The following is a 109,868-nucleotide window of genomic DNA, read 5'->3' as shown; positions in this document are numbered from 1 at the left end:
TGCAGGTATGATTTAACAACACAGGAAGGCTTTTAGACGTTAATCATGACAGGAAATGCTCTGAATGGCCAAACTAATTTCTGGAATCCACAACATCAGGTTGGATTTCTTTTCCCACCCATTTCCTTATCAATGGTAGAATCCAAGCAGTGGCGCCAAAATCAAGGGACATGGGCCCAAATTGAAACAGTGCATGTCTCAAATTATTGGCACGAGGAGTTAAGAAGTCCTTACAAGCCCAACATACTGAGGGGCATCGGTTAAACATCAATTCTCGTGAGCTACGAGAAATTCACCCTCAAGGTAGCATTCACACTTCATACAAGCCTGCCTCGTCAGCCTCAAGAATTTGTAGTGAAACAATCAATTATGCCTGAGAATCCTACAACCACTCGTGCAGAGAACAACATTGTAGTGCGATTCATGTACACCAGGGGGCACCAGATGGCTAATTTAACCCCCCCACACACACTCCCTCTCCAGCACATACACCCCCCTCCCCCCCCCCCATCACTGCATGTCAAATTAAACGTGACTGGTTTTTTGGAAGGATGAAATCAGGTGCACTGTAAGAACACTAGACAGAGGAGCTTGATGTAATTTCCAACAGAGAATGCTAGCTAAAGTAAAAAAACAACATCATCAAGACTGATGAGCTGGCGGTTAATGATGTGAACACACTGCATATGCGTGTATGCGTGTGTACTCACAGCCTGGCCTGGTCCTTGGCTCCATATCGAACGTTGACTACTGCAGTCTCTGTGTCAGTGTTGACTGTGGGAGAACACAGCAGAGTCAATCGACACATTCAATGGCACTGACACAATCTACCAACATGGGCTACTTTTTACATGGTTACACAGTAACACAATAAATCCTTCAGAAATTGTAATGATGCATTATACAAGTATTTGCAGATTTACTAAAGCATGTCACACAAATTCTGAATGCAGTATAAAAAAGGCGAGTTGAAGCAAGGTGGTGGAATTACATTTTAAGCAAAATAAAGAAGTATTTTTCTACCTTGTTCACAGCTCTCTACTGCACCATACTGAGCAAGCATACCATCCAAAACCTGGGAGAAAGAGAAAGAAAAGCTACGGTTAACTCTGAGCCCTTGAAGGCCTTTGACCAGAACCTGTTTGTGAGCAGAAGCTCTTTTGTAGGAACCAGCCCAGCTCACGACCAGGACACAGGCCATTAACTCTGAACCCCAGAGTTTAATGTCGAGTTACGTGGATACATTTGCTACCTTCTTGTAAAAGCCTGTCTACCTCGAATTATGACTCTCCCCTCCGGTAACTTGCATGGTGCTCCAGGTGCAGAATGAGTTTTATGACATATTTTTTTTAAGTACCCATTATTCATAGTAAAACAACTCTTTTTAATAAATTAAACACATTCAAAGTTAAGATTTATAAGCAGCCCGCTATTCATCACACAATATACATAGATTTGTTTAACCATGTTTTTTTTTTGCTTTATTAAAAAAACGCATTCAAAAGAAAGCCACACCAAGATGGCCCCCTGCCCAAATCTGGAGACCACGGGATTTCAATTCATAGATGTGATCAAAATGTGGGCGAGAGGGGGAGCGAGGGTCCTAAACTAAGCTAAGCTAAGACATCTGACCATGGTAAGTCAAATCCAAGGCCACACCCCCAAGAGCTCAACCCCACTTTCTAGCCAACCAGAAGGCGTCACTGCCCCCCCACCCCCCACCCACTCCACCAACCCAGCAACATCCCGCCTCCCTGCCATCTCTGCTCCCCCGTCGTTGGCTGCTTCTGCGGTCGATACGAGTTCCCTGAAGCCAAAGAGTTGCTGGCTGCTGGCTGGACGCCTCGCCTGACCGTCTACCGAGCACAGCCAATGGGAATCCAGGCCATTCAGGAAAGGGTGGGGTGCATTCCAGCAGGAAGCAGTGGCTGGGGGAGGGGTGCGAGTTCATGCTACACATTCTGTGAATCGGTGCACATGGAAGGGAAGGGGAAGCAGTCCAGGCCCACCCACCCACTACAGCTTGCGAAACACTCCACTATGCTCAACACTATTCTCTCGCTGCAGGGCTACGCACACCATGAGCCATTGTCTTGTCTACCTGATAAGATACATACAAGGCCTTCGCAGCAAAAGAGCCCATTCTACTAGGTTACTCCATTCTTCTAACCCCTCCCCCCCCTCTGGGGGAGAGAAACCCCCATGTCACATTTTGAGAAAGCCAACAGCTCGCTCGCTACATACTAGGAACATGGGTGGATCTGGAGCTGCAGTTGAGGGACATGCGTAGGCAAAGCGAGCCCACCATTACAAAACACTGAGCCGGTACGCAGCCATTTGATCACACTGAGTGAATCAGGCGGAAATCTAAAGCCATGCGTTAACTTTACCACTTTTACAATATTGAAACATTTTAACAAAATTCTCATTAGCCTTCCATAGTCTTTATGGAGCGGAAAATTAAAACTGAAAGCTACAGCCACACGCTATCCGAGCTAAACCTCTGCAGAGGGAAGAGGAAGAAAAAAAAAAAAACAGTCACGTAAAGCTGTGTTACTGCCACATGAGATTCCACATGGAGGTCAACAATGAGATCTCGAGTTTGACACATGATTTAAAACAATAAATAATAAGCTACAGTCAAATGTGTCATACAACTTTCAAAATGTTGAAACTAAAGTCCAGATAAATGTACGCGTGGCCAGTCGACAGTGTGTAATCAGAGTACATGTGTAACAGACACTGAATACCAAACATTTTCAAATGAAACGCTGATCACATGCAGAGAAAGAGAGACATGCAATGCACAGACACACACCACTGTTGCTCAACACTCTTTCAATCAGGCAGTGGACTTGAAATCCGACCATATTACAGCTCATAATTTATTTTTACATTATTCATTTTTACGCGACATATTTTTGCCTGTTAACCCTTAATGTAATACAAAAGTAGATTGCATTTAAGATTTTAAGAGGCAATCTCAAAAGGTTTTCATTCAAATAAATGTGAAGTCACCATCTCAGAAGGAGGCAACGACAGTGACGGAGCATAAGGCCACTGATGAAAGTATTGCTCTTTGTATACATTTGTAGCATTACGAACTGTGCGTCAGTTCATGGCAAAGACAAAAATGCTGCATTACAGCTTTCTCCATTGTATGCACACAATTCTAAAAACTTGAAGCTCATACATCAACAAAAATACTCAAAACTGCTGAACTCTAATAGGAAATGAAAACGAACCAGGACCTTTACTGCTTCAACTCATATCCTCTGATGAGTTCACTGGATGTTCTGTCGGGGTTCTACAGAGTTCTGCTAATAGAACCGATGACAGTTTAGCCTCATCAATTCAGACACGTTTTTCTAATGAATTTGTCAGACAATATGTGGGTGTATTTTAGCCTAAAATACCAAAGGGTCAGTTCCAAGCGTAATCCAAGACCAAGGCAAATCAGTTGTGCAGTTGCCTGTGTTGGAATAGTTGTGTGTGTGTAAAACCATCAGTTTGGAAAGGATTCACTGCAAGTTGTAAATTGTTATTTTGTTTTTTTTCTCTTTGTGTGTGACCTCTGTCAAAGTTGTTTGCATACGAGTTTTGCTAGCAGACAACAAAATGGGCATATTTAAAACACTTGGGACAATTTGAATGAGATACAGTACAATAAATCAGAAACAAGTACTTCTGTAGAGTTCATGCTTTTAGTTAACAGTGTCAGGAGTATAGAGTAATTTGAGGTAATGGATTCTGTAATTGTTGGTTTTACCATGAAAGATTCCTTGTGATATATTCTTGGACACCATGAACTAGGTCCTTAAATTGGCATACAGTTAAATCTTTACAGAATCTAAACTTTTTTTTTTTTTTTTTTTTTAAAGCTTCAAACATTTAGTGTCGGGCTGCCTTCTTGATTAGTTGACTAATCGGTCGCTTTGGTCTTAATCAACTAAGATTTCTTAAGTCAATTAATAATGCTATGGTTTTTCCACGCTGAATGAATTATTTCCCATAAACTTATGAGCAGATCTGTGGTAAGCACAAGATTTAAAGTGGTACTCTTGTGTGATTCTCTGTGGAGAAACTCAATTGTAATTGACTAAGAATTTCTTTGATTGCCGACAGCCCTAATTTGGTGTTTTATTGCATGGTCAGTGATTGCATGCATTGCACTCAATTGTACAGGCGCTTTTATTTTCTCCACCCTCTACATGTCAAGGAAACACTGAAATATGTACTTCTTTTTTTTTTTTTTTTTAAATGTCTTCATTTCCAGACTAATTTAGTTAATTAGGCACACAAACAAAACTACCTCAAATTGAGGTAGGTCATAAAAAAAACGAGTATAAATATCCCATAAACCATATAAGGATTATCAGACTTGGGCTGGCCAGGGGTCAATCCGCTTTCACATGAATGTTCTCAACCCCTCAAACAAATAAAAAAGCTCATCTTTTTTTTCTTTCAAGAAAAACACATTGTGTGGAAAGGCATTCTCTTTCAAACCAGCAAATGTGATCAGTGTTGAAAACACCGTGACCCAGCAATTAATTCATGTTTAACATTTTAATAAGCACATCAGCTTTTTTCACAATGCTTTATAAACATTAGTAGGTAGCCAATACATGTGGCAATATGATGCTGCTAAGATCATATAACTGCTTAAAGTTTCCTTACATGCCTAATTCAGCCAAACCACATGGAGACCTTACTCTTTAAATTCTTCCATTGTCCTTGTTCAGCAAACTGTGACCACCTATTCTGGCTTCCACAAGTTTCTGTGCAGCTAAATTATAAAAATTCAACCTTTAAATCCTCACCACCGATTACTAATGACATTTGTAATACTTTCTGGTCTACCAATCACAGATCCAGCCACTGGTCCTAGCGCGTTACACTGGCTTGGGCTTGTAGTCGTGTTCAAACGGATCATGAAGCGCAAGCTCAATTGAAACCCAAAAGGGAGACGAGGAGACTCCAGAGGCCACTAAATGAGAGCCCACTTGGGCTGCCCGATTGGTACCCCGCCCTGGAAGCAGTTAGCAGCCTGTTAGCACTCACCTCCCACTGCATGTGAGGCGGGATGTTCCTGATCTGCAGCTTACAGCTCCTGGAGAGAGAACAAGGAAGGAAAAGGGTGGGGGGTGGATAGAGGAAGAGGGAGAGAAAAGAAATTGATGGAGGAAGATGGGAATAACGATGGGAGGGGAGAGAGAGACAGTTAGTTGCTGACAATACCAAGAGTACAATGACAAAACGTTAATTTAAAAAAAAAAAAACACAGTAGGTCTTCATTCTCTCCACCATCTAGCGAGAGACCAGGGTGGAGAAGCTGCAGATATAACTTCTGCTTTCATTTTATTCACAACCCAGCAGGTGCACTGAGACACCCAGCGGAAAAACGTGGGAGGAAGTGATGGAGAAAAAGCGGGCAAAGTGGGGATTTGGAATCACCACTGGGTGGCCTAAATTGAGTTGTGGGCGCTCAAAATTAAAATTACCCCTAAAACTCACCATGCCCTTTATCCCAAATCACCAATTGTGTCACAGAGGGTGCGAAGAACGAGAAGCAGGATTATGAAGCGGCAGAAAGAAATAGCATCAAGAGGAACGCAGAGGGAGGGGGGGGGGGGGGGGGGGGGGGATGATTGGAAAGGTGACGACGCATCTGAATGTGTTGTATACACAGTTCGAGGCAAGCGTGTGTCCTGTATTATTGCATAATGAGGATTCAACCACTGCAAGGTCCCATCCCCCCCAAACTAAAATAGACACTTCACCAGGAGCATCCAGCTGTTGTATCAAAAACGGGGGAAGGGAGGGAGTGGTGCTGCAGGTGCCCAACGGAACCCAAAAGGGAAACTCCGCTAGCGGCGTCACACTAAATGGGGGAGAATCTAAATTGCGTGCTTGTTCATAGACTGTGTGCATACAGCAGAAGCAAGCGGAGACTAGCCGTCACAATGGTGCTGCTGTGCTCCGGCACCAGAAACAACAGGGACAGAAAACCCCAATTCATCCTTTTTTTGTTTAAGCTGGAAAGGTCCCCAAATTGAGTTGCACGTTGTTTACAGCAGCACGGGTGTACTGGCTGTGAGTGGAGGTCACGCAGACAATGAAACTTGTGGATCAATGAGTCACAGAGTTTCGCAAGTGTCCGCATGCGTGCGGACATTGTATAAAATGTGAGAAAAGTGCAGGCCACTCCAAAGTTCACCGCCTGTTGATACGCACAGATCTAAAGGAACAAAATGTACACATGGCCGGGAGCTGAAGCATGAGCACGCTCACAATGTGGAATCACAAACCCCGACCCCCACCCAACCCATTTCCACACCAGCCTTACGCTCACATACCCGATACACGTGCAGCTAATTTAAGCTATATCGTGTTCACACATTATTTCCTGTCTGTGTAAAAACGTTACGGTATCCTACACACATAGCTTGTTCTCTTCTTCAAGCTCCACCGAGCTGTTAAAAGACTTGGAAATGCAGCTCATCCACTTGTACAAGCGGCCCCACCGCTGTTGGTTTGGTTTTTTAAACTCACATTTTGCGCCTCAAATTTAAGAAACTATTTATTTTTTGTATTTTTTTTAAAGTACACACAAGCTCATCTACGCAGTAAAACGTACTGCACATGTGCAACAAGGGCCGCGGTAGTTGCAATTCCTCAGCTTATAGCCACCACGACCATAATCAAGCTAAAGCAGCTCAACTATATATTTCATTTTGTAGACATTAGGAAACTCTTAATTCTAAATGGGCAAATTGTAAAGAAAATTCCCAAATAACTTTCAAGAGGAATTCCAGCCCTTTCCGGCCCACGGTGCCATTCCTGGCTGATCCGGCCCCCTCTCCCCACACATTCTGTATGCTCTGCATTGCGGTGGGAACGCCATGCGAAATGTGCAAATTCACCAAGCACTTCCAGTCGGATTAACCTATAGCTTCACACACAGAAGAAGTCAGCCAGGGTATTGGGTGGGGGTTGGGGTGGTATACATTCCCTAGTCCAAGCCTTTGATTTGGGGAGGGGGAGGTGTGTGTGTGTGTGTGTGTGGGGTGTGGTGTTTGGGGGGGGGGGGGGTGGCTAGCCCTGTTTCAGGCAAAGGGTAACAAGGGCCCTCTCTGCCCTGTGGGGGTGGGGCCCTGTTGCCATGGACACGGACAAGTCCACTGACAGGAACATGTAGAGCGGGGTTAAAAGTGGGAGGGGGAGGGAAGGAGGGGAGTGCCAGGAGTGACTGGGGTTGGCTCGTCATGTTATGGCCTGGAGGAGGCCGGGCTCCTTATTTACTTTTTAAAAAAATTAAAATTAAAAGACTATCTTCTACATGTTCGTCCGCTTCATTCGCCACCCAGCTGAGACCTACGGGCCTGCACTGTGGACATCACGCACACATTAAAAAAAAAAAAAAAAAAAAAAAAAAGAGGAGGATTTACAAGTCAAGCACCTTGAGACTTCACTACATCTGTATTCCCCTCCATTTCTTAATCACACTGACACAGTCAACACCATCAGGGACGGTGTGGGACACATGAGACCCGAACTCAACGCCCATCCATTGACTGTTCAGTATGCAGAGGTTCTGAATGACTAAACTCTACACACGCTGGTTTTCGCCGCCCTCCGACAGGCCTTATATGCACACATACGCTAACTTCAACATTTACGTTTGGATAGCTTGGAATTCCCTCAGAGAATTCTAATGAGTTGAATATCAGTAAGAAATTCACTCAACTCCTGCAAACCCCGATACACATTTGTGTCTACCTCCCAGCTTCACAAAAATACAATGTATATACATTTAAGAGATTCAAAATTGCAGTGTCATTCTGACTTGAGCCTTGCAAGAGGGAGAGTTAAGGATCCTTTGCTCGTAGTCTGGTAAAACAAGGGGCCACATTCATAATTCTCTGGCACCCCAAGTCTCCGTCCCAAAACCCAGTTTTTGCAGGTGGGGCCCCACAGTGACCCAATGACCCAGAATTCTTGTAATAAGAGACGAGACATTTCTACCAACAGCACTGATATACGATCTGCACTTTTGTTTAAAATATATATATATATATATATATATATATATATATATATATATATATATATTTTTTTTTTTTTTTTAAATAAAAAGAAAGTCAAAAAGGACCGAAACGTTACACCACTGAAACGTTACACCACTGAAATAAAAATGTTACGCTATGTATGTTAACCAAGTTAGCAGTAAGCACCTATGAACAAAGTATGTTTAACGTCCGGTTCCCTCTCACAGACACACACACGCACACACACACACTTTGGGTCACCCCTCCTACAGCCATGACATTTTCTTTCCCTCTGCACGTGTTCATGTGGGGATGGGCAAGCTACATTTATTTTTGGATTAATTTATCCAATAAGGCGCATCATCTGACCCAGGATGTCAGAGTGTACACAATTATGACACCACTGAAACTCAGTTTGGCTTACAATTAAGGAGTGAAATATTACAAAATAAAATAAAATAAAAAATACTCAGTATCTTTTGGCAAAAGTAAAAGTGGCCCAGTAGCACTAACAAGCAATTCTATACAATTTTTGTAAAAAGCTGGGTCAAAGGTGAAAATAGAATTGCCATTTCAAGGAGATCTGGTCAATTGAGTAAAATATAGCCGTTTTAACTGAAATGTAAATACACCTGTAAGATTCTAATTAATGCTTGGTTTCATATTGCACAATCAACATGCAATCTTAGGAGAAAAAAAAAAAAAGCTCAAAATGTTGTCAAGAACGAGTGGGTGTCATATTTACATGCCAGATTTAAAAAAAAAATTTTTTTAAAAAGGCACAAACGTTTCAGAAGCTGGGCAGTGAAATGTAAATGTCCATAATATGGCTGAAAGGTTTAATAACTAAATACTGCTAATACAATGGATCTGTGGACAACGCGTGTATTTATCCATTTTATTTTATTGCCGTTACTGAACAGAGAATATGTTTTATAGTAACATCTTCTGTAACTATAGGTTTTTATAGTCCACATCCAAAACTAATTCAGAGGACGGTACATCTGGACCGTTACATTACTACTCACATTTCCATCTTCATGACCACCAAACTGTAGCCATCCTGCCTTGATCTGTGTCTGCTGTAGCACTTCCCCTTGCTGATGGGTTCAGAGGTTAAGCCATGGTGATTGGCCGAGCCCCCAGTTGATATTTGTAGGTTGGAATGCACAAGAGGGGCCTCGGTGTACAAGTGTGTGTGTGTGTGTGTGTGTGTGTGTGCGCAGCCTATACTCAGAATACTGTTCCCATTGACTACTGCCATGTCCCACGTTGTAAAGGGAGGGCACGTTTTACTTTTTTGAAGTGTGGCTGAAACTCGACTCTGTTGCTGCCATAGCCGCCACAGCAGGCTGCACTAAAAAGACAGCAACCTCGCCATTTTTTTTTTTCCTAATGAGGAACATTTGGACGGACGTTTTACGATTTTACGCACAATTCCCCCCCCCCCCCCCATGTAGCTCACCTGGTTTATTTATCCAAGATGCATTTTAGACAAACAGCCGGTCAAGCTGCCAGGGTAAGCTTGGCGTGACGTCCAGGTGGAAAATACATTTCACGTAAAGGCGTCAGAAATTCCCTGCTTGATCCTTTTTCCAACTCTACGCACTTTTCTATCATTTATGTCACGTAGAATCGCCTAAAAGCCTTCACGTTTCATCTGGTATTTCTGCTTTTCAGATGTATTTGGCGTAAAACAGCAGATGATTCAGTCAAACTTAAAAAAAAAAGGTTAAACCGTGCATATTACGTGTTGTGCTTATTATAAACTATTACACCAATTACGAAGCCAGAGCCATTTTAATTCAATTCAAGAGACGGATTAATTATGACCGAATTGCGTCACCACCAAAAAATACGCACACAATGCCAACAAAAGCTCCGGTATTTTACGTCCTCTGCACAGAATTACGTTACAAAATGTTTACAGTGTGGGGTGTCATTCAAAGACAAGCGACGGGGTGACGGGGGACCAACTCTGAAACTAATGTTTTTTTCGTGATTTGGGCACCAAACCGCCCATTCCACTCGCGTGTGGGAGTCCATCTCATGCAACAGCAGCACAATGCGCAGAGGAGGGCGGAAGCGCAGGGCAGGCAGGGAGAATGACGGGCAGATCCTTCTCAAATGGAGGACTCCAGAAGGCCTGTGCGCCTCGAATCCAGCCTGCACTCATTTCAAACCAGCACACTCGGGCTTTTACTAATCGCCCCTGAAGCTGGAGCTCAAGATATTTTACTGTACGTATACAACAACACTAGTGGGTGGGCGAGCGAGAAAATACAGACATTCGCTCGCTAAACCCAAACGTAATACAGTTTAAGGAGCAGCAGCCTAGTCATGGCGAGAGGAGGGAGTAGGCTCCACCACCATACGCCCCTTTCATTTGACCCCCAGAGCATTCAGAAGAAGAAGAAAAAGACACCTCATTTAACCAAAATACTGAATTACAACATCAAAATGCATTTACGGCAAATATCACTTGGTAAAAATTAAAAGCCTCTTGAAGAAAATAGTTAGAGGAATAAAAAACAAAAACAAAAAAAAAACAGTAGCTCCCACTAGTTGAACCAAGAAGCACTGACCTATATATATATATATACACACACACACACACACACACACACACACACACACACACACACATATATATATATATATATATATATATATATATATATATATATATATATATATATATATATATATATTAAATACAAATAAACCTCAACCTACCTTTGACGTTTAGGGACCGAGTGCTCCACTTCGAGAACTTTCCCATGAAGTTCAACTTTACCTAAAAAACAAAAACAGAACTATTAGTGTCATTGAATCATTTGACCTCCTTCACAGGCCAGGCCTCCTCTGCGGCCATTTAGGGTCAGTGTTTACGACTTATTTCGTGCAGGGGCCTAAAAACCTTAACAGGCGCATACGTACACATAGCAACGTCCTGGATATTTACAGCTTATTGTGATACCAGCATTGCTGAAAGTGTGCGAGCCACGCACGAGCACACAGGCACTAGCACAATACGTAAAATTATACCAGCTACATTTTTTTTTTTTTTTTTTTTTTACGTGTCCGGTCACGAGCAGACTTAGCTTTGATTTAATAACAAACCATGAGACGAGGTGGATATATACAAAACACAAATGATCGCGTGGCTCAGATAGTTGGCCTACATTTGACTAACACAATTAAACCACCTGGTGTGTCAGCATGGGCGAAAAATGGCTTCACTACGTAAGGGAGTTGTGGCCACCGGAGGAGGCCTGTAGTTTGGAACCTGCTTAAGAGTGTAAGTTCAAATTTAAGCTGATAAAAGCAGCAACGCACACACGGTCTCTGCTCCCATGTGTTGCCCAAAGTGGGCCGTGTGATGAAGCCCACAATGAGGTTCACATTAACTGCGTTCGCAGCCTGTGCGCCTCACTGCCCTGAACGGGCACGTAACGGGAAAAGCCCTTGGTACCATCTCTCATCCTCGTGCTTGTGTTTACTCGACCATTTTAGCAAGCCACACTCAGGGAAATTACAATAGCAGAATTTCACTAAAACCCAGTGGCAGCTTTTTTTGTGTGTGAGCCCACGGTGTCAAAAGGCCAAGTAAAGGTTGTGTGAGAGAAAGAGACGCTTGGTTACACCCCCCACCCCACACACACACACACACACACACACCCTACAGGACTAAAGTGAAGGCAATCTTCACACAATTGCAGCAGTTCGTGCGTCTTTCCAAATGCCACTTTTGGCCAACAACAAAAACATGTTCTCACCTGAAAGAACATCGATGGCCTTCATTGCAGCTTTCTCGTCTGGGCAATCCACAAACGCATAGCCATTTTTGACGAGAAACGGACCACTGTGCGGAATCTTCCACTGCTCAAAGATAGTTTCGAAGTCCTCCTCGCTCGCCTCAGCGCTCACGTTGCCAAAGTATAGCTTATTCATGTTCTGCGCCGAAAAAGGGGGACAATCTTCACGCTGAGGGAGAGATAGTTAGTTGCTCTCGCGGATGTGCAGTGTTTTTGGAGTAGCCCAAATCGCCGTTACTTCTACGGAGCGGCTGTGGCGTGCTTCCCGGTCGTTCAAGCCACAGATAGATTTAAACTGGCAGCCTCACGGTGCGTTCGCTCTCCCCTCGCCCGTCTGTCTCTATCGCGCAATAAATAAATGCTCAATTATTAATCTCGTGTCTCCAAACGATGGCGGGCTGGGTGAAAAGGAGGAGAAACTACTTTGTGTCTTCCTCCAAACCCCTTTGGCAAAGAGACAGAGTATGTCACACACGGTAAGGCTGGCGCCCGCCTCTAAGTCTAGAGCCTAGAATAAGAAGAAGAAGGAGATGGGTTGAAAAAAAAAAATCCTCCGCTATTCCGGCGTTTTTTTTTTTTTGTTTTTTTTGAATGAGCCACGTGTTCAAACTACAAATCAGCCCACACGTGAGGAATCCCAATTGCTCAATTAAGTGTTTGGGATTGGGGAAAATTGCACGGGAATCTGGGGTGGGGACAGCAGGAGGGGAGTGGATAAAAAAAAAGGAGGGGAAGAGTAGATTGGTGTTGGGAAAAACCTGGCAAGCTATGTGCGTAAAGGGATTCCGTGAGAACCCAGTGTATAGTTTCTAGAATCACATTCGTATGCCTTTCTCTGCAAAGCCTGGACTCTCATTGGTCGGTTGAGGAATAGTAAAACGACAGTGCGCTAAGTGCACGCCCATATCAGGAACGACGCTGATATTGCGGGTCCTTGTGTGCTCACGGCCGTGTTAAAGTGCGCTGTGCTGATGACACAGGAGGAAGGGCCATTCATAAATTATGTTGCACTGTATTGTTAAATTGCACGCCGGACACATTTCATTTTAAGAAAACTTGAGTGGGGAGTGCCCTGCGCCGCTCCTTGGGTCTTTTGCGTAAGCGAAGGGAGTGACACGTACTACTATCCACATGACGGCATCCATCTTCTCCAGCTAGAGTGGAGCCATGCCCTCCCTGATCCACGCCTCAAAGTCCAACAGCAGGCCCGATTTGTCCGTGGCCACACACACTTGTATTGAGGGGGGAGTCTTTGGGCGAGATGAGTGGTGCCCCGCCATTTGTTTTTTTCCAACTTTCAGACCGTTTGGCCCTACGAGAAGGCGTTGGCCATGTGGACCGAATACACATGGCGAGTTCCCTCTCTGCTATACCTCCGGCATGGATCTGCATTCACTAAGAGAGGGAGGGGTCTCCTACACTGAAGTGCCCCTAGCGTCCTATGTAACGCACAACTCCAAATCAGTCACGTGTGGAATCCACGTCTTAAATATAACACAACTGCCATTAAGTTATTTTGTCAGTCAGCCAAAGGCCGATAGTTTACGCACGTAGGTCACTCTGCGGGACACTGGCCGTCTTTACAGAACTAGTGTGTACCTGTTGATGGCACTAAGGTCTGTGTGCTTTCAGAGCCGAACTTGTTCTAGTTTTGCATCACCAAGTTAAAGTTGAATCCCAAAATCTCCAGACCGAAGGCCTACACAACACAATTGTTTAGGTGTGCTCAATACACGGCAGGTGTGACAGTCGCCTTTATTATTTTAGATAGGAGTACCATGTGTGAGCATGCATACATATTGGCATCATTTAATTCCAATAATTATGAGTTGTCCTATATGAGTAATGAATGTTAAATCAAAAACTGAGCGTGAATTGTTGCCAGAAAGTAACAATGCAAACTATTTTTTTTAAAAAGTGAATTAATAGCATTAACTTGTTCATTTTCCTCTAAATGTTGTTTTCCATTGCAACCTACATATCATATCCTTTGCTAAGTACGTTAGCCTCTAAACAGCTGGATTTTGAGAAGAAAAAAAATGAGGAGGAAAAATAAGATAAGGAGTGTGTAACCTCCACTGCAGCATTGCCAGTGCAAAGAGCTGTGCTTTGAGCTGAAACGATAGCAGCCTACTGTGTCCCTGCAGTTTGCTAACGAGTGGGCCTAGGTGTGCATGCTCGTGTGAAGCAGGTTACAAAGGGACTGTTGGTTTAGTGGGCCCTTCAGCCACTAGCTCAGGCTGGGGCCATGGTTGTCTCAGTGGGTTTACTCCTCTGCTTGCTGAACAAACACAAAGCCCTCTGATTGGTCGGGGAGGCTGTCCAATCAGAGGGCTGCAGCCCCGCTCCGTTATACTGCTGCTGGCACGGCCTCAACGCGTCCATTCATTGGCTCCTCGGCTCGACTATTCTATATGAATCAGCGCGGCAATTATGCATTTTCTCCCCGTGTTTCCTCTGCTGGTTTTTTTTGTCACAAGCCATGAAGATGTAACGAAACGCAAGCAAGTGGCCATATCTGCGGCACTTTTTTTTAGAACTCCTCTCAACTTTTCACGAAGTTTAGGTTGTGTTTACATCCGTGGACCACTCATTTAAATAAGCTAAAATAAAAGGGAATAAAAGAGAGCGTTTAAACTTCCGCTTTAGTGCACCTTATGCAGACTTGTAATCATTGTATAATTTGTTTTAACTCCCGAAAAGTTTTTAAATAACTTTTAACTCAGTGGTTGGATCCATATAGGCCCATTCTTTCTGTATGGACGAATATAAAGAATGTATTAAACATGGAGGCTTTCCGTCGGCCTAGTTAGGCGCGTACAATTTTTTATAATCTAGAATATTCGGTTTTTATGATTTCCACTGGAAATGAAATAACGAAACGGAAAGCAGTTGGTACTCCCTGCCTGCTGCACAGCACCGTGTGGATGGTATACATATATAGAGACAGCAGTCATGTGAGTGCTCGCCTGACTGTGTCGGTTCAAATGAGCTGATGCATGGCTGCAGCCTGTCCGTGAGTGAGTGTGTTAGTGTGTGTGTGTGTGTGTGTGTGTGTGTGTGTGGCTGCAGGCTCTGCAGGAGGAGTAATGAATGTATCGCTGAGGAATGTACAGAAAGTCTCCCCGCCCCCAGTCTCAGGACTCCTCGCTATGGTCAAATTCCATAGGGGCGAACGGACATAAAGTTTCAGACTAGACTGCATCCTATGTGGGAAGATTTCTGCGGTGAATGTCAGCACAGGGGGAGCAACCAAAAAAAAAAAAGAACTGACAAAATCGATCTGGTTAAACATAGTCTGGGATATTTCTAGAGAGGAGAGAAGATTGTTTAAGTAAAACGCAGTTTATAGCCCAACTTTGAGCCGCTGGCCTCAGTCCAAGAGGTAGTCGCCAAGCGCACGACCCCCTTTAGGCTACACTCAATCAAGGGATTCGGTTTTCCGGTGAGATTGCTTTATTTCGTATTTATTGCGAGGCGATTGTATTCTCTCACAATGTATTCTTTCCACTTGAGTTGTAAGCATTAAACTACAGACTGGCCGCTCCGGACAGAGTCAGGGAACAACAGTGGTGTGAACGCCATGTTGAGGAGAATCCAGAGCCTTACAGTAACATTAAGTGATGGAAACGATGTCCCTATGGATGTTAACGCCATTCTTTCTTCTTCTTTTTTTTTTTTAAACAGTCCAGACATATGTTTTCTATTTACATCAAGGAGTTTCATGCAGCCTCCAACACTTAAAAATGGTTTTCTCCACAGATTCTCCTGTGTGATGACACCCTCCATCTCATTAGAAAATGGCGGTGTGTTCCCCCTCAATGCCAAAGAAGATGTCTTTCTTTTTAACAGCAGGACAAAATAACGAGTTAAAACTACCAGGTGAAATATCAAAAGGACAAATATATTTCAAGTTGATATCTTTGTTATTTGTTATTTGAAACAAAAGAAACTGCAGTCTTTTTCTCGTTTTCTCGTCACGTACTTTATTCATTTTTCAAAACAAAAGCCAAATCCTGGGAATTAGTTTGAGAAAGTTTACTTGACCTAGATCTACAGTTACAGAAAAGATTATTTAAATGTGAGGATATTTTTAAAGGAAATATTTGCTGTTGTTTTGTTCAAAACAACTCTTAAAAGCTATTAATAGCAGCCACACATATCGTCATACTATTGTTTTGTTTCACAACTGTCTGTAATGAAATGTGTATTTAATTGCAAGTTGTTTGATTCAATTCTGCACATGCTGCATTTCACACTCTGCATAGTGTGTTTAAGAAATAGCTTGTAATTTGTATTTGTCAGTATTTTAACAAAACAATTATTTTTCTAATAAACATCTGTTGGTTTTTGCCATTTTTGTGATCTTGAGAGGACATGTTTTTAATTGCTGTAGAGCACGTGATCATATTAATACCACATGTTAGTCAAGTAACTGTTTCCACGCAGAGTCACATGAATATTTGCTGACTTGGTCACACATTGTCTCTCTCTTAAATTAATTATTTCTTTCTGGCTGCTGTTGTTTGCTCGTTTCATCACCTTGATTGATTAGTTGCCATATGATTTGTGGTGAGAAAACTGCACTTGAAACAACTCAAAAGCAATACATTTCTTCAATATCTTGTTTTGTAAAAGCAGAGGAAACATGGATTGTTGTGCTCCCAGTTTTCACGCTTGTAAGTTTACATTAGATCGTGTTTATTGCAAAATGAGGGGCATGATTTGTTGAATCTGCAATGAACTACACAGTATATTCTCTCAAGAGTAAAGCTTTCTGCAAATTGTTTAAAATATAGCTTTTATTTACTGCATGTGAATTTAGGTTTAGCTTTAGGTTGGAGGTAATCATCCATCAACTGAACAAATTAATTTCAGTAAAATAGTCCACTCATTATTTGATTTGGATATAAAATGCTGTGGCAAAGTCAATCACTCTTCTGCTGTCTGGATTTGTACTTGTATTAAAAATCAGAGAGGTACATTGTGTGAAAAATATTGATCACAAGTTTGAAACTGTTTTTAAATTGATACATATTTTATTATGTTGATACAAACTAGCCTACAGTTGAAAAAACCCCCAATAAAAACCCATTTCTGGCTCAGTAAAGAACAGTTTGTTAAATTTGGACACTAAGATATGAACTTAAATGCATTTTGAACCTTAAAAAATATAATTTTACAGAAAACATCTTCCTTTAAGACCAAGAACTTTAGATTATCCCAAAGTAAAATGATTAACAAGCTCAGGTGATATATCTTTTGAACATCTATACCATCAGAACTCTGATAAGATAATCATGTGCTGTTAATGTTTCTGTTAAGTGGAGCCTCGTGTTTACTGCTCCGACATGAACATGCATGGGGAATTCAAGCCTACACCCCCCACCAGTCAGCCTGTGTTCAAACCCTACAGAATACATGAGCATATGTTGCCTATTAACCTTCAGACATTGTCCTGTACGTTTGGAGTGTGTGCTCCCAGTGTTATCTTCAGAAGTACATGTACTTAAAGCTACAGGTTGCACCTGGAGTAGATCTTTGGCTCTCTATTATAAAGCATTGACCTCTACAGAATAACTATGTGGTAAAGTTGATGGAGGAAAGATGGAAGTTGTATATTCAATATAGAATTAAAATGCACTGCATGTCCCTCCCCAGAGTGCAACAATGAATTGGCTCATCTTTGGTTTTTCTGTGAGGTAGGGGTGGGCTATTTTCTCTGAACTAGAAACTAATGTATCTGAATTTTTGAGTGCTATAGGTGAGATGTTACATGCAATGCCAAAAATATGAAGCTGTTCCCTTATGAAGAAAAATTCATACATCACATGATAATCATAAGATAAAGTGCATTTTCTTCAATCTGCACCCTCTTCTCTACAGCAAAAAAACACATCCAGACTGTGAATTAGTGGACTTTTTTTTAAGCTTAATTTTTACAACAAATGTTTCTGAAGGAATTCCATTGATAGAAGTCCACGTAACATGAAGGTTAAAATGAGCACAATGTATACGATTAACAGCTTTCAGTGTTGAATCTCGTACTTTGACCCTTCCTTCCAGCGAGTCGTTACCTTGGACCCTTGAGAATTATCTTTGAGTTTGTGTGAATGAACACATAACTCTGAAGGGCCCCATGACATGTCAGCAGTGACTATTAACCTCATTTGAATAAAGTGCCTCTTTATAGGTGTAGAGATAAAGAACCCTCCATTCAGGTTTACCTTTGTGATTATCCAATAAGCATCAAGGTATGTTTTGTATGTCTATTTGGGACAAAAACTGATCATGAGTTTATTAAGGTTTTGTTTAATGCAGGGAAATGTGACAGGGAACATTGTCTTATATTGAACAACCTGCTGCATTCTGTAGCATACATTGGGCTACTTAAAGAAAGGACGTGTTCTAGTACGGCCATTGTTAATGAGAAGTACAGAACAGTGACATTTGAGCAAAGCCTAAGCTCTTTTTGTTACAGTTAACATGTACTGAAAAATGCTTTTATACAAACTATGTACAGTTAAAGAATACTGGGAATAATAGCCGGTTTCTTACAGGTGAACTTTGTATCTCATGTAACGAAAGCCACCCAATAAAAGCTTGGTATCGGCCCTTTGTATGTGTTCAGTGGTGTAGCCTGAATGAGAGAAAACTCAACTTTTGTAGTTTCAAAAAGTGGCTCCAGATCAGCAACTTTAAATTTGTGCGAACATAAACTTATCATGCGCATCGTCTTGGCACTGGTCTTGTTCTGTGAAACTCTCCCAGCTCATTTTCCCACCTCACCCACTCAACTTAAAGCACCACCTCCCACCTATACAACAAAAGCTCAACATCAATTTAATGCACATTAATCACAAAAACACATTCAATTTTGGAGTTTTCATATATATGTATTTCCATACAAAGAAACAACAATAAAAAAAAAAACGGTAGTACATGAGAATAAAAACTAGAGAAACTCAAATGATGACTTCCTTGACTAAAAAAAATAATGAATGTGAGCAAAGAACCACTGATAGCGCTCCATTGTAACGCCTGAATTACCTGCAGCTTACCAGTAAACTCGACCCGTGCTCGGTAACATTGAGATCAATCTGTGATCTGAACATTCAGAGATGATTGTTCCATTTACTTAAAACAAGTTGACTGTCCCCATTATTTACAAAAAAACCCAGTTTACGTCCCCCACCCATGACACGGGCCACGCTAAAAGAGGCGGCATTGCTGCAGAAAGGGAAGTGGGAAGGAAGGATGCAAGTCGAAGAATGAAGAAAGAGTTCGTCGCTCACACTCAACATGGATGCATCAAAACGTCTAAAAATGAAGACACCTATTGCATGTCAACAAGAACCATCTCGAACTTTAGAGTTCTGTTGATAGAGACATGCCAATTCAAAATGTTCCCCTCAGAAACACCTTGACGAGTCACACACACACCATCAATTATTGGAGGGAAGCCGAGCGTTGAAAGGAGGAACTTAGTATCGCCCTGCAAAAAAAAAAAAAAAAAAATGAATTAGTCAGAATAGATTACTAATAAAGTCAATCTGCTTTCACCAGTGATCCAGATGCATACATCCGTTTGAATATGCATACTAACGGCAGCGTGGATGCAGTTAGGCAAGCTTTCTGTTTGCATTCTCTTAATACGTACGTGGGCTGTAGGAGCGAGACCGTGAGCGAGACCTGTAGCGACTGTAGTACGGTGATGGAGAGCGTCTGCGGCTGCAGAAGAGACGAGGAACATTGAAAACATTTACTCGTAAAAACAACGTAACATTGACATTCTACTCACAAATTATGGCTCACCTGTACCTGTAGTCATACTCGTCATATCTGTCGTAGCGCTCGTAGCCACGGTCATAATGAGAGTCTCTCCCCCTCCGGCTGCTGCTTCCACCGCCACCTCCACCACCGCCGCCGCTGCCACCACCACCGCTGCTGCTGCCGCCGCCGCCACCACTGCCTCCACCGCCTCCACCACCACCGCCGCCTCCTCCACCACCACCACTGCCATTGCTGTTGAAAACAAAACCAAAAAAAAAAACCTACATTAGATACAAAAATGACATGAGTGCGATCTGATCATCCCAGTTTATTTGATGGCTCAAATGTGCATTTATGCTTCTTCGGGATTTCAACCACGAGATAAATATTGAATTCCGCACAAGAAGTAAAGGAAACCGATATGTGGACAGTGTTGATCTTACTGAGTTGGTCGGCCCATGTAGATTCCTGGTGTGGGGGTGTGAGCGCGTTTAGTAATGGAATAATCCACTCTGATGCGCCTCCCGTCCAGCTCCATGCCATTGGCTCGCTCCATTGCCTAAGAAATACAAAAGGGAGGAGACGACAAAGATGTTATCAGACTTTTGCTTTTTGATACTTACTTCACAAAGGCCCACCTACAGTACACACTGTAAGCCATTCGATATGAGTCACATGACAGCAAGGTGAGAGAATTTATGGCAAGGCAGACACCTAGTGGCTTACTTATGCAATCACACCGTAAATCAATAAATGAGATCCGAAGTAGAGGACCATTGAAGCTGCATGTACAAATACTATGAAAACAAAGTCCCAAACAATATGCAGTTGACCATATATGGATGCAGAACAGTTTAAAACATGCCATGACACTTTTCATTAAATCTAATTAAGGAATATTTTACACTATAAAACACCAAATGAATGTGATTAAACACATTACTAGACATAAAACAAGGCATTAGGCATTTTACCAATAAGCAAAACCACAAACACTCACCTCTTTGGAATCATCAATTCTCTCGAAGTAAACAAACGCAAAGCCGCGGGAGCGACCGGTGCGCTGGTCGTACACCACATTGACCCCGGCCAGAGGACCGTAGCGAGAGAACACCTCCCTCAGGTCCCGCTCTGTGGTGTACAGGCTCAGGCCAAACACCCCCAAACACATGCTGGGGTCAGGGTTCGCCTGCAAGGGTCAACATAACGGTTAAGAGTTGATTTTATGGTTTATTTACACACTATATTTATGCAATAAAATAAACATAAATACTATTAAAATAAAATAAAAATCAAAGTTATTTTTGACCCCTACCGTTGACCCACACACAAACATTATAATGGTTTTGTCCAAAATATGTCAGACGGTTCAAATACCCTCACATCAGGATCTCCGCCGCCATGATTGCTTGGTTCTTTTGTGAAGTCATGGCTCTGTTGACATAATGAAAGGAATGGAAGGTTAATTAAACGGGTTATTACATGTGTGGTTTCCTGCAGCATTAACCACAAGTCACATTTCCACACAAATGAAAGAATGAGAAATGTAAACCATATAATCCTTCAATAATCAACTCAAAGCCAGATGGATAATGACTTAACAACATTTAAGTAATTTTGTTTGCTATAACCACTGTGATTTGTCTAAAACAAAGAACTAACACAATGACATACTAGAAGGAAAAGAACGTTTTGAGGAGATTAGCCCGGTGATCGTTAAAGCATACAGCAGCAGATTTACCTTCCTTATAAAAGAGTATCTTCCCAAAACCTTTTGAGTGAGACTAATTTTGCATTCATTCTATTTAGGAAAAGGTCATACCGTACCATACTTAATGTTTACAGGCTAAGATGTGCAATCAGCCAATCTCCACCAAAGATCTGGATACACACACACACACACTTGTAAATGTGTGTGAGCGTACACTAAGTGCTCTCTGGTTCTCCCTCCACAGCCTCCTGTCCAGCCCCACCTTCAGACCTCACTCACCCTGCTGCCAGCACTCTGGCTCTTCTTGCGGCGGTACTCGGGGCTGTAGGAGCGTGAGCGGGACTTCCTCCGCTGGGAATAGGACCGAGAGCGCGAGCGGCTATAGCGGCGGTTTGACGGCCGCCTGGAACGAGACCTGGAAATGCGGCACAGGAAGAAAAGGCCAATGTCAGAAATAATTGTTGGGGACAAACGGGCAACATTGCCATATTTCAGCCCCTAATGAACATTACAATATGATGTGATCACAGTACCACATGTGCCATCGTAAAAAGGTCAACAACATACCCGGATCTTGAATGTGAGCGGGATCTGGACGCGGAGCGCTTGGCGACCCGGGCTGGGCTCGGGGAGCCGGACCTGCTCTCCGACTTCACCCGAGCTGGACTCCCCCGATCCGATTTAGACGGGGAACGCGACCCCTATTGCCACAGCAGCACGTTAACAACTCTCTCATGGACACATACACGCATAACTACACACTGAAAATAACAAGAGTAGTGAGATGTGGTTGAGTATGTTGGACACATACAGTACACCTGTCTAAAATGTATAGATTTATGTACTGTGGAAGAAGGGGTTAGTAATCTTATAAGTCCAATAAATCAATTTTGGTTTACAATGAGGCCTACTATTAACCATATATATCAAATATACAGATAAGGTCTATTTCAATATCCACCTGGACCATCAAGGGGGAAATAAAACATGCATTTCCATGTTACAGAAAGGGAGCATAGTAAACAGTATATTTACTTAACCTACGGACACATTCATTCTTCCAGATTCTTTACACGCTACTCCCTTTTCTCAGGATTTCTATCCTTCTTCGTTCTTCTTTTTTCAGTTTTCTCATTTTCTGATTCCAGGTCTGTTTTTCCTTCTCTTCACCCAAAACTGAAACCAGTTTTCATTTTAGCCATTATACTGCAAGCGCTTCTATCTGACACCATTCTTCCGTCACATTTTCCTCCCTTTCCACTTCTATGTTCTGCTCTGTACATGTTCTCATTAGCCTTCTTTTATCTTGAACATTTTCTTCATCATTCTTGGATAAAACTCTTCAAATCCTTCACGATCAATTACCTTAATGAAAAAAGAACATTCAATAAAATTAAGATCATAGGTTTAAGAAAAGGAGAATATGTTTTAAATGATATGAAAAGGAACACTGAATGCAGTACAATTACATTGTTGCCACATTAAGTTTTTAATAGTCCAGAAATTAAGAAAATGAGCAAAGTTACAACAATTTAAGGTTATAAAGTTAAGATCTTAGATGTATATTGTAGCATTTTTTCAATTTGATAAAAAAAAAAGCGTGAAAGGATAGAAGGAAGAGATGCTTTGGACTTAAGTTACCTCTCATTTAACCGATTGTTAGATTCAGGCAAAACAAACGTCACAGATATCTCGTGTATAATTTCATAAGCATTATGATTTAGGAGCGATGCATTCTACTGGCAACGCACAACAGGACAATTAGCAAAAGGTCTAACGTGCACACATGGATCTACACCACGGTGGCTCTTAAGCTAACAGTAACTAGCATGCTAGCTAGAGGCTGGTTCGGTATTGCTAGTAGACAAGAACCGTTCGTGTAAAACGTGCGTTACTTTCGCCAAAGACTTGACGCAACACCAGAACACCTCTGCGCCTATCTTAACACGGGTAATGTTAGCGGACAAAAGCGTGTAACGACAACGGTAAGCTATCGCGTTAGCTATCACGTTAGCTCGCGCTTTATCAGTTGGCCTCAAGTTAATCGACAGCCACACGGAAGGAATTTGAAGAAAGGAGAAGATATATTTGATATCTTTCGATGCAACAACTCACCCGTCCTTTATAGTGTCCCTCCTCAATGTCACTCATTGTTCAGTATAGCAAACACAACAGAGTATGTTTTTTTTGGTAGAAAATAAACCCGCACTTGAGGTTCAACACAATGTCCGCTTATTAGCTAGAAGATGGCGGGCGCGTGAGGTTGGTGGTATGTTTATGTGCTGCAGAATCTGACGTCACTTCCGTGTCGTCTCACACGGCCCTTTACACTGTTCTTCAGTGGAAACGTCTCATTATTCAAAATCTCCGACGCTTAAACTACATATTATATAATAACTAATATGGTTAATGAAAATGTATTCACTAAGCATGTACATGTTGATGCTGGTTGAGTTAGTTTAATACACTGGATCATATTTAATACATTATATTGATTGAATTGATAACTATAGTTAGCCTACTTTACTTGACAACTGTTCAGTAAATGTAGTGGAGTAGGAGTAGAAAATAGCAGTAAGTGCCTTGAATAAATATATAATGTCTCTTAGGGTTTTGCAGTGTGTTCAGTAAAAGCTAATGAACGAAAACACGTCATATATTTACTTATATACACACACACCCCTCGTAGAGAACGCTCTCTTTGGGAACAACCGGCTAAACATTTGGATTGTCTTGTGTTTTACATGATCTCCTGAAAAAAAAGGCCCATTTTTCCAATGTCAATCAAATTAAAGGATTTAAATGAGGATTGATTCTATTTTCCATATGGTCAATTTATTAGTAAAGCTATCTCACAGCAGCTGTCTGGCTCACCAACTTTTCTACTTTAGCATTCAGAAGCAAAGTACATTTATGGCATTACTTAATGCAGACACAGTCAAACCAGTTTGATAATTCAGTCGAGGCCTTCGTGTATATTTAGGTCTGTAATGTGTAAGCAACATTTTGAATCATTTTCCCCTCATGTTTTGCCACCCACATTGACTTCGTCTCATACAATCCCAAAGTAGTGTCGATGAAAGTATTGCTCATCTTTCTTGTCGCACAAAGTCATCACGTTAATGAGCGGCACGATGTGCAAACTAAAGATCTTCCTCCTCTGGGCAGGTGCCAGAGTTTCTCAGTATAATGGAAACCATACTCAGAACCAGCAGAAAGGCTAAAAGAATTAATATTCCAGAGCCTGACATCCACCCTCCTAAAATACCCCTCAAGTCAAAGTTGGAACGGCTCAGTATTTTTAGAAAATCTCTAAAGAGTCACAGTGCAACATGAACCCTGAACATGTTTAAGCAGTATGTCAGTCATCCTAACAGCACTGACGGGCTTAAGACTGACTACAAAGTACATTCAATGTGCTACACACCTAGTTAAATCATTTATCAACACTCGGCAAGGGAACCGTTGGATTTCAACTGACACATAGTACACACACTCATGTTTACAGTGGCAAATGGGCATCATCCAATCATATTCTGCATAAACCTCAAACTGCTTTGCAGCAACTGTAAATAAACAATTACACTGCCTGCAGATGGAGTGCAAATAACATTCTTTGGATTATCTCTCACAGACAAACTATACTATTTAAGTATTCTTAAGACTATGTGTAAGCTCAAAGTAGAATCGTCTTCATACAGTAATTAGCAATTGCACCAAACTAAACATTGACAAAACAAAAACAGTTGCCCTACCTATCATGAGTGTACTGTTTAGTTCAGCATTCTGATATATTGAAGCAGTGTTGTATAATAGTTTCCGATGTAGATGGGTGAACATTTCAAGCCATTTTTATTATCATAAAGCGTAAGAGTATTTACACCTCTCTGCATTTGCTTAAAAAGTCAGAAAATTCAAATATGGCATTAAATCTAAGCCAAACAAAATCAGCAATGAAAATATAAAAAAAGAAATGTGCTAGACAGTCTTGGTAAAAAATAAATAAATATCAGCATAGAGAAGTCCTCCTTCCTTCTGAGCTGGCTGAACATTTTCTGAGAAGTATCCCAAATTTAAAGTTTCTGGATGTCTACATGTCTCCCTATTGCTTTTAATTTGTCTGATGTGCTAACATCAGTGATAAATGCTGGGAAAGTGTAATGTGCTCAAAACAAAATGTATACATCTATTAAGACTATGCTCGTTTATGTGGCCGAGGCCTGTTGGGGATGTGTGGGTGGAGGCGGGATGTTCCCGGGTGACTGCCAGGTGTGTCCTGCTTTGAGGGTTTCTGCAGGGCAGCAGCAGCAGAGGCAAGGACGCCCCCTGCTGTGTGGGAGGTATTCGTGGAGGAGGCATTGACCGCCAACTCGATTTTCCCCTCCAGTTTGACCAGTCGAGTCAGAATGTCATCCAGCAGCACAGCGATAGTCCTCTTCAGATCAGCTGTGTGTGTGTGTGTGTGTGTGTGTGTGTGTGTGTGTGAGAGAGAGAGAGGCGAAGGAAATGAGGGAAAACAAACACAAGGAAGAAAATGAATCAATGAAACCCAAATGTTTCAGGAGTAAGCAAGTGATTGGATGAAAGAGCAGTAATAATAAAAAAAAAATCCATTTATGGCACAGCATTTCTAACATCCTCCTGAATCCTTACCAGAGCCGGCCATGGAGGTTCCCTGCAGCGCACCCGGTGCATTCTGGTTCTCCTCCGTCAGGACCTTGACGTATCGCCGGCTGAGCTCCAGGATCTGCTCCCGTAGCTCGGCGCTGCTCTGATGGCGAGGCTGCTGCATAGTGTACCGCAGCAGCATGAGTCCCCACGCCAGGCCAAATACCACCAGCAGCACACTCAGCTTCTGGGACATGTTCCTTCGCAGGAGTGCGCCCAGCATGGTACTGGGCTGGCGAAAGGGGAGGGGCGCTGCAGAGGCCCGGTCTTAGGCTGAAGGTCTTTTCTTTGGGTGTGGATATGCCAATAAATTGATAAGTAGAGTGATAATTACTTGATTCTGGCAGGGAGATTCTCTTTAATGTGGTCCGTATCTACAGAGAGGTCAGAGTCCAGTGCGAAGCATTCCTAAAGCTGCTGGGGATGTGGTGCCTCACTCAAGGGAGCTCCAGCGGGACACATGCTTGCATTATACCCATTAAGCAGTAAAAGTTTCTCTAACCACTTAAGGTATCCTGCCCCTCCTAAGAGGAGGTGAGAAAAAGTCTTCAGGCCAGGAAGTGGAACCAGAAGGAAGCGGACCGGCAGTCAGGGGTTTTGGAAAAGGTGCTTTGGCTGCAAGATGTCTAACGTCAAATCACCGATGCAGACTGGGCGTTCAGGCAGGGGGTCCGCCGGCATCGTTGACTATGTTGGAGAAGCATACAAAGAGAAATAAAGAGAGATATGACTAACCAAAAGAGAGAGAAACACAGAGACATTTGTTTTGTCATCTTTTCGCCATTTCTTGCATGACGCTTAAATGTTAGCAATGTCATGAATTGATAAAAGAAACTCATTAACAAAAAAACACTTGATGGGTAATTTCTCAAGCCCTTCTGTAACTTCTTCAAAGTTCTGTTGAGCATTGTGGGTTTTTTCTTCCAACAGACAAAGAAACTGCATGTGCTGGATGAAGAGCAAAATCCACCTCATCTTCATTGGCAGCTACATCAAATATATATATTATTTAGCTATTATTAAAGATGGATGTCTTTGCTGCTTTGGGTCAGGGTGCACAATAGCCCACTCATCAACAAATGTTTTTCAGCCCTCTGAGCCCAGAAACCCGATTACCAGTTTAGATTTCATGGGACCCACTTTGCAAGCTTCAGATTGACGACAAAGGAACAACCAGTGGCACAGAGGGCATTCATTCACTAATCCCACCACCACAATGGCTATTTGACCAACAAGCAGCCTGTGAGTGCACTGTGCACATGCAGGGGAAATTGGGCCATTATTTCTCAATTTTCGCAACTTTTTCACCGAGTGTATTCCCCGCGCGCTCTCTCTCTCTCTCTCTCTCTCTTGGGTGTGGTAGTGTAACTTCCTGTTGAAGCCAGAGATGGGACAGTGACTGAAGGAATCAATTATGAAAAGAAACGTAACAGAATCCGTTCAGCAATGCTTCCATGTTTCTATCTACACTTACACACACACACACACACACACACACACACACACACACACACACACACACACACACACACACACACACACACACACACACACACACACACACACACACACACACACACACACACACACGCCCTTCCTATGACCTGGTGTATCAGCAGGCAAGAACTAGAAGGGAAAGACCAAGAATGGTGTAAAGACTCGATGAAAGTAACAGTTGAAATTGGTCAGGACGCAAAACACATTGCGGCTGACAAATATGTAACTTCATCATCAGTCACATTAATTCCATTCGAACCGTGCATTTAAAAGAAAATGATACACGGGGAATTATTGCTTTCTGTGTAGGGTGCTATGTCAACAGATATGGGTGAGCAACGGGGCAAATAAATCTTTCGGATTAGCTGTGTTTTCCATGTGCTAGGCAACAGATCACAGCCATCTTTATTTATTAATAGGGTAGACAATTGACAACAACCAGAAGAGTTTTTGGTATTCAGCCAGTCATATCAGGTTATTCACCAGGCATGATCATTGTTCCATGGGAAGGCACACCGACCTCAGACATTGAATGTTCCACTTGTTTAGGGGACTGTGTGGATGTTAGTGTACTTAATGAGAGGATTGACAATGACAAGGCACACATTGTCATTCAAAATATCTGATCTCGAGGTTAAATATTGTCACAGCTGTCACGTGTGTTTCAACAGCTGGCAGACAGACTTAATCACCTGGCATGTAGTATAAACTAAAAACTGAAATGTCGATAATGTTAAATATATATGAATACTTAAACAATGTGCATGATAGGACATGTATATGTACACAATGTCAAGTTACACATGTGAAAAGTAAACTCGACCAACACGTGAAATATGCACTATTTTTGGATACTTAGTTTCACGACTTTTTTTTTTTTTTTTTTTTTTTTTTTTTTACACCTAAAATTCATTTTAGCATCATTATTAGCAGCCGCTCAAGCTCAGTTGAAGCTATTCTCCCAACTCCACCAACATTGAGGTTAGCACCACGTACACGTTAAGTCGCAACGCTCAAACTTGACTGCAATTTAAGCAAATCCCATCAAAAATAGATACTTTACCCCCGTAGTGTTGTCTGTTGAGCAGCTACCTTGAGGTCGCAGCAGGACTTCACGCGCTCCAGAGGAAGAGCATCAGTTGCTGACACTGAATGCCGTTTGTTGTTTAGCAAACCTGCAATGTCGTTGCACACGCCGGGGGGTATCTCGTGCAGTCCGTTATACCGTTATCTACCGAGCATCATGTTGAGGTGTCCGTCCTCTCTCGCTGTCATTTCAGCTTCTCCCTACACGGTGTCGAAGACGATGAGGTCCTAGCGAAAAGTCAGTAGCTAGAATTCCAAGCGTGCAACTGTTCAGACTGTCATGGTGCCCCTGAACGTCTACTGAATGCGTCATGACTATTGCATTCTGGGAAATGTAGTTACACTGCCCGCTCACTCACTCTCTCTCTCTCTCTCTCTCTCTCGATTCAACACCAAGACGAAAGTAAACATTACAAATTGTACTCACGTTATTAGTTGGCTTCAGTGCAGGTAAACATTTAAACTGCAGTTAATCCGGTTTACTTTAAACAAAGCGCTAACTGTTTCACGTTACTTTAGCTTGCAGAGTTTGTGGACACGTGCTCAGGGTATTAGCTACATGGCTGCTAATGTTAATGTTAGCTGCTGCTAACATTCCTGCGTACTGCAATAACATTGTACAATAAATCACCTCTGGCCAAATCAATCACAAAGCTATAACACTGTTACTCTGTTGTTTGTTTGTTGTTTGGTTAAATCTTTGCACTACTGTTTAGTTAATTTAATATTATTCTATTTTATTATATTGTGCATTTGATATTTAATATTTTTACTCTGTTATTTTATTGATCTATAAAGGCTCTCTCTCTAATGTTAATGTTTGCTTGATCTGAGTTTAACTTCCCTTCTGTCCTCTCCCTGTGACTGTATTTGCGTGCTTGCAGTTCACTTTACGACCGTTAAGGGACGCCTACAAACATTTCCATGGCAACTATAAGGTTCACCGTGGTAAACAGAAGTGTCCTGCTGTGCAAGACAAAAACGAACAAACCCCACATCTATCTGTTACGGATTTTTGACAATGGAGAAAATATGTCTCGATAAATCAGCTCTACAAGCGGTCGATGACTACTGGGAGTACAAAAGGTTTGTCCCAACATTAGACTGTATGTTTTTAGTATATGCCCATAAGAATTACTTTTTGTATTGGTGGTTTTGTCTTTTCAAGGATTGTGGGTGATGATGATGGAGGACAACTGTTCACTCCAGAGGAATATGACGCGTACAAGAGGAAGTTGCTCCCTCAGCGAGTGAAAAACAGGCTGTATGTCAGCTTTGGCGTTCCAGGAGGCATCGACTGCAAACTCATTGGTCCTGAGACACGGTGCTTCTGTACACATAGGTAGTGCGATCCTCGATAACACATGAAATCAAGTGTCATCCCCTTCTCGCCACCACACACACAGACTTACATGCATAAACACATTTGTGATTAATGTAACTTTGTTCAGGTACAAGCAACACAAGACCGACTTTGAGGTGGTCCCCTCTGAGCGGCCCCTAGCCCTACCATGCCAGGTCAGAGGGTGTCATTGTTCTGCCTACCAGTATGTTCCCCAGATTGGGCCAAATCCTGTCCGCTGCAGGTGCAAACACTTTCCTCAGGATCACAGTGAAGCTACTGGCCACTTGTGCAAAAAGTGTGAGTATGAAATTACTACATTTAAAGAGAGCAGTTTCATTCTAACCGCAATTAACTCTAGCATCTTACGCATATGGAGTCACATATACAGTTCATGTTCAAGATGAGAATAACATTTTTCAGGCAGTTCCTGTTCTGGGTTCAAGAGCCCCTACACCTGTGGGTGTGGTCAGCCCAGCTCTGCCCATCAGACGCTGGTGAGTAGAGTCAAACAATAAACACAGATCCTTGGCTAATGCTGGACATAGATTTCCCATATTACTACTGTTTGTTCAGCTCAATTTGAAAATCACTTTTTGTTTTTTGTCAGGTTCAGACTAAACTAGAGAGGGAGGCACGTGGTCAGCCTGTAGGCAGGGACGTTCCTTATGCTGCCATGGGGGGGCTGACGGGGTTCAGCTCCTTATTGGATGGTTATCTCGCTTTGGAAGCCAGCGGCTCAGGTGAGAACCAGAAAAGTAGCCTATACAGTATGTGACGATGTAATTTGGAACGGAGAGACGCAGCAGAGTTGTCAGTTTTAAACTTGTGTATGTGAATGCATGTGTGTGCTATGTGAGAGCTGCTCGTCTCTTGAGGCTCGGTAGGGTGAGTCTGGAACATCCAGCACTTGTAGTCACGAGGGGCAACATCAGCCCCCAGCAAGGACACATACAAGCCATTTTCTAGCTCAGACAATCTTTGATCCATGGACTGTTTTGGTGAGTCGGCCTTCGTTAGACTGTTGGAGAAGGTGTGTGCGTGTGTGCATGCATTGCACCAAAGGAGAAGAAAGTTCCTTTAAGCAGCATGTGAGGGCAGCAAAGAGCAGCACAGCATCAGTGTTGAACAAGCAAGTCTGCAGAGTAGGGACTTGATCCGATCAAAAGGGTCCAGTGTACCCCTTAGATTTTATTACCACATTGAGGTCTGACCCAGACTACATTTGTAGTAGATCTGTGATGATGCAAAAGTCCATGCATTTTGCATTGCTGCAAGGTTATTTAAGATGTACCTCTTTTAAGACATATCTTGAATAAATGGGACGATCGGAGGCGAACATGTAATCAATGGATGTCCAAGTTAAATTTGCAAATGTAATAAGAGTGGACTTCTGCAGCTTTTGAGAAGTAATTTTCATCTCTTCTGAAAACAATGGAAATGTAATTAATGATTGAATGTACAACATTAATTACACTTGTTTTAACCATTTATGTGTGTTTAATTATGTATGATTCAATAGGCTTTTGACTGATAACTCCACAATGTAGCATTTACTTATCACACTCAGTGGTTCTGAGTTAAGAGTTTGGAATCTCGCGTTCAAAAGACTCACATTGTAAGTAGCCACTATCACTTCTATTTTAATGTTATCACTCAATATATGGTGTTATCCTTAATTGGGAATAAGCGATCTTTATTTATGATAAATGCATTTTATATTCATCAGTGACTGCAGATAAATGCATTCTATAAATTACAAGCCTTTACTTTTAACATCTGTGCGTCAGGTCCTGGATTAGTTAATGCTCAAAACATAGATTTAAAATAAGTTTCATACCTGTGAGGTACACAGTATTCGCCGCTGCAACCCGTCACATGATTTTCATAATCTCTGCCTGCCGTATGTTTTTCAGATCAAGACAGAGAAAATGGCTGCCAGCAGAGATGCTCTGCATCAAGGATCAAAGTAACGTCTACTAAAGCATCGAGCTCTGTTCACCGTAAGAGAGAGACCAACAAACTGTGACAAGCAACATCTGTCAAACCGTCCATACTGGGCAATATTTACCATGCAAATAAATCATACACTTCTTCTGATCTGTAACATTTAATCTTAGCTTAAAAACATTGGGATTGTTTCACAGCTTTTAAGTATTTTCTTTTTCAGTGACGTTGTCTGTCTTTGTTAGTGTCGTGACAAAGGGGTACAACCAACTGTCAGCAACAGTAGTTATTAAATCCCACCTAACGACTAAACAATCAACTGGAAGTATATTGATCCAATCAGAGCATGGGGAGCATTACAATGGTGAACCAGATTACCAAGTTTTACTCAGAAATCTGGACTTTTAAGACACATCACACTTTGACAATGCCTGAATACATTTGAAGACTTTCTCATGATGAAATCACATTTGGAGGTAAAGCATATTTAGGAGATGTTCAGTATTTTGGCTGCCGTGTGAGCTGCAGCAATACCATGCATAAACTCATATATATGTCTGTAAGATTAAAAAAAACAATACAATATGAGATTGAGAATATGAAATCCTAATTTTACAATGAGTTATTTCAAACGTATGTATTGAATTACAAGGTCATAACCAGTTCAACATAGAAACACGTAGTCATCTCTATATATAATTCCTCACAGTCATATTTGATACCCTAACTAACCCATACTTTTATTTAGTGCAGTTTTCTAATTAATGCCTCATATTTCTCTCTTGATACACGTTCCGTAAACCGGCCAGTTTACACATCTGAGGTTTGTTTGATTGGTGTTCTCTTATTGAGAGAAAGCCTCCATGGAGGTACGTGTTCTGTGATGAGCGCCGTTTTTAATTAGCAGATAGATGTACTGTCGCCGATTGATTAATCCCATTTCTCATGGTAGATCAGCAGTGATGAGAGCCAATTTAATCCATGCAGTGAATGGAAATTGAAGCAGGTCATGTTGTCTCCATTGGTGGCCCACTTTCTAACGTCTTTAACTGAGAAATAAAATGAACAGGGATCTCAATGAGGACTGCGAGGATGGCAAGACAAACTGGATCAGCATCTACGCTGGTGATGGCCAGTGCATCTCAAGTCACCTGTGTCGTAATGTAAACATTACCCCGAGGGAACTTGGTGTATGTTTGTGCGCGTGTGTTAGTGAGCTGAACAGGTGGTCTCGAGGGAATGGAAGGGCTACGTCTGAAGGATGGCATGGATGCACCTGGGTCTCTGCATGCAGCCGGGTGCTGAAGAGGAAGCAAGTGGAAGGGATCCCATCTGAAAGCTGACACTTCAGATTCAGTGTGTCTCTACGATGACCATGGTATCAGGTTGCCCCAACATAAAGTATGTACACAAACATTCAGAGCGGCATACATACTTTAAACCAAACATGTTTCCTCTTTGCTACCCAGAAGAGCTTTGTTGACAGAAAGAATCAATCATCTTTGAAAGAAACACTTGACCTATTTGCTGCTTTCTCGTGGACATTTTTACTCCCAGAGAAAAACCCATTAATTTAAAAGGTGAAGGCCTGACAGTTAGTCAGGCGCAATTACAATTTAGAGTAATTACCTCTCCATAGCAACCCTGTTTAGGAGGCTACAAGTAAATTACTTTGGCAATGAATTGGAGCGAATGACTACTACACTTCCCATATCCCCATGGAAACCACGCCCCGCTTGACTGACACATTCAACACTACGAATCAAGAAGAGAGCACAAAAGATTAAATTGGCAATTACTGTGCAAGGAAACACTTAAATACCCCAGTGACAGTTGCGGTAGGCACACCTTGAGACAAAGAACACGCTCCCCTAATTTACCCACAGAGAGAGACGGAGGTAACAAAAACTATGTTAACAAAAACTAACAAACACTATGTTACTCTGACTACTGGATTCAAAAGGTCATGTTGCGTTAACAACTAGTTACCCCCATGTGGCAAAAAAGAATCTGTTATTGCAAATAAGTAAATATCTGAATGACCTAAAGGTCACATAATGCTTCAGGGTGTATTTATATAGTCTAATATACAATACTATATTAACAGAATAATTAACACAAGCAGGATTTATCCGACAGTAACACAATACTATTTCCAAATGCAAAAATGCATTTGTTTTTAATGTAATAATTATTGTGCACATATCATAACATTACTGTAAATGGACATCCACTGAATTACTTAATCTCTCCCATCACAGCTTTCTTTGGTTGCCAAACTTCGAATCAGGTTTTCATTCAATATGGACCACGATGCTACTTTCAGTCATCAACTAAAATTCTCAAATCAGACTCAAATACCAATATTCTCTTTCCTCCAACACTCTTCTGATTATCAGAAGAAACAGCCTGTTTCCTATTTAGGACAGATCTTACGCAAACAAAATACAGCTTCTTCCGTTTCTAAGAAGAACAAAAAACCCATCACAAACTCCTAAAAGCGAAGCACAATCCTTCGTATGACTTTGACACATTGGACACATTGTATGTGTGTGTGTTGCCTCTCTTTTGTGGTAGAAACAGTGGGAAATTGACAAAGCAGCGACTTCATAGAGGCTCTGCTTCGATCCCCTCCGGTGTCGACAGACTCCGAGAGGGAGATGGAGAGCGGGTCGTGAGAAATAGATTTCGCTTTTTCACAAAGCACAGTGATACCAAACAGAATGGGATGTTGTATCGCTAGGTTAAATCAATACTAATGTTTGCCTAATAGAAGTGTGTTTAAACACATGCAGCCGCATGCACTCGCTCACACATATACACACACTAATGGAGTTCATGTGACCAGAAACACACACACATGGCATACTGTAGGTTTGGAATTAGTGCTAATAATTCTTGTTTGTATAGAACAGTGATATCAGTGCCACGTAGTTATAAGGTGCTTGTAAATGGTTCATAAATTGTCCTATTTTAAAAAGGACCAAGTCAATAAGAAAGAGTCGTATGGTTTCCATTTTACAATAAGCGTCACATCTGCTGTTATAAATCAAGTTATTACGTTTTTCAGAAGCTTCTGTAAACTAAATTTAAGAGCAGCCCAAAAAAACAGCCAACCGTGACCACATCAATTTGATGGATCCTTAACTCACCCTAAAGACGGGACCTGGTCTGGAGTTCACCAATTGGATATTAGTTTAGAATCCTGCTAAACTAATATCAAGTACAAATTACATCAAAATACTTGAACGACTTATCAATGAAATCTAAATGCAAAGTTTCACATCACAGTCATTACATGTCTGTTAAATGTAAAGCTACGGGCAGCAGCCACATAGCTTAAAATGTATTTCACGCCCCTTCACGCTCTGCCTGAACACAGTAAAAAGCCCCTTATTAAGTAAACAAAGATGCAACATGTTAATTAGCTTTAATGGTGCTGGTAGGCAGATTGTGTTACCTTTGGACAAAGCCAGGCTAGCTGCTTTATGCTACGCTAAGCTAAGCTAACAGACTGCTGGATGTGCCTCTACATTACGTCACACGAGAGTGGTATTGATCTCTTCATTTAATTCTCAGTTAGAAAGCAACCAATAATATGTCTCAAAGTTATTCCTTTAAAGCACTTTAAACGTTGTGCTCTTACGTCAGGCTAAAAAAGTATTATGATTAATATCCGTCTTGTCTCAAGAATTTAAAGGGTCTTAAACAATACAATTGCTGATCAGTAAAGCATTAATACATCACTTACAACTTGAACTTCAGAGCTATCCCTAATTATAATACTGCACGTAATTAAAATAGCTGCAGCTTCAGTGTGAGGGTGTAGTGTTCTCCTTGTGAGTATGTCCTTGAGTGTTTCTGCGCACAGAAATCAAACATTATGCACCTGCATAGTACATTTAAATCTGTAATTGCATTTAATTATCAGAACAAGTATTTGGAAAAACTCAATGGGTGATTGACAGCAATGTGGAAAAAATGTGTTCTTTGCGACACACTGTTGAGAATTGATGCTTTCAATCGCTTTCTACTGCAGTTAATTAGCTGGACTGCTTAAATCATACTTTCCCTCCATTATCAGGTCCCTCGGTGGTGAAGCTTGCATCTGGCATGGTGTCTAACATGCTGGTACTCTTCAGACCTTTGCTAAATAGCAAAAAAAAAGGGCTGTCAAAATCGTATTCAACAGGCATATTAAAATGTTGAACCACTTTGGCCATCGTGACGTCCTTCTTCACTTGTGTTGTGTTTAAATACACACATTTCTCCATAAACATTTAAAGAGGTCCGTAAGGAGTCTTTTTTCTTTTAGGAGTTTTATATGACTATATTTAAAAATCTATTTAAAATGAATACAGAGCAGATGTAATAATACTGATAAACAACACTTATATAAGCTTAATTAGCACCTGAATGTATGTTAATTATTATTATGTCATGGAGGTTCAACAAACACGCCAACACTCTGACATGACCATGACACATCCAGACTATTGTGGTCTCACATCGGTCACAACAGTTATTAAACTAAAGTTTAGAGCCCTTTGACGTGGTTATAACTTTCATCAGGTTTCCTAATATCAAGGCTCTGGACTCTGACCTGCACACCTGAGCCGAACCAACCTGTCACAGCGTGGTGGCTCGACCTTCTGTTCATCTGTCAATCAAAAGACCTTCTATGATGTCACTCTTGACGTGACATTTGTGCTGCGTTCGCCCCCAGGAGCAGATGTGGCAGAGACACATTAAACACACACAGACAGACACACACAGATCACAGAAAACAGCGAGGAACATTGAGAGAAGACGTAAAGACAGGTACACGCCGAGACTGGGACATTATTTCTTGTCATTTCCTCATTGAGCAGTTGTCAGTATCGTATTTACTCTGAACTGAGAGTGGAGAGGAGAGAGCTTGTGTTCTTTGAGATGCTATATGGTTCAGCAATTGCCTGTGAAGGCTGTCAATTAATGTCAAAGCCAAAAGAAAGGAAAAACTGTTCGGGAAATGGCTTCTCTGAAGTGATGATAGCTAATGGTTCAGAGACGTGGGTAGCAGAAATGATACTTACTTGGATGGGATGTAATGTATTATATTGTTGTAGTGTATGGAAACAACATTGAATCAGTAATAACAGCAAAAATATATATATTTGATTTAACAATGCAACACAGCTCAACTCAAGATAAAATATTTGGCAATCTGATTGTTTCAGTTGATTTAATTATTGACAAAGATCCCTGAAATATGAACCTAATATAAGGACCTCTTTTTACTCAAATCACCTTCAGTTTGAAGCTGCAGCCCACGTAGCCAAACAGGGGGTTGCCGATGCTCTATCTAAGTAATAGTAGTGCTTGCTTACCAGAAGTAACATACTGTCACCACAGCACAATAGCGTAGTAAAAAGCAACAATTTAGATGTCAGACGTCTGTGTAAAAGAGGAGTAATAGCCAAGAAAGAAATAACCAAAGCTGTATGCGATTTATCCTTTTTGACGTGTCTTCTCAGTCCGTTTTCATGCAACCGCCTGATAGAGACCATACGGGCCGCCTGCTTGTCAGTATTTTTGCTTTTACAGTTGTGCACACTGTAAATTTGAAAAGTGTGATTCACAGCGGCGGAAAATTACAGCGAGCCTTTTCATCTTATCAAATCTGGGAAGAGAAGTTATTTTCCAAACCAGGCGGCTGATGAGAGGAGGGGAAGACAGATTTACATTTAAACAGCTTGCTCTCTAAAGGAAATGATTTCTGACAACGTCAAACCAAGCTCCAGGGAAATTATCTTAAACGGCATTTACCGAAAAGGTGCTCGATTTAGAGCAGCAATGTATTTTCTGTTACATTGATTGTAGGTATTTCGATTTTTCAAATTAGCGTAAACAACCGGGACTGTATTGGAGATCCTCTTTGTGCTGCACAGCAGATTTCTCCCTAAATCTGACCTGGTTGTCAGAGCCGTTTTAATTATAGAACATGTTTTAAATCTTTAATAAATTACAATACAAGCTGAGACTGATACCACCCCAAGCATGGACTAATCCACTGTATGTGTAGCAGTAGATTAACTCAGGAAAAAGCTGCAAACACTGCAAATTTAGGAAACGCATCTTCCAACTGCATGGTCCTAAATTGATTTTGTTGATTACTTTCTTTTACTGTTTGTTGTTTGCACATTTTTAACTCACTTTCAATACGTACTTCAAAGGATAAGACTCACCTTGAGCCACCAAAGGGCTCACGCTGTAAAATGCATTGAAGAGGGTCAAGGTTGTGTTATGGTCACAATAATTTCACTAACGTACCACAATGAATGTGGTGATTCACTGACGTTGAGCTTTCAACATTTCATTTAATCTGCAAAAGCACCTCTGACATAAGTTATATTTGTGTGGTTAGGATCTGTTTTCTTTTCCTAAAGTTGTTTTATCTACAAAGCTTCTCCTTCTGACAGTCTAAAAACTGTTTGGGTGATGGTGGCAACGATCTGTTCAGAAAGCTTAAATCCATCCGTAAAGATGTGGATTTGTCTGTGTGTGTTTCCTAATCCACTCTGGGACGAGCATATTTCGTTTAGGATTCATCCACTGTGTTGTTAACATTTTGCTCCAACTAAGGTAACCAGCAAGGGCCATGAGAGTAAACTGAAATGAATAGTCAGTGGTGCATTATTTAGCTGTAAGCATCAGTGAAAGGACTGTGACCATGCAACAATACACATGATCTGGAAATTGCTGGGGCTCTTGGGATGATAATGTGCAGTCTTCCACTATGGTTAACATCTTGGATTAGAATACATTCACGTTCCCTGGACATTTACATTTTTCCAATTACCTGCAAAATGCATGCTAAATTAAAATAGTACACATGGTAACATAATAGCCTGTCCAATTAGACGCGTGAGGCAGTTGTTTTGCACATGTTACCAAGGTAGCTTGAGCATTTTGCATATACTTTGCCCGAGGAGAGCCTCACAAAGCCTGAAGACTGAAGACTCCTATCACTTGTTCTCAGCTGATACAAGTATAACCCAACATGGCCGCTTCTATTTTCGCCTTTCTGCTTCAGGGATCGATGAGTTGTGCAGATTTGGTACAACCTTAAGCTGTCACCTGTGTCTTCAACACTGGAGCTCATACATCTATTAGACCACCGAGTTCAAAGTCACTTTACTCAGTCTGGTGTTTAAGCAAGCGTGAACTGACCTGTCAACTTCGTCTACGTGCTTCATGCATCTGCTTCATTCAGACACTTTCGTAGCCGCAAGCTTTAAAAAGGTGTTATACCTATTGAAGTGAGCCACTGAGTGTGTTTGTGTGTGTGTGTATCTCCTGAAGAGGACTAGAAGTTGTAATTCCTGCCTGCGATCATCATGATTCGGTCATGACTTTGTGCTCCATGTTCTCGCACTCGTGTCTCATTCCTCATCTCCTAACATCCTGTGCGATACAAAAAGCCCTTAACGCATCCTCTGCGCTACTTAAAAAGCAGCACTGCTGAAGAATGCTGATTTTGATAGATTATATGGCTGCGAGCCGATATACAAAAGGATTATGAATAGGATGTAAATGAAGCACTGGGTGATACAGATTCATTTGAAGTGCTATTTGGGTTTTCTTATTAAGAGGGTTTCTAGGAGATTGGGCTCTTCACTGACGTGTCTTGATATTCATGTTAGGCCTTTTGTTCACGTTGAGTGTCCCAGTCTCTCTTTCCTGATGAACGAAATTAGTGGACCGATTCAGGCAAACAGCGAGTCAAAAAAAATGGGGGCTCATGTGCATGCGAGTCTGTTTGAGATCTTTTTTTATTCCCGATCACCCGAGGCGTCCTTATTGGAGCGTCTTTTGGTAAGGAGGATTCATTTGAAGTTCGCCCAAAGTGTCACATCACTGCCATTCTTTTTTTGCCCTCAGGTGGGATTATTGATCTCATTATGCAGAAGAATCGCTACTTGATTGTGAAATAATGTTTCACCGTCTTCCTCACAGTGACGCCTCGTAAACACCAAAACAGCACACTCAGCATGTGTGTATCAATCTGTTTAGCATGTGAGCATTTGAATGCCACAGTTATTAGGAGGGTTTGTCTCTGGCAGATGTGTGTGTTGTTCCTGTTTATGTACATACACACACACACACACACACACACACACACACACACACACACACACACACACACACACACACACCTGCATCTGAGACATATAATATAATCTTACATACCTCAACACAATTATTGCATTAACAACACAGTAATTTAGTTCAGTAATATTTCCAAAGTGCTTAACAGTGAATTTGTTGTGAATTTACCAGACTTTCTATGATCACTACAATATATATATGCAACTTATTGGTATAACCAATAACCATTGGTTTGAGTCCTAAAATATTATTATAGCAGCTTGATTGGCCACATTCTTTAAAAAAACGACTTAATCCCTAATCCTTCTTGACTCATTGTGGAAAAAGGGGCTTATTAACTGATTCTAATTTTAGTTTGTGTTATTCTACGTCTTTTAAATTCGTGTAAACACCTTTTTTTTTTTAAAAGCACGCTGATGACAGCATCACTAGTGACGTTCACGTGAAGAAAGGCAGAGACTTGCGCTAAACGGTGCGCAGCTCTGACGCGTATTTCTGCAGCGCGTCTGGCGCTCACAGATATAAAACCCACCGCGCAACAAGCGCCCAGAAGAGCAGAAGAGACACCTCAGGACAGCTGAATTCTCCCTCGAATCCTCTGGGAAATGTAAGTACCTTGATATTTGACTTACAAAAACCTTGACTGTTATTGACAGGAAACTTATTTAAAGTCTCTAGACATGAATCTGCTAGTTGCATCTGCAAAAGTTTCATTTACATGTTTGTTTGTTTTTACTACCAACAAGACATTTATCCCTCAAGCAATGTCCTCCTCAGCAAGAAACCTACTCTCAATAAATAACAATTCATCTAAAAACAGAACAGGACATTTATTAAAGCACAGTGGAACAAGTGTCCAGAGATGTGGCACTGACCTAACAGTTTTTTTTTACTTGTTTCTACTCGACCAGATGCATCCTAACGTGGTAAGCTGGCTGGGGACTCTGGGGTTCCTGCTGTGGGCGCTGCTCTGCCTGGGCGCCCTGACGGAGGGATACCCGGTGAAACCGGAGAACCCTGGGGATGACGCCCCGGCGGATGAACTGGCCAAGTACTACTCAGCCCTGAGACACTACATCAACCTCATCACAAGACAGAGGTAGGCGGACTAATTGCACCTCTCTGCAAAGAACAGAATCGAACAGAGAGTTTATTAACAGAGCTGGAGTCATTTAACTTCCGTTTTTATAACGATTACCAGGAATACTTCGCAATATTTCTTTCTCCTTAAATTACTGGATTCACATTTGTCCACTTGCTGGTAGCTTCCCCACATTATTCTCTATTTAATTGTATTCTCCAATATAAAAAAAAAATGCAACCACCATTGAATATAATGAGATGACTGCTATCAGATAAAACATTCTTTTAATCAAGTGGTGCTTCATATTGTTACACTAGCCATTTTCTTCAATAGCCGTTAATACTGTACCAGCTAAAAGGTTATGCAGAGTAGGAGTGCAGGTGTTGGATTGTTTATTATCATGGCTGCGAGGCATACAAAAAATATGTATATTTAATTTGAGAAAATAATAAATTCTACAGTTTACTAACAATGGTCTTTCCCCAAGATTTGGCACTTTCTATTATGTTCTTGACATGATAATCTGAAAAAATTAACTGCAAACTTTTCACATCAAACAAATCCAAGTTTTGCCTATTCGAGCTGCAGGTTTTTTTTACAGCTTGTGACAGAGCAGGGAACACCCGCTGCCCACCTGTAGAACCACCGGAGGGGAAATGACTGCCATGCCAGCATGGCGTGTCTAATCACCCACAAATTTCAGCTTTCTTCTGAATGTCAGGGGGCTTGCATGCCGGCTGCAGGCGTTAAGGCACCCAGGGGTTCAGGCACGCTGCACAGCTTATCATCTGAGGGGCAGAGAAGGAAATATGACCACCTGCAATGCAACTCCTGTCTGCCCCTGCAGGGTCTCGGTCTGACTGTATTCAGTCTTCACTGAGGTTTTAATTGGATTTATGACAAAGTAATATGTCACGTTATGTATTTCTCTGTGCTCAATTCATCTCTCTCTCTCTCTTTTTTTCTCTGATGTTTTTTGACAGCCAAAAGGTTCCATGTTGATGCTATACCCTTTCAAGTTCTGTCCGTCTAAATGCCTGTCACTCCGTCTCTTTCTTTGTCTCAGGTATGGAAAGAGGTCCAGTCCTGAGATTCTGGACACGCTGGTCTCAGAGCTGCTGTTGAAGGAAAGCACAGACACGGTCCCACAGTCAAGGTGTGTGTGTGTGCAAAACTGTCAGTGTGACATTGTCGTAACTCGCAGGAAGCTGACCTTGTCCTCTGCTTCTCTCTCTCCAGATATGACCCTTCATTTTGGTGATGTTGTCAACGGGGTTGTCTCCACCTTCACTGCCGCTGATATTCTGACCTCTATGACCACCCTGCCTCTGCCCCTTTTACCTTTATGAGCCGTATATCCAACCCCTCCTCCCTTACCCATCAGCTACAGTCACAACTGCTTATACTATTGTAAATAGTTTATTCAGAGTTATCATGTGAAACATAAAAGTCAAGTGGGAGAGGGAATGCTGATTGTGTTGTATAATTGTGCTATTAAAGATTCATTGTTTGAAGGAATGTATTTCTTTGATTCTGTTTTGATAGATGAAATGGTTTTAAACTGCAGACGCTGTACTCAAACTGTTACGAAATGTCAAAAGTACCTGAGCACACTTATGGGGGCAAATTGAGCAACGATTGATGGCTGACATTGTATTATATCGTCTATGTGATTAATTATTTGATATATAAGGTCACTAAGATGTCAGTTTAGAGAGAACATTGGTCCTGAATGCTCCGCTGACACATCCCAGGCACTGCTGGCTTGACGTCTTCCCTCATGATGAGATCAAGTTGACTTGCTGTGGCGCACCTCGCCTTCCAGCTCAAATCCATGTAGCAGCTAATGTAACTCTATGACACTGGATAATGAGGCAAAAGCCCATTTAAACTGGGCCTAGCGTGCATGAATGGTCCGGTAAAAGCGAATATGGTCAGAAGACATCAGTCAATTTTGAAGCTGCCAATTGTGTAGCTAATGGCGCTCTCTTGTGGCCATGAGGATAAGTAGCTACTCTGAAACTAAATGGAGGGAGAAATGGCATTTCCAGTAGCATTATTGCAATTACACGAGCGGTTAGCCTCCCGCAACATGACATCTAATCGGCCCCATAGAGCACAAAGCAAGCAGTTAAGAGGCACTGCAGACACACAGTCTGCATTGGAAATGAGATAACCCAGAGGACGAAAAAACACATTCACACAGTTATTGATATTCATGTGGTGGTTCGATATTTTATCCCAAGTGTGGAGCGAGCATTCAGTCATTAATAAAATAGTGAACTAGTAGGCCTAACGTTGACGACACTAAACTATGAATTGAAGACTTCGTGGCTCCCTCTCACAGATAACGGCTCGCTTTTATCTGCGGGGAGGAGATAGAAGTAGATGAACAATAAATACATGGCGTCCGGTAAAACTTTCTGTGTTGTTTAAGGGAACTATTTATGCTAAGCATAACCGTTTTTGCGCGTGAATTAGTCTCGTGCCAATAGCCTAGACTTATGTGATATTAACATGATATGTTCCGTAACGTTTATGTTACTCTAGGAACATGTTGTACTTCAAAGCTCTCTTAGTGTTAGCATAAATGTAGCCGTGTAGCTCTGCATATAGCCCGAGGACTTGTGGTTATCAAAACAAGTAACGTTAATCTCAAACTATACTTGTTTAAATAGGCGTATATAATAGTAAGCTGCCCTATAATGCTATCTTTATAGACTATGGGAGTGCAGCGCCCCATTTAGATAAATACATCCCTCCTACTTTAACATCCATAGCCTGGGCCTACGTGGTGCATCTGAAATAACGCTAACAAGTATTTCTGTGAATGGACGAGTGTATGACATTGTGACAGAAAGAAATTACTACATGCTACAATGCATTCACTTAGCGAGGGTTGTACCTCCGCTGCCATTGGTCAATGCTCTATGACGCCAAGGGGAGGGGGCGGGGCGTGTCTGTTTGATTGACGTCGTGTTCTCTGGTAGTCTGCCGCGGGACCAGGACAGACAGCTGAGGGGGGGGGGGGGCCTGAATGTCCAACCGGGACGGTCGGTGGACTACCGCGACCTCACACGCACGACTCACAGGTAAGTCACGGCTCGTGATCATATTTGTGTTTTGAAGGTGTTTGAATTCATTCATCCTCTGGCTTTCAAACGGGAGACAAAGGCACTTTTGCCGTGTTTAATGTGCAGTAGAGTTTGACAGAAGGGCATGTTTGCCCCCAATAGAGTCCGCTCCGCCGTGAGAACAGGCTTTATTCAGACACAGCTCAGTTTTGCGTTGGGGGCCCATAGTGGAGTCCTTTTTCCTTTTCCTGCATATCACGAGGAAGGATACAAGCGGGTGAGTTGTAGCCCCAGTCGTAAGTGTGCGCATGCCACGGCCACAATGGCTCGGATGGGCAAACAAAAAAATGGCCGCACGTGTGGCGAGATCGGTGTGAATTTTACAATTGTCTGGTCAGCCCCGGAACGGCGCAAGCCTTTGACACGGATCCGACGCACGGTCCAAGCGCACGGGTTCCTGGCGCACGGATGTGGCCACGCGTCAGAACCGTGGCGTCGATCCATGACTGGGAAGATATTGGGAAAGAGCTGCAGGTTCTAGTGCTGGCAGGATGGAAGGGGCTGGTAAGCGCCACCGTCCCGAAATGATAGTGTGCAACATTTAAAGGGTGGTGGGCTTTTGCCATCACAGTAACGTGTGCCCCAGTTAGAACATTTTCTACTAAGACTATTGTCTTTTTTTAGGTCTAGAAAAACTTTCACAACAAATATCAGCAAAGCTTTGTTTGTTTTGAGCTGATGCTGAATGGAAGCAGAGATGGGGGGGGGGGGGGGGGGGGGGGGGGGGGGGGGGGCGGTGTTTGGCACAGACTGGCCGACCGGAGACGCAGCCAGACGGTCCTATTGATTTTTTTTGTTTTTGTCTAACTGAGATGTATGAGTGCATCATCTAATAATAATGTACTAATACGATGTCAAAGCCACTTTATGTGAGCACTAAATCGAAAAATGAAACCACTTCTCAACAGACAACTCTCAATGAATCGTGGGACTTGAGTAGCACAGGGTCACTTGGCAAGGTTTACAAGACGTTTAGTCTCGTGCACGTGCGGGGAAAGCCCATGCACATACTGTACATACATCCTTGGGGATCCTTCCTGGGAGGTGCTATATAGGCCACCAGACCACTGAGAGGGGCAGCATGGATCTTGCTCATGGTTCCTTCTCTCTTCCTTCCAATCATGCAATAAGCCATAATTGGATTTGTTGAATCTAATAGGAGGAACAAAAGGAGTAAGGGAAGGAGACAGAGACAGTTTTATTAGAGTAAATCTGCAGTCACTGGGCAGGATAGTAAGGATGAGCTTTATTGTTTGACTGAAGTTCGTGGAATAAGGCACAAATAGACTTCTCAGCCCTCATATGTATTTCCCCTTCCTGTCAGCAGAGGAAAACATAAAGTAAAAACACACGCTCCCGATGTCAGAACTGTTTGAGAGTTGTCAGTGAGTCATTCAGAGACTAAATCCAATGCTTAAAAGCTTATACTTTTCCATTATGAATACGCAGCTATATGGGAGAGATGGTATACAGGAAAAAGTAGGGAGGGGTTGAGCAAGAGAGAGAAGAAGGAAGGGGCACACACACACACACACGCACACATGGACTGGAGTGACTCACACTTCCCAGCTATGTACAAGAGGATCGCTATCTACACACCTTAAAATCAACCCTCCCTGCATCAGGCTGCAACACCCTACATTTAACCCATTTCTGACCCCATCACAGTTATCAAGAGATGATTGCCTCTCTGTCAGGAAAGAACACACCTAAATGACTAACCGGTACAGCGAGGAACATCTCAGGGGAAACTTCGTGTCGGAATTGCTGCAAGGTTAATGTTTTTGGCAGTTTTTTGCTGCAGCCTATAGTGATGATTCACCGGGTTTTTGTCCATCACTGAAGCCTTAAAGAGGCACACCACTGCAGACTAACAATAACACTATCCATAATAGTTTTGTTTCACACAGATACACCTCCTTTTGTCTTTCATCTCCTAAATGAAGACATGCAACTGTGATGCAACGCTCTGATAAAACCTTAACAGACAGATAAAGCTGGTAAAATAACGACGCATGTGATATAATCATCATCATTCCTGCAGAAAAGTCCTCTGCTGATGAGATTATTTAAGAGCAAGATGTAAGCAGCTCAAAGTCACGGTCATTTAAACTTGTAGCAGCACCAGATAGTATAATAATCATTTGAGACTCATTTATTTTCCTTATCTCTTCCCCTCTCTCTCTCTTTTCACACATTTTCACCACCATCTTTAAAGTTAAGTACTGTTGCATCACTTCGCCCTCCCCCATCCCCTCCCCATCTTTCTCTTGATACTAATGATACTGAGAGGAAGCAGGCGCAGTCATGTGCCGGGTTAGATTATGTCAGGAGGAGGTGCTCATTATTAAGATCACCGAACGTTCGGTTTCGGACAACCCACGGACGGCCGTGTAATTATATCGTCCCAAGCTGCTGCGGCAAAGCACAAACACCCAACAAGCTGCAATATCGCAGGCGACGAGGTCATTGTCGGTGATGCGGATGATGCAACAACTGATGCCTTTGTGTCAAATTGTGGAAATTCAAATTGCAGCGTCAGGTGAAGAGGAGAGGTAGCATGAATCGGCAGAAAAAGGGTGGACACCGCTTACATTCTAATTCAATCGTGGGAGATTTTGGAGAGACTGAGGTGATTTAATGACCTTTCTGTAGACAGCACCATCAACAGCCGCAACAACAGGGTGGCGACTGGTTAGAGGACATGGTTATGGTAAATATTCTGCAGATATTAATCTGCTACAACGGCCATCTTGGGGGAAGCAGTGTAATCCTCATATTGGGCGGCCGTGTTAACACACACAGAGTGACCTAGATAGGGTTTGTCTGGAGGCAGAGGGTGATGGGTGTGACGCAAGACAAGATGGAGTTGGTTAATTGCTGGCGGTGATATGAATACACACATCTACATCCGAACACATGCTCCCTTGAATCTCTTGTGCCCCGCTAGCACTCACTACCACACTGGTGTCGTACGGTATGCTCCAGTTCAGCGCTCAGGGAAGTTTAATAATCGCCCTTTGCTAACCCCTGGAGTCGGCCAATGGAGTGACATCTGGGCTTCCGGGCTGGACAGAGCTCACTGGCCTCTTTTGTGATTCTCAAGTCATCGAGAGGAACTGAGAGCGACGGCTGCCCTGTGCCCCCGGCTCAGTGGTGCACGGGAGGGAAAAGTTTTTGTCAGGCCGAGAATAGAGGTGGAGAGAATATATAGACACGGATTGAATGGTTTCTCCAGGTCGGACGCCCTGTGGGCTCGACTCTGTGCGTGTGCGTGTGAATTTCTCTTTCATGACCATCTGGGATGTGGCGTCCTCCATCTGAGTACTTCACATTCACAGAGTCTGAGGTAGAGTGAGATTTCCCCGCCGCTAGCGTGACTAGAACTGGAGGAATTAAAACCAGCCTGTGGATGCTCGGCCATGCTTTTAATAGCATGCACACACACGCACACACACACACAGGTTTACATGTGTGAGACAGCAATGATGTTTTGTACAAAAACAAACCCTCTGATCCTTCCGTAATCCGTAGAGTCGTCCATCATCTGAGTGCTTGGCAACCAGCGGGCACTCAGAGGACGTTTGTTGGCTTGTCCTTTCCCACACCAGCCAATGGCAGCCGAGATCGCACAATGACCACTTCCTGTGATTTTTCCCTCTGGTCTCAAGAGGAGGAAAGAGCGGCCTACAGTGATGGTGATTTAAGGACATCAGGGGGGTCCTGAATCCAGGATGCATGCTCCGAGTTTATATCGGTGTGAAAAAAGGTTGACTTGGCTGGTGAAATGTTCTATTGCGCGTTGTAACCCAGTTCCTAGTCCAAGTGCACATATACACAATCCCTCCAAAAGCTAATTCTCAGAACGCTATCATGGACATTCAGATGCAAAAATATATAAATACGGTGCAACCATCGTAAGAGGAACTAGTTACCTGGCAGTTACAGAGGTGTTTGCATTCGACGAGCTCTCACACCAACCCTTTCTCTCTCTTTCTCATCTGTTCCCTCTCATCCCCCCCAAAGACGAGAACCTTTTCCCCATAACTCCGTCTAATCATGACTCCCAGTGTGTCTTTGATCTCCTCTTCCCTCTCTTGATCTGACTCCCTGCTCTGACTCCCCTGAAAGTCTCCCAACTCCCCCGACTCATTTTTTATTTATTCCCCTAAAATCAAGTTGTGACCTTTCCCTACTTATACTGCAAGGATTTCCACCTCCTCCATTCTCTCCTCCCTCCCCTTTTTTTGACCCTTCATTGGACCGGCCCGGCTCCTGCTGATTTGGTGAAGAATTGCACCGGTGGCTTTGCCTCCATTAACATTCTTCGAAGGGATATCTTTCATTTCCAATGAGCGTGCCGAGCCTGATTGTAATCTGCGTTGCATAATGAATCGATCTCTCTCTCTCTCTCTCTCTCTCTCTCTCTCTCTCTCTCTCTCTCTCTCTCGCTCTCTCTCTCTCCCTTTCTCTCATACGATAATTCGTTCCAGTGTGATGGGTGAAAAGACCCCAAAACAGCATCATGGGCTATTAGCAAAGCGGTGTTGAGATGTCCCCCATGTGCTGTAATCACCTTGTAAACTGATCGCTTCCAGGAGACACTGGGTTGATGTGACAGAGATCAGAGAGGAGCTTAGAGGTGTCTCTAAGGTGGACGGTGAAATATCCTCCTGAGTGTGTCTCAGAGTTTATACTAATATATTCATATTCTGAACTGTAGCAAATTCAGTGGATGCTTTTGTGCACTTTTTATCGGCAGGTAGAGCCTGCGATTTTTTATTTATTTATAGGATCATCTTTCCAGCCACCTTGCTGTTCCTCCTTTCCTTAGGGCAAGAGCAAGAGGCTGAGAGAAACGAAGCGTTGAAGAGTGCTAACCTATTGTTTTGTGTGTGATTGCAGGCATCAGTCATTTGTAATGACACTATGTCATTGTTTTTTTTGCTGGCTTGCATTTTCTAATGGTCCATTTATTTCGCAATGGCTGTTCAGAGCAGCATAGATGGGTTTGGCAATGCCAGACTCTGCAGTTCTATGAGACAGATGATGTTTTAAACATCAGGAGTAGGGTCCTTCTAATCCACAGTCAGAGTCCCTTATGAATAGAAATAAAAAGAAAAAAAAATTTCCGATGAAAACCATGTTATACTGTTAAAAGCTCCAGAACAAGTAAGTGGACCTTGATTTGAGATTTTTTTTGTCAACTAATTCAGATTATGATTTTTGATTTAAACACATATCTTTTGCAAGGATCCTTACATTTTCACGATAGAGGTTTTATTTTCTTTTTCAAAGAATTGTGACCGAGATACAAATATTTTACTTGTTTTTGCTCTCTGGTGGATGAACTATGAGGTTCAGTTTGGCATTTCTCTACGGCATTTTATTATTAACATTCCTTATCGGCCAACATATACAACAGCGATACATCTTCAATAAGCTAATACCGGTTGATATGTTGGCCTGTCTTGTTCTACATGATACACATATAGAAGGTGTGTATGCCTGTGTTCACAATTGAAAGTGAGGACCGAGTCTTCCTGGGAATGAATGGATAGTGCTTTGTCATCACTTCCAGAGAATATTGGCCATTTACTACATTGACGGCGCAGTGCCAGCTTATGATGCAGACATCCTTGAATGGCTGAGGACAATGAATCGTCCTGGATGACTCTTTTCATTGCTCTGAACCAACAACGGCCTCAGTGTGCAGACGAGGCTTGCAGAAGACGGGGGTGACATAGATAGATGCAACCGATAATCCACTGGGAAAAAGACAGAGTCATTAGATGTGTGTGTGAGGGATGAGCACGATTACGAATGTGAACGCTCAAGCAAGTCTGCGTTTGAGGAATGATGAAAAGCGGTGGGCAGGAATGCAAGCCGGACTGAATATTTGTGTCTCATACGGATGAACAAACGTTCATGCATATCTCCGTCTCTCCAGGTCTTCACAGTTGACTGATGAGCAGCCAGTAGGACCAAGGTTGGGCTACATCGACTGGCACAGGTAAACACAACTTCCTCCCCGCCTCTTTCTCAGTACTGAATCACTAGAGACGTTTAGGCGCACGCTCGCTGCATGCTAACATGATTTTGTCAGGTCAGTGGGAGGACTGCCTGTCTTAGAGGCAAGGATGCGCTGATCACTGCTCTTAAAAAAAAACATTTTAAGGAAGTAAGGACGCAACTGTCCATGTGGATTACACAGAATACTTTCCCTGTATTTAAAGGGCCATGCTAATGTTAGTCTAAAACTGTGAAATTGAAGTTGCAGTTTTATATAAAACAGATCTGTATATCAACATTTACTGCCTGTGAATCTTACCCAACTATAGCTGGCAGAAAGCACTTCTTTTTCATTATTGGTCGTTTTTGGGTACCGTTACATTTCTGTCCCTGCTGTTTGTAATATTTGTCGAATTTTGACTCCACATGCTGATAAATATTCTGATCACGGGTACGTCTTTCTTACTCATACGGGCCTCCTGCCTTAAAAATACGAGCGTGCTTTCAATTACAGACAGAATTTGGCTAATTGCTGAGTATTCAATTCATTTGAATCAAACAGTGCAATCTTATTTAGCTCATTGTGGTCTTGGAGCTATTTTCTTAAAGTCTGTGTTAACTTCCCATGATGCTTTGTTTTGGAGAAAACAACACACAGCTGTGTGAACTCAGCTGCCGGCTCTCGTCTAACTATTTTCTAAAGAGGAACAAGGCAGTCATTTTAGAAGAAACTCATGTGTGTGTGATCAACGAACTGTGAACTCCATTTTGTTCTGTGGGTCTTAATTTCAACTAACAGAAATATACTAGAACACTGTATTGATGGCCAAAGAGAAATTCTTCTTTCACTCTGGAGTCAGAGGCAGTGGTTCGCAAACCATCATCAAAACAGACGTAGTGTATCATACTGTTTGGACACTGGATATGGTGGGAGGAGGAAAGAGAGAGAGAGAGAGATCCTGTAATCCCGTGCTTTCGTGGCCAGATTAAAATCCCATGTCGCGGATTGGGGGAGGGGTTGACTGGTCATGTTGAGGATGGGGTGGAGGGAGAGGCGGGGCGGATTAAAGCCTACAGATCTGCTACTTGCACAGCTGTGTCGCTGTGGGAGGGGCCTGTTTTGGGTGACTCTAAACACTGGGATGTATTAGCTAACTCTTTTGTGTTTCCACTGCATCTTGACAGCCTGGCTATTTCTTTGCTATTTTGCAAGGACAACCCAAAACATGTCTGCTGAGCTTTTTGGTGTTATGTTATTATAATGTATCATAAACACTCATGTTTGCATTGGCTTCTTCTTAGCCATAGCGACACAGCTCTAAAAATGGCACTCCGATTCTCTCAATGTACAGAAATATAAATTACAGCAAGCTACATGGACAACCAAGCTAGACAAATAGAGGTAAAGAGGTGTAAAATAGGTGTATACTGTATGTAAATAACAAGGTTCCTACAAAGAAACCAGTAGCTTTCCCAAAAGTATTTCGGCTCAGTCATGCAGCCCCAAAATGTTCATAATCCAGCCAGCACATCCAGGCACTGATGTAGCGAGAAGTAACGTGAAGAATAGAGGCCAAAGAAAAAATGAGAGGGAGGGAAAAAAAAAAGGTTCCCATTAGGCTGAGACATGCTGCGTTAAGGAGGTTTACGACTGCTGAGGGAATACGTACCAGCACAATCTGCACACGCTGAGAGTTTCTGCACATTGCTGCAGCGGGGTGTCCGAACCATGAGCGGAGTGAATGAGAGAAAGAAGGAGGAAAATAATGGGAATGTGAGGTCAGGCCCCCTTCAGTAACACTTATGTAAGATTACTTACATAATGACACCTTCAACTGGTGTGTGTGTGTGTGTGTGTGTGTGTGTGTGTGTGTGTGTGTGTCTTGACAAGTGGGGCAAATCAATTTTGGGTGGGGTCGGAGCAACAAGAGGAGGGGTACTCAAGCAAGCCCTCAACAGCAGGAGAGGATTGTGGGATTATGTGTGTGTGTGTGTTATCAACGGAGGGGGGTTGATGGTTGTGAAGGGAAGGTATTAAAGACAGAGCGGAGGGAGGGGACTGACAAGCATTGAACGCATGTTCACATCTGTGTGTGCTGTCCAGCTTTCGACCTCTCTCTGTCTCTTTTCACAGCTGTCTTTCTGAACTTATCGTAACATTAGCCTCTTCACTCCCCCTCATCCTTTCCACTCCTCTTTCCCTCCTTGTCTCCTAACATCCCCTTATCTTTATCCCACTCTATTGTCGGTCTATTGTCGCTCTCTTTGCTTCTATCGTTCTCTGTCCTCAATCCTCTCTCTCTGTACTCTCTTTCTCTCTGTGTGTTTTTGGGAGTTTAGTGGGTCAGCAGTGCCAGACAAGACGATTGGAGGACAGAAGACATAGTTGCAGAACTACTGGTGGTTTACTAGTGGTTAGCTTTAGCATACTTGTGGCAGCAGAGAGGAAGAAGGAGGTCTTGGCGATGGTCACGGCTATGGAGGATGCCTGTCCCAATGGGGTACGGGAGGAGGAGGAGGAGGAGGTGACGCCCCCGGGACAGCTTGGTGTGGAGGGGCCCCCGGCGGTGCAGTCCACCCAGGAAGCAGATACGTCTGGAGGTGAGGACAGGAGGAGGAAGAGGTGTCACCTGAGAGGGGAGAGACAATGTACGCTTTGATTTTATTTTAATACTTGACATGGAGGCATTGATAGAAGGCAGAATAGTTTGTCAGGTGAAGTGGTTGTCAGATGTTTCAGTTATGTTTAAATGTAGATCTGACAATCCTTTAGAGCAGTGGTTCCCAAACTCCCAAAATGGTCTCATGTCTCCCCACAGCCCTCTCAGATGAATTTAAGTAGCCCTTCGTCATAATTAGATGTTATTCAACACTGTTCATTTTACAAAACAGTATATTCATTGAATTAAACTGTCAATGTTAAGGTTGGTTTGGTAATGTTTGCATTTGTACTACTACCACTCGGTAGTGGCAAAAGCTTGACTTCAACCATTTATCCATGACTTTTAGCCACTTCCACCATGTAGGCCCCTATATGTATTACTTTTAGCTATGTTACCAGTTTATCCTGCTCATTTAACTGTCTATTTCAACCATTTATCAATGAATTTTGGCTAGTGTAAACTGTTTCAACCATTTATTTATTATCTTAAAGTTTTAGCCAACAAATCAACCGTTGACCCATTTCTTTTAGCTAACGTCAACTTTGTCAACCGTTTATTCATTTTCCTAAAGTGTTAGCCGACACTTCAACCGTTGATCCAGTTTTCTTAGCTATTTATTTCAACCCTATATTGAAACCATTCATGCATTATGAAGTTCAGACAACTCAACCATTTATCTATGAGCTTAGTATTTTAACCGTTTATCCATTATCTTAGCTGACAATTTGATCTGTTTATTCATGACTTTTAGCTAGCTGTTTAGACCTCTGCTCCCTCGCTAACTAGTCAGCTAGTTTTCATGCACTTTTAAATGCAATAGGTAAAAACCCACACTTAAATATAACTTGTTTTGGGTGATGTTACTTGTGTGCCAGTAAAGGTGCCCCTCTGATCTTGTCTCGGCTTTACTGGAGAAACACAGTTAGGAATTCTTAAGCAGGGAGGTTCTGCATTCACAGCACACAGTGCTGGTAGCCGTACATATAGACATATGTGGCAGGGGGGCTGTGGACGGGCTGGGATGAGCAAACATTCCCGTGGTCGAGGACGCAGTGACACAATGAGCTGACCAAGTGGGCGAAGGTCAACGGCGAGAGCACAACAACTCGTGATCCAGCTGTTGTGTTGGTGTATTTTTTGAGATTTTGTAGTCCGATCAGTTCAAGTATGTAAGGTCAGTTCGATGCGTCGTTTGAAAATTGGAAAACACATTATTCGTTAAATTTCAGGAGGTCTTACATTGGCTTATTGTTAGTGCGATTTAGTGAGAGTAATCAAGATGGTGGTTTAATGCTTGTTTATGTGTTTGCCCTTTAGCGTGCAGATGTGTTTACTACAATTGCAGCTCTGCTCTGAGACTTTGTGCTTATTCTAGCTTGTGAAACATGGTGTGGGGTCCCCACAGGAACCGAATATCCTGCTCATACATACTCTACTACATGTGTGAACTTAGTCTTGTGCTCCTGTGTCGTCATGCAGTAAATATATTGCTTTATGGATATACAGGTTTAACAGCCTGCAGTGCAGTTTTTAACCTCCCTCCCCTTTTTGTCCTTCTTTAAGAGGACCATAAATATTTAAGGTTTGTTTTTGCATGGAGCCTTGTGTTTATGCAGTCTGTTTGTACTCGGTGCTTATCAAGCCACAGTGAGGTCTTCGCTGCATTGTGAGGTAAATTGCATTTTTTTGCTTTTTTTGCAGCCTACTTCTTAATCATACAACTGTGTGGCTTTTGTATGTATGATGAATGATTAAACGTGAAAAATACTACTCAACCCTTACAAAAGAAGTAAATGCCAAATTCATATTTTCATATACGGCATGTCATGTACAGTCTATGTGTCTAAAAACACACGTGTGAATTGATCATGTGAAATGATGTTTTACACGAGATATTTCATATGATTCTGATTGTATCCTCATATTTTTGTATACGATGCCTTAAATTTCACATGTAAAATACCTGAAACTGCAGATATCATGTGACTGACTGTATTCAAGAGGAATTTATGACATGTGAAATTATGTGATGAATTCACACGTGTTTTTTACTCAAAGGGAAGTTGATTCACATTTTTAAAAGTACACAAATTAAACACCTTACGACACCATTTTTTCAAGGCCACATTTTTGCAACAACAAAGCAGATTGAGGTTTTAGAGTGTAACTTGAGTTCATGACAGAACATGAGTCAAGGTTAAAGATGGTAATCATAGGCTCTTAATCATAGAGTGAACCAACTACACGAGCTGACTGAACATATTCACTACCCACATAAGGGAATGATGACACAGAGAGACACGCACGCACGTTCCCATGCCTTTAAGTGTCTTAGATGGGCTTACATGGGCTTTGAGACCCCGGCATTAGGGCGCTAGCTGGCTGATACCTACGGTCCACACCTCTCCCTCTCTCTGTTTGTGTGCACAGAATACGAGACTCAGCTGAGTTCATTTGTTGCGATTCTTTCGAACAACTAAGAACATTTGAATCCTGGAAATTTTGTGCCTCAGCATATACAACTCATATGTAGGAGCATGTGGGGACAGAGTTTTATCACTGGACTTTTTCCAAACTGAACATATGCAATTGTGTTCATCCTGAATGGAGCAGACGTATTGCAACTGCAGATGGAGATTTAATTTGATCATTTTTGGGGGCCAGGCTGTGTGGTCGGTGTACAGAACTCTGTATTAAGCGAACGAATGGACTCCAAACATGGACATGGTCTCAACATCATTATTTCATATTTACATATGTCTCTTAATTTGAAGCATTTGGGCCTAGTTTTGTAATAACTAGGAAACATGAATTAGAGATTGGTACTGATATCCATAAACCAACATAGTATCGTGTGTGTTTATGTTTTGTGTGACTTTCACGCCTGGCTAACTCTCCTTATCTCTGTTTCTCTTTGTTCATGTCTGTATTTGTCTTATCTCTCGACCCGTGCATCCAGCCATGCTGCAGGTGTTGGATAATCTGGGTGAGCTGCCCACTTCCACGGCCGCCAAAGACATCGACCTGCTCTTCCTGCGCGGCATCATGGAAAGTCCCACTGTACGCTCCCTGGCTAAGGTAGCACACACACATAGCTCAGGGTGAGCAGCTGTGAGCGGACTAACCGCTAGCCACCTCCGAGCACCACCTCGCCCTCACTCTGCTCCCAGCAGTGCTTTGCTTGCTGTGGCTGAGGTGCTGAAGTACAGTAAGGCTTTGACTAACAGAGTGACCATTGCATCTGCACAGATGCATGCTGGGCCTTTTTATTTGTAATGATATTGCATGTATTGCAACACCTCTACACGCAAACCGGTTGCTCTAACACACATGCTCACTGCTGTAGCAAGTCCAGTGAGTTCAGTTTGAGGGCAGCTGTTGTCATTTTCCACCATTCAGTTTATGACTAAACATGAACAAATACTCCTTTGACTTTTAACATTGTAACACGAGGCAGACGGCTTGCTTGCGGAGCAAAATAATCCCAAAGTAAATCAGCTCTTACCTGTATGCACAATCCACTATAATCAGCGATCACTACTGCACAACAAAATGCAGTTTAATTTATTCATGACATCCAAATAAATACTAAGATAACACACAGAGAGCATAACAGAGCAACAACACGTCTCTCCACATGTACCCTCACTGAGCCTCTCTGTCTCCCCCAGGCTCACGAACAGCTGGAGGAAGTGAAGCTGGAGGCGGTGCAGGACAACAATGTAGAGCTAGTGACGGATATTCTGGGCGACATCAACAATCTCCAGCTGAAAGACGACAGCGCGGCCGAACTGTCCAGGATCCTCAAGGAGCCACACTTCCAGGTGAGACGAGGGGCAAACACTCAATCTCACACACACACACACACACACTGGTAAAGGTAAAACAGACATGATTTGTGGAAGTAATTGTCCTGCTTGTGGATTGAATATTGAGTTTGGGAAGTAATGTGCAGGTGGCAGATGACACTATTTGAACCACTTTTTTATTTTTGTCACTTCTTTACATCTTTACATTCAACACCTCACAAAAGCTTTCAAATTATGCTTTTTCATTTGTAAAGCTAAATTAATGCCAGACTTCTGTATTACGTCACTGTATGTATGTGTGAAGAAGAGATTAGTCTTGATATTTTTTTTGTTCAGAAGTTCATAGTAGGGTGAATTGTAAGCTCAGTTTAGAGTTGTAATGTTTTGACTGTAGATACAGTAGCACAGAGCTGATTTTTATTTATCCTTAGACCTACCAGGGGCTTTACACAGGCTCGACCAATAGGATTCAGACTTAAGAGCCCAGCAAAGCTTTTGCACCAATCAGAGGCCTTTCTGTTGTAAGCTGAAGGATAAGACCCTGTTGACCTACTGAGAGTAGAGAGACAGAGCGGGAGGGAGAGACGAGTTGGGAGGAAAAAAAGAGAGAGAATGAGGGAAACAATTATTACATCAAATACACAGTGTGAGTTTACAGACTTGTTTTCTTCACCAATAAATTGCCTGTTTGTCTTAAAAGATATTTTTAAAAGAAGCGCTGGCAGCGTCTCAAAAAACAGGCTTGGATGAAAGCTTGTGGATGGATAGTCAGCAAACCAACAATTAATTGATCAGATTTTGGGGTTAATCCATATTTGGGATTTGAGCCATTAGATGATTGTTTTTTTTTGCCACTATTTAAGGACATCCAGACTTCCTAGTTTAGTGTTTAAACAGCTTGGTGTTTATATTTAGAACCGAGAAGACAAATTATAAACACGCTGTTACAGTCGTGCAGCACTGCAAATGAGACAATTAGTCAGTGTTGGTAAAAGCTTCTGCTCGACTGTCTGCCTTTGAGTTAACTCTGATACTGCATCATTATACTATACCATTCCACATATTCTACCTTATATAGCAACCATCTCATTTTGCATTATAACATAAAGTTGCAGTTTTTTTTACATTATTTACAGCGAGCCCATGTAACTTTTGCTAAACCGTATTCACTGTGGCCACATGTAACATTTACAAGATAATGCTAAAACATTAGCATAAAAAGAGTCTGTGAACTGCAATATCTCTCTGACGTTTGCTAAGAAGAAGTAATGCAGTAGCAACGAAACCACAGAGTGTGTTGAGTTGAAGAATTGTGTGTTTTATGGCAAATTAACTTTTCATGAGTAAGAATCAGCTTTTTCTTCTTTCATCATTACCCTCTCCCTCTCAATTTGTCCTCCTCTCTTTCCTGCAGTCTCTTTTGGAGGCACATGACATGGTGGCTTCTAAGTGCTACGAAGTCCCGCCCCCGACTGAGATGACCAATGATGCGGCAGTGAACAACGCTCTGATGCAGGCGGATGCTGTGCGCATGATTGGCATCCGAAAGAAGGCCGGAGAGCCACTGGTGAGCAGAGAAAGACCGTCTGAGTGCATCTGCTTATGTGTGTGCGTGTGGATACTGCTGGAGGGGAGTGATTGAGCTCATGAATGACCAAGTGAATCACTATGATGTACGTATGTATGTAGGTATGAGTAGATGTCAGTATGATTGTGGGTGAAGGTGAGTGTGCATGCTAAAATCAGATATCAGAGGATAAACATCACCCTGCTATCTTCTCCTTCTCAGGGCGTGACGTTTCGCGTGGAGAAAGACGACCTTGTCATTGCTAGAATCCTTCATGGCGGCATGATTGACAGACAGGGTCTGCTCCACGTGGGCGACATTATAAAGGAAGTGAACGGGAAGGACGTCGGCAACAACCCCACCGAGCTGCAGGAGATGCTCAAAGACTGCAGCGGAGGGATCACCCTGAAAATACTCCCGAGCTACCGAGACGCTCCCGCACCTCCGCAGGTGAACACACACGGAAATCTCAAATGAGATGATAATGTAAACACAAGCACACTTATGCAATGAGTGGCAGATGTTGGGCAGTGGTACAGGGCTTGTGAACTGTGTTCTTCGGCCCTCCCACAATCCCCTGCGCGGGAATGTGAACCCTGGGAGCCCTATTAATAACACGCCACATGCTATCTGGGTCACACTAGCTGTTTCTGTCTTTGACACACACACACACACACACACACACACACACACACACACACGCATGCTTCCTGTGATCGCATGCTCCCTCACATGGAAAGTACAGTAATTTACGATATTTTTTAGATATTTCCCCTCAGATCTTTCGAACAAGTTATGGCTCCTGAGTAAAAAAAAAAAGACATTGTGCATCCTGAACAAATAAGACGTGCACTTGGAAATGCTGATAATGCTTAAATTGAATGAAGAGCAGTAAAACTGAATAAGACATAATGCAAATTCCCATTCTGGACTGTGGCTCAGGTCGGCTGCACGGTATATTTTACTGGCTTGTTTTATTGCTTCTTCTGGCTGCCTGTTTAATCGGATACATCAGCCAGAGCACTTACCCTTCCTGGCAAAAGCCTCCACTGTTGGCACAGCGTGAACAGCTGTGTCGGGTGCGGTGTAGGAAGTAGGGTGTAATGAGCCAATGTTACTGTGTCAGTGTGTGAGACAGCATGCTGAGCTTAAGGCTCTTCATTTTTCTAGGTTTTTTTGTGTATGTCATTGTGTTTTGTCCACAAACGTTTTTTTAAAAATTCTAAGCGAGCCAATGAGTGGAAATGAATTCCCACAAAGACTCCAAGCTGTGCATGTGTTCGTCACAGGTGTATGTGCGCCCGTACTTTGACTACAACCCAGCAAATGACAACCTGATCCCTTGCCGAGAGGCGGGGATGTCCTTCAAGAAAGCCGACATCCTTCAGATTGTCAACAGAGAGGATCCCAACTGGTGGCAGGTGAGCTTTCCTCCATTTGTTTCCCGTGAGTGTCTGCCATTGAAAATCACAGAGACACGAAGATCTCAAGACTTAACTGAATCTGATCTGTAATCCGTGCCAGGCGTGCCATGTGGTCGCTGGGGCCACGGGACTGATACCCAGTCAGTTCTTGGAAGAGAAGAGGAAAGCTTTTGTCCCTCGAGACTTTGATGGATCAGGTATGTTAGTGAGTGCGTTTCTCAGTGGTGTTGATACCTGACCTTTGAGTAAACACTGGATAGTGTTTTAGTGGGGAGCTAAAACATCCACAAGTTTTCCTGTTTCCCTCTTAAGCAACCCTGGTGTTGAAAATATGGATTGGCCTAAAGACCTATCAACTGGTTCTCTGTCAGACCTCTGTCACTTCTCTATTGCTTTTACCATTAAAACTGATTTATGACATGAAAGGCCTGGGTAGTCAATGATTCCAACACTTAGAACGTGCTCCATGCCTGCCCCCATCTGGCCAAATGATGTAATAGCAAAGACATACAAGCGCATGAATGTTCCGTCTTGTTTTGTAGGGATCCTTTGTGGGACCATAGCTGGAAAGAAGAAGAAGAAGATGATGTACCTGACAGCCAAGAATGCAGGTCAGAAGACTTTTCATGCCGTTGACTTTTTATTTTTGTCTTGACATTTTTAGTATCTCCTTCTTGCGTTGGCTAATACTTATGTCTGTGTTTTAAACAGAGTTTGACAGACATGAGCTGCAGATCTATGAGGAAGTGGCAAAGGTGCCAGCATTCCAGAGAAAGACGCTGGTTCTGATTGGTGCTCAGGGCGTGGGCCGACGCAGCCTGAAGAATCGGCTGATGGTCCTCCAACCCACACGCTTCGGCACCACTATGCCCTGTACGTCATGCTTGGGTTTCGACCGTTCACAAATTCTGTCACACCCTGAAACAAATTTGTTTTTTAAAACTTTTACAACCAATGTTTTCTTAGACACTTCACGGCGGCCCCGTGACGATGAGCTGGACGGCAACTCCTACCACTTCACTTCAAGGACAGAGATGGAGGTGGACGTGAAGGCCGGCCGGTTCCTGGAGCACGGCGAGTACGACGGTAACCTGTACGGCACTAAGATCGAGTCCATCCACGAGGTGGTGGGCACAGGACGCACCTGCATCCTGGATGTCAACCCACAGGTAACTTACTTGAGGTTGATGAATGAGAAATATTGTTAAATGAAATCTCCTCACACTGTTACAGAATGATATGTTTTTGGACATGGCTGTAATGTTACCGACTGCGTCTCTCCTCAGGCTCTGAAAGTACTGAAAACAGCGGAGTTCATGCCTTATGTGGTGTTCATTGCAGCGCCAGATTTTGACACTCTCAAGGCCATGCACGCAGCTGTGGTGGACGCAGGCATCACCACTAAGCAACTCACGGTAGGTTAACAACTCCCATGACCATTACCCACATTGAGCCTCCCAAAACAGAAAAATCAGACCCGTTAACACCTGATTATACATTCACTCATTCATATCCATACCCCCATGGAGCGGTGACTGTGAGGCAGCCTAATCAAGTGAATGTTTAAAGTAACAATAACACACTGTAAACACACATACAGTCCTACATTCAAAGTTTTATTCAAATAAAACTAGAAGAAATATATATAAAAAGTAAAGTCAAAATGACCCTTTTACTTGCCCCTTTTAGAGTATTACTATGTATTATTGGACCATTATTACTAATATATTAACATGTTTTATTTTGTTGAGATTGGGCTTAATATATTGATGGGTAGTTTAATAACAAACCCATCATTATTTTAGTATAAAATGTTAATCTGGACAGTACAGATATGTTTTACTGAAACATAAACTGGCATTAAAAGTATAAAGTCATGATCAGACATCCGTACACTCCTGAGACAACACAATGAATGTTGCCTGCTGTCTTTTTCCTTCCTCTAGAGCGTAAGTCCAATCAAATACTCAGCAGTCACCCTTTATTGGCCCACCTGGTCGTTGATTCCTCCATTACTCTGAGCAGTAATTCTGACGTGTGCAGGGGATCTCTGGTCTATAGCTGGTATGTGTTTCCTCTGTGTGTTGGCAGGACGTGGACCTGAGGAAGACGGTGGACGAGAGCGCTCGGATCCAGAGGGCTTACAGCCACTACTTTGACCTGACCATAGTCAACGACAACCTGGACAAGGCCTTCGAGACGCTACATGCCGGCGTGGACAAACTGTGCAGTGAACCCCAGTGGGTCCCGGTGAACTGGGTGTACTGAGGACCAGCTACACTGACCCACCAGCATGTCTGTGACCACAAAGGCCAAAGAAGAGGAGAAGAGGGCAGAGCTACTTCTGCAAAATAACATAGTTAAAAAAAAAAATCATATTGCTCTTTCTCCTCTTTGGGCCTGCACGCTGTGCAACTTTTTTTCTACTCAAAACTCAAAGGGAAAGAGTGCTTATTTATTTTATAACTTTTTATGAAAGATCTTTCTATTCAATGTGGAATTCCATTGAGGAATGAGACAAAGAAATCTGGTCACGTACATCGGGCCATATTTTTGCATTAATTTATTGTTAGTAGTTACACTTCTTATTTCGTAGTCCTTTCCCTTGATTTCATTTGTCAGTCTGTGTTCGTGGACATCCAGGATTCATGATCTCCATCACGTAAAGGAGATGGATGAGAAGATCTTTGAGCAGTCATTGTCCAAGAAACCTGCGTCAGTGTCACACGCCATTGAGCAACCTGTGTAACTGTTTTACTTTCACGTCCAAACAACTTAATCCTTTAGTGTTTTTACGTAGCCGGCCCTAAACTTGTATATCAGTGTCGTCCACCGGATCAACTGGGCAGAAATAAAGATTAAATGCCCGTTTGCGCACAACTCCTCTAGTATGTAAAAGAAAAACGTTATAATGGTCTTTTTCAAGATCAAACACTGTTCATTTTGTCTAGTTTTGTTTTCTTATACTAGTTTTTCATCAGTGTGGTGATTTAAACATGTAGAGTGTAGTGTTTTGTCACACTTGATCCATTGATTTGTTTTTAATTACCCTGTCTGAAGTATGACCATCTACATTGTCACTGACCCCCTTCATCTTTGCCAATTTGTTAATGTTTTATATACGTGAATGTGGCACAAACCGACTCCCTCCTTATGGTCCTTCTCTTAAGTGTTGCAGTATGCCAAAGCCCTGATCATACTCCAAATAAAGTTTAAAATTCACCCTTTTGTTAAATGTGATTGGTATTTCAACTGCAGGGCTGTGTAAAGGTATGATTTTAATATACAACTTTGGATGGCAAATGCATGCCACGGGTTAAAACCAACACTACTGTATGTCAAACATTATGTAAATCTTCAAAATATTACAAAAGATCACATCAAGGACTGGCCATTTGACTGACTATTTCAAATTAGTTCGTTCTGAAACCCGTCTTGGACTAAAATACATTTAAAACCCTAATAAATTACCATATATGAATATTCTTGGCATATATATATATACAGTGGGTACGGAAAGTATTCAGACCCCTTTACATTTTTCACTCTTTGTTTCATTGCAGCCATTTGCTAAAATCAAAAAAAGTTAATTTTATTACTCAGCACCCCATCTTGACAGAAAAAAACAGAAATGTAGAAATTTTTGCAAATTTATTAAAAAAGAAAAACTGAAATATCACATGGTCATAAGTATTCAGACCCTTTGCTGTGACACTCATATTTAACTCACATGCTGTCCATTTCTTCTGATCCTCCTTGAGATGGTTCTACTCCTTCATTGGAGTCCAGCTGTGTTTAATTAAACTGATTGGACTTGATTAGGAAAGGCACACACCTGTCTATATAAGACCTTACAGCTCACAGTGCATGTCAGAGCAAATGAGAATCATGAGGTCGAAGGAACTGCCCAAGGAGCTCAGAGACAGAATTGTGGCAAGGCACAGATCTGGCCAAGGTTACAAAAGAATTTCTGCAGCACTCAAGGTTCCTAAGAGCACAGTGGCCTCCATAATCCTTAAATGGAAGAAATTTGGGACGACCAGAACTCTTCCTAGTTCTGCCAAACTGAGCAATCGTGGAAGAAGAGCCTTGGTGAGAGAGGTAAAGAAGAACCCAAAGATCACTGTGGCTGAGCTCCAGAGATGCAGTAGGGAGATGGGAGAAAGTTCCACAAAGTCAACTATCACTGCAGCCCTCCACCAGTCGGGGCTTTATGGCAGAGTGGCCCGACGGAAGCCTCTCCTCAGTGCAAGACATATGAAAGCCCGCATAGAGTTTGCCAAAAAACACATGGACTCCCAGACTATGAGAAATAAGATTCTCTGGTCATGACCAAGATTGAACTTTTTGGTGTTAATTCTAAGCGGTATGTGTGGAGAAAACCAGGCACTGCTCATCACCTGCCCAATACAATCCCAACAGTGAAACATGGTGGTGGCAGCATCATGCTATGGGGGTGTTTTTCAGCTGCAGGGACAGGACGACTGGTTGCAATTGAAGGAAAGATGAATGCGAGATATCCTGGAAGAAAACCTCTTCCAGAGTGCTCTGGACCTCAGACTGGGCCGAAGGTTCACCTTCCAACAAGACAATGACCCTAAGCACACAGCTAAAATAACAAAGGAGTGGCTTTGGAACAACTCTGACCATTCTTGACTGGCCCAGCCAGAGCCCTGACCTAAACCCACTGAGCATCTCTGGAGAGACCTGAAAATGGCTGTCCACCAACGTTCACCATCCAACCTGATGAAACTTGAGGATCTGCAAGGAAGAATGGCAGAGGATCCCCAAATCCGGGTGTGAAAAACTTGTTGCATCATTCCCAAGAAGACTCATGGCTGTACTAGCTCAAAAGGGTGCTTCTACTCAATACTGAGCAAAGGGTCTGAATACTTATGACCATGTGATATTTCAGTTTTTCTTTTTTAATAAATTTGCAAAAATGTCTACACTTGTTTTTTTTCTGTCAAGATGGGGTGCTGAGTGTACATTAATGAGAAATACAATGAACTTTTTTGATTTTAGCAAATGGCTGCAATGAAACAGAGTGAAAAATTTAAAGGGGTCTGAATACTTTCCGTACCCACTGTATATATATATATATATATATAGTTATATATCTCGTTTTAGAAAACAAGTGTCTTCACTTCAACCCTTATGTCTACAGATGTTTACACTTATATCAGCAAAGTTATGATGAAGAAACTTTAATAAACCTCACCAAATAGTATACACATTTAGTTAAAAAATAAACTATTTTAATGTATACCTCACAAGACACGTTGCGGGCAAATATTGACAATTAAACCTCAATCGCCTAGACCAAAATGTGTATAATCATCAAGTATCAATATCTGTCAAGTACCGCAAATGTTAGACTGTATTATGTTGAGGAACGGTCCCGAGTCCTTGAACAACATTAGAACTTTTTTTGATGGACTAGATTATAACTGATAAAAACAAAAACAGTATATTATTCCCTTTTCTCTTACTACTACGCAGCCATTTACAGTTCCATCTGAAAACTGACATTTTGGGATGTCACAGGAGTAAATAACAGAATGAGTAATGGTTGAATTCCATTTAACTGCATCAGTTCCATGATTCTGGTATTGTGAATGCTGGCTCGCTGTCACATGACTTACCGGGACACTTTAAGATAACCGAGCCCTCGTTAATGTTATCAGTAACACATGTGCTTTTTCTTACTATGACAAGTTCAATCAAACATCAAATTATTAAACAGAAAAGTCACAGGAAAACTTAAAACATGTTTTTATTAATTAACGCAACTTACAGTCAAGCCAAAGAGTGAACTATATTAAGTGATACGTATTCACATTATGTCCTAACAGGGTTTACAGCATGTCTTGTGTTCTGTAAGCATTATTGTTAACAAAAATAAGGAAATGAAAAATAGAAATCAAAGCTTACACCTTTTACAACAACAAGAAACGAGGAGCTTAGCAGTGGATGTGAACAATTTAAAATCAGCAACATAAAGACCCTCACCAGAACAGGAATGACAGCAAATTCAGTTTTGGCATGTCGTGGTTTAAATAAGGGAGAAGAGAGCGAGAGAGAGAGAAAGGATAAAAAAAAAAAACTTAAAAAAAACTCAAAATGGCACAAATGAAGGGAGGTTTGAGTTCACACGGCTGTGCAGGGCTGCCTTTGCCAAGAGACTTTGGTCGCTTTGCTTCTCCATCATGGCTTACAAGTGGGGAAAAAAGTACAATGTATAAAATGAAAAATGGCCAAAGAGGGTTGAAAAACAAAGAAACTGGAGTGTCCTGGAATCAGTTTGATGTATGAATGAATGAAGAGGAATATATTTTACTTTTTTTTTTTCTTCAACAAACTACAGATGATTGTCCGTTTTTCCTTAAATGAGTTGACTACAACTCCAGGACAGCCCCTACATTCATAGGAGGTAGATAACACGGCAATGAGACGCAAAAAGATAATAATAGTGTCTGAATGGGGATATTGAAGTGCATAATTTGTTCCAACTTTAAGGCCAAATAGGAACCTCACGTGTAGATCTAAGGCTATTTTAAGACAGCGGTGCAGGGGACGGGACGGGACGGGGCGGCGGGGAGGGGGGGGGTTAAGGGACACAGTAAGCAGATAGAGCCCTTTCACGACAATACCTGAGTCAACAGTCGTGTTAAACCACAGAGCCTCGTGAGCGTCAAACTCTTCGTCAACTATTTGTTTGGCTGCACCGACAATATGAAAAAAAAAAAAAAAAAAAAGACAAGAGCACAGAAATATGATGCGGCTACAAGGTGAGAAATATTCTGATGAGATTTGCGTAAAAATTGCATAAATGACACATTATCATTTGGCCACAAAGTGTAACGTACTCCTTTGTTACGACAGATTAGATTTACTGGTTGTGGCGTGTGCACAGCCTGTAGTGACATTCAAACCTCCCAAAAGGGGAAAATTAAAAAAATTAAATTAAAATGTATTGGACAATATGAAGTACACTACAGAAAAAAAAAAAAGTCAATGCAGCATATATCAGGCTTATGAGGTACTTCATGAATATATATAGATATATCAACCTTTTTAGAAAAGCTCTTCAAAGTCATATTATTCCTTATAATTCCTATTGATAGCATAAAATACCTCGTCAGTTTTTTTTTTTTTTTTTTTTGAGACTGCTTTGAAAGTGCAAAACACAAATACTGATCCGTTCTATGCAGCATCTACACGAGAGGTTGCGTGATAATCAAAAGTGGAAATGATTTGTATGCGTGGGGCGCAGATGGAGAAGAGAGAGCGAGAGAGATCCGACAAAAGGCACGCATAAGACTACAAACACGCACTGGATGTTTTCAGTTCAGACTAAATTACAACGATCTGTAGTTAATTGCCACAAAGCCTCGTATGTACCTTTTTTTCCGCCGCCGTTTACAATGTTCTGTTACCTTGCAAAGCATGTTCAAATGTGTATATTCCCTTTGTTAATTGTTGCATGCAAAAACTACATTTTTATACCCTTAACAAAAAAAATGCCGTAGAGTCTGGCTAATCGTAGGAGCAGCGGAAATGAACTGAGTAGGCAACAGAGACATCCACCCTGATTTTATTGCAGTACTGGGTTAACACGGCAGAGAGAAATGTAGGCATTTGATCACGTGGAGTAGCTCTATCCAGTATGACACCTTTTAACATTTCGGTAAAAAGAAGAAGAAAAAAAAAAGCTGCTTCCAAATATTGAGACAAATGAATCTACCCATTCGCAAAGTATTGTTTTTGCCAACTAAAAGTTGAAAATGTTTATTGAGCGTTGTTGCCTTGACCTGCGCACAGACGACAAACTAATGACCAACGACCCCACAGCCCACACGCAACAACATTATTGCTGTACATACATCTTTCCAACAGATCTCCACCGCCACTATGAACATTCCTCAATAATCGCCAACATGTCTGCTGGAATATCAACACATTGTCATCGTGAATAGTAATTGCTTTATGATGATGTCATGATTACAGTTTACTTCACCGCGAGGAATGCGTGTCCTCGGTTGGTTTTGTGGCGATCTTTTGAAAAAAATAATAAAAATGAAGGACTCACATGAGACGATGAGACTCCCAATTACAAATATTTGGTCCCCCCCCCAAAATGTAACCAACTAAAGCAACCAACCAGTCGTACATGATTACTTGGTTTTCCATTTAATAAGGTCAAAGAAAAGAACAGTGCTCTCATACGATATTGGCTTGTATTGGTTTGGTCATAATTTTTTTGATTTTGATACCATTATTATAAATGAGGGCTAATATTAGCTAGCACCTGACACTGCTCTGAGGTAGTTTTTTTTTCGAAGTTGGTAAATAAAAAGCCAAGTTCATTCTGAAGACTAGAAATGCTTTGAAAATACACAAATACCCACGATTCTTGCATGGTTGGAGACCGGTAGATCGGATGGATGGCATTGGTTTTGGAGAGTTGAAGCTTGGTAACGGTTCTACTCTGTTAGGTTAGATTGACTGCAGCCCCGTGGAGAACCCCCAAACGTACACCGGACACAGCTGGAACGCATTCTGGCTGCCAGCGATTATCGGTTCCTATTCTCGTTCACGCCAGATTTCTCTGCTATCCTGAAGCTTCACAGGTGAATGTACATACATAACTATATCTACCAACGCTTGTCCAATCCATTGAGTAGATTTAACGGGATGAGTGAAACCTTTACCTGCTAGTGGCACTAGAGTAAAGGTCGGGGGCTAAATAATTACAATAGACATGTGCTAAAGGAGCTAAAGGAGCTGGAGCTTCAAGACTCTTCTTGAAACTAAGACCGGACGTGACAACCAAAATGCGATGTAGCTGCATCCGGTGGACATCAGGGAACGGTTGTGGTTAATAATGGTTCTTTCCTCAGGTCTGCCAGTACGTCATTTGAATTTGTGCTCAATATTTTAGACTTAATAATAAAATAGGTAAACTCTAACTGGAAAGACCTTGTTGAAGCCACACAAATGTCACACGGCTCCAGGTAATCGGGTGGACATTGGCATGATAGAGACTGTCTGTCAGGGACAAAGTGATCGAGGAAAGAGGAGAAATATGCTCGCGGAAGCCAGCCGACTGCCATGGAAATCTCAAACTGTGCTTTTTGAAATCTGAAAAAAAAAAAAAAAAAAAAAAATCTGTGTAGTAATACAATCACCAAAAAGGTAAGGAGCACAAGCAACACTAAAAACCTCAGCTTCTTTCACTTTCAAGTGTCCCTGCGCTAATGAGTGAGTGAGCTGAACTCTGGGAGGATTCTACAGGACAGGAATATCAGACCAGAGGGCTTAAGCAGAAGCCGAGAATCTAAAGGCAAACAAGATCACACACACACCAAAGCAACCATCATATGTACACACACACACACACACACACACACACACACCTGTTATGTTACAGCTACTCAAAAAAAGCATGGCGCCAGAAACAGAAACGATGACCAGTCTTTGCAACAGTGTATAACGTTTGTCTCGTAAAACTACAGTAGCAAACATCCAGAGAGAAGACATCTCAACTGTAGACTTGTATACCTCCTGTTAATCCAAAATGATGTCAGCTGGGATGTGGGTGATATCTAAATCAATGAAATATTAAAAAAAGAAGAAAACATATAACGTTCTGCAATTATTAAAAAGCCCATAAATAAGAGAAAAACAACAAAAGGCTGTACACAAGAAGCAAACGTATATATAGTATAGATGTACTGGATGGATGGCCTTAACAATATTACAAACCATGCAGGCTCTAAGTACATTCATTGTTATTATTTGGAGCTAGGAAAATAGGTTCTACTCTACAAGAGGTTTCTTTATGTCAGCAATAGTTTCTCTACAAGAGACGGATGAGAGGCAAAGAGGAGAAACAATATACAGGGTTATGGTTTGGAATAAACGGATGTATAAGTTTGTTGCTTCATTGGAAGTCAGGCTGCATTTTATTCCGAGACCATTCGAAAAGCGAGAGTAAGTAAAGCTTGGAGTAGTTTTTAAATCTCAGCCTCTTTCAACCCAACATTTAAAAAAAAAAAAAAAAAAAAAGATAAACAAAAACGGTTTGGAGAGAATAGAATAAAGTGAACACTTAAATTAGCTTATGATGATATGCCATTTAGTTTACATACCAGACATTTCTACCACCTGCCTCGTCCTAGTTTTGGACATTCAAGGATACGGGAAGAACAGCCAAACTGAGGTGAAGTAATGTCGGGAGGGTTACCACTGCAGGCATTTTGAATGCCTGACTTAAGCACCTCGGGCACCAACTTGGTGCCACATTCATCCAGGCTGGTGTGTTCATGCATTTGCTCCATACATAGGCTTGATTTAGCTCATCATGATCAAGCAGGTTTAAGTAAAGCCTCTTCTGAATCTTGATATGTATAGTCTCAGGTGGTGACACACAGCGAGGCCTTACTTTAAGCGTTATTTTCCTATGCAGTCTTGGAACAAGGACTGTGACCGTCAAACCTTCCCGCACACGGCACCCACGCCTCTAAGGAAACCTTACCGTTCATAGCTTATCAGCTCTTTTCAACACCTGTCAGTTTGTTTTGCATAAAGCACCTTTCTCCAACATCACTGTACAAAGGCAACCCACCAACGCAACTAAATTTCACTCCGTTGTTTACATTTAAAAAGGCATATTTCTCAAAGACGCCACGCTGAACGCCGGTTGGCTCGGTAGAATCCCTTTTGCTTTCTGAATGGCAAAATACACACGCTGAGGCTCTCAAGCGGCAGGATTTTTTTTGCTGTCGCCAACTCCTTTCTAAGTTTTAAAAAGAAGAAGAAGAAGAGGAAGAAGAAGAAGCCAGTCTGCCATCTGATAAATACTCTTAATGCTGCAGCAGCTACAAAAGTCTACTCTTGTTTAGTGCAAAAACAACATTGTCAAATGTTTTGGGTTTTATCTCCAGGAAAAGCAATGCCGTTCTGATCTGCTGCGTTAAGGTGCTGGCATAGGTAATGTCAAACACGGAAGGAGCAGTAACAACAAGTACAAAGCCGTCTCCCAAAAAGACATTCCCCATTTTTCTGAATTTCAGCACGCTATCATTTAGGACACCCATTCACTTTCTACACAAAATGACGTTCAGGTTTTCCAAACACAGACTCCACCTCCATCAGTCTCCATCAAACACATTTCAGATTTGGCCTGATGCTACAAATTAGCTCCGTGGTGGATTTTTAAGTGGTCAAAGGCCTTCCCGAATCACATACCTTTTTATACATGCTGGACTTCTTTCAGGCTGAAGAGGCGGTTCTCTCCGTATTGTTTTTACGTTTGCAAGCAACTTTAACAGTCCGACTAACGGCACAACTTGGGTACAATTTGTCCAACTCAAGGCTTTGTAATGATCATAGCTAATGTGGGCTTTTTGCATTTGTTGTTATGCTGCTCATGTGGAAAATCAAGGTGTCCAGAAAAAAACAAAACAAAAAAAAGTCTCATTCCACTGGTGCATAGAATAAAAAGGAAAGAAAGAAGGGAAAGCTGTGTGTGAATACAAACACACTGCAGGAATTTGGTCATACAGCTCAACGCTCAAAACCCCTAAAAGAAAGAAAGAAACAACCCCACATTCTCTCTCTCTCATCAGATTGAGTAAAATATGAAATGAAATATCACAAAACCACATAAACCGAGAAAGCGCGTTTACCATCATGCACACCGAACGTTTAAAACCTCTAATGTCAATGCAAGACTCAAACAATGCCAATTAGATAGATAGCAGGGGGTAATTATACAGAAATGGCCAGCAGTGTGATGTTACCATAACACTTGAACAGGTAACAAGAGGTAGAACACACGGCCATTTCCACACAATTACACCGGTGTGTCACGCAATATGGCCGAGCCTCCCGTTTCAAAATGAGGAACACGCGTCTATCGAAGTCATACCAACGTTCTGCTATCAAAAGTGCATCCAAATTTACATGGTGTGAGACCAGCACCGATAAGAACAATATTGACATCATAACAGTAAATATCAAGTACGTCGATTTTCAGAATGCCCCACAAACACAGTCAGTCGGATTTCTAGTTGCTTTACAGGTAAATGAGTAAAAAGAGCAACACAGAGAAAAAGACCCTCAAAACGACGAAGCGTCTTTTTAGCGTACACGTTTAAAAAGCCTCGTCGACCAGTCCAGTGAGGATTTAAGGTGGCTTACAGTGAAAACTTCTAGCACCTAGAATCAAGATGGCCGTTTGTGCTTCCATGTCTCTTGAATATTAATCATGTAAAAGTTTGTAATCTTGTTTGGCTAAGAAAGACTGTGTCACAAAGGATACACCAAATACTCAGGCTATAAAAGCTACAATGTTACAAATGACCACGAATACTTCATCCTGTTAGAAAGGCATGAAGATGCTGATAAGCACTAAGAAACGCTACTAAATGCAACATGCTTAAAATAAAAACAAAACAATAAAAAAAACCTGATTATCTACCTCTATAAATGACCCTAATTCATGTGAGATACCCCACTGCTAAATCTCTTGGTTAAAAATGATGCATAGTTAGAAAATATAGACTACACGCCTCCAATCAAGACTACATGAACATTCGCTAGCTTAACTTAGTAAAACTTAGGTGGGACGTTAGGAAATGTCTAGAGTTATTAGTAAGACCGGAGCAGTCTTAGAAGGCAAGATAATAGTTGCATTTAAAATCTGTATACAAATAGACAGTGTTAATTTAGACTACATGTGGGCCAGTCATAAAAAAAAAAAAAAAAAAAAAAAAAAAAAAATAATATTTTCAGCAGCCTCCACTGAAAGCTTATTCAAAATATACCTCATTACCAACATTACTATATAGTATAAAGACTCACAAAAAGTCATTTGCATAAAACCCAAGCTTTTGTGCGACGACTGCTCCCAATTCATGGAGCAAACCCTAGTAGTTGTTCTTTTTTAGGGAATTTCAAATCAGTTAAAGTCTGAAATGGTGCAGCTGTTACTCCACTGTACCGAATGCCGTGATATCGAGAGGCCACACAAATATCCCGCCCTGACAAAGACACTGCAGAAAACACTATCCTGCTGCTATATACATTAAAACGTAGAAGAAGGGTTAATGTGTAAAAAAAGAGGAAGAAATAAACTATTATCACAAATGTCTAAAACATGGGTCGGCTACATGCATATTCATTACAAAACTGATTGAAATTAAATTAGACTATAAAACAGGAAGGAACAAAAAAAAGAAAGGATTTCATCAAGTTCCCCTCTATGTTGATTTCTAAATCATGTGTCTCATCAACACGGCTCAGGCTACACTAGAAAGAAGTCGTTGTTGGGAACCGGTCCCAGTACACCAAGTCTCGGCGTGGGAATAGAGTTACTGGTGAAACTAGTTCAGTTCAGACTAACGAGAGGCAGGAGGACGACACAATTTAAATCTATCTCAACACTAACAGCCCTCATCTAGAATAAACTAAGTGTTGGTTCAAGGGTTGATAACAAATCTGATGCAAAGAATCCTCTCGTCAATTGTCACCAGATTTGGCATAAAATGGTCATCAGTGTCAATCGAGGACAAATACTGAAAAACCCAGCAACTGTGGGTCTAATTCATAGTTTTACACAGAAATGACAACAGAAAGGTGGTCTCAAATGGCACTTTTCGTCACATAGTGCTCCATGTGAAAGATCACACACAACCCTCAATAAACTAAGTACTGTTGTCCTGATTGAAATACTCATTCTGCTCAGTGCACTTTGCTTTGATTGGCTGATAAATAATGTTTGTCGGCGGAGGAGGAGCAACTCTTCAGGCATATAAACAGTGAACAGGCCCCCGTTATCTCTTGATGAATTTGATCCTTCTCCCTTCCAGCACACAGAGCCGCGTACACAATGCAAACAGGAGGAGGAGGGTAGTTGGTTTCTTCGTAATTATGAACCACCCTAATGTATAATGATACTGCCCACTAGTTTAGAAACGTCTTCTAAACTTTTCCTTTCATTCTTTGCAACATATTCCCCTATGACAAATACAAAACGGACACTAATGCACACAACATGTAAATAAAACCTCTTCCAGCGCAAAACCCCAATAAATAGGGGTTCTTACAGTCTAATAGCTGGCTTTGTTTGGGTCGGGGGCTGAAGTACAATTGTAGACATATGGGTAACTGACAGGCCTGTTAGGTAGGGAGATCACTCTGTGAAACCACTGTGACGCTATCTACAGCTGACAGTGAGACAGCGAGGGGGGTAGTGTGTTCCACCAGTGGGGTCTCACCCACGCCAACTTGGAGTTGTGTGCTCTCAGGCAAAGTACATGGTGCGCAGGGTGTCCTGGTGGATCTGCACGGCCTTGGCCAAGGCCTGTTGGTCACGCCCGTTACTCTGGCCTGATGTGTGACTGCCCTCGGCACTGAAACGGCAGAATGTTACGATTACAGGAGTGTGAAAACTGTTTTCATGAACCTTTTTTCGGTAGGTTGGATTTACCGGAATGCAGCCCTTACCTGTCGTGCTCTTTGTCCACCAAGTGATAGCGAGCCCGGAAGGCCACCAAATGGGCGTAGTAAGCTGGTGCGGGGATGGAAACTGAGCGGGTGCAGCGCACATAGGTGTGGCACAGCTGATAGGTGAGGACCTGCAGTTCATCTGAAGTGAAGTGGTTGTCGTCCCAGAGCACATGGTAATGTGACGGCCTGCTGGTACCCTGCAAGGAGTGGACACGGAGAACAGGTGTTGCAAATGCTGCCCGTTTGTTTCTCACGCATCGTCAAAACCCATTAAATCGGCCCTTTCTCTAAAATACTTCACAGGCACTTCCCTTTTCAGTTCAACTACGGTTGGAGCTCATCGAGTTCTCACCTGGATGCCAGCGTGACTGCAAAGGTAGAAGTCAAATTCTGATGGGTGAGTGATTTTGGTGTCCACTGTGGTGCCTGCAGGAATGTTGCCACTCTTCCCAACCTGCAACAATCCACACAACAGATGCATCAGTGAGCTCCGACGGTTTCCTCACAGGTTAGAATAACAACCGTAATATTGTACTGTGCAAAGTCACGACATAAAATGTGAACCTATGCACAACAACAGGTATTTCCACATAGGAGGATGCCATTTCTCAGTAGGGATTTAAATGCTAGTGTCGTGCTAGCGTCACCAAATTACTTCGGCTTACCTAATGTCCCCAATATAGGAACATAGCGTGAGAGAGAACATGAACACCTGTGGCAGCTGGCTTGGTGCCATCTGTGCAAGTCAAACATTTGTCTCCTGCTGGTTCCCTCAAACGGTCTCAAACTTGTGTGCTCTCTCTCTCTCTCTCTCTTTTTTATCATTAGGTTGATTACAAAACCCCCACCAGTGACCCGATACTGACCCTCTCGTTTCTGTCCATACAGAACAGTCTCGTGTGGTGTCTCTTCTGCACCACCACAAAGGTGATACCAGGCTGGTAGTCCTTCTCTAGTTTGATGCAGGCCTCACGGATCGCCAGCAGCTCGTGCTGAAGGACCTGCATCTCAAAAGTTAATAACATGAAAAGTTGCATAGATGATGATAAAATCCACCCAAGTAAACATGTACAGAATTGACAGTGACAGAAACACAAACACTAAGCTCTGCTACGTACATTATTTACTTACATGGGTTCCGCTGCCTAAACACACTTGTCTATACTTTCTGATATTTCATAGTTTATTCTGCGTCATCCCTGATATGTGTATCACCTGGTTGAACTGGCCCTCGGAGATGCCGTCGCGGTAGTAGATGATTCTGGTGGGCTTGAAGCGAGTGGACTTGTAGAATTGGATGAGCAGCTCCCTCACCATGGTGGCCAGGTCCTGGATGATGTCCTGCCGATGCTGCTGCACCCGCACCGTGGCACAGTATCTGCTGGGATGGGCATCCATACTACCAACCACCTAAAGAAAAAAAAAAAAAGAGGAAATATCATTTAGTATCAACCAAAAACCCAAACAGTGAGTTGAAAGAAGCTTAAGAGCTGCAGAGATGTTTGAACATTGAACTTTTTTTTGTGACCATGTTGGTTACGTACAGCAGCAATGGACGGCTTCTTTCCATCTCCTGCAGGAGGATGAGTCACATCTGCACCAAGGAAGATCACTGGCTGCTGGAAGACCAACGGCCTGGAACAAGAACGCACACATGAAAGGCATTTTCAAAAGTCGGATAATGGTTTGACAGACTTCAAAGATATCCACATGGATTCATTTCAGGATTTAGTTATTAGCATCTTCACTGACCTGCCCTGCGGCAGGAGGATGTTGTTGACGCCGCCCAGCTTGACGTTGATCTTCAGACAGAGGTTGGAGAGCGTCTGAGGCGTCGTCTTTTGAACATTCTTCACCTGCACACACTGCGTGGCCATGCCGAGCACCGTGTCCCCAACGCGCTTCACCTCAGCTGCAATACACATCGCAACAATAAGGAAATATGAAACATGACAAGGCACAATATTGATGTTTTGTGCAGGTATACAGATCTATCACAAGTATTTGGGACTGGAGGAACGGTTTGGTCCACCACACTGGTGAACCTTTAGTGGAATATAAATAAATGCATTTTCTATTTGAGCGTAAATTCATTAAATTACAACTGATGTGAGTAGAAAAACAATCGTTGCATTTAATAGATTGATTGGGCTTAAAATACCAATGTGCTGGATGTCTCTCATCTCTCCAGCAGGAGTATAAAATCATGCAGCACTAAATGACACGACAACAGATTGCCCGAGTGGATCCCTCACCGTAGACGGGCGTCTTCCCCGGCAGGATGACGACCACCAGCTGGAGGCCCTGGTAGGTGTACTTGAGGTGCCTGAACATGGGCTCCACGCTGTCCGCTCCCTGGGCGTACTTACAGAAGCACGGCTGACCCTGGATGGGCATCCCTGCATCCCTGGAAATCTTCCTCAGCTGATCGGTGAATGCTCTGAAACAGGTGAGGAACTTGTTTACTTATAGTTCAGTGAAGTTTAGCGGTTGAGGTTGCACGAGACAATAATGGAAAGTGACAGGCAAACATCTTAGCAAGAACAACATCTTAGCAAGAACAACTTGTCCTTTTAGCAGTTCAGTATCACTTGGGTACAGAGCGCTTGAATATGTTACCTATGAGAGTACAAAACCTAGCGACGGCAGTGGAAATAAATGGCACAGCTGTATATAATCAACAAGCACTCTTACGCCCCTGTAGAGCTAAAATACCTCGGTCCTCAGGGGGACAATACAGCCAAAAAGTGACACGTTGTGAAAGACCCAACAGAGGCACAAATCAAGTGAGACAGCTTCGTGCCGCTTCTACGATCCTGATTGCAACATTTGAAACTCCAGCTCATGCACCAATGTGTACTTGCGTTTGTGCACTTCCATTAAAAAAAAAATAATCATGGGCTGCCTGCCACCAAACGGCCCATGCACACAATGACATGAAACACGTGCACTTCATGCATCTCACTCACTTCAGCAGCAGTTCAGTACACTGCCTCTGTGGCGCAAAGCAGGCGATGGCCCACACTTTGATCTCAATGCCGGTGTGGAACTGCTTGTTCCTCATGTCCCACACGCCCTGGATTGGCGTGGCTATTGCTTTGTTCTGTGAATCGCAATGACAGCGGCATTATTAGTGCTCGTCACTGTACACAAGATGAAGTTATTCCAACAAAACGTTGCAGATATATGCACAAAAAGTAAAAAGCCATCATCAACGCATAGAAACTGGTGATCAACATACCCTGCCTCCATACAGAATGGAAGGAGCTTGTAAGACACGGCCATTCACTTCTGTCATCTCATCCCTCACCATCACTCCAAACTCACGGACGTACGGGTCAGTGTTGAAGTTGGCACTTCTCATCTGGAAGAAAACAAACACCACAGCAGTTAAATTAAATGTGAATGTCATCTGAATATGTAACCAAGTTAAGATTTCAAAGTGCACGTTTCATCAAAAGCTGCACTGACTAGATACTGAACCACGGGGGAAACAAAAGAACTGTCAAAGGCCCCGACAGAAAAGAAAGTTGAACTTTATAAATCAAGAAAAAGATATTCAAATATTTGAAAATGCCAATCAGTAGTGTTCAAACTCCGATAAAGAAGTGGAAAATTAGTAACTCAGTTGATACCAAGCCACGGTCATCTAGACCAACAAAGATGTCAGCCACAACTGCCAGGAACATTGGTGAGGATGCAAAGAAAAGGCCACAAGCAACGTCAGGCTTCTCTGCAAAAAAGTGACGTGGCTGTTTCACGATGCACAATAAGGATGAACTTCAACAAACATGGGCTGCACAGTCGGGTTGCCGCCACAAAGCAGCCTGCTTACAAACACTTACAAAAGCCTCAAAACGTTTGGAGTGATGAGACCAAAATGTAACTTTATGGTCATAACCATAAACGCTATGTTTGGAGAAGAGTCAACAAGGCTTCTGACAAAAAGTACACCATCCCTACTGTGACGCATGGAGGTGGAACGCTGATGTTTTGGGGGTTTGTGAGCTATGGCGGCACAGAGAATTTAGTCTAAATTGATGGCAAGATGAATGCATAAAGTTTAATTTGAATCCTGTAAAAAAATAAAAGAAATGTTTTTTGCCTGATCACTCATGTTTTCTTTAGATAACGGTACACATCTTACTAATTCTGCCAGGTTATGTAAAGGTATGAGCACAACGACTTACCAATTTACTAATCTCCTCCTGACGGTCCGGTGCCGACCGGGCTGTGGCCCGGATCATAGTGGAGGTCTGATTGTCTGTCAGCTTTTTGATGCAGCGCTGTCCTGCCACTATGTTGCACACCTGGAGAGGACACACGTGAAGCAAAACGGGGTTTTAGGGGGGGGGAAATCGGCAGCGAGTCGGGTGACTTTGCAAAAAGCAGAGGAGGTTAGAGACGCTTACCTCGAGAGGTAGGTAGGTGTGCTTCTGCTCCTGCCCCACCTGTAGACACGGGAGGTGGGGGTATCTCAGGATCAGCTTGTACTTGTCTTTGAAGTACTGTGCTACTGTGCATTCAATAGTTTGGCCGTTCTCCTGCTGCAGGGGGAACCTGAGGGGACACACACACACACACACACACACACACACACACACACACGTAAGTTAAGAGGAAGAAAAATACAACAACAATATTGTCTATATTGTTATCATTTGTAGTGTATTGTCCTATTATGCTGTCCTATCTCTGTGTGCATTTTGTTCTATGCACGTTTGCATTGACTGCAGCTTATGTAATATTAACAATGATATAATATGAACGAGGATGAGACACAAGAGCTGTCTTACGTCTGGTGGCTGGCTGGTCTTCTGGTCACGTTGCACACTCTGTACTTCCTCTTCATCTGCCCACAGTGAGTGATCTCCACTTTCAGGCCTGGAAGAGGGAATCGCGGTGAAGGAGAACAAACTAATAATTTAAAAGTTAATAAAAGCCAGTTTTGAATGGCCTGTGACAAAGACATACATATCTCATGACAGTGGAAAAAAAGGACAAATATTTAAATTGTTGAAGTAATAAAAGATTCTAATCTTCTACTAATTTAAACTAAACATTAAATCAGGTATAAAATTGAAATCATGAATAGATATTAGAATCAAATCTTCCTAAGACATAACCAAAAATAAAACAATCTAATTGACAAACAAAGACTTGAAAAGCTACTACTGAGTGAGCTCCTGAGCTTCTCTTACCTTTGATTTCCTTTGTAAATTTCACACGTTGGGAGTCAGTTAAGGGCTTCTGTTGTTCTTCAATGCTTTTGAAATCCAAGACCTCACACATGAACTCGATTACAGGCTGGGCTTTGTAGAACGCAGTGGCAGAAACTGCGAAAAACAGAACCGGCACACAGAAGCGAGGTTCATAGACTCGACTTGACTTGACACAACGATGTGCAATCGGCAGGAAATGTTACCATCGATGTTGAGCATCATTTTCCAAAGGGAAGGCCTGACGGACTGGTGGAAGCCGAACCACACCTCTCTGCCGCCACCGAGGGGGTTCGAACATCCCTCTGAGGGCGTGAAGAAAGAGCGGCCCACCGGCGTGTACCTGTAACAGAGGAGTCAGCCGTGAAACGTCCGAGAAACAGACGCCAGTCAACAGAACAAACAGTTCATGGAAGTATGCTCAGAAAATAAAATAAGTAAAAAAACAGGTTGCACAACATTTTTCTGTCATGCTTTGTTGCTAGATTGCCTTCATCAGTGTGGTAAATGAATTTGGTTTCTGTTTATCTGAATAAAACACTGGATATCACTCATATTGTGAGTCTAAAACATCCACTGTGGTCATTTGACAACAACAACAGGCAGGACAATCAATCATCCAGACATCAACCAACGTTGGATCATAAAAAAAGGAACCCACCTCATAGAGGGCAAATGTCTCATGACCACATCCAAGGCTTGGACGGTCTCAAAGGGGACGCTGGGTAGCCGCCCTGCTAGAGCCTCGTGCAGCGCTTGCAGGCTCACGCAGGACACCCACTTGATTGATACTTTGAAGCTGCGGTCTTTGCCTTCACCAGGAATGGTTACCTCAAGCTCCACCTGTGTGGCCGATGGGAAAGAACAGATGAAGACAAGAGGCACTGCAGTGATATTTTAATATCATTCGATTGTCCTGAAGTGTAACGTACTTTGTCTCTGCCTATGGGCAAGGGCATGGCAGTGTAGAGATTCTTCCTCCCGTCGTACACTGGCTTTCGATCACCAAAGATCTGTGTTTTAAAGTGCTGGACCATGTGCTCCACTATTTCACTGAGAACAAAATGAAACAAATGAAATTACATTCAACAACTGATCTGCCGTGTGCCGGGGGCTGCGAATGAAGCATACACACATATACGCACCGGTTGACCCTCCTGGGGCATTTCTCAGGCTTGATGTCGATGTCATAATGGTAAACCTCCAGTTTGGGGATTTCCATCTCGAAGAAGTTGGCCTGGAGCTTGATTGTCCTGCCCATGGTGCCAAAGTCCGGCCGTGACGGTGGCTTGAACACATATTCTGGCACTGGGGAGGATGGCGGGTCTAAAACAGGGGGGTCAAATGGAGGAAAGTGGCAAATTGCAAAATAAGGATCACATTACATGGACATCAGACATTTCCCAAGATCTTAAAGGCCCAATTGGTATAATGTAAATGTGATGTGTGTGCACATTAATAAAAAAAAGACTGTTCTGTCAACTGATCATGATGGAAAAAGTTGCAAATGTCATCCCAGGTTTGATTGACAGAAGTTATTCCGGCATGAATGTTCATTTCATGGCAGCTGCATCAGTGCTCTTTTCTAGTGCGACCTCATCATGAACCCTTCCTACATCTTGTTGGACAAACATACCATTGGCTGGGCAGTCTTGAAGTTGTTCGTCTGCCATTTAATGAAAAAGAAATTACAGTTGTCAAAGTTATTGATCTGAAATTAAGCTTCTGAATGTCTGAGGGGAAGAAGTGAGCACGCAGTTACAGAATCAAGTCTCCAATGTGTGAATATTTGGACCTTCCCGGCTCCAAATCAGAACCAGTCTGATAAGTTTTTATTAAAAAGGTGTCGTCCATTTTTTTTGGGTATTATCCTGGAGAAGCTACACTAAGCTTTCATCGCAGGCAGACGGGCTGAACCTAGAAGCTTCATATCTGCAACTTCAGATATGAAGGGCCCACTCTCATCTCCCCTCAGCGCCTTATCTTTGTGCTCCAGCTCTGTTCATTCAAACAGAATAACACCCAGAAAACATGGTAACATACTGTACGGTGGTTTTAATCTAACAACCTCTAGAGTGGGGATACCTACTGCCATTGACAGCACAAAATGAAGGTGCATTTAGAGGAAATTGACTATCTAGAACGACATTGTCTTCTTTGGAAGTGTACCATTTCCAGGACAATTTATATATTCAGTCAGACGGTTTAATCGTACTTCAAATGAGTACACATGGTGATGCTTGAATGGTGTAAAAATGCAAGATGTTGCCACTTAAACTGGACTGATGTTGGGACCAGTATCAGGCTTAAAATAGGAAAAGCTTACCAGAGCCGGTGGACCCAGAGGAACGGGGTCCCTCCTGCATCTCGGTGGCTACAGAGGACATAAAATAACATTGTGACATTTGATCTGACACACATTTTACTTAAAACACATAGAGAGGTGAAAAACATGCATTTGAGTCACTTAACACATGATATAAATATAGGTTTACTGCTTTACAAGTTAACAAAAATAACTTATGAAGTGGCACAGAGTACTACCTATCTCTATACATTTCCATGGTGAAGGCTTTAATTCAGAATGTCTTGCTCTCTTATCACTTCTATAACGCCATCGTCCACATTCAAGGGTGCCTCTTTTTTTTAAACTCTTATCAATATGCAAACAGATTGCCAGCCTACTCGATTCCTCCCAACTCTGCTGAAGCTACCCGTAACTCAAGGACATGATTTCTCCTGGAAATGACCAGATCAAGCTCGTCAATTCATATTTAGTGCAAAGAAAACAGAGATCCCTCCAGCAGCATGGAAAACAAGCCATAAAATAACTATAATCTGTCCAATGACAGAGAGAAAAAGTTAGCAAATGCTATAATATTCTAACGTAATTGTCTAATAGCCAAATAAGAGTAAACTCTTGCGGTACACTGTAATTGTACAAACCCTCAGTCAAACTTCACATGCCTAATTTACGTTTACTTTACGTTATATGCTCAATGTCAATAAATTGCGTGTTACATTGACAGAGCGATCTGATGGCTCCGGGATCAAAAACGATGTAACATAACTAAATTAAAGTTGGATGCTGTTAGCTAAGCATTGCTAAGATTGGTGTAGAGATTATTTAGCATGGCCGGCCGCTACACATCGCTTTATCTGCTGTACTTAAGAGTCAAATAGTGAGACACTCGTAAACAACGATCGCTGTGTTTACACTCGTGTGGCTCATTGAGAAAACACTCGCCAGTCGATCCCACAACATACCGCATTGAGCAGCTACCGACAACAAGTTGGGTAAACGAGGTAACGTTAGCGTTGATGCTAAGTATGCTAACAGCGGCTTCTTGTTGTTGCACGCTAGCTTAAGCTAGCCTTTACTACTAATGCCGCTACTTAAGACTGGGACGACAGGTGATCAAAACATTGTTTGAGATTCATAATACTACATAATAATACATTTAAAAAGAGTCGAGTACGTGTGTCAGAAATATAAATGTAGCAGCTAAAATGCTACAAATGGTGTGTTCATTTTTAGCTATCCGCATCACTTGCTAATCACGATGCTAATGTTAGCTGCTCCACTTACCTCCAGCAGAGGAATACATTTTGTCGACTTTTTTTAAGCGTGTCGTGGACGTACAGAATACTCCACTCTGATTTGGCCAAATTCCCCCTTAACTCATGCGTGATCGTAAAAGTATGTATATGTACAAGAGCGAGGGATGAAGCTCGGTTCGGAAATAAAGATAATTAGTTAGCCAAGTGGTAAATATTTGGAGTCTCTCATCCTCAGCACGGCCCCATCCCCCCAACACACAAAACGGGAGCCGAGAGAAAAGATAGCACAGACAAGAACCATGCAGGCCAAGAGGATGCCTCCCTTATACTTCCGGCTTCGGTCACTTCCCGGCGTTAAGCAGCCTAAACCTTTATATTTATACTTTTTGGTTGGTTGTCATAAAATATGTATTTTTCCAGCCAATGCAATAGTTTGAATTGTTAAAAAATAGTTACATTTCTGTGACATTTATTGAAGCTCGACACCTTTGTAAAGGAAAATTATTATTATTATTTAACAAGTACGTGCTGTTTATTTATTTGATTATTCTATTTTACTTTGCATTATTTACAGTGAAGAAAAACTCTCAAACCTGTTTACCAATGTTTTACGCACGCGTGAAATGCTTACATTTTAGTTTACATTAATATGATTCAGAGGGGAACTCTCTTGCCAGTTGAACTCATCAGTGACGTCAGACGTACGCGACGTGCGCGCTCTCAGTCTGGACTCGAATTTAAAACCACACAACAAAACAAAAGTAGTTTTATTCATAAAATCATGGCCCTCTATCATAAAGATAAACCATAGAGCATAGTAAAATATGTGATTTATTCTAGTAATATAGTATTATATCAAAGATTAAATTATATTAAATAGTATTCTCGGTGGGGGGAGTACTTCCGGGGTATCAAAGTCAGGTGAGCCAACGTGAAAGTATTTAAACAATCTTCCAACACTTAGTCCTGTTTGCCAGTTCAGTTATTGATATAAGAAAAGCATAACAATGTGCACAGAATGTTCAACAAGGGAAAGTAGTTTGTTGAGATTACTTGTTGACTTGAAGCAGTATAACACAAGAATACGGTTTATGGAATAAAAGCATTGGGTTCCAGGTGAAGTACCTTACACAGGTAAGAGTTGAATGGTATGATATACATCTTAAACATTGTTGAATTGTTAAGGAATTATGCGTAATGTGTATATAATTAGCCTAGTAGCCTCGTAGTTTAAACATATAGACTAGACAGTGAAAGCGTCAGGCTTATTTCAGATAATTAAGTGCAATTAAAAAAGCCGGTGTTATGTCAAAGTCTGCTCCCCCTTCAAATAGTGTCTCCCTCCTGGTAAAGTGACAGCGCCCCCGTCGGCGGTCGGGGGATAAGGATTGTTCGGGTGGGGGAAACAGTATTCAACATACCTGTGTAATCAATGCAGCTTTACGTCCCTTTTCCTATGCACTGTGTATAGTGTACACATTCGATACTGGGTACAATGTATCCAGCTTATGACACGATACTGGCAATATGATACAATGTAATGGTAATCCAGTGATTTCTATATTCACACGTGTTTCCCTGAAGCTGTTTGGTCAAAATTGTTTGTTTTTAATAATTACGTGTTAACCTTGATTTTTTTAAAAAGTGGTCTAATACGGTGATATCAAATTCCTCCATTTTTCTTTGTCATTATATTTCTTTGTGGGTTTGCCACTCGGCTGAGCGTGGAGTGCCGCTCCCCAGTTTGGCCACTGGTCGGCGCTGTTCACCACTGAATATTTAGGCTGGGGGGGGGGGGGGCTGAGCGTTGATTTTGTATTCTCGACAGCAGGTTTTAAAATGAGATAAGATGCGATGAATCTTTAATGGTCCCTTTGGGAAAGATGGTCAACTTTTTTTTTTGCATTATTATAACACACCAATCCAAGTACAGTTGGAATGGATTTGAAAAAAAACATGTGGAAGGGTAATTATAGTTAAGTGTGTAATCTATTTTATAGCACATTATATATATTGGATTCGCTGATTAATATATTGGGCATATTGGACGTTTAACACTGTTAGATCTATATTTTTAGGAATATATAATCAGGTCTAGCCTATGACTGTTAAAATAGAAAATAATAAGCATGCGTGCTCAATAATAAGTTATTCTGTTTTATGTATATTATTTCTCTTTTATGTGAAATGATTGAAACATTTGATTTGGTGCTGTTCATTTGCGGTTGTTTGGCGGTAAAAACAATAATAAAATAACGCTGAGTGTGATTTAATAACAAAATGTATGAATACAGAATAATGAAGACAGTCGTAATAACCGGTCAGTCTTACAGCAGGAGGCCTTTTTGGTAATCAAGTTGTGTCCCTCTAATTCATCCTCCTTAAACGTCGATTGGTGACACGGCCAACACTATAATTGCTCCCATTGATTGATCGTATAAAACACAACAATGCAGCCTCATAGCCCGGGTGGTTTCCCCCCCTATAAGAAAGCTGGCTGAGTGAATTGGGTGTAGCTGTGTCTGTGTGCGCGCCTTGGCCAATGGAACCAGATCCTCCCTGCAGTGCGTAAGAGCGCGATTTAGGATTTAACCAAGTCTTTGCTGCGGGGCTGGCTGCAGTCTTCACCAGAGCCCGACGGCCCGAGAGCCTTTTAAAAATGCCAGTGTAGTTTTCACACCACTTTGGAGTCAGACTGCCTCGATTCTTTTTTTCTTTTTTCGTCTTTCGCTAATCAAATAAAACAAACCCACGCGTTCCCCTTCGAAGTATGACTGGAGTATTCGATCGGAGGATCCCGAGTGTGAAAACTGCAGACTTCCAGAGCTCATTTCAACTCTCTACCATGCACCACCCGTCTCAGGAATCTCCTACTTTACCCGAGTCCACCGCCACGGATTCTGGCTACTACAGTCCCGCCGGTGGAGTCCCTCACGGCTACTGTTCGCCCAGCTCCACCTCGTACGGGAAGCCCCTCAATGCCTACCAGTACCAGTACCCGGGTGTAAATGGATCCGCTGGAAATTACTCGACAAAATCCTACACCGACTACAGCTCGTACACGACCCCCGCTTACCACCAGTACGCTGGGACTTACAGCAGAGTGCAAGCCCAGCCGAGTCCACAAGGTAAGGGCCGCAGATTTGTCCATTATGATGCCATTTAAAGAGCAAGTTATTATTGGAAAATTACTTGTCAAATAACCGAATTGTAACATGTTGATTTAAAAAATAAAATCATTCCTTCGTATTTTTTTTAATGACTGTTACGCATAAATATCCAATAATGTGCAATATGAAGCTAAATAAAGAAATATGGATTGAATGGTAATTTTTGTTTATTTGTAAACCTGTCATTCAACGTGATTTTTAAGTATTACAGAAGTTGCTTTCCTTTTTAGCCAGCCTGCAATTAATTTGGTTTATGATATTGGATTTTCTGAGGATTTAAGAGATATCGGCGACAACCCACACGAACAAAATATATTTAAAAAAACACTGCAATTTGTAATAAACCCACATGCTTATGCTTGTTATTGTTATTTTTTTAACAGAAAAAGAGATAAGCGAGCCTGAGGTGAGGATGGTGAACGGCAAGCCGAAGAAAGTGAGGAAACCCCGGACAATCTACTCCAGCTTCCAGCTGGCCGCCCTGCAGAGGCGGTTTCAGAACACACAGTATCTGGCGCTGCCGGAGAGAGCCGAGCTGGCCGCCACGATGGGACTCACGCAAACACAGGTGAGATTTTAGATCAAATTCTGTCTTCCCCCATTTGCATATTTACATGTTTATAACGCCTCTTCGGTAGAAATATTGACCGTATTGGCGCTTTGTTTCTGTGCGCCTTTACGCACCGTGCCTCCCCTGAAACCATTGTTTCCAAACGGTTATACACGAGATATTAATGCCGCTGTGTTTCCATCTTTTCCAAAGGTAAAAATTTGGTTCCAGAACAGGAGATCAAAACTGAAGAAGATCATGAAAAACGGAGAGCTTCCCCCGGAGCACAGCCCCAGCTCCAGCGACCCCATGGTGTGCAACTCTCCACAGTCCCCGGCCGTTTGGGACACGCAGGGCCCCTCCAGGCCGCACAGCCTACAGCCACAAAACATCAACACGGCGGCTTCTAACTTTTTGGAAAACTCTGGGTCATGGTACACCTCTGCCAGCAGCTCCATGACTGCCCACCTGCAGACCCCTAACTCGATACAGCACTCATTGGCTCTTGGAGCGGGGACATTATATTGAAAAAAAAAAACCCTGTTGTTCATTTCAGATCTTTTTTTTTTTTCTCCTTCTATGGGACTCGTGTTCAAATTTCAGAGGAATATGCAATGTATTTGATGACAGTCATAGAAGAAACGTGTAAAATGTGTAAATGTGTGCATGTAATTTATTGCATTTTGGAAGACTATTAAACGTTTAAATGGACAATGGAACTTTGAAACCTCCGGCCTCACCGCAGTCTCTTGTTATTTTAACCCTCAGTTATTTACACTTAAAATCACGACAAAGACTCACAGACATAAATGACGTTTGTGAGCCTCAGATGACACAAGGCTGTAAATCACAGCTGTTCCTTATTGAGATTAATGTAGAAAGTGTCGTAATAATTGGTAGTTTTCCGTCGCCATAATACCCAGGATTTATATTTATTCTGTGAATTTTATTTTGTATTAGATTTATTACGCAGACAGACAGCAATCGTCGAGGAGAAGGGGATAAACGAATATCTGCCTTAGGAATGTGCCTTCATTTTCCTTTATGATCAGGCTCATTTTAATCTACATTTATGAAGATAAGGAAGGAAAATAATTACAGTGCAAATGTATGGTTTTATTAAACAGACATTAAACAAACATGTGTTATTGAAAATACATTTCTGAGAAAACCATGGCTACTACAAGTGTAAGCCTTATAATTAGCAACACTTACCAACATTGAATACCGGTGTTTCTTGAACTGCATTGATTTATCCATTAATATTCCTGTTGTGATTTCAGCAAAATATTATTATAATGGTCCTATAATATTTTATAAAGACGGATATTGTGTCTATAGAAGACAAGTGGCGCATTTGCTTGATATTTTTCCTGTAATCTAATTTATGGTGTTATTAAATGCTTTGTATCCGGATATTGTTATAATAATCCATCTTTTTTTTAACCCAACATTAATTCCACAGTATTTTCCTGTGTATTTCCCCTCATATCTAATATTCGGATATGAATTATTTTAATTATTATTATTATTGTGATTTTATTCACTACTGCCTCTGATCACCACCAGAATGATCACCTTTTCATCACTCGTATTGTATTTTAGTGCAGAACCTGATTGAGCCTTTCAGTTCCAGCTCGTCTGTAGAGAAAAAGCCTGCTTCTCGCAGCAGACAGTCTGCAGTCGCTCTCGCTTTGTGTCCCCTACAATTAGCCGCTTTGAATGGCAGAGAGGAGGCGAGGGGGGCGGCACGGAGATCTGAGACAATCCGCATTCCTGTGGGGGTAGACCGGCTCCAGAGCCCTGCCACTCCCGGCCGCAGCCCACCTTCCGGGTGAAATAAAAAAAAGAGAAAAGGAAAATCCTCCACAAATTCACCATGTTATTAGCAGCCAGTAATACCAGCGCTGCCGCTGCAAAAACCACTAAACAAACCGTGCCACTGTGGGAAACATTGGGGATTTGAATATTGATCTAATTGAATTTGCCCGGCCATATGCTCAAAGATAGAAGAGAGTTTTTGCAAACGAACATGTTTCACAAGCCCCCCCCCCCCCCCACACACACACACACACCACACACACTAAACAACACTGTATCTGACCCACACTGACCCATGCATGTTACCACTTCCACCTGACACAGAATTCCTCGTCCTGATTGCAGCCTACTGAATACACGTTACACACACACACACACACACACACACACACACACACACACACACGGGAGCAAACAGAACATTTTCTTTTTATTCTGAAACACCACCGTGCTTGTTAGTTTTCTGCCTAACTTACTTATGCTGTAGGCTAAACGGTAGTCCTGTAATTACAATGGGAGCAGGTCACTCGAGAACTTTAGATTTTTCACATTGCACGTGCACGCTCTCAGTGACACTCAGGCGCGCGCTCAACCTCGTGCACAGGGGCACACATAGGCCTTTATATCTCCGTCATACACACACACACACACACACATACACATCACTACTGTATGTCCCCCAATCAATTTCTCTCTCTCTCTCCCAAACAATTTTCTCTCTCTCTCTCTCACTACACACACACACACACACACACACACACACACACACACACACACACACACTAGTGGTGCCATTATATCGAGAGCCCCCGTTTATTTCCAACCGAACATTTTCCACTCAGTTTCCCCCCATTTCGCAAATCGAGTCTAAATAATGACAGTTAGCTTTACTGGACAGCTTCAACTGTAACACTCCACAATAATTATTCTCCAGGATTAGGGCCTCCATTATCATAATCTGGACATTGACAATTACCTATAATTTGCAAAGATGCGCTTGGTTCTTGATTGCAGAGGGCTTTTTATTTTTTTTCAAGCTCGCCATCACTAAACAGTGACAGTAATAACAGCTAATTTTGCAGGCAATATATAAGAGCTAACCGGGGTGTGCAAACACTTTCCCACCTGGATTTGCTTATTCAACCACCGGCAGTAAAACCGTGCAGAGCTTATTTTGGGGATTTTCTATGCTAGAGAAGCGGACAAAGGTAAGGACGAGTCTTATTTTCATGCCTGTGACTACTCCTGGTCTTAAAGGAGGCTGAGTATTAGTTAAATCGTGTAGTCTGGGATTGACAGAGAAATGGAAACATTTAGCATTTTCCTAAAACGATTTATCTGCTGGAGATGTGTATACTATTTGGATTGTGGATGTGTTGTGAGGGGTTGCTCCGGCGCTACAGTTAATGTGGGGATCATTGTGGGAGATCTTGCCAGGTGCTGTATAGGAGCTTTTATGCTTTTATACGAGAAGCCTGCTGCATATAGTGCACCAGCTCCTGCTGATAGAGCACACAGAGCAAGAAGTGACACGTCCCTCATTGCACCCCCCCCCCCCCCCCCCCCCCCCCCCCCCCCCCCCATATATGTCACTCTACTGCACTTTACTTTACATCATCTGTCTTTATATCTCATCAATCATCTTATCTCATCTATCTATCTATCTATCTATCTATCTATCTATCTATCTATGTCATTTAGCTCATCAAAGCCCTTTTTCCCCCATTTGCAAAACACGATGAAACGTGTCAGTTCTTAGAGCTGAATAACCCAACTGTGTATTTATGAGCCTTGTTGATGTTTACTCGACTGCTGCTTCGGGCTCCCTGCAGCCTGCAGATGAGGGTGCACATGGCCCCCGTATAGCAGATAGGCCCCCCCCAGTCTGGGGGCCCAGGTATATAGCTGAATGTGCGCCAGTGGGACATCCGCGTCTTGACAGCTGCATGAAGCTTTTCAGCGTTGTAATTTCAGATAATATCCCGAGCGCTCACTCTTCTCGGCAATTTGTATGTGAATAAGCGAATAATTTCCCCTTTTGTTCCATCTGTGCTACCTCAAATCCAAATAAAGATGCCTTTTAGTATTAAAAGTGGTAGAAAATTACAGGTAATTATCTTTGACGGTAAAAACGCTGTAATCAGCGGGCTACATCAAAAATTACCCTAATTATGCCTGCATTTATGAGAATGGGAAAAAAAAGCCTCACTTGGATAAAAACCCACAAATTGTCCCAAATATCTCCTTCATATTGAACGCCGCTGCAGCTGGCTGCTTTGTTCAACATCGATCCCGTGGAGCTTGGCATTTAACGGCCTGCATTAGGACGGAGAGAAAGGAGAAAACATTTTGTCAATACCTCTAATAATTGAGGGTGAAATGACAAGATAAGCTGGACCTGGAGCAAATGTCTTTCGAGGTGAATGTAGACCACAGCGGGGCCGGGTAAGTTCATTTCCTCCGGTGTTGAGTGCATTTGCTAAATCTATATACAGTGGCGTGCTTCATCAGCCACCCAGCGCTTTGAATTTATTTTAAAACGTTGACTGATGAAATGGGCTTTTCACCGAGCACCGTGTCATTACCTCATGTTGTCTGTTAGAGGCTCGTACACACACCAGGGGGACGGGAAATAGGCCCGTTATAATGTGATGTTGGCCCAATATGAAGCATAAAAAGGGGGCCTAGTTTCAAATGAATTTATGAAATCATGCAACAGCAGCCATCTGTTTTGAGTCACGGTTTACTCAATCTGACAAAAACATAAAAAGTGTATGTACAACTCAAATCGCAGAATATATTTACAGACAGACAATTTGCTTGGTTTTGCATGTTGGAGAAACAACCCAAAAAAAAAGCAGTCAGGAGTCGCCCCCATGGCGACGGGCTCTGTGCGCCACAGCGCATGGAGGGTGTACGCAGTCTTTGCCCCAAAGTGGCGGAAATGTCACTGATAATATTTGGTATATTGACTTTCAAGATGTTGACATGAATGAAAGCATAACAAATATGCGAGCCCATTGAACAGCCATGTACGCTTTAAAAAAAATGGTTAGTCCCCTTGTTTGTGTCATCACACCGAGGCTTGGCTGCGGTTTTTTTTATCCTTCAGCAGAGGAGCAGCCGAGGGGTCCTTCTCCTCTCCAGCATCCAGCCTCTGCGCTGACACAAATTGTAGGCTACGTTGAAAACGGCATGGCGGAGATCCGGAGGCCTCCAGACAGCTCACCGAGCGTCCCCTTGTCTCGTCAGTCTATCTCTGCATCGAGTCTTGATGCGGGGAGGAATACCAGTGAGAGTAGCCGGGCATGTAGCTGTTGGCCGGCATGTTTACTCCTTTGGAAGAGGCCGAGACGTCCCATATCGGAGGGATGGTCGGGGAGCGCGGGGAGAGGGACATGGAGCCCGGAATAGGGTCGCTCTCGTGCGGGTTGACGCCTTGCTTGAGCAGTTTCTTGAACTTTGACCTCTTATTCTGGAACCAAATCTTTACCTGCGAGGGGGGAGAAGTGCGCATTAGTGAAGGACGTGGAGAAAAGAGCATGTGTTGAGTTGTGTGAAGCTCGGTTAGTTTCTGCAAAATTGCAAGTTATTAAATGTAATATAAATAAAGACCATTACCCAAACGAAAAAACAGCCAAATAATAATAATAGTAATAATAATAATGTCCTAATCTTTATTATAGTTATGTACATGAGGTTTCCAGGCGTTGATGTCAACATGTAGAGAGTGAGAGAGTGAATCCCTCCTCGTACCTGGGTTTGTGTCAGTCCTAAAGAGGCAGCCAGCTCGGCGCGCTCCGGTAAAGCGAGGTACTGTGTCTGCTGGAAACGGTGGTTCAGCGCTTGAAGCTGCAAACTGGAATAAATTGTCCGGGGCTTGCGAATCTTCTTGCCTTTCCCATTAAAACGAATTTCCCCATTTTCAATCACCGTCGTTTTCTGCTCTGCAACAAAAACAACCAATGTTAGTATTCAAATCCGCAGCCATGCGGACACATCATGCATTTCGCTGTGCATGGAAACACAAACGTGTCTAAACAGCTGCAATATTCCGCGAAGAGTAAATTCCGAGGCGCCGAACGAAACTGTCTTAAAAGCTGAAAAATCTCACATTGCCTTTAAGCGCCGTGGCAGCCAACAATCCTGCATACGCTGTCATATTTAGGATATTGCTGGTAATGACATGTCAATTAAATGCTAATTACAACATTCAAGGCGTGCGGGCTGCCTAATTTTCACGAGTAGTTGGTGAGGATTGCACGGTCGTGATGATCACACCCCGGGCATTAAAACAGGTTTTGTGGGAAGTGAGGGGAGTGCTAAACGGGACAGCAAGCAGGCGGAGAAGGTAATAGGCTGGATCGCAAATTATCCGTTGCCATTTACGCACGGTTTTTCTTCGATGCAATCGCCCACCTGAAAGATCATTCGTCCGGAATTTGGAGTGGCCGTGCGGTGACTCGGGCTTGACACCAACACCGGCAGTATAGGGGGAAAGAAGGCATATGCTAATAGGCTAACTGTCAACCGCCTGGGATGGACGCGACGCGGTGCGTTTTCCACTTGGCATGGTGGAAAAAGGGGTCTCTTACCTGTGCTGTCTAACCTTGTCTGTCCTCCCGTGTTGTTGTGATAGGACGGCAGGTACGGGCTGTGGTGCGGGTGGCTCACGTAGGGGTAGGGTAACGACCTGTTGTAGGTGTTGGTCCCGGTGTACGCGGTGTTGTCGTGCTGGTGGTGAGCGTGCGAGCCGGAGTGGAGACAGTGCAGCGGGTAGTGGCCGCCGGCCATCGACGGGGAGCTCTGCTGTGAGTGCGACTGCTGCCCAAACTCCATGAAAGCAGACTTGGACGAGTCCTGAGCCTCCAGACCGTCAGCCATCGTAGTCATGGTCATCATCGAATTTTCTGCCTTGAGAGCACTCACCCCCTCTCTCTCTCTCAAGACCAAATCGGTTTTCTCTCTCTCGCTCTGCTGTTGTCTCTCTCCTCTCTCCACCGCGAACAGATATTGTCCTATTAACACCCGGGTTTTTCCAGAGGCGTCTTTATTTCCCCCCTTGTTGTGTGATATTCTCGCTCAAAATGGTGGACGGTAGGAATAAGTTAAGGGAGAGATTTTAAGGTGGATTCTGTTAAAATTGAGCCCTTGCTTCCAGACTTGATGCAGACACTACAAGTAAAATGGTTTGTCTCCAAAGGGCAGCGCCTCCCGATTGGTCATCCAACCCAACGTCATCAGTGCTCTGCGCTTCACGGAGACTTGAGCTGGAGTTAACCCACCTTACCAGCTCCCACCACAACTATGGGGGAAATAATATATGGTGGGGAAAACGCATAATTCCTACAGACAAGCTTCACACGTAAAAACAGCTCTTTTGGAATCGCCGAGTCGGTTTAGTTTTTTCACCCAAATTACGCACGACGCGCAACATATAGCGCGTACTTTGATTTAGCCTGATGAGCCGGCAGTCTATATGTGCCTCATTGTTTCTCAGCCTTTAACTCCTCCTCTCTTTAGGAATTAATTACTTAAAGCAAAGCATCAACAAACATCCTTATTAACAATATTAAAGTCGAAATGGATTTTAATATGAAAATGATTCACGTACCAATATATTATTAACAGGATATCTATACATTTGAAAAATATTCGTTTAGATTGGATAGATATTTTGTATCAAATTTATAAACAGTCACAAAGTGTGGAATAATCATATTCGTATTATATACTTTGAAATATGTATTTAAACACTAAACATATTTATACAAAGTGGTCTGTTTTATGTCAAGGAAACTCCTGAAACAGGTGGAATCGCCTTGAAAATGAGTATAAATAGGCATATAACCACTGTTTTTTTGTTTAATTTACAAATCAGAATGTTTAATTTTTCTTTCTTTTTTTTTTACGAAGAATAAGTGTTTATGAAATTATTATTTTTTGGCAGTGTTTGCTTTGATGTCTCCTAATGAGCAGTCGCTCGTTGAGCCCCCCTCTGCTCTCCAAGTAACGTATATTATAACTGTTCCTTTTCCCTGCGGGCTACTGACCATATGATTAAGCATCTTCAGACAATTGAAAATACAGTACATGTGACACATCAAATAACAATATGCCTGAGGTACAATAGGTTATTTTGCACATAGAAGGGTGGATACCGTGATAAACTGACAGTGTCTTTTATCCCTGTTGTAATATGAGGCCTGATAGGGTCCTCAATATATGTAAATTATACAGTTTGCCTCTGAGGGCTGCGATGTTCGCATATAACATTCAAATTATATGTCCACGTACATTAATGCAGTAGGTATTCAAATCATGTTTATCACCACTTTCAGCTATATATATTTTTTTGCCGCAATGTAGCGTTCAGCAATTTCACCAAACAAAAATGGGCGATGAAAAATAATTATGGTTGCAATCAAGTTACTACGAAAACCTATTTGATTAGCGGCCACACTTTACTCAAATTGCAGCTATAAAATTAAGAACAATTCGTCTGTAATGATTATGGACTAGATTTATTTTGGGAGGGTGGAATAAAAGTGGATATAGCATAAATTATCCCCTAATTATACGCCAGTGTCGCCTCAATTATCCTCTTATAAAAAATGGTTGTCTAAATGCAGCGTTTAGTTTCAATTTTCTCCTTTTCTGTAACCAGAACTTGGTACCTTGCTATTATCGTTACGGTTGTTATTTACTTTGTGGGGATTTAAAAAGTGCACAACCCAGCCGGATAATCATTTTACAGCAGCGGACCGCGAGAGCAGCACAGAGGCAGGGATGTGAGGCGCAAGACGGATGTATTTTATGCTTCCAGATTCTCTTATTAATTTAAATCATATTTTAAAAAAACAAAACAGGGTGCTTCTTTTGTCGTCAGGAGCGTGGCAGGTAAGAGCTTCCTTTGAATGCTCCTTTTATGTTCACTGACACTGATGAATGATTTTATTGCCTCTGATAATCCCGTGTTTTAGGCACACACAGTGTGGCCGTCCAGACCTCGCAGGAGTCAGCACACCTTGGTCACCCCTCAGTGATCTAACATAGTGGCCAATTCCCCTGCCCGTGTTCCACTTGGACACGCAGAAGAGAAACCAGATCCTATACCTTTTCTAATCGCCTTTGAGTGCTACTACAAAGACGAACATGCTTTGCAGTGATGGTAGTTGCTTCCCCCCCTGCGGGCTAAAATATTCGGGGTATTAGGATGAGACGTCTTCCTTCATGTTTTGCAGCATCATCTGCGAAACCACCGCAGGATTATTGCAGCACATCTTAGTTACTTTGTGGGGTGTTCTGCGCGGTTAATGTCAAAGTCTTGGTGTCCCGCAGGCGTGTTTGGGAGGCTTTTTCTGTAGCACACTGAGATTAAGTGAAGTGGTGAAAGGACGGATTTGTTTTAACAGGGAGAACATGACATACTCGACCTCGGTGCTTTTGAAATGTTTAAGATGCATGCACGCTGACAACCGTGTCTGATTGCAAAAAGCACATGAAGAAACCAGCGGCACATACAGGACATCAGCGGACAGAATTCGTTAAAAATCAAAATGTTTTGAAATATTTGAAAACGAGACGTCGTGCCCCCAAAGCGTACCTATGCCCTCTGTTATACTCTGTCCTATTAAGAGTTCACAGCCTTATTCTGGAGGGAAATTATTTTATATTTCACTCCCTCCAAATGTCAATCACAAAATTAACTGAGTTCGGCTGCAAATCTAGAAATCACTTTGTCCCTAAGTAGATGATTGACCTTCAGCACAATCAATGGCCGTGGCGGTTTAGCAGAAGTGGTCTTTATTTCCAGCTGTCTTATAAACGCTGATGAATGACTCTCTAAAATCACTCCAGGCCTGGGATTTCCCTGACAATCCACTGTCTGCGTCGGGATACATGAAAGCTGAGAATATTTTACTCTGCATTTAGGTGTAACCTAGCGTTATTTGTATGGTTAACACGGTCGCTGCCAGTTTAGATATAATGAAGGCGAGCTATGGCACCTTAACCCAATTTGGCGCATGGAAGTTTCCACTAGAACGGTTCAAAAATATATAAAATACAACTAGTGTCCTCTTCTCTCTCCTCCTCTCTCTCTCTTTCTGAATGTGTGTCACTGACTGTTTTTTTTTTTTAAGTCTGCATGTATTTGCTTGTCTATTTTGCACACGTGTTAATCATATTTGAGCGCTAACACGGAGTTCCAGCAAAACACAAGTCATTATATTGTAGCGGGAGGCCGGGTTGTTTGCGGTCGGTCCCTCTAACAGTTAGTGACTCGCTCGCATGAAAAGCCACCCCCTTCGGTTGCTCGGGGATCCGGGCGGTTTGGGGGACGCAGAGGCTTGTCCCTGCAGAGACCGGGAGGCACTTAAACAACATGTCTCCCTTCTCCGCAGCGCAAAGCCACTGGCGCTTCACAGACAGGCAGGCGTCGACGGCTCTCCGTGGCTGCCGTGTGAAGGGCGGGAAGTGGCGAGGAGAAGCGCAGATGCATCCTCCACACAGCTGTCAGCGTAACTACATTCAGAGGGAGCAACCCCTCACACAAACACACACACACACACACACACACACACACACACACACACACACACACACACACACACACACACACACACACACACATCCGTGCCCAAAATGACCACCGATCAGCCTTTAATGCTGGCAGAATTCATCCATGCCCAAATGGTGGAGCGCCGCTTTTACGCACTAATGCAAACCCACTTATGCAACGCTTTGATGTGTTTCCTGAAAGCGCACAACTACACCAAGAAAAATTAGTGCGGTTTTGTCATAAAGAAAGCCACGCGCCCCCCTCCCAGGCAGACGACTGTTTACAATAAGTTTTGCATCATAAATTGGGATTGCATTATCTCTCCGGTAAATAGCTAAATTGGCATATGCATGGCCCCAGGTGCAGGCGAGCGGGGGACTTCAGATGGACCCAGCGTAGCGTGTTGCTTGTGAAACTAAATGACCACAAATAAGCAAAGGCCTGTAGCACCGAGTCTTCACAGCCTCTCATAGACTAATGGATTTAATTTGGCAGACTGAAGCTGCACTGGTCCCACTCAGGGCCCGAGTCCTAATTAAGACTGCTTGTTTCTCTTGTCGCCTCCTCTCACTGCATGTTTAGGTCCGGCTGAGTGATTGCATCGCTCGGTTTCCTGCAGCAGTCGGATGGTTGTTTTATGTTGTCATTCGTTTCTGAAATAAGGACACAAAAAAAAAAACCGGAAGCAGCCGGAAATTCAGTCGTTTGGTGAAATGTTACAAAATGTTTGATCATTCTGATCAGCAGAAGTGCGAGAAAACGACAACAATGTCTTTACATATTGGCCGTATTATATCAGTATTATTAAGACAATATGGAGAAATAAGGAGGGAGATATAAGGGCTTTGACATATACTTGTTGTCACAAATTGGCAGTTTTAAGCCCAGAGTGTCGGAATATATATATTTTATTAGTTTGGGCTCGGCGCTACTGGGTAACGTGCATAAGACCTGATGAACACGCCTGATCCTGTATACCGAATTAATAACAAAGGAGCTATATTCCAAAAGTTGATCAGAATTTTTCGGTGACATAAAAGACTATAGTGGCGGAGTGCGTGCATTGGACCCCCGTTTTTCCCCCTCTCGACTTAATACGCGACATTATTAGGTCTGACAGCACAGTGGTCGGTCTTGAAGGAGAGGATTTGGTCGATAGATGACAGACAGGAAGGCCAGCAATCATGGGCTCTTTTTTTATCAGAATGTACTGTTCGATGCCGTTTATCCCTGATGATAGAAAATTGCTCTGTTGCCAGGACGCTGCTTCTGAAATAGAGGGCAGGAGCAACATTTCCATTTTCCTGTTTGAAAGCCATTGAAATGAATTAGTAAAAAATGAAAAAAAAGAGGAAAAATGAGAGAGAATCCCCTGGTAAACAAAGGACAGCAAACAAAGATACCATTTTCTTTTGCCGAGAATCCACCCTCCTCATTTTACCCCCGGTTTTTTTTTCCTCTCCCTGCAGCAGAGTGAGGGTTTTACTTCAACAGTTGCAAATCACATGCTTGGCTTCTAATGCAGTCCAAGGCCTGGGCCTGTACTTCAAAGACAATCATTTATTTCCCAACCTCCTGGATTAATTAGAGCGCCTTTTCATCGGTCGTGACCGAGAGAAAAAAAAAAGAGATGCAGAAATTAAGAAAGAATACTTGACAAGGAGGAGCATTAAACAAACTCCTGAAATGTTTAATCATTAAGCGCAAATGAACAATAACCTGTGAAAAACTGAATAGGGAAGAATTTTTAAAGCATTTGGACTTGATCACACCTTGTAGCTGAAATTATACGCATGTCGTCATGTTTGTAATTTGTTATTCTTGAACATTTTGTGTCGAGACATTATGCTTATTATTGTTATTATTATTATTAGTGGGCTATTTTTCTTGATGTTTATGTTGTTGCTGCATGATGCTATCGCCATAATGACGTTCGTTCATTGTGTTTAAATCTTGTATTTGGTATTATGCTGCAGACAATCTTATTATACGAAGAATACAGATCTTTCTTAACTGAATATAATATAAATCGTATTATAGGAGGTTAAAAAACAAGCATATAATGTCAGGATGGAGGATATTCTTAGCCTCTTGTAAGGATTTTTCGTTATGGTTATATAATTAATTGCAATCTGAGGATTGTGTATCGGTGACACAGGCAGATCCTGTGGCGAGCTCATCATCAGAACAGATTGGAGGGTCACCCTCTGTGTCCGAGCAGGCAGGTGGTTTAAAAACCTCCACAGTGCTATGAGCGCGCCTCCAGCGCGTGCTACACGCTGCATGGAGTCTGATAGAGAAATAACACTCAAAACACTGGATTATAGTGACCCCTTAAAAAGGGATTTGATAAATTGTGCAAGGATCCTAAATGTCCAACCGTAACCGTGTCAGTCCTTGTAGGAGCATAGTAATTAAGATGCAATTATGGGGACTAAAGTCGCTGGATTATTAATGAGGTCTGGTAGGAACGATACTAATCTCGATTACAAATGCGAGGGATTAAAGGAAATAAATGAAACTTGCTACAAAATTCTTCATTTCACACAACACGTGAATCCTGTAATATGGTAGATCCAAATAAATAGTTAAATGCATTATAAGGCATGTGTGGACTGATGTGAGCACATTTTATGGGATAAGCATAAACGTGTTAAGTGTTGTCTCTGAAGGGTAATAATGACACTGAGATTTAGAATTTGGAGCAGTATCTGATGCATAAATACAACCGCTATCACCATTTAAAATCACATTTAGACCTGAATCTGAGCTTCAAACGGTTGCAACCCTTCAAACGCAACTAGATGAACCATATAAAAGAGGAATAAACACTGAGAAAGAATACTAAACTCTCCATGAAGTGCTTTGGCACTGGAGAAAATATAGACTTATACTGATCTTTTACAGGATTAAACTTTGCTATGAATAGGCCTGTGTGAAAACACTGAACAATCCTGTTCGGTGGGAATATTTTGTAGATACATCTCTCACAAGAACCCCCTCCCCCCCACACACACACATGCATATCCTCAATACACACATCACAAACTAATAAAGTAGTGTGTGTGTGTGTGTGTGTGGGGCTCTCATGCAGGAATGAATGCCCCACTGAAGGAAGTGCTGCACACAATAGCCAACACTGACTGCAAAATAAAAGGAGCTTGAAATTTAAGAGCACGGTGTGAAACGAAGTGGAAAACAAGTGCAGAGAAAGGGAGTCACACCTGGTGAGCTGTGGTGCACTGGACGAGATGCTGCTCGTGTTCTCGTGAGCTGTGCTGGGCTGTAGGAGTTTGTCAGGTGATAGCTGTGGACCTTTGTCTGCTGCACCCTATGACACTCCTACCTGAAACTGCATCTCAGATCAGGCTGGGTTTTGGTTGGGCCTTGGGCTCTGCCCTCCTAACACCTCGCTTTGCTCACATGAAGTTGGATTAACAGAGTGCATTTGTGCTAAACCTGACATTTTTACAAAGAGTAGGCCTGCAATCGAATCCTGCCTCCACATTCTTTTCTGGTTATTTTGCGTTGAAGATAAGAGAAAAGCAGGAAACATTCGTCTAATGTCTAAAAGTGCAGACAGGTCTCATCTAAAGACACAGTAAAAGGTTTTCTTTGTTACACAAGTTAATTATGCAAAATATTAAAGCTGAAAGTTGTTGCTTTTTACAAAGATTCTGATTAGAAAACATGTTTAGGAATATTTAACTTAAAAAAACAATGAAGATGTTTTTTTCCTCACAGCTCTCACCTGCAACATCATCACCATTAATATTACTATTATTATTAGCCGGCTCTTGATGTTTATTATGGTGCTTCTAATGTTGCTGCTATTATCATAATCATCATCATCATTACATTCATCACTTCTCCAGTTCCTTTTACAGTGTTTAAATCTTGCATTTACTATTGTACTGCTGCTAAATCCTTACAAATATTTTCATTAAAAAACACCAAAATATAGAACGGGTAGAAAAAAAATGAATATTACATAATTATGTTTATTGTAAGATGTTTAGAAAATAAGCAAAGTATGTCAGAATGCGCTGAGCACTACACAGACACATTTAAGATCTCTTTAATAATGCCACAGGATTATATAAACTACATTTAAAGTACTAAACAGACACTAAAGAGCTACATTGTGATGAACGTATAATGCAGAGGAAAGCCATTTCTAATATTAGGAGGTCTGTCTCACAGCTAAACACTGATAATACAATAATCATCCTTCTTTCAACGGTTCAGAAGAACCACTTTTTTGGTCAAAATGAACAATTGAAAAGTAAAAGACAAAATCTCTGTGTCGTGCAGCTTGATAATAAATATATTGTTGAATCAACCAGGACCATATAAACATCGCTTGAGCCTTGATAATGAAAATATTAGCTTTCTAACAGAATCACATAACTGCATGTGAAACAATTGCACCACGACAGTTCAGGGTCCTCTTAGTTAACAAACCGCAGATCACAGATCAGCGTAATGATTTGGCCAGGAGATCGTGTCCATAGCCAGCCTCATAATATCATAATTATTAATTCGTTGGCTGGAAAGCCCTCAGAGCCTTTATTTTCATTTGCTCTGAACTGTCAAATTCGAGTGGGGAGATTTTTTTAGGACTTTGTCCATTTTAGTGAAGTGAAGGTAGCCAATTATTGCCATCATTGCCCTTGAAAATGCATTACGCCTCACCTGAGGGCTCACTCAATCAAAGAGACTGAAGGGGCGATTAACAGATGACTTCTGACCTTAATCCATCGCAAAATCACCCAAAAGAGCCAGACAGCAATCAACATTTCTCCCTCAGTTTCATGTTGCAAACTTTCTTATTGTTGACATCTAACCTTGGTCATCATCATGGCAGTTCTGGGTTTGGGGCCTTGAACGTGGTTTGGCCACATTCATTCTAAGTTTGTTCAACCTTGAATTCTTTTTTGAGTCCATCAAACAGAGCAGTGTGTGAATCTCTCTGATTTTTATGAAAAATGTGTGTCAACAAAAATGTGTAACACTGTACTTTAAGTCCCTCTATTGAGCATTTATTAGCAGTATGTAAACATTTGATAAAAGGTTTATAACACTAGTTGTGAGCAGATATAAGTTAAGTCAAATTATAACCTCTCCTATGAAGACGTAGATCATTGCAACTGTGTCTACAATATTGTTATTCACTTATATCTGATTACAAACACAATTTTTGTTAAATTAAATGTTTTATACTGTTTTAAAATGGTAAATATGAGGACTTTGCATAAATTGCTATAGTTAAAGGTCAATTTAGATAATCAAAGAAAAATACTTCAAACTTACTTACAATATGTTTAAAATCAAACAATTGAAAGGTTTCAAGTAAAAAAATCAAAAAACAAATCAAGAAATTACCATGTCTGCATCATTATACTGTACAACCTGCAGTTTTAATTCAATTAAAACAAGCTCACTGTGCCAAGCTTCCTCTGGAGTATTGTCGGTCTGGCATTAGCAGCCTCCTCAGCTGGGGATAGATGAACACGAGTCAGGCTGGTGACGGCCTCTTCCACCTGAGTAATTAAAATGAGCACAAAGCTAGTGAATATACTGTCATGTTTTTAACAATCATTTCAATCACCAAATGTTGAAATAGATTTTTTTTTTCAGGAAATGCTTATGAATAACTTTTGTTTCCTCTTTGTCTCCCTGTTTTCCCCTCTCCAATATCTCTCCCTGGCTTTTCCATCACGCCCACCTTCCTCTCATGTCCCCCCCCCCCCCCCCCCCCCATGCATGTCCAGCCACTGGTCTCCATCTCTCCTCCATCCCGTCCCCTTCGCTCCTCTCCATATTCCTCTTCATACCCACTCTACCCCTCTCTTCCTCTCCCCCTCAACCTCGCTCCCTACCCCCCCCCCCCCCCCCAATAGGTACGCCTCCATCCTCTCTTGGCAGCTCCATCCCCCCCCCCCCCCTTCCTCCCTCTCCCTGGTTGGTTTCCACAGCTGTGGTGAGTGAGGGGCAGATGACCGGAGAATTGGCCCCTGGGAGAGTGCTGAGCCATCCTGGTGCTATTAGGCTCGTGGCTAATAATAGGTGTTTCAGACCAGGGGAAGATCAATCAGGGGGAATCATGGGGAATGTTCGGAGCAGCGCTTTTTACACATCGGCCCAGATGGATGAAATTACACTTGTCAGTTTTTAGTTGCATTACTCCCAAATTGGTTGTCTACTCTTTTTTTTCTCTCTCTCCCTCTCTCTCTCTTCTCTCCTTTCTCTCTCTTTGCCCTCATTCATGTGTCAGTGGCCCGCTAAAGGGATTCAGTGGTGAAATCCCTGTCATTTTTGTCTTTTCCCTGTTTAGCCCTCAGCCAGCAACTCTGTTGCCTGCATATGCGCTTAGAATAAATCAGTTTAAGATCTTGTCTCATGACTTGGGCATTGTCCATGTTAAAGGCATGGTGTGCAAGTCTGTATGTGCTTTGTATGTATAATATACATTTTTATTAATTCTCAAACACAATTTATCTGCAACTATTTTGATAATCAATTCATTATGTCAATGATTTTTCAAGGCAAAAATTCAAATTTTCCAATTTGCATTTGCTGCTTTTGTCTGTTCCATATCACAGTCAGCTGAATATTTTGGTGTTTTTAGACTGTTGGTCAGACAAAACAACACATTTGAAGATGTCACATTGCACTCTTTTCAATCTAATAGTCTGAAGTCCTCGTTTAGTTCTGAGTGTGAAATAAAGCCAAAGAATTATAATGTGTTTCTAATGTTATGTTGAATTACTCATATTTGTCTTCAAACCAAATTGATAAATGTGTAAAGTATACAGTCATTTTATTGTAATTGCAGAATTGTCTAATGGTGATGTAAATAAGTCTGTTAGGTGCAAATGAAACCTTTGTGCTGTATCTCACTGATTGAAAACTGAATAAAACACAGCACACAATACTCACTTTCTTTGGTGTTCATTTTAAACATGTATCGATTTATCAAATGACTAAAACTGAACCTGTTGCAGAATTTGTTTTGAAATAATCACATGAACAAATACTTTCATGACGAAGGAAACAATGAAAATGATGCTGCAGGTAGAAATCAATTAAGGCTTTAAAGCACAATGCTTCTTTACTATTTCCACCCTAAAACTCATCTTGTGATTGATTGATTTAGACTCAAAAATGTGAAAATGCTTTATTAACAAGGCAGCTCAGAATATGATGGATGAGATGTGCACACAGAAAAATAAAGGTGCCATCTGGAACCGAAAATGGTTCTTCGGAGTGATGCCATAGAAGAACCATTTTTGGTTCCACAAAGAACCTTTCCGACCAGGGTTCTTTAAAGAACCATTTCCTTAAACGGTTCTTTAAAGAACCCACAAAGGTGCCTCAAAGAACCTTCAAAAAATGGTTCTTTGAAGCACCATTTCTGGTTCTTTGAAGAACATAAAGACAAAAAGGTTCTTTAAAGAACCATTTTCAAAAAGGTTCTTTAAGGACCCAAATGGTTCCATAAAGAACCCTTTTCAAATGGTTCTTTAGGTAAAAATGGTTCTTCCAAGGAATAAATGGTTCTTTAAAGAACTGAGTTTTGGAAAATGTGAATTTGTTTTACATTTAAACAGCATAACAATGGAATCAGGGTTCCCACTCTTTTTTAGAGATCATATTCCAGGATCCTTTCTGTGATGATCTATAAAATCATCTTTTACATGCACGGAAATGATGGCAAATTGATTTGTGGATAAAAGAAACACCTGTAGATGTACTGCACTTCACTTTATTGTCAGAAATCAACTCTATACAATGTAATCCATGTGCTGCAGTGTCCTATCTAAGAAATGTTCAGAGCATTTGCCACTCTCTGCACAGCTACAGGTACCCGTGTGTCCAGCTTCAGGATGAATGTTTTTTTCAGATGATAGAGGGCCAACACAACACCCATGGCCAATGAACCGTCTGCGTCTTCATTGTCCACCATCATTTTTTGTCCATCCACTGCTACAAAAACATCTGTGCCGTCACTCGGGGGCTTGCCATCGCTGCTGCTCAGGACAATTGTGGGTGTTGGGCTTAGTGGTTGCTGAAACAAAACATTTGAAACTTAAAGGTGTATTCTGTAATGTTTAAAGATCAAAGCTTTCTGATATGCTTAGTTGCATATAAAATGCTAGTTTGTTGAGATTAGATGTCATATTTTTGAAATTGCACTTTATCTTAATTTTCTGAAAATATATTTCCCTTTTTTAAATAAACAAATTCAAGTTGCCCCCCACAAACACAAATGACTAACCTTATCTATTGCAAAGAGCTGTGATGATTTTCTTTGAAGACCAATGGTAGGAGGAGTATGGCTGCATTCACCAACTGGCCTGCAAATGACAAATCATGTTTCAATAAATGTCACAATTCTGATTCTGCAAAGTTTTGAGACTATCATACCAATTTCCTCAGGAGTGTTGATTTGGATAACAGTATCTAGGTAAACGTCAAGTCAACTTTTTAGAGCACTTCTACACAAAACACAGTATATGGGATATTCTAAAAGGCTTAAAGGGAAAATGGATCAATGAGGCAAGAAAAAGTATTTAACGTTGATTAATAGTTTTAAAGTTATTTATTGGTTTGAAATTATTTGGCTACTTGTAAAACCATCTTGTTGTACACGTCGTTTCTCAACTCCAGTCTCACATCTTAAGTTGCTCATCAGACTGTAAACAAATAAACAGCGCACTGAAAAGGAAGTCTGGATATCAGCCGGCTACACTAGAACCCCAGAAATATAGCCCCTTTCCCCCAGGGGCATATGCGTCGTCAAACCAATAGCTAATTGTTCCCAAATTGCCCTCTGTCTTAAGTTCTGGTTCAGCGCCTGTCCATTTCAGGGTCTGAGGTCCACCCACCACAGTCTCACAAAATCCTGCGGGAAACACTGCACCACGTGTTATATATTAGATAAAACACTCACCAAGATTGGAATAGAGAAGCAGGTGAATTCTTTTAAGACATCTGCAGTAGAGTGTTGTTGAATATAGTGTCTTCTGTACTCTCTGTTGGTCATCATTGGCGAATGATGACCAAGTTAGGCCTCATCTTTTGGCACTCCTGCTTCATTGTTGCAATATGGTGGCTCGTACTTTTCGTCGTCCCCAGCATCCATTGCATCTGTTTGCTAAGTAATAAACAATGACACAATTAGGACTGAGCTGGAGCATGAAGTATGAAGCATAAAATTCAGTTTAGCATTACTCTTTTAGTCAATGAGAAAATACTTACATATCCAGATCCATAACTTTCCTTCAGAAAAGGGAAGTTGAGCAGGACAGACTTAAAGAGCTGCACATACTGAATATGAGACGGATACCTGTAAGTTTTCAAAAGGAACAAAACACAAGGCGTTATACAAGATTAACATTCCAGATCAGCGCAATAAACAGAGATACCTAACTCAAATGATCAGAAAGAGCAGTTAAAGGTCTGCAAATGTGTAGTTTGTCATCATGATGCATAGTTTTCACTATGGCATACAGACCTAAAACTTGATTAACAAGGAAACTTGTTTTACAGGCAGATAACATGTCATTACTGTACAGTACGGCTGTCAAAATTGGCCAACAATTATGTTTGTATATTCGTTCTTGAAAAACGCATAAGTTCAAACTATTCAAATATCTTTTGTTGTTCATTATGTCCATGACACTGTGTCCTAAATGGCCGCGAGTGGTACTGGGCTGTGCACCGTTTAGAGCTGAACTTTTGTCGGACACCGTTTCTATTTATATTACTATCACATGCTTTGAAAATGTCAGATAGCAAGTACTACTTAGACATTTTTTTTTTTGTGGTTACGTCTCCAGTCTGATCTGGAGATCACAGTTGATAGGTACATGGTTTGCTTACATGATGTAACGCATCACACGTGTTGCTGTCTGTCGCCATCTTCTATTATGGAACACAAACTTACATTGTGTCTTGGCTCAAATGGTCAAACAGAGCTGCATCCTTGTTGGTCAGTGCCGTGAAGACTGTTGGAGGAAACCGGACTTGGCAGTTGATCATTGCTTGGGCTGCTAGGGCTCTCTGACTCACAGGGGCTTCGCTTTCACTGCTAAAGGGGAGGAAAATCAGATTTTAATTTAAGCCAACATGTAAAAAAACTACCAAAAACAAGACAAGTAAATCCTTGGAATTGTAACTGAAATGACATGGCTTCACTGTATAACGTAACTCACACTTTCAGCTGCGCTAAAGCAGACAGGAACTTCACTTGGTCTTTCATTTTGGGAAAGATTCGCTCACTCATTCTTTCAGACATCTGGAGAAGTGTAGGCCCATCTACTTCATTATCTATGGCAGAGAGAAACATTATTGAACCAAAATCATGTTAGGAGTCGGTATGTGTTGCCATGGCTCATGTCCATGTTTTGGAATTAACATTCTTGCCTTGCTTAATGCTGAACATCCTTGAATGGCCGATGTATCAGTGTTATGAGGTCTTTACCATCACAACGACTACATATGTCCACATTATTCATTAGTGACTGTATGACTATAGTGCTTAACCTATTACTGTATTGCACAAGACATTGAAAACGAACAGCTTATGCTCAAGTCTGGGTGAGCAGCATCCATCATTCATAACAGAGTTTTTCCTGACCTGTGCACAGTAAAGGCAACAGGTCTGTTCTATGCATTATAATTTACTATCATTTTATTAGTTATTTCTGGCCATTTTGATATACCCAATTAATAAACCCAATTTAACTTTCTATCCATAAAAACACAATCCTCTGCTCTCAATGCAGAGATACAGTTGCCTTCAAACTGACAAATCATACAAGCACCAACATTTTAAGGTCAACTAACATTAAATCCATTATTTTTACCTGCTGGAACATAAGTGTCTGCTGTATAAATTACATGTCCTGTGCTCTCCTTGAGAAACTTATTCAAACAGTGTCCTGCTTCATCCTCCACAGCTTGTCAAAAATCATACATTTAAGCTCGTTTGTGTCACTACAATCAATAATGTGTATTTACACAACATTCAGGAATTACTTTAAGGTCCACATAATGTATATAATCACAAAATGTGGCACATAGTATACAGCTTCCTTCAGTTTTTACAGCTCACTAAGCTCTGCGTGGATCAGCACAGCTCTGTCTGACGGCAGCCACAACGCCGCTCCCTCTCTCTCGCTCGCCCACTCACTCACATCGCTAGTTTACCGTTAGCCAAAACACTGGCGGTGCCTGCAATTGTCAAGACTGATATTCAACAGTTGCTAACGCAGCTTTCTGACCTTAACTTGTAAGCTACAGTTACAAACACACGTTTATTTACTGTCTTACCCCACCAGACAGCTCAGCTGTCGGCCGCTGACAGTCAAACATGGAGTCCGAAGCAGCTCTAACCGAAGGGCATTTTTTAACGTTAACTCTCAACAATTGGAAATACTCTGTCGACTAGCAAGCACAAAATGGTAGCGTTTTCAATCGTGGGCAGTTAGCTAGCTAACATGACATTGCATTGAGTTAACTGCGCATGTAGCAATGGCATCATTTTTTAATTGGTAAAAAAGTTTTAATAAAGAATATTTGATAGCTAAAGTAATTAGATAGTTCACATCTAGACATACAGTAACATTAACCCGTGTTAGTTAATCAGCTAACGCTAATGACATTTTACATATCTTTCACAGGCAGAAGCATAGCACCTTAGCTAAATTAAGGTTAAATATATTTTCGCGCGCTATCTAGGCTAACGATTTAATGTTAGCTAGCTAACTAGCGTTAGCTTCAGCCAACTAGCTAGCAGACAAGCAAAGGCAATTAACTAACGGTCAAGTTACCGTTAGAAAACGAAATACATGCGAAATGAACTCATAACGATTTAACAACCTAAGGATTGTTGAAACTAAAAGTCTAACATTACCTCAAAATCCACAAATATATATATGCCGCATCCACAAAATTAGGGAAATATGGCGCTTCCAGCCAAGCTACAGGCACCAATACTATATATTCGATGTAGACTAGCTTATTCAGACACTCGAATAACAGATGGCTGTGACATGATAAAAAAGAGCAATAATTTGCATGTAATAACCAAGCTTCCAACACTTACCTTAGACCGACCACTGTTAATTGCAGGCGACTGGTTTGAAAAGACGTTGGTCTGGTCAGTCAGAGAGATGGACGACTGTCACTTGGAAGTAGGCGGGGCGGACACATATCTCATGATCGTGATTGGTGGTTTATGTTGTCATTCATGACTTTCCCCTTAGAATTTTCTGGAACACAGCTATTTATATATTTAATATATTTAAGGCCCGATTCACCGACATGAATATATGTATGTGTATATATATGTATGTGTATATATATGTATGTGTATATATATGTATGTGTATGTATATATATGTATGTGTATATATATGTATGTGTATATATATATGTATGTGTATATATATGTATGTGTATATATATATATATATATGTATATGTTTGTATATATATGTATATATATATATATATATATATATATATATATATATATACATATATATATATATATATATATATATATATATATATACGTATCACTCATAAAGTGCTAACTACCCCACACCCAGATCATGGCAAGATTGTTTTGTTTTTTTTCTAATTTATACCATCCCCCACGATTCAACAACTCAAAACATGAATTAAGAACCCTTTAATATCCCAAAGAACCATTTAATAC

The 109,868-nt window shown here is 41.9% G+C and overlaps 9 protein-coding genes and 2 long non-coding RNA genes across 38 annotated transcripts in view; 5 read left to right on the top strand and 6 right to left on the bottom strand.

The window, feature by feature from the left end:
* The window catches only part of igf2bp3 (insulin-like growth factor 2 mRNA binding protein 3), a 20,266-nt gene extending 8,264 nt beyond the window's left edge, over nt 1-12,002 (bottom strand). For all 9 annotated transcript variants that reach the window (XM_076112914.1, XM_076112917.1, XM_076112913.1 and 6 more), the window contains exons 1-5: nt 11,828-12,002; nt 10,785-10,845; nt 5,062-5,110; nt 1,024-1,075; nt 711-774 (exon numbers count right to left, since the gene is read on the bottom strand). In XM_076112914.1, the coding sequence (XP_075969029.1) occupies nt 711-774; nt 1,024-1,075; nt 5,062-5,110; nt 10,785-10,845; nt 11,828-12,002 (401 nt within the window). The remainder of the gene's footprint in view (nt 1-710; nt 775-1,023; nt 1,076-5,061; nt 5,111-10,784; nt 10,846-11,827) is intronic.
* A 6,160-nt stretch (nt 12,003-18,162) lies between these two features.
* Nucleotides 18,163-23,626, bottom strand: tra2a (transformer 2 alpha homolog). Of its 5 annotated transcripts, XM_076075347.1 has the most exons (10): nt 23,466-23,623; nt 22,395-22,715; nt 21,918-22,051; nt 21,630-21,765; nt 21,017-21,073; nt 20,640-20,828; nt 20,083-20,198; nt 19,682-19,891; nt 19,527-19,597; nt 18,163-19,361 (listed from the first exon to the last, which is right to left on the bottom strand). In XM_076075347.1, exons 2-10 carry the CDS (start codon nt 22,404-22,406, stop codon nt 19,351-19,353), a joined length of 936 nt encoding a protein of 311 aa, XP_075931462.1. In that variant the 5' UTR covers nt 22,407-22,715; nt 23,466-23,623; the 3' UTR covers nt 18,163-19,350. The 5 variants fall into 5 exon arrangements, with proteins under 5 accessions (XP_075931462.1, XP_075931461.1, XP_075931460.1 ...); XM_076075346.1 differs by lacking the exon at nt 22,395-22,715 and having other exon boundaries at nt 19,688-19,891; nt 23,466-23,626; XM_076075345.1 differs by lacking the exon at nt 22,395-22,715 and having other exon boundaries at nt 21,023-21,073; nt 23,466-23,626.
* A 537-nt stretch (nt 23,627-24,163) lies between these two features.
* Nucleotides 24,164-28,917, bottom strand: ccdc126 (coiled-coil domain containing 126). Its single transcript, XM_076075350.1, has 3 exons — nt 28,579-28,917; nt 26,004-26,705; nt 24,164-25,796 (listed from the first exon to the last, which is right to left on the bottom strand). Exons 2-3 carry the CDS (start codon nt 26,239-26,241, stop codon nt 25,546-25,548), a joined length of 489 nt encoding a protein of 162 aa, XP_075931465.1. The 5' UTR covers nt 26,242-26,705; nt 28,579-28,917; the 3' UTR covers nt 24,164-25,545.
* A 76-nt stretch (nt 28,918-28,993) lies between these two features.
* Nucleotides 28,994-32,474, top strand: fam221a (family with sequence similarity 221 member A). The gene is made up of 7 exons (XM_076075348.1): nt 28,994-29,051; nt 29,486-29,687; nt 29,770-29,943; nt 30,053-30,243; nt 30,367-30,440; nt 30,554-30,686; nt 31,860-32,474. The coding sequence occupies exons 2-7, from the start codon at nt 29,623-29,625 to the stop codon at nt 31,970-31,972; spliced, it is 750 nt and encodes a 249-aa protein (XP_075931463.1). The 5' UTR covers nt 28,994-29,051; nt 29,486-29,622; the 3' UTR covers nt 31,973-32,474.
* Nucleotides 32,475-40,497: 8,023 nt separating this feature from the next.
* On the top strand, nt 40,498-42,639 carry npy (neuropeptide Y). Its single transcript, XM_076112775.1, has 4 exons — nt 40,498-40,648; nt 40,953-41,140; nt 42,192-42,281; nt 42,365-42,639. The coding sequence occupies exons 2-4, from the start codon at nt 40,953-40,955 to the stop codon at nt 42,384-42,386; spliced, it is 300 nt and encodes a 99-aa protein (XP_075968890.1). The 5' UTR covers nt 40,498-40,648; the 3' UTR covers nt 42,387-42,639.
* LOC142972013 (uncharacterized) lies at nt 41,393-44,955 on the bottom strand. Its single transcript, XR_012959433.1, has 2 exons — nt 42,136-44,955; nt 41,393-41,913 (listed from the first exon to the last, which is right to left on the bottom strand). It is a non-coding gene; the product is annotated as an uncharacterized LOC142972013 (long non-coding RNA).
* pals2b (protein associated with LIN7 2, MAGUK p55 family member b) lies at nt 44,104-62,956 on the top strand. Of its 5 annotated transcripts, none has more exons than XM_076112770.1 (14): nt 44,104-44,217; nt 50,210-50,272; nt 52,612-52,872; nt 55,894-55,994; nt 56,606-56,758; nt 58,158-58,310; nt 58,533-58,760; nt 59,600-59,731; nt 59,835-59,931; nt 60,277-60,345; nt 60,446-60,607; nt 60,701-60,903; nt 61,021-61,149; nt 61,826-62,956. In XM_076112770.1, exons 3-14 carry the CDS (start codon nt 52,737-52,739, stop codon nt 62,000-62,002), a joined length of 1,740 nt encoding a protein of 579 aa, XP_075968885.1. In that variant the 5' UTR covers nt 44,104-44,217; nt 50,210-50,272; nt 52,612-52,736; the 3' UTR covers nt 62,003-62,956. The 5 variants fall into 5 exon arrangements, with proteins under 5 accessions (XP_075968885.1, XP_075968884.1, XP_075968888.1 ...); XM_076112769.1 differs by having other exon boundaries at nt 55,894-56,012; XM_076112773.1 differs by having other exon boundaries at nt 55,894-56,012; nt 61,076-61,149; nt 61,826-61,974.
* A 2,536-nt stretch (nt 62,957-65,492) lies between these two features.
* On the bottom strand, nt 65,493-83,371 carry ago2 (argonaute RISC catalytic component 2). Of its 10 annotated transcripts, none has more exons than XM_076112759.1 (21): nt 81,797-83,371; nt 81,109-81,136; nt 80,616-80,813; nt 80,403-80,523; nt 80,132-80,313; nt 79,677-79,813; nt 79,453-79,587; nt 79,048-79,168; nt 78,664-78,811; nt 78,442-78,561; nt 77,493-77,615; nt 77,221-77,354; nt 76,507-76,691; nt 76,004-76,163; nt 75,796-75,886; nt 75,467-75,661; nt 75,118-75,258; nt 74,604-74,705; nt 74,249-74,448; nt 74,020-74,154; nt 65,493-68,878 (listed from the first exon to the last, which is right to left on the bottom strand). In XM_076112759.1, the coding sequence occupies exons 1-20, from the start codon at nt 81,873-81,875 to the stop codon at nt 74,046-74,048; spliced, it is 2,709 nt and encodes a 902-aa protein (XP_075968874.1). In that variant the 5' UTR covers nt 81,876-83,371; the 3' UTR covers nt 65,493-68,878; nt 74,020-74,045. The 10 variants fall into 10 exon arrangements, with proteins under 10 accessions (XP_075968874.1, XP_075968878.1, XP_075968876.1 ...); XM_076112763.1 differs by having other exon boundaries at nt 65,493-74,154; nt 80,616-80,796; nt 81,107-81,136; nt 81,797-81,844; nt 83,060-83,371; XM_076112761.1 differs by having other exon boundaries at nt 65,493-74,154; nt 81,797-81,844; nt 83,060-83,370.
* Nucleotides 81,539-104,072, top strand: LOC142972012 (uncharacterized). 2 transcript variants are annotated; one of them, XR_012959432.1, is made up of 3 exons: nt 81,539-84,165; nt 96,978-97,088; nt 102,910-104,072. It is a non-coding gene; the product is annotated as an uncharacterized LOC142972012 (long non-coding RNA). The 2 variants fall into 2 exon arrangements; XR_012959431.1 differs by having other exon boundaries at nt 96,978-97,094.
* On the top strand, nt 84,172-87,478 carry dlx5a (distal-less homeobox 5a). Its single transcript, XM_076112774.1, has 3 exons — nt 84,172-86,159; nt 86,585-86,769; nt 86,965-87,478. The coding sequence occupies exons 1-3, from the start codon at nt 85,802-85,804 to the stop codon at nt 87,277-87,279; spliced, it is 858 nt and encodes a 285-aa protein (XP_075968889.1). The 5' UTR covers nt 84,172-85,801; the 3' UTR covers nt 87,280-87,478.
* Nucleotides 91,826-93,531, bottom strand: dlx6a (distal-less homeobox 6a). 2 transcript variants are annotated; one of them, XM_076075286.1, is made up of 4 exons: nt 93,168-93,531; nt 92,662-92,664; nt 92,329-92,519; nt 91,826-92,065 (listed from the first exon to the last, which is right to left on the bottom strand). In XM_076075286.1, exons 1-4 carry the CDS (start codon nt 93,472-93,474, stop codon nt 91,826-91,828), a joined length of 741 nt encoding a protein of 246 aa, XP_075931401.1. In that variant the 5' UTR covers nt 93,475-93,531. The 2 variants fall into 2 exon arrangements, with proteins under 2 accessions (XP_075931401.1, XP_075931402.1); XM_076075287.1 differs by lacking the exon at nt 92,662-92,664.
* Nucleotides 104,073-109,868: the final 5,796 nt, after the last annotated feature.

Source organism: Anarhichas minor, unplaced genomic scaffold (assembly GCF_050575085.1).
Source record: "Anarhichas minor isolate MPS153535 unplaced genomic scaffold, ASM5057508v1 ptg000051l, whole genome shotgun sequence".
NCBI classification, from domain to species: Eukaryota; Metazoa; Chordata; class Actinopteri; order Perciformes; family Anarhichadidae; genus Anarhichas; species Anarhichas minor.
The sequence above is the reverse complement of the archived record's forward strand: the minus strand, read 5'-3'. Positions and strand labels throughout refer to the sequence as shown.

Bases quoted from the DNA above. Each gene is read 5' to 3' on its own strand.
- ago2 (XM_076112758.1), bottom strand. From the start codon at position 81,875: ATGTCACAATGTTATTTTATGTCCTCTGTAGCCACCGAGATGCAGGAG. The intron at 77,355-77,492 runs GTATGTTGATCA...TGCGATTCACAG, and splicing joins CCATTCTGTATGGAGGCAGG to AACAAAGCAATAGCCACGCC. The intron at 76,692-77,220 runs GTGAGTGAGATG...CACCTGTTTCAG, and splicing joins TGTACTGAACTGCTGCTGAA to AGCATTCACCGATCAGCTGA.
- tra2a (XM_076075344.1), bottom strand. From the start codon at position 23,501: ATGAGTGACATTGAGGAGGGACACTATAAAGGACGG. The intron at 21,766-21,917 runs GTATGTTGTTGA...CCGCATTTCCAG, and splicing joins CGCTCACATTCAAGATCCGG to GTCTCGTTCCAGGCGGCCGT. The intron at 21,074-21,629 runs GTGAGTGAGGTC...TTATGTCAACAG, and splicing joins GCCAGAGTGCTGGCAGCAGG to AGCCATGACTTCACAAAAGA.
- dlx6a (XM_076075286.1), bottom strand. From the start codon at position 93,474: ATGATGACCATGACTACGATGGCTGACGGTCTGGAGGCTCAGGACTCG. The intron at 92,066-92,328 runs GTACGAGGAGGG...CCCCCCTCGCAG, and splicing joins TAGGACTGACACAAACCCAG to GTAAAGATTTGGTTCCAGAA.
- ccdc126 (XM_076075350.1), bottom strand. From the start codon at position 26,241: ATGCTGGGCGCACTCCTGCGAAGGAACATGTCCCAGAAGCTGAGTGTG. The intron at 25,797-26,003 runs GTAAGGATTCAG...ACACACACACAG, and splicing joins AACCTCCATGGCCGGCTCTG to CTGATCTGAAGAGGACTATC.
- pals2b (XM_076112769.1), top strand. From the start codon at position 52,737: ATGGTCACGGCTATGGAGGATGCCTGTCCCAATGGGGTACGGGAGGAG. The intron at 58,311-58,532 runs GTGAGCAGAGAA...TCTCCTTCTCAG, and splicing joins AGAAGGCCGGAGAGCCACTG to GGCGTGACGTTTCGCGTGGA. The intron at 61,150-61,825 runs GTAGGTTAACAA...GTGTGTTGGCAG, and splicing joins TCACCACTAAGCAACTCACG to GACGTGGACCTGAGGAAGAC.
- dlx5a (XM_076112774.1), top strand. From the start codon at position 85,802: ATGACTGGAGTATTCGATCGGAGGATCCCGAGTGTGAAAACTGCAGAC. The intron at 86,160-86,584 runs GTAAGGGCCGCA...TTTTTTTAACAG, and splicing joins AGCCCAGCCGAGTCCACAAG to AAAAAGAGATAAGCGAGCCT. The intron at 86,770-86,964 runs GTGAGATTTTAG...TCTTTTCCAAAG, and splicing joins TGGGACTCACGCAAACACAG to GTAAAAATTTGGTTCCAGAA.
- fam221a (XM_076075348.1), top strand. From the start codon at position 29,623: ATGGAGAAAATATGTCTCGATAAATCAGCTCTACAAGCGGTCGATGAC. The intron at 29,688-29,769 runs GTTTGTCCCAAC...TGTCTTTTCAAG, and splicing joins GACTACTGGGAGTACAAAAG to GATTGTGGGTGATGATGATG. The intron at 30,244-30,366 runs GTGAGTATGAAA...AACATTTTTCAG, and splicing joins TGGCCACTTGTGCAAAAAGT to GCAGTTCCTGTTCTGGGTTC.
- npy (XM_076112775.1), top strand. From the start codon at position 40,953: ATGCATCCTAACGTGGTAAGCTGGCTGGGGACTCTGGGGTTCCTGCTG. The intron at 41,141-42,191 runs GTAGGCGGACTA...TCTTTGTCTCAG, and splicing joins AACCTCATCACAAGACAGAG to GTATGGAAAGAGGTCCAGTC. The intron at 42,282-42,364 runs GTGTGTGTGTGT...CTCTCTCTCCAG, and splicing joins GACACGGTCCCACAGTCAAG to ATATGACCCTTCATTTTGGT.